This window comes from Antedon mediterranea, chromosome 4, assembly GCF_964355755.1.
Source record: "Antedon mediterranea chromosome 4, ecAntMedi1.1, whole genome shotgun sequence".
In the NCBI taxonomy this organism is placed as follows: domain Eukaryota; kingdom Metazoa; phylum Echinodermata; class Crinoidea; order Comatulida; family Antedonidae; genus Antedon; species Antedon mediterranea.
The window spans coordinates 12,877,990-13,022,168 of NC_092673.1; the positions used below are offsets into that span (position 1 = coordinate 12,877,990).

Genomic DNA, 144,179 nt, shown 5'->3' on the forward strand with positions numbered 1-144,179 from the left:
TGTGAAGGTTAGCTACTGACAGAGACGAACATGTACGACGATACAAACACGACAAGGACGACAGGAAGGACAAACTGTATTTATATGATTTGCCTAATTAAATTTAATTATAAGTTATTAATATGATCAAAATAATTAATTTACTTTTATATTTTGATATTATTGCAATTTCATTATTTGATAACAAATTAAGCTAAGCCATCTTACCGTTCCTGATTGTTTAATCCATCCTATCCAGCATAAAACAAGGCCATATACATGGCTGCAGTCGCGTGCTCGAGTTAGTGTTTACCGACCAACCGACCGACCCCAACCGACCGACATAGTGAGCTGTAGACTAAAAATACTCACTTTTAGTTCGTTTCCTTCTGAGAATCATATAATCATCATGTTCTGTATATGTTCCAATTTAAACGCAATGTTGTTATTTCACGCACACTACTACTTAGTACATTTTAATTGGGTTTATTGAACCACATCTAAGCATATACGTTGCTTTAATTTGCAATTTCTCTTCAAATGTGGACTCTTTAAAAACGATCTTAACCTATAATTGTCGTGTTCTTTTATGTGTTAAGAAACTTGCTCGTTAATTCGGCCAGGCCAAATCAAGTAACAGTATATTGGTTCTTACCTTAAGTGAATCAGGAGGCAAATGAGATAATACTGTACCCGTATTGACTGCCTCCTCCTCTCTTGGATATGTTAATGTGTTATAGTGGTGCTGTCTATAATATCATGTGGTAGTGCGTTCAATTATCTCTGATTCTTGTGTCAAAAAAAGTGTCTCTTGTTTTGTTGTTGTGCTTGGATTTTAGTATATTGTTTAGTGGCCTCTGAGGAAGTGACTGTTTTTTTTAGCCGATCATGGAAAAGAAGGTTGTAACGTCCGTTACAGCGTTCTCTTCTATAATCTGTTGTAATGGTAGGGAATCCGTGTATCCATTCATCAGCAGATAGCTGTTGCAATTCTGACTTAATGGCTCTATTTTGCACTTTTTAAAGTTTTATAATGTAATCTTCAAGTTGGGAGACCATAAAATGCCTAACAAGGGTCTTAGAGGAAGAAACATATATCTTGATCTGTCTCTGTATGAGAAAATACTTTACGCTTAATCATTGCAATCATCGAATTTGCCTTAGACTCTACCAAAATGTATAGACAATTTAAAGTCTGATGCAACTTTGTGCGGTGACTGTTTGATTTAGGCCTACTCCCAAAGTAGCTGTGACATTACAGCCATTTATTGTGTCTTCCGATGCTCTCTTTCTTTTATTCTCGGTATGATTTCTTATTTTGCGATAAGTGTCCGAATTAATTTCTTTATCTCATTAATGTTCTCTCAAATTTATTTTTCATAACTAACCAAGGTCGATACAAGTCATTCACTTGCCTTCAAACAACTCTCTGCCTTCACAGACATAGAAAAAAACAGAAAACGACGTTTAGAGCTTTGTTTTTATTTCAAGCGTATATACGTTTGTCACTGACAGCGTGTCATAGTTTAGTCTATGTTTTTTTTTGCGTTTGTTGTGTGTTGTGTGTGTGTGTGTGTGTGGTCGGCAGTTAAAATTAAACGATGGAATTGGTTTTTGTTACAGATTGGCCAAAACTAGATACAAATATATGGTATGTTGCTAAATATGTATTATTGTTGTTACTAGGCTATCGCATATATCCGTTTTTATTATCTCTAAGTCTCTGGCCAGTTAGCTAACCTTTTTAACTTTAACGCTTAGGCCCAAGGATGTAGGCCTACGTTTTGTCCGCGTATACAGTACAGGTGAATATCAGTTTTTGCGCTGCAGTTGAAATCTGAGAATACTCGCTAACGTTACGATGATTGGGCTAGAAAATAAAAACTTATCGTATTGATTAGATAGCCTAGCTAGTGCAGTTAGAGTAGGCGTGACCCTAGCTGGCTAGTGAGTAGTAGGCATAGGCTAGTAGTACTGTAGTACCAGTAGTAGCAGCTAATATTATTTGTATTTCCCACTATTGTAACTTAGCTTAGGCCCGTACCTAATTACTTACTTAACTTTACACTACAACAACCGAACCATGTGTAATATCATGGAGTAACTCCATGGTAATATAGACCTAGTCCTACTACGAATCGGAAAAGTAGCATTTTCGTTGACCCGGCATGTTAACATTTTATTATTTTTTTATTATTAGGATCAAGAGACTTTTAGGAAGTGGGTTAAGTGATTGGTCATGTCGAAACATTGTAGCTTTTACAACCATTGGCAATTGCAAAGAACCAGTTGAACACAGAGAAGTCACCAATACATACATACATATTCTCGATCCTGACAGACCATGGGAAATATACAGGCAAGTAGTTACAGTTATAAATCTATTCATGGGCCAGTTTCTGGGAGGAAAAATATTTATTAACTATGGTGTGTAAATAAATTTTGATTAACATATTTGTGTAAAAATCACTATACTATACATGTTATTATATCATTATTAGTAATTATGACTAAAAAAAAATTCTGATTGATTGAATAAAGTTTACAAGAAACTAAAAACTAATGTCATTTTCTTACCAGCTGAAACTGGAAATTGTTACAGAAGTTTTTGTTAAGTTTCAATAATTATTGATAATAATCATTCCACCAATCAAAGTTACCATAAAAATTTATCTCTGGGCTTTTTTTTATAGATATTCTGGGCAAAATACTATTTAAATATCAAAGGAATAAAGGTGATTTAATGCCAGATAAATGCAGATATAATCGTTCAAACTAGAAAGTCCTTTGTCATAAACAGCATTCATAAGTGTAATTAAAATGTTCCACGTTAACTCTATAATTTTGTTTTGCATTTTAATTATTTTCTTTTCATCTTCTTTTTAAAGATGTATTGTCCCTTTGACTAATTCCAAAAAAATGGTTAAAAAAATATTTCGAAAAAAATTGGGTCATCATTTTGAAGTATCATAATAGTCATTAACGTTCACCAAATATTAGTCGGAAAAAAAATAATTTAACTGAAATACAGATGTTTTTTTGTTCAAAAAATAACTTCCAGTCAAAGTTTTCGATCAAAACATTTTCTCATAAATGCAACGCGCTTGTTTGGCTACTCTGTATGTAGGCCTATAATCATAAAAACTTCCTCGCGATCTGTGTGAAAACATCTCTCAACCATGACGTTGTAAACAATCCTAATTAGCATCATGCATAATGCATACTCGTGGTTTGAAATCTTTGTTTACTTACGCTCGCGACAATTTTCCAGGCAAAATGTTATCAAATTAATTTACCTGTTAATTACGTAAACTTGTTGTTTTTGGCTCGAATTTTCGACTTAAAGTGAATAACTTTAATATTGCTTTGATATAGCCAATTTAAATTTAGAATATTTTGACCTTCATTTTTTTGTGTTTCATCTTTAAGGTTTTACCATATGATAAAAACTTAACATAATATCTGTAACAGCATGTTCAGCTGTAAAACAAAGCAAATAATTTCATGTAATTACATTTTTAAACAGTATAACTTCTGGACACAAGGAGATAATCACATCTTTAAAATGGAATGGGTCAGGAACACAGTTGTTATCAACAGATAGTAGAGGAACATGTTGTTGCTGGGAGATGGATCAGTTACTATTAAATAGTTGGAAATTAACAACTAAAAATAACATTGGTCAAGAGCCTGTCATAGCAGCGGATTGGTTGCGTGGCCCTATCAAGGTATTAATATTGATAAATACTGCAAGCCTGTTTTTATACATTATTATGAAACGTAACAAGAGCCTTTCATAGCAGGTGATCGTTTGCGTGATATATAAGCTGTTTTCATACCATATGTTACAGTATCCATAATGTAAGTAATGCAGCATTGAGTATTTCCATAAATAGGCCTACTACTGTTTTTACTGTATATTTTAAAAATTGTTTAGATGTAATTTAAATATATTTTTATCAAACGTTTTCAGTTGTTATACAATGTTGACAAATTGGACTCGATTAATATTCATGAGAAGTTCTCAAGAATAACTTGTGAACCATCTGTTAAAAATGTCGGAGGAAAGCCAGTAAAAGGTTGGATTGCTGTAACATCAACTAGTCTGGTAGGTACATGTGTATTATATCACTGAGGATACTTAAACCAAAACTCTGCTGAAATTCTTTACATTTTACATACTATACGTATATAATTCATTAATACTGCCTTTATAAGTTTATGTGTAGATGAGGAGGTACTGATTTTATCTCTGTAATTGGTCTGATTGTATGTCACATATCAACCAAAAGATTCCAAGTTTTATAATATCATTCTTTCCAGTTTTAAAGTTATATTGTATTGTATTATTTACTAATCTAAACCATCCATTGCAATGTTGCATCTCAATTTTGCTGGATATTGAGTTTTAACTCATTGTTTATTTATTTATTTATTAGGCTTCTTTTTCCATTTTGTACCATTTAGGTTATATAAAGCTCTGTCTACACTATCAAAATTCTTTTGTGAGAACAAAATTTGATTGCCCATATATAATAATAGAATGTTATTTGATATGGTGTTTTGTCATAATCCCTTTAACATAATATTCAAATATTTTGCATAATGTTCTATTATAGGTGTCAGTTACTGTTATGTTGGAAGGTGGCAAATTAATCACAGAAAATAAATGTCTTGGGACACACAGATCACATGCAGCAGTTGGTGATATTGCATTCGGTAAGTTATGCTACCTTGTGTAATGTTATGTTAGGTTGACGGTAAAAGTTATCGGAAATACTGTAATTAACTAATGAACTAATGTACTTGATTGGAAATGATCATTGATTACCTACAGTGAGTCTAAAAAAAGATTTTTTCATGATCTAAAAAAAAGATTGAATTTCTTTTAGATCACAATATGAAGGAGAATTTTGCTGAAGCTATAAACTAAAAAACCCATAATTTCTTATTCAACCCAATTCTTAAAAAAAACATTGTTGCCCAATTGTCACAGCATAAATAATAATTGTTCTTAATTAGGTGGACCCCTGATTGTTGCAACATCAGATGGAAGCTGTCGTTCTCCAATACAAACATATAGTGTAAATATTACAGAGTCTGGAAGTATCCTTTTTCTAAACTCAACAGCATGAAACTTATTTGATAAAACTCAACCATTCAACTATTTGAAAAAATAGTGATCTTCTAAATTGATTTTAATGTTTTGTAACTTACCTTTTTGTATTACAGTAACATCCAATGTCCTTTTTTTTCTTGTTAAAGATTGAATTTAGTTCCTTAATAATATACTAGATAAGCTGAATATACAAACAGAACTACTGCCATCTTTTTATCCGCAGTGTTGTACAAACAGTGTTACAAAAGAAAAATGTAAGTGCAGAAAATATTGCAGGATATGGTAGTTGAATTGCAAGTATACTATTTAGGCTTATGTCCACACACAACTTAACTAGTTCAGAACTAATTGCACAAGAGCAACTGGTGTGCAAGTGCTTTGATGACACTGTAATTGAGGGTAACTTGTACTATAGTAGTGGTTACTATACTGCATGCTCGATGCAATACAGAGTTTTAATAGGAACCAGTGTGTGTGAGCGCTTATTTTGTAATATAAAATTGATCGCTACTAGTCACGACTAGATTCTTCCGGAAGAAGTAGAACTTCCTGTGCAACTCAACTCATCTGAGTATATGTTGACATTTTGTGTTACTGAGTTACGTTCTGTTTCTTGGAGCGCTTTTGTTGAGTTTAAGCCCTGCTTAAAATATGGATTATGAAAATTCAGTAACCAAAATTACTATTTCGAAAAAGTGTACAATTTGTAAGAAAAGTAACAAATATATTTAAAATAATTATTTTAATATATTGCATTGCAACCAATATTTTCATAAGTCATGATCGGACTTCATTGACTGCATTGATACCTATTTTTATACTTTGTAATTTTTGTTTTAATATTTAGATAATACTATCTCCCATATCCGCTTTATGAACAGAGAAGCTGGTGATAAAATTCTGGTTACAGTAACAGGTGAGGTTTCCAAAACATTTCCACATAGGATTGAGGTTCATGTGATGTGAACGGTTTATAGATGGATGCGTAACAACTATTTAATATTCCTATTTTTATTGACCTGTTTAGGTTCTGGAGGGACATGTATTGAATGCTGGAGTCTTAGCAAGGAACCTGTTCCATTGCATAAAATATTTGATAACACAATGCCAGCTGATCAACAACCTCTTACTCTGGTAAAAAGATTTTCTTGTAAATTTTCCAAAAAGGGTTTAAATGAATGAATAATTGTAATATAATATTACTTTATTGAATATTATTTGTAACCATATGTGGGTCACATGAATGGATTCCTTTCTCAATTTATTTAATTTGTTAGTATTTTTGTTGATTTCTTATTGAGTAAATTTTGTTTGCTTTTAATATTAGAAATGGGTTTTTATGACATCGCATTGTGACAATGCTACTATTACTGCCCTCGCTGTTCCAAGACTGCCGTTAAACCTTTCCAAGACGTCAATGTACAATGGACCTGGAATGGTTATTGCAGCTGCATTTATGGATGGAAACATTAAACTGTTGCATCGGTATACACACAAGTTTATCATAATAATTAAATTTAACTACATTTTTTTTACTTTACATTTTACAGCAGTGTTCTCCCAAAATAGAAATCAATTCTGGACAATTTTGCAAAGTACCGAATTAAAGATATATTGTCCCCCTAAAAAAATATTTTTTTAAATTTTTTTGTTGAATATGTTATTTTAATGTCACATAATAGTTATTCACTCTCACAAAAAATTGGGTCTGAAAACAATTTATTTACCTGAGAAAAATGTAATTTAAAGCAAAAAATGGTCAAATTGTCTGGAAGACAATGAGTTTTTGGGTAATTTAACTGTTTATTTTGTCTTTTTATAGGTGAAATAATTTTTTCCCCCCTTTTTTTTTCTTATGGAAGTGAACAACTTCATTAAAACTGCAAAATGGCCTATTCAAAGTCCGATTTTAAAAATCTTTATTTTTCATGATTTTGGGGGACAATACATCTTTAATATACTATAAGATAGAAAAACAAAATAGAAAAAAAGTCAAATAATATTGTACTTATCTATCCAATTGACAAAATATTATTTGATTGTTTTTCAGTCTATGTTTTTAATGGCTAGGCCTAACCTACCACTACTAGATAAATGTTTGTTTTTAATATGTATTCATTATATTCTCTTTTGCTTGTGGTAGGTTGTTACAAAAATGACTTTAGTATTGTTAATCTAATTATTTGAGTATGAATTTAACAACTTTTTACTACTAATATTTTAGAATGTACTAAAAGGCCATGAGTAAAAAATTGTTTTATAAGCCGTCCACTGTAAAATTAAAATAAAATAAGGTTGTGTGCCAGCTTGTAGAAACCTGAAAATAAGTAAATCACATTATATGCAAATGCGGTCCTTATTCTTTAACTACTGATGTTGATATATATGATTACTCACAAGTACTCTTTTTGTTGTATTTCACAGTAATTCAATGAAACCAGTAAAAGTATTAAAATATGAAGGAGCTAAAAATATTTCAAGTCCACAAGGTAAAATATTTATTTTTAATAAATTATTTAACATTAATCATAAAATCATATACTTTTTATTTGATGTTTTAAACTTGTTAAATTATTGATGTATAGTTTCCCCTATGTTTCATAAATGTTGGAATTTTATTTGTGTTACAAGAGCTTGTTGAAAATAAGCGCTTTCTTATCATCAGTGGGGGATAGTTCAAATTACACAGTAAAATCTCTATTCTTTTCTACACAAATGTTGTAAATAGAGAGAAATTTTTAAAAAACTACGAAAAATTAACGGTGTGGTAACAAATGTTATCGTTTGACTAAATATAGGTAATATAACTTGAGTATTTTTATTCAACTTCGGAGTTTTATTTTCATGCTGAAATGTTGAATATTGTATTGTTTTTAGCTAAACGTCAAAGGCCAATGAGTGCTTGTTATACTGTTAGTCTTACTATGTCAAGCACGTGTTGTAGTATGATTGGCGTTGATAAAATGGGCGCCCTCTGTCTTCTGAAAGTTGCTCCAACGATTGGACAAATTGTTGATGCAGGTGAGAATATAAGAAATTTTTTTCGTGGGGTCTTTTTCCCGAATGTTCCGAAGATTGTCTGAAACAGTACTCCCTATCATTCATACTGATCAAGAATGTCAGTTTGGGCCTCACTAAAGGAGAAAATGTATGTATGATTTTTGTATTGTATTTTGTTTTTTTTTCCCCAAAAAATAGGATATGTTTAGATTTGTATAATCTAATAGAATTTATCTTTATCAAGGTTGGGTAAATCTGATCCATGCATTCATTTAATTTCACACGACTTAATTAGAGCATGTTCAATCAACAAAATTTGTCTCTGTTTTTCCATACCGAATACTTCAAAGATTTTGTGATGTTTCTAATGTATGTCTAATTTCTTACAGGTGCCCATAGAGCTCATACCATTGCGCAGGTGGTTAACCTATTAGAATACTGCTTAGTAACAGGACGTGATTGGTGGGATCTTATGCTAACTATTTCTATGGGTAAGATTAGGTTTAATTAGTAGGATATAAGAAACCAAAATCTATATATAACATGACAAAATTCAGAATAGAAGCAAAAAAAATGTCAAATAAAGCAAGAAAAAGGTCAGTATGCTGAAGATTCAGCAATTATTGTCCATTTTTTCAAGATAAAATCCCCTCCCCTTTTACAACCCAGCAGACATGACTTATAACATTAATTCAGTTTTTCCTCAACACTGTTTGCTGATATTATACATGTTTGTTGATTTTGCTTATAAACTCCCATCTTCATAGTATACCTGTTTCCATTATTATACAATAATGTTGTATTTTAACATTTGATATCAACACTAATGAAGCATCATGGCCTATAGAAAAAATAAACCAAACTGTGGAAGCAATTTTGACAAAAGCTTTGATCTGGTCTGTAATATTTAAATTTAAATTGTGGTAAATATTTAAAATGATGTTTATTTAGGTATGGTAGAGACGGTGATTGATCGATTAACTGAAGTGTATAAGCGTCAGAATCCTGCAAGACAAGCTTTGCTTTTTAACAGATTGCTGGCAATGAAAGCAACTTTACATAGGTTTGATTTTTATCTTTTAAAATACTACTAATACCATACTCTGACCAATCATCATCCCATGTTTGACTTGTTTTGTTTTTGTAGATAAACAACAAGCTTTGTTTAACAGACGGTATTTCATAGACATGTGTTGTACTGTATTTGGATATGAGGATGATTACTTCCACATATATCAATCAATCGTTCGATTTATATAACGCCATTCCAACAGTCATTGCTCATACTTTGAGATATATTTAATACCATGTAATACACCTTACGATCAACCTATTTGATAAAAGTTTAGATAAAAATTAAAAGTCAATTGGTTAAACACTGTTTTGTTCTGAAATATATTTTGTTGGATAATTTTAGCTACATCCCACTAGGATGCAATGAAGGATTAGGTGCAGTCCATTGCAAGCAACACTTGGTTCTACCAATTTTTTACAATTGGTTTTACAATTTTTCTTTAAAAAATGTATAGGGTGATCAGATTACTTGTGTATTGCATGTCAATTTTACTGAGAACAAAGCTCTAAGTTTTATTTGTTCATTACAATTATTTCTAATGATAACACTTTTTAGACTTACATCAAGTGGCAGAGGTAAAGCCGTAGATTGCCATTCTAAGTTGTTACTCAACGCCATAGCAACAGAATTTAAAGCACTATTAACATCAGCCAGTGGTCTGGAAAATACACCCTGTGATAGAATTACAGGTAATGATTAGATCTTTATCAGGTATTTAGCCAATCCATGTAAAGATATATTGTCCCCCTGAGAAAATATTGAACATGCCATTTTAATGTCGCATACTAGTTATTCACTTTGACCAAAAATTGGATTGAAAAAACAATTTATTTACCTAAAAAACTGTAAACTGACTGGAAGTCAATGGGTTTTTGTTTGAATTTAATTGTTTATTTTGTCTTTTTATAAGTGAAAACATTTTTTTTTTTTTTTTTCTACGTAAGTGATTAACTTGATTAAAACTGTGAAGTGGCCTTTTCAAAATTTGTTTTTTTTTAAATTAATTTTACATGTTTTTTGGGGGACAATACATTTTTAAGCAAAATTCCATTCTATTCTCTATTGGAGTTTGGATGGGAAAAAAAGTCAATAAAGGCTAGCTAGCGGTAGGCATGCTACGAGCCCACCTCCTATGAAACACAAAAAGAAAGTCTTAGAATTCAATTTAGCTGACCCGTCAGCTCTAACTAACCTTCAATTTTAAATCAAATAAATTGACAGTTCTTACTGGGCCTAGAGAGAACCTTATTTTTATTTGATTTGTTGGAGCTATCTCTCATAAACCAACTTTTACGGGACGGAACCAGACAACATTACCCCCTCTAGTACTAGTAGCATTTACGTTACTGTCGTTATCATCAGTAAAATCATAGCATAAATTAATGTTTTCACTTTAATATTAAAATCAGCTCATTCTATTTACACATAGCTCTAATGAATTTAATTTAACTACGATTTTATTTTTAAGCTGCTTGTGCAATTGGTGATACTGACATTGTAAGCGTTCTACAAAAAATTGATAGTAAGGATATAACAGTGGATAAAAAACTACTTAGGTCAACTCAACAACTTACACAGTGGATTGCTGAGTATGCCCTCTATGTTCTCGCTACTGTACCAGTTCAAGGTCAGATGACCACAAAGCCAGGGGTATGCCTATTATTTTTAATTTATTTTCATCAGTGTTTTAATTCACAATTAAGAAAATTTAAATTTAAAAAAATTCAGATAAACATTTATTATAGTTTTTTTTGTAGTTGGAGGAGTGTTTACAATATTCTGAATTAGAATGTATAAAGTCACACCAGCATAGAAAAACAAATACAGCAAAGTTGAGTTATTCATTCCAAATGTTTTTATTTTTTGTACAGGTTAGCATATTATATGATGCTAGCACGTTGTTAATACTAAGGCAACTACTAGTAATTATTAAAGTGTTTGGTGAGAAAGAGCCTTTATGTTTACCTGTCTTCACTGTCACATCTGCTGGGCTTGATGGTCTCTCTTTACTCTACAAACTACTCACTAATATATGGGTCAGTAGTGTAGATGACATGTATGTTAAACTGGAAGATTCCATTGTTGGTAGGTTTTTATATATATATATATACTCTTGTGTTTATATATATATATTATTTGAATGTGTGTAATTAAATATACAGTATTTCCAAAAACCTTTCTTTTTTTATTTACAGGACTTCAATTTTCCTTGTACCAGTATCTCAATTTATTCAAGTTTTTCAATTTTTTTCATTTAGATAATTAAGTGCACAATTAAACTTAAATTTGTTTCTTTTTAGATGAGTGTATCCTCCTCCCAAGCCAGATACTAATCCGTAGTATGGAATACCAACCAGTCACAGAAGGTATGGAAGTAAAAGCTATCAGTCACGCTAGACTGTTTATTCACACCAGTCAGTCTTTTAAACTTCATTCACACATGATTATTCTCAGTCAAGCTAACCGAGTATGGGAATTAGTTTTTCTAAGTGAATTCTCTCTGGAGAAAACTGAGCTGGAAGTCCAATTATTGTTGATTTCTGCTGCCATCCAGAGTGGAGTTTTGGCTTCATTGTTAAGATGCTTGACTACCCATTACTGGATGCTGGGTTCAAATCCTGTCTTGTGTCAAAATAACTCCAATTTAAGTTAATAAACTTTGTATAGCATCATTTGTTTATTGTTATGTATTGTGAACAGATTTTTGACTTACTACTGTAATTGACAATCTAAATAAAAATTCAATTTTCAATTTTCCTAAATATATATTAATAGTGATATAGTTTGTTACAAATTCTAATCCTCTAGGAATTATTGGCAAGTTGCACAGTAGGCAAGCTATGGCATTTCAATTTGACAACCCACCAGGTCACATGATCACAGTAGCAACCTTTAGCCCAGGTCATCCTGCAGAAGTAAACACTAGGTCACTGACTGACAAAATCCACCAGAAACATGATGTTGTACGGAGACTCCATTTAGGCGTTGCTCCCCCTGAGGAACTCAAGCGTTGCACAAGGTAAAATACAAACTTGTTTTTACTATTATATTATATACTATAATGCATCGATATTTAAATTTAGTTTTAAACTGAAAGATGGGAAACTATATTGGTTGATCAACAGTTTTGACTCAGAAAAACAAATTCTTAGTTTATCTATCATAGACAAGTGCTTTATCAATAAAACTCAAATAAATTCTTGTGCAAAAAGTTTACATGTATTAAATTATGGTCAATGACTATATAATATGTATAAGATAGATGCTGTATAATGTAATAGATAAACTATTTATGTTTTAGATGTTCGTGTATATCTTTACTGAAATCACCTTCAAATACACCAAAAATGATGGCATGGGAACAGCGATGGAGTAGATCCTGTCTTTGTGGTGGACTCTGGCACAAAGTGGTTGTGCCTTGAATGTAGACAGTACCCACTCGACCAAGACAATTACATATATTTCTTGTTGTACCACATTGGCTCATAATGGGTGGTTGTAAATTGACTATCAGGCTTTTACTGTGATGTTTGTTGAGGCTGGGTGGTTGTACGTCGCTCTAAGCCTTTTAAATTGAAAATGTTGCCACCCTCAACAGTGCCTGTACAATACTGGTTGTTGACATCTAAGTGTTACGGACTGTAATCTATAAGTTTACCAAAAGTAATTTGATGGCACCCTCAATGGTTGAAAGAATCGACTGCAATATATTGGCGCCTTCAACAATGGAAATATGACGCTGGCTTGAAACACAAATGTGAATGACAAATGACGCCATGATTAATTCAATTTTAGTTATATTTTATAATCAAATACAGTAATGGGTTTCAAGGAAATTAGATTCAATTTCCTACCATGTGACATGATTTTCTTGTGTTTCTGTGTGTACCACAGCTTTCAAGATTTTTATGAAACTGGTTTTAAAAACCATAGAAAATGAATAGAAGGCAAAGGACTAGAATGTAAAATATGGAAATAGGAAATAAAGTGGCGAGATTTGTACTGCTATAATCCAAATAATTTTCTTCCAGTTTGTTTTTTTCTAAATTCAAATAAACATTTATTTCTTTCATATTCATATTTGACTAAAAAACATTTTAATTTCTGATATTTTATATTTTTTTTAGAGTTATAATACAGTAAATCATAATGTATGAAAAAGGTGATTCAGTTATATAAAAAATAAAAGAGGCAAAGAAACCCAAGAAAGTATCTATCAATTGAAAAAAAAAATACAATTGAAAACTTGTATATTGGGAATATTATATACTTATACGGTATATATAAATGTAAACATAACTGCACATACACATATACATCACAGACACACACCAACAGTAAAGGAAGCGATTTCGTAAAGTTTTTAAAGTTAAAAAATGTTACAAAATAGAGAAAAGCACAAATTTAAATTCCAAATAAATATGGTAATAAGCACAAAGCAAAATAAACATGTGTAAAAGTGATAATTACCGATTACACAAAATAAGTATTAAAAAAAAAAAAAAAATAATATATCATTGCGTATACAGTACTTTTCACCATAAAGTTTAAAAAAAAAGTTTCGCCCGGGCTCGAACCAGGGACCTTCTGCATGTAACTAAGACGTGATAACCACTATGCCAAGAAGCCGCATATAACAACATAACGCTGTGGTGTGTGTCACACATTGTGGCTCTCTAATTAAACAAATTAATTAACAAAAAAGTATGAAATGTGCGATACCATCTTCGAGACGTGATATGACTGCATCTGGTTTGAAATAAAAAAATCCGGCTCTATAGCTTTGAGGACATGTCCCTGTAGTATATTCATGCCAAATCCCAGCTCAATACTACAACGAATAAGGGAGGAGTAGTACTTTATAAATTGCACTTTTTTCTCAATAGTGTACAGATGGAAGAAGAGGAGAAGATGAGCGAGTCCTAGACTCGGGTACCCCGAGTAAAAACAATTAGTTATAATAAGATATTCTTTAAGTTTTAATTTGTATCAACAAAAAAAATTGGTCATGAAATTTTATTTTAAATTCACATTGCAGGTGAGCATTTATTACATATTTATTTACCGTAGTTTATATTACATTTTCCGAAACATGCATTGTAACGATTTGTAACTTATACAGAATTTCACAGCTAAAATCAGTTTCCAAATACAATATTAACTGCATTCTAGTATTTTACACACATTTTGTATTAGAGTATTAGTTGAGAGTTGAGAAATATGGGACATTTAGAGAATTACAAGGTTGTTTCTTAATCCTGTTTTGGTAAAATATTTAGCTCAAACATCATAATATAATTTGTACTCATCAAACAATAACATTATCCTTTAAAACAGCTGTTTATCATGGTGGTAATTTTAAATATATACATTTTTTTTTTTAAATAGTAGGCTTTCAATATTGAAGGTTAGGAAAAAATATGACTTATCACCACATACTAAAAGTACCTGCTGCACCTGTGTATAAGATGCATACAGAGACTGAAATAATAATATTTTGTATGTCGCTGATGTATAATAAGATGCACTTATTTCTAGGCCAAAATTTAAAACATTTTACAATCAAAACAATGGTATGTTATTGATAAAATGATATTTCCTTTTTATTACCTATTAAATTCAAGATGTCTTTGCTATTTTCGTATACATGCATGCAGAGACTAGTCTGTAACACTACCCATGTGCCAGCACTGTTTGCCATATACATATGAAGTATGGGGAAATATTGCCTACGTTACAGAAGTTGTACAGTAGGCTACAAACCAACTCAGCCCCAAAAATGGTGGAGGCGATTTTGAAAATAGGTGGTCGGAAATACGTTTAAATATCAATTTTTAATACATTTATAATAAATAATAGCCTATTAAAGGGCGACATTTTCCCTATAGGCCTATTTTGAGTAAAAGCGTCACAACAGGGCGCTTCGCGCAAGTCATTGTTTATAAAAATTTGCTTGTCCAGGGCCGTCGACAGGACCTGTGGCGAAGCAAACTTTGTTAAACGACGCTCCAGATGGCCGGAAATGGTACTCTCGCACATAAAATTCATGATAAATGGCACCTCTAATTTGCAGGAAATGACACTCTCATTATGTAGCATGCTACCAATGATCAAAACGATTTTACTTTTTAATTACAGGTAGATATAACATTTTGTTGCCGACATTCACTCAGTATTTAGTTTTGATTGCGTTGCGTTCAATACGCACGTACATCTAGGGGAAGCCCCGAAAAAAGCACAAAATTTAATGCTTATTACAGTTCAATATTTATTTACATCAATTTGTTGAGGCAATTAAATATATAAATATAAATAGGTATTGATACAGTTGGGTGGGTGGCCTAGAAAAAAATTGCTTTAATGTATACCACAGTTACCACAGTTAGTGTACTATATTATTATTAACATCCTCTATGATGATGATACACTATACTAGCCACAGATACTGTAGGTAACCATGGCATTCCCTTTTTTACGCTGACTGCCAGCGATCTAAACAATTAGGTAGGCCTACGCAGTTGTATGGCGGTGTCCTTTGTATGTATCGTATCGCTGTATGGGTACGATACACACATCAATATCATGTTACATCCAGGGACCACGAAAATGCTTTATTTTTCATGTGAAAATAGGAAATTCATTTCCCAACTTTTAGAAATTTACAGACAGCGACGGCAATGGTGACCTCCAATAAAAAGTAAATTAGCACGGCGCTGAAACAATGTGTTTTAATCCCCGCCTCTGGATGGTCAATCAAGTGCTATAAATTATATACCACATAGATATTTATGTAAGTTGATAAACTTAAATCTGAGGTTCCATATAAGAATATTCCATGAATCAGAATTAACATTTCAGTGGTCGTAAAAGATCATCAGCAGAGAAAAAACTTTAAATCCTTTCGAATCGAACCAACTAAAGACTCAACAAGAATGAAAATTTGACATAAATAACATAAAACAAATTTAATACATGTTTACAATTATTTATACATGAAAAAAGGTACTTTTAATTATAAAGTTAAATGAATAAAATTATGGTTAGGTTTGGTTTGGTTAAAAAACAACCCTCAAAAAGAATTACCAGTATCTGATATTCAATCATGTAAACCCCGTTTTTAAATTGATTTCTGTCTGTATCCCATTGTTTCCATCCTCGTTTTCAATCAGTCTATATATTTATTCCTTATTTTTCTCCATGCCTGTCCCTATTTCTATCTTTTCTATAGCTGTCCCTTTCTCCCTTATCCCTGTCCCTTTCTCCCTTATCCCTATTTCTGTCTTCCCTATCCCTATTTCTGTCTCCCCTATCCCTATTTCTGTCTCCCCTATCCCTATTTCTGTCTCCCCTATCCCTGTCCCTTTCTCCCTTATCCCTGTCCCTTTCTCCCCTATCCCTGTATTTTTCTCCCCTATCCTTGTATCTTTCCCTATCTCTATCTAGTTTTTTGTCTCTTTCTTCCCTGTCTCGTTCCCTAGACCTTTGCCTTTCTCTTCTATCTACACCATACCTATCTCTTCTTCCATACTTATGTTCCTCTTCTCTTTTTTGACTAAGTACGATTGGCTTCTTAAAAGGTCGATCTTTACCTCCGAATCGAAGTTGGCCAGATTCTTTTTTACCTCCAAACCCACCACCTGGAAGCAATATTAATAGAAAAATTAGTTATTATAAAGATTGAATAATATTTATTTTACATAAATAAATGATCAAAATAATATATTTGTTGTTACAGTGTATTTAATTTGAAAATATTATTTCCAGCATTTGTCCTAATTTTGCTGCACTAACCATCAATATCATTATTTTTATTTTTATACAATTTATCTAATATCGACAGATTTATAGTGTATGCAGGCAAAACTAATTATACTAGTATACACATGGTACAATTAAAAACACTAACATAAATTTTAGACAATTTAATTAATTTATCAAAAACTAAAAAAATACATTTTTGATATATATTTATTATCCAAATATTAATGCTACTAAATTGTTCTCATAATTTCACATATCTCCACCGAAACCAATGAAGGTTACGTGCTCACATTTGGCACACCAATGTTTATTGAGGGGCACACACAATAGGCTATATCACTTTCCTGAATTTTAAGGAAAAAATAAACACCATGCCAGGCCGCTAAAGTAAAACAGTGTTTTGTCAGCCGGCCAACCGTATTTACTGATTGCATAGTAGAAGTTTAAATTAATTAAACATACTGTATCCTTTCATTCATTCATTCATTCATCTTTTATTTCGGAAAAAAAAAAATTCTCCATAGTTCAGTAACAAATTAGTGTACATTATTGCAAATATAACAAATACATATATATATATTAAAAAAAAAAAAACCTACACGACATAGTCACGTGGTTAGAACAATAGCTTCATCCATCTACTATGTAGATTGGATGAAGGAAAAGCAAATTCATGAATACATTTTATGACAATATTGTCTGACCTCCCTAACCTGCACAACATGCCAAACACCACCTTACGTTGTAGTTCGTAGAACGAGCAGATGTGGTTTTCTACAAACATGGTGCTGGCACTGCATGACCTAGGTTTATTAAGGAGCAGGCGTAAGGCATTGTTGAAGCACAGCTTTAGTGCTTCCATAGATTTTACATTAAAATTTGCCCACAAAGAAGCACAGTATAAGTTACTGAACTGAATGAACCACGGCTAGCTCAGTAGGTAAAACGCTGTGGCCATTGATATCAATGCTTAGTATGTTTGAATCCGCGAAATGTGTAAATAAAAAGTATCAAATAAAAAAACAAAACTAGTCCCATAAAGTCTCATATCCAGTATTGATTTAATTTTTGAGCTTTTTAAAAAAAAATAATTTGTCAGAGTACTTTTATATTATAAGAGTGCACTTTTATTATACTTACTCATCCCATGCGAATTAGTATATAACCACATATTAAAGTAGAAAAAGACGAGTTACTGCTAGTTCTTTAAAAAACCCATCATAAAACAGCATGATGTACAGTAATTACACTATAACATGTTCAACTACACCAACCTAAACGCCTTGGTATCCAGCCTTCTAGTGTCCTTGCTATTTCTTTATCAACGTAAATTTCATTTCCATCTATGTAGATATAGTTTGCTTCGTCTATTGCACGATACGCATCTCTCTCATCAATATATTCAATAAAAGCATAGCCTTTTGAAAAACCAGTTACAATATCACGAACCAGACGCAGGCGTTTGATTTCACCGTATTTTTGGAAAAGCTAAATAAGAAATAAGTGTATAATAAAATAAGGTAGTAAAATATAAATACTTTTCAGTCATAATACATATATAGTATTGTTATTCATGTAACTGTAGTTTTCATACAATGTATTTGAAACTCATAAAATATTCTCACCATCAAACTAATATACATTCATTATTTGTATAATTATGGAAGAAATATTCAAGGTAAAAGATAAATACTGTATGAATCATAATTGTTTTGGATTGAATTCATCATAAAATCAAATTTTAAAAATCTGTATGAATAAATTTGTTGTATTTGGAGAGGGTAGTTTAAAGTTTGACACTTTGACCAGACAAGCAACAGTAACAATAATTTAAAAGATTAGCAACATTGGATCATTTCATTTTACATGCTAATTTGTTAATATGTTGTGATCTGGTACTATAGGTAATATTTAACTGATATTTTAATATTATAATATATTTTTTTAAGGATTGAATGACAAAAATCTATGATAGCATACTGGTACACAGTGTACTTCAAATGTTACAGTATAATCTCATGGGGAAAATAAATCCATGATATACAGTATCAGTTTAACAAACCGTGTTTAAAGTTTCTTCGGTTGTGTTTAAATTTAACCTTCCAACAAATATTGAACATTCAGCTGAGCTATCAAGGGTTTTGTCTGGATTATATCTGGCCTGAAATTAAACAAAAAGTTTATTTACTCACAATAACACGGTGGCCAATTCTAGAAAAAGAAAACTGACTTGACTCATTTAATGATTTTTAAATGAACAAATTAGATAGGCTACATAATTTGAACACAATTACATTACCTGTTTTTATTTAAAAAGAGTTCAAAAGAACCAAAACACACTAATTATACAGTATAATACATACTTTCAAGGCTCTTTCTACAGCTCTATCGTGAGCTCGATCATCTGTACCATCTATGCTACCTGCCTTTAGAGGATCATACACAACTGCTATTGCAGTCCATTTGCTCTCCATATATTGAGTTTTTTATCATCCAATTTACAATTAAAGTTACTAAACATTTGCAAAAAAAAAGAAGAAACTACTGATTTAAAGTAAAAAGTACAGTAAAGTAGAAAACATCATATATTTTTATACCATCATCATTTCATAATATTAATAATCTGGTGGTAGGATTTGTTGCTCTGGTAGGTATCTGGTGGTGTTTAGTAGGACCCATCAGGCTTAACACATAAGAGGTGTTTAAGTCAAGGTCAAATTGTTTGGACAATGGCATTAATAGGGAGGTTTCGCAACCTTACGAATACGATAACGAAAACGGATACGTCACACATTTGTGAAACTTTTGAGCCCCATTTCATATTGGTAAAGCGTATTCGTGTTGACGAATATCACCAGTCACTTATTATTCGTAACTACAAAACGAGTATTGTATTTGATCTATTTTGCACACTTTGCATTTGAATCAGGAATGATTCATGATTACAATATAATTATACTTTTATTGAAAGTAATTTACTAAAATGCAAGGTCAATGCATATATTTAATGCATTTATTGGTGAAAATTACGTTCAATTTAAATATATTTAAATATCAATACAATTGAAATGTTACTGTTGATACTCTACACGGTTTCGTTTTTAAGAATAAACATCGACAAATTCATCATCAAAGCCGATAAATAGATTCGGTCCGGTACTATTCGGCTCTGAGACGATTCAGCACACTTAAATTTATCGGCTTTAATATGCATTTTAATAAAATAAGCTTTTTTCCCCAAACTTTATTTTCGGAGAGACTATGGTAGGCCTGGCCCTAGTACTACTACTATACTAGGGATGAAGATGCAATAAAACAAACATTTTAAAAACATTGTCGAACATTGTCCCGGGCCGAATCGTCCCGCTGCCCAATTTACCCTACTAGGAACTAGCGCCGGCCTACTTTACTAGGCCCCCTATACTATAGGCTATAGGCCTAGCTAGCTAGTCCTTATAGCGAGTCCTTTCTTTGTTGGTTGAAGCGTAAGCTGATTCAGTAATTTAATTCTGAAACTGCTAAGTTTGTATAAATGTGTTGCTTTTCACCAACCTGCAGTACCATCTCAAACTAATATTATTATTCCATTACTATTTTCAGGTTGTCTCTTTCACACATCTCAAACCACATGCTCTAATATTAATAAATAAAATGGATATATCTATGGAACGCCGACGAGGCAGCGAGGCACGAAGAAAATGTATGCGACTACAAATTTGCAGCAATATTGATAATATAGATGCCAGAAATCTGTTTACTTTAGTAGAAGGGTCCAGAACTAGAGGCCATAAATGGAAAATGAATAAAGACATATTTCATCAAAAAATCAGACAAAAGTTCTTCACACAAAACATATGTAACGTCTGGAATAAATTACCGTAACGGTCATATAATCTATTTTTTTAAGGATTGAATGACGAAAATCTATGATAGCATACTGGTGGTACACGGTGTACTTCAAATGTTACAGTATAATCTCATGGGAAAAATAAATCAAATGCACCTATTAAATTTCACCTCAAAGCAGGCAATATCTGTATAATTATGGAGGAAATTCTTATTCATTTCCTCCATGACATACAGTATCAGGAAAAGTTTAACAAACCGTGTTTAAAGTTTCTTCAGTTGTGTTTAAATTTAACCTTCCAACAAATATTGAACATTCAGCTGAGCTATCAAGGGTTTTGTCTGGATTATATCTGGCCTGAAATCAAACAAAAAGTTTATTTACTCACAATAACATGGTGGCCAATTCTAGAAAAAGAAAACTGACTTGACTCATTTAATGATTTTTAAATGAACAAATTAGATAGTCTACATAATTTGAACACAATTACATTACCTGTTTTTATTTAAAAAGAGTTCAAAAGAACCAAAACACACCAATTATACAGAATACTGTACATACATCATCATTTCATAATATTAATAATCTGGTGGTAGGATTTGTTGCTCTGGTAGGTATCTGGTGGTGTTTAGTAGGACCCATCAGGCTTAACGCACAAAAGGTGTTTAAGTCAAGGTCAAATTGTTTGGACAATGGCATTAATAGGGAGGTTTCGTAACCTTACGAATACGATAACGAAAACGGATACGTCACACATTTGTGAACTTTTGAGCCCCATTTCATATTGGTAAAGCGTATTCGTGTTGACGAATATCACCAGTCACTTATTCGTAACTACAAACGAGTATTGTATTTGATCTATTTTGCACATTTTGCATTTGAATCAGGAATGATTCATGATTACAATATAATTATACTTTTATTGAAAGTAATTTACTAAAGTAATTTACTAAAATGCAAGGTCAATGCATCTATATATAAATTATGGTTAATTCTGACATAGGCGAGCACAATGCAAAAACTTCTCTACAAATCTCCGCCTTGGATACCTACCTTATCTATCCGAGATGTACCGCGAAACGTAGATTTGATAACATTAGTGTGCACGCCGACGCTATTGTTCCATATTTATATCTTAGGAAGATATTATAAAGAGTTTTTTAACAACATTTATGATTTCAACATTGGATTTTCCTCTCAAATTCAATTCTTCCCGGTCAAAGTAATTTCCGGGTTTAAGATAAGTTCACCTTAGTTTCAAATATTTTCTCTCTTTTGTACACAAGGGAGTAGTTAAAATAATAGATTTGACCCTAAAGGTGACTGGAAACAGGTTTGGAAGACGAAAAAAAAATTGGCCATTAATCATAGCCAATTCAGTTTTTTGTTTATTTTAAAACATACCACACGTGTGTGAAGGTACAGTAGTTAAATAATAGGAATTATACTGCAAATTAATAAAGATCAAATTAAATATTCGCCATAAAGAATCAGAATATATTGTGGGGAATAGTACAGTATTATAAAATTACATAGGGAGATTTGATAAGACATTTGTCGAGTGAAATCCCGATAGCTGAGTTTTATTGAGTAAGCTTGCAGGAATAACTGTAGGCTATCTTCCTGTGTCCCGTTAGGACCGAGATGTCTGCCCATGTTGCAAGCCGTAATGTCTTCTTTCAAAAGATGATTAAATTAAATAATGTATTAATAATTATTAGGATGGTATTCATTTGAATAAACGCCCCTCCAATAAAACATCACTTTGAATAATAACAACCCCCCACCCCCACAACCCAACTATCTAATAAACGTCCATCCACATATTTATAATAACACAATTATACTATTTGTAGTAGAATTCACCGCACTGTTATCTGCAATTTACCAAGCATTTGTTATTCTTTTTTACCACTTTTCATATCTATGAGAAGATTTCATTTGATTATAAATGTTACCAAATTTAACATATATCCCTCGAATAAGCACCTCCCTCAAATGACCTCCGCCTCCCCAAAGGGCCCTACCAAACAATAAAAACTATACTTTAAAATGTTATTAATCATCTAAAACACTGTGAAACAAAGTAGTTCAGTTTTACGAATGTCAAGCATTTTCAATAATGGTAACCGACAGAAAATGTATAAGGAGAACATTATCATTCCGAGAACCATCGTCTACACTTCCTAGAGGGGGAGCGAGCGAAGCGAGCTCACCCTCTAGTATATTTAATGCATTTTTTGGTGAAAATTACGTTCAATTTAAATAGGCCTATATTTAAATACAATACAATTGAAATGTTACTGTTGATACTCTACACGGTTTCGTTTTTAAGAATAAACATCGACAAATTCATCATCAAAGCCGATAAATAGATTCGGCCCGGTACTAATCGGCTCTGAGTGAGACGATTCAGCACACTTCTTAAATTTATCGGCTTTAGGCCTAATATGCCTTTTAATAAAATAACTTAATAAAATAAGCTTTTTTCCCCAAACTTTATTTTCGGAGAGACTATGGTAGGCCTGGCCCTAGTATTACTACTATACTAGGGATAAAGATGCAATAAAACAAACATTTTAAAAACATTGTCGAACATTGTCCCGGGCCGAATCGTCCCGCTGCCCAATTTACCCTACTAAGGTAGGCCTAGCCTAGCCTAACCTAGTCCTTATAGCGAGTCCTTTCTTTGTAGGTTGAAGCGTAAGCTGATTCAGTAATTTAATTCTGAACCTGCTAAGTTTGTATAAATGTGTTGAGCTATCACAAGCTCGGTGGTCTAGAGAGATATTAGTGTAGGCCTAGTTAGTATGGGGGTTATGGGTGAGCCCCGGTACAAATTAATTTAAAGTCAGCAAACACCAGATCAATATTAATAAATTTAGTATTCATATTTTTATTTTAGCCCATTATCTCATACTGATTTATTTAAAACTATCTATTTTAAACTAACTGTTTCATAATAATCAGAGATATGATCAAATATACCATATTTTTTTTGTCGTTTTATCATCATGGACCTCAAGTTATATAGTTCAATATATTCATGGTTTTACCATCATCCTGGAGGCATAACAAAATACTGGACAAGGAACTATAATGTATGCCACACCTGAAACTTCTATGCGCTCATATCTCATCAGATGATCTTACATAGGACTATCATGTTGTTGCTAAAAAAAACTACAGCCTGTAACAAGACCATTGGATTTATTAGATTCATCTCTGGCCAGATCGGCAAAGCACTTCTGTCTCTCCTCATGTATTGTTGCATTTTATGGTAGGCCCTACCCATATCGCGAAAAGCACAAGTTCATTCTAGAACAAATAGGCCTACAGCGAAAGGGCAACTCGAATGATTTTGCATCAACGTCGACTTGAACAGCCATATGACCAGAAACTTCTTCAGCTAAAAAAAGATGTACTCATTAACAATGAATACTTAACTGATTAATATCAATCATCGTCATCAGGAAATATTATCATTTAAAAGACTTAAATCTCGGACTGATAGTGCATTGCATTTTGCTTACCTGTAGGCAACTGTCTTGTAGACTTTGGGATGCATTACTATCCATGGATTTAGAAATGCTTTTATCTTATTAAAATGGAATACATTTAAAAGTAATCTAAAGGAAACATTAGCAACAAATGAAATCAGTACTTTGTACTTAGTACATATATATATTAACATTTAAAACATATTTTAATGTAAATTATAAATAATTATTTTATAGTTATTTATTAACATTTACATATAAATCCAAAGGCAAATTACTGAAAAAAATGACAATGCTGTGGGTATCAGTGGCTGGATCTTCAATGGAGATACAAAAATAAAAAGCAAAAAGCTAAATCAAAACGATAAAGTAAACAGCCAGAAAAGTTCATATATAAACTATAGGCTTAATATAATCGGGGAGTTATTATTATTATTATCTAATAACAACTCCCTGATATAATTGTGCTTACCGGGTATAGCCTCCATGCATGCACAGTTTGCCGTGATGTTTTCACACACTCGTATTGTGACCACAGAGAAGAGATTACCGCAGCGTTCCATATTTAGATTTCCTCATCCGAGAAATCTAATGACATCACTTGCAGCCTTCTGTGTGTAACGTAAAACAGGGGATTTCCCTTAGCTCTATAATAGGATGCCTACTAGGAAACGATGCAAGCTGATTATATTGTTGGTTGTGTGAGCATTGCGAGTTTATTACTTTACTCTTCTCTTGAGTGATGATAAGGGAAGTAACGGAGAAGTTTAGGTATTAGTCTTTTTATTACTGAAAAAAGTACTTTTGAGTTATTTTTTTCTCTTTATCGAATTTTGACAGGGACATTTTTTACGGCTTCTATTATGTTTACCGATACGTGCAGTCGTGTGGTCGTAAGACCGTTGGTTGTCCTGCTATTGGTTGTATGCTCGGTAGAAGGCGATTACACCCCTCAATGTCATAAAGACTGTTCTTGGGAGGTAAGCAAGCGATTTTAAAATGTATTTAAAGTATTTACGGTACCTTGTCCTTGAGTTTTTATGTGTTTAGATTTCGTGGTTTTAACTTATTTGATGTTTAAAGAACAATTTAAAATGTAGATTTTATTGACGTATTAATACTATTATGCTCTTATACATATGACTATACAACAAGACCATATACATGGCTGCAGTCGCAAGTTAGTGTTTACCGACTGACCAATCGACCGACATAGTGAGCTGTAGAGTCGCGTTGCACCTGACTAAAAACAGTATAGGCCTACCTTTGTTTGTTATAGCTAGTTAGGTAATACTGTATGTGATAGTTATACCAGGGAGTTGTTAACAACTCCCTGGTTATACAAAGTATCTCATTATGAATATGATCGGATACATTTGTGGGTGGGAGAGAGCTACCCCTATTTGAATTTGAAGTGCAGATCGGTTTTTAAAAGTAGGGGAGGGGTGGGGCAGGGAACTTTGGGCGCCACGGGGCCGTAAAGCCCCCCAGAAGCCTGGCTCTTTGAGCAATCTATAGGTCGTTTCAATCGATTTCTGAGCAGATACAAATTTCGCCAAGAAGAATACAATTATTTTGGGTTAAGCCTGGTTTCCATAAAATCGCTACACCGACAGAGCGTAGCGATTCTATGGAAACGCTCGAATTTATCGGGGATCTAGTACGCGATCGCTAAATATTCTTTGGTACGTGTATACGATTCATCGCCGACAACATGGTTGAACTTTGCCGATTTTTCTGCGATGAATCGGGGAGACCTCCCCGATGCGCGTCGGCGACATCTGCTCGTGTACCGTTTCAGTGGAAACGGTGTAGCGATTTTATGGGAACCAGGCTTAAATACTCACTTTTTAGGCACAGCTCCTGATGCGCCACTGGTTATATTCACATCAAATCTATTCTTCTTAGATACTGTATTTTCTGAAATTACATCATTACGTCATGTGTGTCATTGTTACTTTCTATTTCATCAACAATTTAATGATTTTGCTGTTTGAAAAGTAAGGGGGACAATTTCCCACTAAAAAAAATATCCCCCCTCTGAACAATCAGAGTTGTGATTTCCACTAGAAGTGAAAGCGGTTCAAGAATTGAGATCAGATCCAGTAGGTATTTCATGGAATTTACGTTGGCCTACCCTGCAAGCTAGAGGCAAAAACGGTTCATCATCAACTTAACATTACTAGCATAGGGTAATTTTAGAGTTGATGTTAAAGAATTGAAATGTGAACGTACCTTCTGGAAATCACTCAGGCACTGTCTATCTGTCTACCTGCTTTTATATTCGTGTGGTGGGTAACAAAATTCCATTCAGTGAAATATGAAATTTTATTATCAGAGGTGAAGCCAGGGTGAAAATAGAGTTTCATATTTCACCTTATATGAAGTTATATGTACCTCATAAACATTCATTATTTGTATACTATTACAACATTGGCAAATATTGTATCAATCTATATTCCTTAATCTATATTCCCTCACAAATATGTATGCTGAATACCCAATTAACCCATATACCCAATTAACCCATATACCCAATTAACCCATATACCCAATATACTCATATACCCAATTACCCATATACCCAATTAACCCATATACCCAATTAACCCATATACCCAATTAACCCATATACCCAATATACTCATATACCCAATTAACCCATATACCCAATTAACCCATATACCCAATTAACCCATATACCCAATTAATCCATATACCCAATTAACCCATATACCCAATATACTCATATACCCAATTAAATCCATATACCCAATTAACCCATATACCCAATTAACCCATATACCCAATTAACCCATATACCCAATTAACCCATATACCCAATTAACCCATATACCCAATTAACCCATATACCCAATTAACCCATATACCCAATTAACCCATATACCCAATTAACCCATATACCCAATTAACCCATATACCCAATTAACCCATATACCCAATTAACCCATATACCCAATTAACCCATATACCAAATTAACCCATATACCCAATTAACCCATATACCCAATTAACCCATATACCCAATTAACCCATATACCCAATTAACCCATATACCCAATTAACCCATATACCAAATTAACCCATATACCAAATTAACCCATATACCCAATTAACCCATATACCCAATTAACCCATATACCCAATACCATATACCCAATTAACCCATATACCCAATACCATATACTGTACCCAATTAACCCATATACCCAATTAACCCATATACCCAATACCATATACCCAATTAACCCATATACCCAATTAATTTGATTGCAGCTTTAACAACCGGTGCTTTGTATTTTTCTGTGGTGATGTAGTGTGTTTTTCAAAACAATACAATTTTAGATTCAACCAGGAAAGTAAGATGATGCCTATTGACCCTAGTTTTAATTGTAATGACTTTTGAAGTGTTTCCTGTATTTAACCGGATTTGCGGTTTAATAATAGTATTGAAACCTGCATTTAGTGCTGTGGTAATGACTTTACAGGCAATTTCTCACCAGTACACTAGTATTTTAGGCCCCTATTTAATATGCCAAAAAAAAAAATATTGATCATGCATTTTAGTAAATAAGGAATAATTCATGTATTTCTTGTAATGATATGACACAGCATTACTAACATCGCAAAGCTTTCCACTGTCAGTTACATCAGTTGCATTAAGATATAATACTGCATTTCGGCTAATTGTGCTCTTAAACCGTTTGGTTCAATGGGTGGTCGCCGATGAATATAATTAGCAATATCCAAAATGCGGTGGGCTCTAGCAGTCAATTCAAATGTTACTGCAGTGTCAGCGATGTCATCGGCTATCAATCAAAACCATTATTTTGCGTGCTAAAAGTTGCATAGCAAAACCAGGTTTAATGTCATTCTAACATCGATTTAACCGGTTGAATATTTTTCTTGTTTCTGCTGGCAAGAAATTGGGGTTAATTTATTCACATATATATTATATATTACAGGACCACGCTAATTTTAAGGTAGTAAGTATGACAGATGAGATTAAACTTTTTATTCCCATAGAGAAACTCTTTTAGCAATATAAACTGTAAGAAAGGTAAAATAACATTTTGTGGAATGGTATAAAAAGATCTTTAAAGATAATTTAAATATTACACAATTATATTATGTCAAATCAATAAAAGTTAAACATTTTAAGACAATTTTAAAAGGTGGAATTTTTGTCAAGTATGGATTACTGTAAATAGTTCTGTGATGCAAAGCTACTCCACATACAATTGTGCCTGATCATTTTTTTTTTTTCAAATCCAACCCTAGCCACATAAAGAAAAAAATCAAATGGTTATTTCAATTTACTGCAGTTCACAAAGCTTTTAGGTTCCGAGTAATAATAACTGAAACAAAGTGTTCATTTAAAAAACAAACTATTTATGTGTATCAATACTGTGTATATTATATGTACTACATCAATCCATTTTCAGTTTATAATAACTTTTTCTTTAAATCACTTGTAAGTACTTTACTACATTGAGTAATTAATAACTGAAAGAAAGTGTTAAAATTTTTTTTTTTAAATTTATGTGAAGGCCTACTATTATACAGATATTGCCTGCTTAGAGGTAAAATATAAGATTTGAATATATTACTTTCCCGAAGCGCCAGCTGAGGGAAATATAATTCTCGAGAGCATAATATTATTTCCCGAGGGATGTCAAATCTTATATTTTACCGAAATAAAAGGCGATATCTGTTATATTACATAGCCAACAACAAGTAGATTATGCAATTAATAAGCCTGCCTAGTTTGGCGTTGCCTTCACCTTACCTTACGAAGAATAATATACAGATAATTACTAATTAATGATTCCTTGGCAATAAAATATTCACTTAGGCCTAGGTCTTTTAAATTAACAGAAGAATTTCCATGAATAATTACATTAATAATAATATTATCAGGTAGGCGGAATAAATAATAATTCGTCTTCTTTATCTTCAGCACGCCGCGCGTACCAGGTCACTACTGTGAGTATCGAACAATCACAAACAGTCTTTCGTTGCATCTATAGAGGGCAAATAACAAAATGAGGGCACTATGTATCCATAGTTTAAATAGTTTAGTTAAATTATTATCAAGCAAGTGGCGCGGTGTGTAGAACGTAGTCTCTTGATGATGTAGACTAATCTTCGCGAGCTTGAGTCCCAGTAGATGACTTTTGTTTATTTATCGCCAAATGCGAGTGTTGCCAAAATCAAACTCCTCGAGAATTTACTAGATTTTATATGTTTAATGACAGGAACATAATAATCACGCGAAAATTACTCAGTCAATATCATCGTACTCGAGGAAATATACAATTTACGATCCTCAAAGCAGTATCAAAGCAGTTTCAACCAATCACGTTCACATATTTACATAGGCTATGTAATATATCAATATATACCATATTAAGTTTATAACATGTACCATACATATGTAGCATATAATAATAGTATGTGCTACATTTTATTAGGAGTTTTATGTTTATCCGATTGCAGTTTTAACTTTTAAATACCATACATATGTGGCACATAATAATAATAGTATGTGCTACATTTTATTAGGAGTTTTATGTTTATCCGATTTCAGTTTTAACTTTTAAATACCATACATATGTGGCACATAATAATAATAGTATGTGCTAAATTTTATTAGGAGTTTTATGTCTATCCCATTTTAGAATTGGAAAGGGGATGTTCAGATATGTTCACAAAATAACACAATGGGCCGAATTAATGACAAGAAAAGTAAGTAGGCTATTTACTGAAATTAACTAAAGGTACCTATTGTACTAAGGCTGGAAAATGATTCAGACAAATGATGTAATGATATGAATGAATGGTGGAACACTGTATGTAATTCTATGACCAGCAGTAAACATTTTGAGATTTCACCTAGTAGATGAAATGTACCAAAAGGTCATGTAATTGGAACTGTAATTTTAACCGACTTTAAAAAGCACATGCAAAAAAGGACCTACAAAAAAGTTTACATTTAAAAGTGAGAACTCCCTAAAATCATTGAAATTTGAGTGGTTGATTTTGGGAATTTTTGTATCATTGAATGGAATATGTAATTCTATGGTAAACATTTTGAAATTTTAGTGTCATGTGATAGGAAAATTTTGTGTTGATTACCATAATCAAATATGTTTTAATATATGATTACTATCAAAAACAGTAGTGTATATAAAACAAATAATATACTGTAATTTAAAACAATAAAATTCATTAAATTATGTATTTTTGCATTCAATCAATAAAACATATATTTTTTATAATATTTATTCAGATTAGTGCAAGATTATTTGGTATACTATATTACTATACTATAATATACTGTAACTTAAATAAAATATAAAATTCATGATATCATTTTTTTGCAGGTTTGTGCCCAAACTTTTTTCAGTCTTCCCTTGAGAGAGATGAGCCTGTAGAACCTATTCAGAATGTTTCTATAAGTCATTACTCAGCAACATATACATATCCCGATGGAAGAGTTTATGAACATACAGTCACTGGTCTTAATATCTCATTTGATGTGGACCCAGCTGGTAAGACAATGCTAAATGTCAGTTTGATTTTCCACATAACAAAAATTTTATTTTGAAGAGAAAGTACAAAGTTTCTGCATATATACACAGTATATATATTTTGAAACGATAAGATGAGGAAAAGGCATTACAGGCACAGAATAAATTCTAAACCGCTCGGTGATATACTGAAATTTAATTAATTCATTTGAAATGATAAGATGAGGAAATCTGTGAGAATGAGAAAAAGTCGCCCCAACAGAGACTTGAACCCAGAACCTTCTGCTTGATATGCAGATGTCCTAACCATTAGACCACTGGGGCTTTCATGGTATTGTTCAAACTCGATTGGATAGCGACTTTGGTTTTAAAATCTATATATTGTTTAAAGGTTTGCATGGCAAAATAAATTGATTTAGCCATGCAAACCTTCAAAAAAACTCAACATAGTGGTATATCGCAAACTATATATCAACATTCCAAAATATAGTTATGATATTTGTCATGAAATAATTTCATGTTTCAGAAATGTAATACTTTGTATCCATTTTTTAAGGGTTAGGGCTTTATACTGGAGCAATTATTGAGATAATTGGCGTGAAGCATCAAGCATTCCATTTTGATAAACTTGGATGCTTCTACCTTAACTTTCATGGTACTTTGAACAATTCAACTTTAATGTTGTCAATGAATAAAACAGTAAGTATGTAGAGATCAAGAATAAAATTGTTTTTTTAAAAATTTTGAAGGCATAAAGATGTGATAATATATAGAGTACAAATTTGTTAATGTATAGTGTTTACATTTAATTAAGGTTTTTGAATTCTATGTCGATGTTATTTAATTATTGTTGATATAAAGTTACACCACGTGTATTAGTTCTGAAAAGAACTGTTGAGATAGCTGGCTCAACAGTTCTTTTCAGAACTAATACACGTAGTGTATCGCAAACTTTATATCAACATTTGATTTCACCATGCAAACCTTCAAACAATTATATTATTTTAGAAACGAATGTTTTTTGACTGTGCAAGAAGTCTAGCTCCAGACAGTACTTACCAGATTACCATTAAGATGGCACCATTTACTTCCAAGCCAGCTATCTCCCGTTACACCATACCAAGTAAGTTATATAATAATAGCTACAAATGATGAAAAATCATTGAAATCTGAGTTGTTGATTCAGAATACTGAAAATATGTTGATGAATGATTTTTTGCATTGTCAAAGATTGTGGAGTTCTCTCTTGCTAGTCAAATTTGTAAAAAGTATCTTCTCTGTGATTCCGCATTTTCTTAAAATTCCTAATACTTGAATATTGGTACGAAACTGTATGAATGGGTATATTCCCACCTTCTATTTTTTTTACCAATGTTGTACCAGACTCTGGGATTTTACATCTTGCAAAATTAAATTTTTTTTCAACATTTACTGTATCTTTCAGGTTGTTTCTACAGTCCTAATGACTTTTTTTGCAAAGTACCAGAAGAAGGTTTGTTATTCATGACACTTATCGTAATATACCAATTAAATGAATATTCATGGGTTGGATGGTGAGAATATTATATTCGTATGTTGAAAAATTGACTGCACTATTTGATTTTAAATAGAGCAGTCAATTTTTCATCGAATGAAATATTTTTTTTCTCCATTCAACGAATACAAAACATTCATTATTTGTTTTAAATATTACACACTACTTTTATTCAATTTATTCTTTCATAAATCATTGAAAAATTCTATGATATGTGAAGCTCCAGCTTAGGATTAGAACAGTAAGTTATAGATAGCGCAACAAGTTAATTTCCAAACGTGATCAGTCAACAACGAAAAAAACTCTCAAAATGTTTACTGAAAGCTGAACATGCATTAGAGCTCATTAATTATCACCATTAGATATCACTTTCCGTTAGCTAAGCATGTGGTTGATAACCACTACATGATCCTGTGTATTGATATACATTTATCACAAATTAATTAATCTGTCAATTGAAGAACAATCCAATTAATAACAATGACCGTGGTGAGCAAAATGTCAACCATCGATAAATTAAATTAAATTATTGTCCAAAAGACAAAAAGTAACAAAAACAAAAATAGCAAGAGATAATTTAGAAAATGGACCACCTCAATTCAGTTTTTAAATATGTGATTTGTGTAACTGGGTTTTTTGGTACAAACTATTTCATGAAAATTGAATTTTTTGGTAAAGATGTTTCATGCAAATACTGTAGGTTATACCCATTTGTTTTGCTTTTTGTTTAATTGTTTCTCATTAAGTGTGTGCTTTATGTTTTATGTTAAAGTATTCGATCATAACTACCCAAAAATAAATCCTGCTATTTCAATAATTTGCACACATCACAGAACCAAATTCAATGTCATGTACTATAGTAACACTTTGACCTTAAATTAACCATTAATCCATGAACTAACTAGTTCCCAAAATCTACATGGGAAGTTGGAAGTTCAATGAACTTCCTGCAAGTATCTATAAATCAATAAATCTTGCATTACTAAAGTCTTTACTTAATGGTACAGAATTTATCCAAATGAAATCCAGTATAGTAAATATTAAGTTGAGTTAGATAATTAGTTTTTGACGATTTAAACAAATACAGGTTAAACTAGTTGCCCTGAATATTGTACACCATGTCTATGATTGTCAATTGTGAAACATACCACACACATGAATTTGACCGGCAAATAACATGATTTGAATTGGTACATATGCAGAATACATCCAGAGTAAATCCAAATTTGTTTTCCTGGTCATTATAGACAGATGATAACAAATTTGTTTCTATTCTCAAGAGGCCTGTATTAAAAACTGACACATGTCGCTGGTTGGTGTAAATGTATAGTCTGGTATCATTTTTTACTTAACCTGATTTTTTTCTAACAAAAATTGTAATCCATAATTTTTCAAACACAGAAATGGCCAGAGTTTGGACCCCGGAAACTTTTGAGGTTGATGTTTCAAGGGACAAGGAAGTTGTTCTGGTTTTTAACTTGGCACCTTTTGCTTTTAATCACTACAAGGTCTGGTTACAGGAAGCTAGGCTTGAGTATGGTAAACAGGTCAATCTGGGAAAGCAAGAACCCTGTGTGGATATTTATGTGGTATGTATAATACAGTAATTTAATATTTGAAAGTATCTCAAACCTTCAGGAAATGTCCCTGGCAGTTTCAATGAGCAATTGAAGATACCATCTGTTCACATTCTTTTCCTAAACTATAGTACACAGGATGTCAAGAACTCAAGACCTGGAGGTTTCAATGATCTTGAAGAGAAGCCCATCTCAAAATCAACTTGATTGAAACCACTGGGCTTCTTTTCAAGATAGAATGGGATTCTTTTCGAGATTTGAATATTTCAAAGAAACAAGGTGATATAATGCCAGATAACTTGTGATGCGGAGGTTTCAATGAGCAATTGAAGATGCCATCTGTTCACATTCTTTTCCTAAACTATAGTACAGGATGTCAAGAACCCAAGACCTGGAGGTTTCAATGAGCAATTGAAGATGCCATCTGTTCACATTCTTTTCCTAAACTATAGTACAGGATGTCAAGAACCCAAGACCTGGAGGTTTCAATGAGCAATTGAAAATGCCATCTGTTTACAAAGTATTTGTTTTCCTACACTACTACAGGATGTCTCAAAATCTAAGACTTTGAAAGCTAAGACCTAAGACCTCATCTTAACACATAAAAATACTGTAATAACCCTTTCACACCAAAAGCAAAACTCTGGTGTTTTGGTGTGAACGATAAAATCAAACAACTTCGGAGTTCAAACACCATGGTTGAACAGCTGAACTTCTCTGGAGAACGGACCGACCGGTGTGTTGATGTGAAAGATATCAATATCAAAAGTTTTTAGGTCAAAAGGTCATCCTCACACAATCCATAATTGCTTTAGTTTTATTTCAAAATACTTTAAATATTTGTACAAAATATATAGCAGGTCTAAAAAAAATTAATTATTTATAATAATAAAATTATTATTAAATAATGTTGATAATAAATAAAACATTATATGACTTTTGAAAATAATTATTAAATTAAAAATATTATCAATTAAAATGATTCTAATGACTGTCGCTATGTAAACAAATAAAATAGATGACGGTATTTACGATTTATTAAAAAAAAACCTGGTGTTGCAAGATTGGTGTGAATGGGGTATTTGAATTGTCACAGACCCTGGAGTGTCTCTGGAGATCACTGCAGAGTTTTGGTGTGAAAGTGGTATAAGATCTTGAAGAGAAGCCCATCTCAAAATCAACTTGATTGAAACCACTGGGCTTCTTTTCAAGATAGAATGGGATTCTTTTCGAGATTTGAATATTTCAAAGAAACAAGGTGATATAATGCCAGATAACTTGTGATGCGGATATATGTACATTCATTTTACATTTTTTAAGTGGCATTTTGATCATAAATATGTAAACTTGGCAAGTAATTTCTCTCATAATCCCATTATGGTAGTAACAATTCACAAAATGTACAGCATTCATTTTTAAAAGAAGCCCCCCACTTTAGTTTGCAAAAGTGACCCAAAATAATCCAATCTCGAAAAGAGCCCAAAAGTGCTAAAAAGAGAATAATTAGCTTTAAAATATTTATGTTTACAAAGAAAACATTATTTAAACTATGAATGAATTAATTTAGACCTTATAAATTATAGGAACATTACAATAATTTTAAGATAGTGGTTGATGTATATTAAAAATTGTTGTTATTGAAAAAAAAAAATATTTATTATACATACTAGATGGTACGCTCGCGTACCATCTAGGTCGTGCCCACAGATGGTTCTCGAATACACAGTAATTTCAGCGTAACAAAACTGGCGATTTCAAATGTACGTACCGCAGGACTATAATACATTGTCGTTTACAGAAACGAATAAATATACACGATGATTTATGTAGTCAACTAAAATTAGCACCCTGGGAATTACTTCCGAAGGAGAAACTTATCACAAAATGAGTCCATTTAAAGAAACCCAATTTGTGTTTTGTATGTAACATTAGGGTTGAGGGATGGGAAAGCGGATAGGTACAAAGAGGAACATTTTTTAAATATTTTCTTTATCCACTCAGTAACGAAATATTTTGTTCCTGTTTTATAGGCCTATAAGTAATATACCTCTAAATACAGTAAAACATTTGCGATTTAATACTTTGTTAAAACTGTCACTGTCATAATCGATTGAAATATTAAAGTAAATGTCACGATACACCACTACGACATTTATATTTAATATTGGTAATTATTAATTAATACAAACGTTGAGAAGGAACTGTCAGTATAAAGTTTATTTGTATATAATAATGTGTTTATATATCTAACAGTAGAGCCTAACCACAATCTCAGTAATAAAGTTTATTTGTATATATTTTTATATTACATCCAGTACGAACATTCACAGTAAGAAATGTTCGATTCAAATGAGGACCAAAAATAGTTAAAAGTATTGCAAGTTTATTCTCAAAGGGCCCATATATTTACCTACCTTATGTGTTAAACCAAGGGCTCATAAATTTACCAACTTGTGTTAAACCAAACTCTGGGACGTTCCATTCATCTCAAATCAATACATTTGTATAATCGTATATTAAATCTATCAAAATAGTATTCTTTAAAGAAAATCGGCCTGTCTTCAACATTATGATGCTGTACTCTAGCTGTTCAACCGGTTTTCAGCTATTAAAAACAATTATTGTAGGAGGAGATAGGAAAATGCGAAGCCTCCTCGCATTTTTGTGGCGGGTATTTTTCAAGATGGACATCCATTAGACAGTGTATACCACGATCGGAAAACACCCCTATTTGGGGCAAATCGTTGAACCTAAATTCGTTTTAATCGTCAATAACTAATTATCTAACTTAATTTAATTAGTAAACAGGGTTACATCAGGTGGTTAAAATCAGTACCGAAAGTACAAAACAACTTTATATACCATCGAGTACAAATTCTAGAAGTAAGGCGCGATTTACCGAATTTTGCCCTTACGTAAATTTATATATAGATACAGAGATACAGTAAAACACAAAGCACAATACAGCGAAAAAAGAGGGATGAACAGCTGACAAACAACTATACCTTTATAAAAAGATAAAGACACAAACATTTAAAATATAAAATTACTGAAATGGTACTAAACTACTGTATAAAAATATTGTAAATATAATAATAGATACGTTTCATATATAGCACACATATGCCACAAGCCATCATTTACAACATTCCCACAAGCATACTCTGCAATTAATACCTACAACACGAACATTGGCAACGTGATACCGGAGTGCATGTTTCCTCAAGTTCATCAATTCAAATGTTGCCTAATGATACGTCATTAAGTAAACAACCTTTTCAATTAAAATCGTATCCAGCTTTTTGAACTATGGAATCAAATCTGCCACTAGCTTGGATAACTTAAAGATTGCGAAATTTATTTATACATCTGATAGAGATAGAAAACTATAAATCTTGTCTCAAAGCGTAGTTGGGTATGCCAGTGACAGCTGAGTAAAATCGGAAATAGAACCGTCAGAAGCGTCAAATAGCGAAACATTAAATTAGGGAACACATTGAAAACAATACCAAGAATCGTTAGCACGCTTTTTGTATGTCTGTGTGTCCATTTCAATACATCTGATGATACCAAGTATCGCACGAGTCACAATGTATACCACAGTGATTAGATCTAACATATTATACAAGATCCACATGCGTCCTTGGGACCAGAGTTTCTTGTGATGTCGCCAGTTAGCACAATTTATAAGTAACAACATTGGCGATTGACTGTTGTGCATATTGATAAGACTGCAAAGTATATGAAAAATAAATAGTGTGGTAAAAAGTTTTATCAGTTTTTTAAATATTAGGTAATATAAAAAAAAATATATCCACCGCCGTATACCCATCAACCAAGTAGTTTTTTCACTTTCTAGGGAGTCACCAGATCTTTGATTAAACTACCTAACTACTGAAAAAGTTTGGATTTTATAGCAGATTTTTGCCAAATTTTGTATTTAACAATTTTAAGGGAAATTCCTGTTTTTTTTTGTCGTGATTTCACTTACACATATTTGATTTATGTGCATTTAGCCAGATAAATTTTCAATTCATGCCTCTACCTTAGTATTGTACCCCAAAAATATGAAATTTGAAGATTATTAAAATCATATTTTGAAGAGGCAGATAATAAACAGATAGGTTTGCATTTATAAAAATAAAAGTTTAAAGTTTAAAGTTATAAATTCAACCAAAAAGCCATTGGCTGGCAGCCAATTTCAATATATGTTGCTTTAACTTACAGTTTTTTCAGGTAAATAATTTGTTTTGCTTCAATTTTTGATCAAAGTGAATAACTATTATGTAACATCAAAATGGCATATTCAAAAACAAAATGTGAACAAAATTTTTTTTGTTTTTTCAGGGGGACAATATTTTTTTAAATTATTTATTTATTTTTTTTTTTTTTTTCTAACAGGTTTGATATACAAACAAAGTCAGGACTGTTTAAGGCTAAGAAGATGACAGTAATAATACAATTTCTGTGAATAAAATAATTCAATATTATCTAAATATAGTGTATCTACAATAGTTGGAATCTATTACCCATTTCAAGGGGTACACTAATTACTACTTGATAGTGCTACATCAACAATGATAACACAACTTGTGTAATTTTAATATTTATACAGTATCGTTTGACAAATAATAATGATCATTCAATTCTTACTGATGTAGAGAAAGTGCTAATAAAATTAGTTATTAGTGTGGTGGTATATAAAAATAGATTTATTTATCGCATTTCCTTGTACAATCAATATACAAATTCCAGATAGGATTATCATAAGCCTAATATATATTAATTCCAAAGGTCAATTGTTTGAATTTTGTCAAATCTCCCCCTTGTCTTTAACCCTGAAAAACCTACAAATGTATTTACTGATAACACACTTCCTTGATATTATAGTAAAAAGTAAGTGCACTAAGAAAACTAATATACTTTATTTCACAAATTCAATGCATGTAAATAACATGGAGTATCAAAATATAAAATAGTAAAAGATTAATGTAAAATGGCAGACCACAATACAACTTAAAGACGTCATCTTGATGGTGTATACAATCACATCCTAATGTATTAAACATGAAAAATGAAGTTTAATAAAATAAAAAACTAACAAATATAATGTTTTCTCTTATAAAAAGACAAAATAAATAGTTTAATTCAACAAAAAATCCAATAACAAAATATCTAGCCAAGTTGTTTTTTGCTTTAAATTACAGTTATTTTCAGGTAAATAATTGTTGTTTCTATCCAAACTTTGGTCAAAGTGAATTAGTGAACTGATATGGAGAAAACGGATACGTCACGCACACGTATTCGTTTTTCGTAAGCCAGTTAAAATCTGTTTCGCATGGCAACGAAATATTAAGGGCGCCGTCCAAAATATGACTGCGGTAAATTTTAGCAAAGGGCAGGTACGTGTTGTTTGGTGCTTAGCTGCCTAGGCCTAGCGTAACATCGAAGCGAGTGAGGACTTCAATAACTGCTATTTATCAAAGTTGACCTGGCATTTTAGTAAATTACTTTAGTAAATTACTTTCAATAAAAGTATAATTATGTTATAATCATGAATCATTCCCGATTCAAATGCAAAATGTGAAAAATAGATCAAAAACTAAACTCGTTTTGTAGTCACGAATATGAATGTTGATATTCGTCAACACGAATACGCTTTACGAATATGAAATGGGGATCAGCTCAAAAGTTTCACAATTGTGTGACATATCCGTTTCCGTTATCGTATTCGTAAGGTTGCGAAACCTCCCTATTATGTGACTATTAAATTGCATATTCAACAAAACATTGAAAACAATTTTTTTGGGGGGGGGGGGGACAATATATCTTTAATATTTTTAAGTCTTTTTATTTTCGCAGTTTTGAATAATGATGTTATGATAATGTTTTTTCTTTTTTGATTACCAGTCTCTCACCAATAATGATAGTCGTAACTTGTCATCCAATGAAGTAATTTATTTCAATATTTATATTAGAAACTAATTTTTTTTTTTCCAGGAAAACAATACGGTCACAGATTTTTCCTACTGTTCACAACCACACAATGTAAGAGCAATGTTTTGTTTTTTCACTATTGGCTGTAGAAGCCCTCCTTCGGTACAACCCTATTTAATTGAACTAAATGCTGGTCAATATATTTTTTATCACTACAGCCAAAGTAGACAAACTTATTAAGGGAGCTTCAATTTAATAGAATGTCTCCCCTCACCTTTCCATGACTATTTGTCACAAGTGATGAACATGCATCAATCACAAACCAGTAAGAAGGTTATATTTTGACTTTGCTATAGGTCAATAAACATTGTACAAAAGTAGTGAAAAGCTTTGTTGAAAGTGGTCACACAGACAAAATAAAAACTGTGACATAACAATAAAATGATAATCGTTTTTAATAAAATACACTGGACTGATGACTTTTACCAAGATGAAAAAATGGATCAGATGAATTTTTAATCAATTACATTACAAACAAATGTTTAATGTAGATTCTTGTTTATTATATAAATGAATAAAATTGTGCTATCTGCTAATTCAACTTTGTCTTCTAGTGCTGTCTGAACTCTCTTTATACTAGTAACAATTGTGTATAAATATTCAACTTTATGTATGATAATTTACCCATTGAAATTTTGTTTTAAAGTTTACGATTACTTGGAAAACATCAAATACAAAACTAGTGACAGTAACATTTACTGGCGTGAAGCCTGCCACCTATATTGTAGAGGTATGTATTTAAAAAAAAATTGAGATAATACCAAAGGGAACACAATCACAACTCAAAACAAACTTGAAAAGCTGACTTCAAATGTTCAACAAGTAGTTACGCAAACATGCATGTTTGAAATTTTAAATGCGCAAAACAGATTTCTAATCAATTTAGTGCATGTTTCAGGCCATTTTTAGCATTTTCATGTTGGCCGTGTGTTTCTGTATGCACCACACATATAGACCAGGTGCCCAGATAATTTATTCATGTGAAAAGCCACAAAAGGTTAAGATTCAATAATCAATATTGCTGCCGGGTCCTATCCTGTAAATTTTCCATGGGGACACCAAATAGAGAGGGTAAAAAATCAATTTAATCATGTGAAAAGTCACACGGATAAAAGTTGTTGGACATCGTCCCCATATGTGTATACAATGTTAAAACTGCAATGACAGAAACTTTATCCTGTAAGTTGCCCGAGACAGTAGCCCAAAGTGACCACTCAAAAATGGTGTTAATCATGTCAAGAGCCACACAGCTAATTCCTTTTGCATTGTAACTGTCACACATTGGGATGCACAAAACCATTGACAGCAACTTTATCCTGTAAGTTGCCCCAGACAGTAGCCCAAAAATGCCCGTTGGGCAATACAAGATTTAATCATGCAAAAAAAGCCACACAGCAAATTCCTTTTACATTATAACTATTATAATTTTGTCCTGTAAGTTGCCTCAGGGTACAGTAGCCCAAAAAAATGCCTGTTGTGTCTTTAATCACACGAAGAGCCACACGGCAAATTGCTCATGATCGGTATAGTGCTTCTGGGGGACAGGGTTCATCCTGTTTGTTGTCCTTTTATACCTCACCTATGGTGGTCACTTTGATTGGTGGTCACGCTTATGTGCATCACTATTAAAGTAGAGGTTGATATTCCCTGTAACCCCACATGGGGGTGCCCCACCGGAGGTTCTGACCGGTCGTGGGCGACCAATGTTTTTAATTTTTTGTACATAATGTTTGTTGAATGTTGTCTGGAATGTAAGTACCTTACATTTAAATGCATTTAAATGGTTACCAAACTGACAAGCACTCGCTTCTTTTGGTATACTATTAAATATTGTGAATGTAATTGTGAATACATGTGTGTGAATTACTAAAAAAAATGTAAAAAAATTCCTTTTTTATTGGAACTGTTACGCATTGGGATATATACGAGAATACTCATGACAGCAACGTTATCTTGTAAGTCCAGACAGTAGCCCAAAAATTCCCGTTGGGCCCTACAAGATTTAATCATGCGAAGAGCCACACGACAAAATCCCTTTTACATTGTAACTATTATTACCCTTTGGGATATACGGAAATACCATTGACAGCAAATTTACCATGTAAGTTGCCCCAGACAGTATTCCAACAATTTCCGATTCGCCCCTACAAGATTTAATAACTCAAACGGTTAATTCTTTTTCCTAACTTTTACACATTGAGCTATACGAAATTATAATAATTACAGTATAATATTAATAGATACCTGACCCTTCGGGATACATTATGTCACAGATTAACCAAAGTGTGGCTCTTCTGAGTTAAATCTTGTAGGGGTCGGAATCGGAACCTTTAAGAAGGTCGTGCACTTTTGACCCATGGGCGTTCAGGGGGTATTTTGTATAAGTGTTTAAGTAATGTACATTCCTTTTCCTTTTTTCCAATTTGTTTATGTATATTAATTCTATGATATGTTTACTTACGATTCTGGAGTGTGTGCCCATAATAATTATATCTCAATTTGTTTATGTATATTAATTCTATGATATGTTTACTTACGATTCTGGAGTGTGTGCCCATAATAATTATATCTCAATTTGTTTATGTATATTAATTCTATGATATGTTTACTTACGATTCTGGAGTGTGTGCCCATAATAATTATATCTCAATTTGTTTATGTATAATAATTCTACCATATGTTACGATTCTGTATAGACCTATAACTTTTATATATTATTGGTTATTTTATAAGTATATTAATGGTGCGTTTATCTATATAACAATGGTGAATGCTAATTGTTAATGCTACAATGCTATATATTCAACAGGGGGAAGCCTTCACGTAATGTAAAGTATTAGATGTAATATCAATACCTGTAATCTACTTATTTTGTTTCCTTTGGTTTGTCCTAGACTCTGTTGACACAAAATAATGTTTATTCAGTCATGAAATTCTTTCATATTAGATGCTTTGATTTTAGCCGTCGGGACCGCTCATCTTCGTATAGCCCCAATTGAGAAACCATTTCACGTCAAAATCACCTTCTGACATCGTTCCAATTTGAACAAACTAAACAAAACCACAAAACACTTTTTTTTATTCAGATCTTTTTATATCTCAATGGTATTTTCGTATATCCCAAGGGTAATAATTACAATGCAAAACAAATTAGCTGTGTGGTTGATTCTTGTAGTGGCTGGGGAACTGTAGTCTTCTTGGGCAACGTACAGAATAAAGTTGCTGTCAATGGTATTTTCGTATATCGCCCGCAATGGAAAGTTATAGAATATGCCGTGTGGCTCTTCAAGTTATTAAATCTTGTAGGGGTCGGATTCGGAAATTGTTGGCCTACTATCTGGGGCAACTTACATGATAAAGTTAGTGTCAACGGTATTTTCGTATCCCAAAGTATAATAGTTACAATGTAAAAGGAATTTTCCGTGTGGCTTTTTCGCATGATTAAATCTTGTACGGCACAACAGACATTTTTGGGCTATACTGTCTGGGGCAACTTACAGGATAAAGTTTCTGTCAATGGTATTTTTGTGCATCCAAATGTGTAACAGTTACAATGCAAAAGAAATTAGACGTGTGGCTCTTCGCATGATTAAATCTTGTATGGTCCAACAGGCATTTTTGAGCTACTGTCTGGGAAACTTACATGATAAAGTTGCTGTCAATGGTTTTGTGCATCCCAATGCGCGACAGTTACAATGCAAAAGGAATTACCCGTGTGGCTCTTGACATGATTAACACCATTTTTGAGTGGTCACTTTGGGCTACTGTCTCGGGCAACTTACATGATAAAGTTGCTGTCATTGCTGTTTTAACATTGTGTACACATATGGGGACGATTTCCAACAACTTTTATCCGTGTGGCTTTTCACATGATTAAATCCATTTTTTACCCCTCCTATTTGGTGTCCCCAGGGAAAATTTACAGGATATGACCCGGCAGCAATATTGATTTATTGAATCTTAGCCATATATCTACATAATCAGCCCATCAAAACCTTTTGTGGGTTTTCACATGAATAAACTTTCTGGGCGCCCGGTCTAATATGTAACATAGGAAGACTGTTTTTACAATTTACTTTTGTTCTTCATACCTTCCATGATACATATCCTTCCTTTTTATGAACTCTAAATGCAAAGGACAATTTTGTGTAAAAATATGCCTATTTTAAATCTATAATAGCTTCTCAGGATGAACGTGACCCCCGATTTGTTATGGAAGATAATGAGTTGTAAATATGAATTCATGTAAAATAATTACATGTAAAATAATTACCTATTAGATGTTGTGACGTCAATGTAAATTAAATCTAAATTTGATTGATTTTAATTACATTTGTAGCTACTGCCTTGGCCATTAGGTGACAATTCTCAGAAATGTCTGAAGAATGATATTTCATTTCAATGTACTGTTATGTCATCCAAGCCTTCTGAAGTAAAAGGTATTGTATTTACATTTTTAGGGACTTATAATAACTTTATTTGGATTGACGCTTCTGCAAGAGCGGCACAAATTATAAAACCATTATCAAAAGTACAATATAAAACGATACAATTAAAATAAACAAGAAAACAGTAAAAATTTACAAAACTTATCAAATATATCAGAAGATTAAACTTTGGGTCATTTATCATTTATTTGATAAAGTACCCCATAATCGTCTGATTAAGAAACTTAACAATATTGGCTTAAACAAAGGTTTAAATAAATGTATCCAGGATTTTCTTTTAAATAGAAAACAAAGAGTTATCTATAGAGGTGAAATATCGCATTGGAAGAATGTAATATCAGGGGTACCCCAGGGGTCAGTTCTTGGCCCTCTTTTGTTTCTATTGTATGTGAGTGATCTTGAATATGGTATAGAATCTTCAATTTTTCAATTTGCAGATGACAATACCATTTCAAGACCTATTCATTAATTAGAAGACTGTATAAAGTTACAGAGTGATTTAAATAAGATTTATGAATGGTCAGTTTTAAATAAACTACCATTAAATGCATCAAAATGTGCAGCAATGAGTTTATCCAGGTGTAAAGATCCCATCATATTTGCTTACGATATCAATTCCGATTCAACGGAAAGAGTCCATGAATTCAAACTACTTGGTGTATATATCAACAGTAAATTAACATGCCACTCTCATGTAGATTATGTTTGTAGTAAGGCAAGCAAACTTCTTGGTTTTGTTTCAAGATGTAGTAAAGCAATGTCTTGGATGGCAATGCTAAATCTTTACAAAGCACTAATACTACCTGTTGTGACTTACTGTTGTTGTATGTGGGCACCTACTGAAATATCTCATGTATAGACTTGAAAGGGTTCAGAGAAAGGCCACTAGAATAATTATGTACAGAAAAGAAGGAAATTGGGACACTTCATATTTATATAGGTTAAAGACCCTAAATATTTTAAGTATTGAAGATATATTTAAAGTGTATAGACTCACATTAGGTTTTAAAATAATGCATGGCCTCTGTCCATCATCCTTTAATGAGTTTGTGAGATCAAGTGAGAGGTGTGAAGGGCGGTTAATACATTGGAAGGCAAAGACCAATACATTTTTAAATTCATCGTTTGTTATTTTCCCTAGATTATGGGAGCAACTTCCCAATGAAATTAAACAATGTGCTACAATTTCAGACTTTAAAGCCCAACTCATCAAACATTTGATCTCAAAATATTAAGTTGTAATTGTTTATATTGTTTATTCAATGCAGCTTATTTTTAATTGGTGTATCTCATTATAACTTTGTTTTGTTTTGTTTTATTTTGACTTAATTTGTGCTACTTAGTTTTGTTATTTTTGTATTTTATAAGTAACGATGGAGTAAGAGCAGTTTTCTGTTTGGGCTCATGCCTATTACTTGCTCCTGGCAAGATGAATTGTAAAATGTACTTTATGAACTTTTGCCGAATAAATATTATTATTATTATTATTAATAAAGTGGTCAGAGTTACCAAGAGTTAGCGTTAATTTTAAATACTAGATGGTACGCTCGCGTACCATCTAGGTCGTGTCCACAGATGGTTCTCAAATACACAGTAATTTCAGCGTAAAAAAACTGGCGATTTCAAATGTACGTACCGCAGGACTATAGTACATTGTCGTTTACAGAAACAAATAAATAGACATGATGATTTATGTAGTCAACTAAAATTAGCACCCTGAGAATTAGGCCTACTTCCAAAGGAGAAACTTGAGTCCAAATTTTTTATTTGAACTCATTTAAACAAACCCAATTTGTGTTTTGTATATAACATTAGAGTTGGGGAAGAGGATGGGAAGAACAATTTTTAAATATATTCTCTATCCACTCAGTAACGAAATATTGGTCTATCAATAATATACCACTAAACACAGTAAAACATTTACGATTGAATACTTTTTTTAAAATGCCCCTGTTATAGTCGATTGAAATAGTAAAGTACATGTAACGATACACCACTACGACGTTTATATTTTTCATAATTAATAATTAATAAAAACGTTGAGAAGCAACTGTCAGTAATAAAGTTTTTATTTGTATATTATGTATTTATATATCCAGCAGTAGAGCCTACTCACAGTCACAGTAATAAATGTTCTTTGTATGTGTGTTTATATATCTAACAGTAACCACATTCACAGTAAGAAAATTTCGTTTTAATTGTCAATAACTAATTATCTAACTAAATTTAATTAGTAAACAGGGTTACATCAGGTGGTTAAAATCAGTACCGAGATTCTAACCAACTTTATATACCATCGAGTAAACATTCTAGAAATAACGCGCAATTTACCGAATTTTGCCCTAACGTAAATTTATATATAGATAAATCACCAGAAATAAAAAGAGACCAATAATTAAAGGCACTTTAAAGATTGATAAACTCATTGGCTCTGATAACATTCAGACATTTACATATAAAAAGAAATGGATTAGATCTTCGGATCCTTCATTACATAGTGGACATTGTGCTATCATTGTCCTGTTGCGATTTTGCTATTAAGAGGTAATGTATTTGAGCAAGCCTTTTAATAGCTGAAAAGTTATTTATTTCTAAAAGATATTTTTCCAGGGAGTGATTTAAAATTAATAAACTCCTTAACCCTTTCACTGTGTATAACCGGTACTACTACCGGGTATAAAAAAATGTCGTTGAGCTGTGTATACCTGGTATTACTGGGTATGGGAAAACAATGATTTAATCGTATTTCCTATAATTTATAGAACAAATTTGTAATTCATTAAAACTATTTTTTAGCACAAAATGCGTCCTCTATATGTGTTAATATCGTATTGAAGTTTCTAATTCAATTTGCGCCTCTGGGGAATTGATATCACACGTTATAATCATTTCGACATTGGAACATTGTATCATTACCTATAATGGTGCAAAAACATCCTCCAGATAGCACATTTTACCCACCAATAGGGCAATATCTGAAATAATTTTTAATTTATGTGTAATTTTTTATAAAACGATAACAATAACTTAATTTATAATAATAATTTTGTTTTGATATTTTTATTTGTTATACATATCTACATCAATATCTAGAGGGAATTTCTTATAGAAAAATAGTTTAATATGCAAATTAGCTTTTTTTTACTCCCAACCGTAGACCAACCTTTTGTCCACCACACATCACAAAAATAATCTCATTTATTAATTCTTTTCAAAGATTCTCAATGAAAGGAAACCTTTTATGATATTCTTTATTCATCTTTATTGGTTTAATTTGAAATACAGATTCAGAAATTCTTTTGTTTATACATCATACATACATCATTTATATATCTGATAAAATTTTTTAAAATACATAAAAGATGGTTAAAACATTAACAATACAGTAAAAAATGTTAAGATCCAGATTAGCATTATTATTCCCTATATATTTTACTTTATTTAAACATCATTTAATTTTAAAGCAAATTTTATTAGATCATCAACTGTCCATATTTATATTAAAATTTCAACTTTGTATATCTACAGTCCATCCAAAAGAAGAGGATTACTATAATGTGCCTACTATACCAACATTACAAGGTATGTAAACAGTATTTCTTGCCAGAAGAAATGGGTCAGCATAAAAAGATGGTTTTAAAAATCAATTCAACATCAATTCATTCCATAAAACTAAGATTCTAGTCAAAAACTGTTTTAAAAATTGCTTTTCGGAACAATTTTTAGCTGCAATATGATCTTTTTATAAGAACATTTTATTATTTTTACATATTTTTCAATAAAAATTGAGAAACAAATCAATAATCCAACTATTCGTACATTCAATATCATCTCTGGTCGACGTTATCATCTACAGTAGTAATTGAAGAAAAAAAGAAACTAGTTTATTTCAAAATGTTATATTTTAATTTCATATTCAATTGTTGTATATAATACAACCTATAGGGGAGGGGGGGGGGGGCTCTTTCCTATGAAGGGGAAATAATATTATGTTTTAACATTATATTACATTATCACCTATTTAAATTAGGGGACACCCTATCAAGTGGATGGGGACACTTAAGTGTGACAAAAAGGACACTGTTTTTCTTCCCTACCATTGAATTGAAATATTAATTAAAAAACATATAGTAATTGATCTCTTAAACAAAATATACTTTATATTGTCGAAATATACTGTAAAAAATAATCACAATAACCATGCTTAATGAAGTTTCTTGTGTTCCGATCAAAAGTTTGTTGTTGTGTAATGTTTTTTTTCTATTCAAGCACACAATTTATATTTTGTTGTACAGTATATTACAGAATGTTCATTTATACAATTTGAATCATTACAGAAAGCCAAGGGTTTAAGCATGATGAACAAGGAAATGTTGTAGCTATTGCTATAGCTTCATTATGCTCTGTGTTGGTTGCTGCATTGGTTTCTTTAATAATTTACAAATCTAAGAAAAGAAATGGTATGTTTTGCATTCTTTTTTTAATTTGTTCATGCTTTCCTAAGTTCATTTATTTCTTACTCATCCAGCAGCGAGCACAAACTCGCCAATTACAGGATGAGATCAACTATTTTATAGTTTATCTCATTTGAGGCTTAGGGAGTAGAGTTGAAAGGTCACTAGGTCAGGATTGAATCCCGGACCATGTGATTGGAAGCATGTTTAATTTATTTCACAATTAATTTATTTTAAAACATAAAAAGACAGAAGAGACAGTAGCTAGAAGCAAATAAGAGTAGGAGCCCCTCCTTTGTCACACCCCTTTTCAGGGGACATCGTTAATAAGGGAAAACATGAAATATTATGTTTATTTAAAAAGTCACACTTTATAAATAATTGCATGGGATTTCAAGTCCATAAGCAAACACTCTGACCTTTTCCCAAGGATTTCTATTGTTTGTGTACCATTTTAAAAACTTGAGAACAGTGTAAAAGGTAATTGTGATGCAGAATGTTTCCAATCAATGGCACATCCAGAACTTTTAAATAAGGGGAACAGAATTGTTCACTTATTGTTCATTTTGGCATTTTAGTGCCTCTGAATAGGGGTACCTTTGTGTGGTCCCATAGATGTCCCCACTATACTACTGCTGGCTTGGCTTAGCCTACCATTTTATACCAGGCTGCAGTCATAATAATATGTCTGTGTGGTTATACTGTACAGCATCATCATTATTCAACACCTGAAAAACAAAAACACCTATTGTTAGGTTAAAGCGATGCTTCGTTTGTTGTAGCTTGTAATACTTAATTATATTTATAGTTCGTACATTTTTTTTATTGTTATTGTACTGTATACTCAATTTAACTATAATTTTTTATTTTTTTTTTGCTTTCCAATTATAGACCAAGATATTTACCACATTGATGAGGAAGATAATGAAGGCAACAAAAGTAAGTAGAAAAAATAAAAAGACCTTCCAACTATAAAAAAGCACTTTCAACGACCAATGACCCACCTAGGTCAATCAATGTGTTGACGGTTGTCGCCTGGACTTAGAAAACATCAAAACTACGTCAAGGTGGGGAGCAAGGAAACATGACCCAATCTAAATCTAAATTGATAAAATTGTTTTTTAGAATTGAATTTTCCTTTTTTTACCCTACAGACTGTCTTAAAAAAAAAATGATAAGCACTAACAATCCTAAAGCTTGTTTTCCTTGTTTTTCCATGTTAAATTACGGCCAGTTGTGTTTTATTTCAAATTGTTGAATGATGATCGAACCGTAATGTCGACAGGAAAACCAACTTGAAAAAAAAAAAATGTGTTTGTGTTGTGTTGCCATAGTATGAAATGCTGAGAATGAATTTAGTGAATAGTAACAGGATAACATTAAATAAAGTGTGGTCAAATCGAACAAATCAGCAGACATACAATTTAAATGAATTTAGCCTATTCATTTGTTTTTGTTTTATTTGATTTCCACAAATAATACATAAAATATTTCTTTATAAATAATTAGTATAAATGTGGATGGTGGTCAAAATAAGTTTCAGAAAATAGACAACTTGTTTGACACTAAAACAAATAGTTATTTAAATTTATTAGTAATGAACTTTACTTTAATATCCGCAGGCATTAGAGTGAAACGTATATTTGTTGTGCATTCCTTTGACCATCCAAGTCATAACAATGTTGTTTTGAATGTTTGTAACTTTCTGAGCAATTGCTGCAAGTTTGATGTGCACACCGCCCTCTATGGAAGCAATGCTATTGAAAAGGGTGTCAATGAATGGATAGCAAGAGAATGTGAAGAAGCAGATAAGATCATTGTGATATGCTCACAAGGTACACAGCTGAAATGGCGGGCTAATTACCGGGATATTTCAATGCAAACAAAAGAGGAAGCCTGTGGTGATATCTTTTCAATATTCTTACGCGTTCAACGAGTTGAGTATGAAAAGAATCCAGAAAAGTTTGTTGTTGCATATATGAGTTACTCATTTGAAACTGACATACCACAACCTTTGACATCTCTGATGAAATACCAGTTGATGGACCATATGGAACAAATGTACTACCACTTAAATGGCATGAAGAAACAAAGTGCAACACATGTTTTCAACATACCTGCTCTTCAGTCTTGGGCATCGGCAACAGATGCTGGGGTAGATCTTGAAAAAGCTATTGATGAAATGAAAAAAAAAATTGAGAAAGAGGATGATTGGTTTTTCAATTACAATGAAATTCCTGATGAAATTGCTGTACGCTTAAAGGCAAAGCAGCAACGAGTCTCGCATCCAATTAATAATGAAGTAAAAATTTGCAGAAAATCAGAAAAGTGTAGTTTAATGTCCACCCAGTCAAATTTGATGCACATAAGTCTTCAAGACTTTGATTTCCAAAATATTAGTAAGATAAGTGATGACGAGTTTCAGTTAGCTTCACTTGCATCTCTCAAGCAAATTACTGGTTTTCAGGCTGTTACTATTGAACAGCCAAAGGTTGATTCAGGAGTATCAATGTGTGATTCAGGGATATCGATATCTTCGATTGACAGAACCAAGCATTCAGATTTCATGTCTGATGACTTTGTACATAAGCAGCCAACTGAATATGATCATACTTACATGAATATAGAGTTTGAATTATAATAATCCTATATAATCCTTATACTCATACAATTTTATCTATAAAGAAATATTAAGAAACATTTTAAACTGAGTAAGCTATAATATAAAAAATTAACGTAGATAACACGATATTGTAAATTTTACTATTTTAGTTTTAAAACAGAAACGTCAAAATGAATATAGATAGATAGATGAATATTTTTTATAATCGTCTATGTTTAATTATACTAAATTTTATAAATCCTACAATAGGTTTTATACTGAGTTATATAAATTTATTCAAGAGAGAATTTCAGTACATATTGCACGTAATGATATATATGATGTATATATATACTGTATAGAGATCTTTTTTTATAATTTGTCAATGTTTAATTATACTATTGGGAGTAGTTTATGTAAAAGCAAATTTCAGTAATTTTTGCTTAATGCTGGTACATACCATCCATCTATCCATCTAATGAAATCCAGTTTAAGTTAAGATATTGAAAGAAAGAAAAACAATTTTAGGTTAAAAAAAAATTAAGGTAGGATAATTAATTGCTTGAGCAACTTGCCAATATTTCTTACCTCATCATCTTCTAAAGAAATCTGAAAGTTGCTACTGTAGTTAACAATTTTTTTTATGAACCTCTCAAGATCTGTCTTCACTATAAAACTAGTTTCACAAAATGTGTGATATGCCGAAATATGGTAGTAATATGACATCATCATGTCCATATATGGGCACATAAAATTTTGTTGTCACATAAAGTTTGATAGTGTAGACAGAGCTTTAGATGCCCAGCAGGCACAGATCTGAACCTGTATTAAATACAAATAATGTATATAAATAACATATATCATATAATATAACTGTATATATATACATTATATTCTATGGCAACAAAAAAAAACAGTTTCAAACTCTTTTAAAAAAACTTTATTCCCTTTTTTTTTAGCTAAATGAAGTTTAAATTGTTTTAGCATTCTATTTCATCCATACACTCCATCTCTAAGCATTCTTCTGATAGCACAAAAAGAGAATTTACAAAACTCAATTTTCCCTCCGACCACCCTTTTCTAACCCCGTTTTGATTTGCCGCTGACACCAAAACTTCATCTTATCTTATCTATAGATGTGATACTTCAGTCAAATTTGCCTTAATAAGTATTGTTTAGTAAGCAGAGTTTAATACATTGATTTATATTTTAAAAATAGTCTAATTACTGATATCAGTTATGCAGTATTTTATTTATTGTTTCAGATGACATAACGTATAGGGCATAAGCCATTTTATTTTTATATTATGTTATATTACATAGCCTATGTAAATACATGAACGTGATTGGTTGAAACTGCATCACATGACTACCGCTGCGAGGATCGTAAATTGTATATATCCTTGGGTACGATGATATTGACCAAGCAATTTTTGCATAATTATCGTGTCCCTGTCTAACATATAAAAGACAGCAAATTCTCAAGTACGATGATATTGACTGTCATTTTCGTGTGGCAACACTCGCGTTTGGCAATAAATAAACAAAAGTCATCTACTGGGACTTGAACTCGCGATGATTTGTCACAACATCACAAGACAAGGCTTTATCCGTTGCGCTACGCAACTTGCTTGAAGAAATTAATCAACTAAACTATTTAAAGATGTATTGTCCCTTGAAACACAATAAAATGAAAGTCAAAATATTCTAAATTTAAATTGGCCATATCAAAGTAATATTAAAGTTATTCACTTTTTAAGTCGAAAATTCGAGCCAAAAACAACAAGTTTACGTAATTAACAGGTAAATTAGTTTGATTACATTTCGTCTGGAAAATCGTCGCGATCGAAAGTAAACAAAGATTTCAAACCCTGAGTACACATTTGGCATGATGCTAATTAGCATTGTTTACAATTTTTCACGGTTGAGAAGGTGTTTTCAAACAGATCGCGAAGGAAGTTTTGATTAAACAGGCGTGTTGCATTATGAGATATGTTTTGATCGAAAACTTTGACTGGAAGTCAAAGTTATTTTTTGAAAAAAAAATGTCTGTATTTCAGTTAAATGATATTTTTTTTAACTAATTTTTGGTGAAAGTTAATAAAAATGACACACTTTTTTTCGAAATCTTTTTTTTTTTTTTTTTTTTGGAATTAGTCAAAGGGACAGTACATCTTTAAACTATGCATACATAGCGCCCTCATTTGTTATTAGTCCTCCCTAGATGTGATGACCGTTTGTGATTGGTTAATACTCACGGTAGTAACCTGGTACGTGCTGCACGCTAAACATCCAGTGATTCGGCTCCTCGAAGAAGACGAATTATTCAGCCTACCTGATAATAATATTATTATTAATGTAGGCTTATTGATGGAAATTTGTCTGTTAATTTAATGACTTAGGTCTAAGTGAATATTTTATTTATACCAAGGAATCATTAATTAGTAATTATCTGTATATTATTCTTCACAAGGTAAGGTGAATGCAACGCCTAACTAGGCAGGTTTATTACAAAGGAGGCCTATAAGCTACACCCGACCCAGCAGTAGTAGTTATTCAACTTGTTTATATCGATAAAATATAAGATTTGACAACCCCTTGGGAATGATATATTGTTTGAGGAAATATATTTCCCTTAGGGATTCGGGATGTCAATCTTATATTTAACCTCTAAGCAGTCAATATCTGTGTATAATATAATTCAGTTTTATACTATACTGATTTGTGCTAAAATATGTCATCTATGTTTTACCAATTATGCATTACAAGAAATGACATTTTTATCAAATGATGGTTTATCTGTGTTTGTTGTCCTGTCCGGTCTCTAGAGTAACACAAAACAATTTTACTAGGCCTATATTTCATTTTTATGCAATGCAAGGCAGAAATAAATTAATAATTGGTAAAATAACAAGGCCATTATATGGCTGCAGTCGCGTGCAAATTTGACACATGCTAGTGCTACAAATTATTTTGAAATACAGAATATTAGGTCACTATTCATTTTACTCACATGTTTGGACAGCGGCGGTAAGAATTTATTTAGGAAAATTATTCTCTTGGCATCAGTTCCAATATGACAAAGGCCTTGTTGTCATCTTTTATAGGGATTTCTAATTCGGAATAATCAACTTGATCATATCCGTTAGGTGGAGGTGAGCTGATTTCATTTGGACATTTAAATTTACTTCAACTGTACTGTTGCATGGTTTCAAAGCAAATTAATAGTTAAATTTAGGGGCGTGGCTAGATTTCATACAAGATTTTCCAGGCAGTTTTTGTATTGATTTTAATCTTCTTACTCTTCAGAATGTTCCTTACCAATAATAAATGCATCTTTTCTTATTTGCTCCAATTGGACATATTCCTCTTCAATCATCAATAATTAAACATACTAGACCCTGGAATATAGTACAAGCTCTACACTGTTCAATTAAAAAAAAATTCTAGCATAATTTAAATAAAAAACATAAATGAACACCTTCTGCTATCATTCCAAAGCTAGGCCAGGGTTAAATTTCAAGAATATGGGCCATTGGCTATATTTATATAGCAATAAATTTGTCAATTTATTAACACTAGAGTAGAAGTCCACAAAGATGATAAAAGCTATTTTATAAAAACAAACTTTCCTAACCTGTTAAAATTATATAATACAATGCAGAAAATGTGGGGAATTATAAATCTACAGCTTTACAAAAATAAACTTCATTGATACTTAGTGCTTCACATGTGAAGCAATTATTATAGGCCGAGATCAATTAAAATGTACTGTAGGCAAATACTTTATGGTAGAATGTTATGAATATAGTCAATTTTAAAAATAGCAAGAACAAGAGGGCACTTGCAGAGAGGCACATCATTTTCAAAAATATAATAGAGGTGAGAAAATAAACTAATAATAGTAGATGCATCAGTAAATAAGAGAGTACTATTTAAGTTAGCCAACTGATATTAATCTACCTATTGAATATACAGCAAATTTAATATGGACAAATTGGAACAATGATCGCACACTTCACAAGTACAACATGTCTGCCTTCATTAGTCGGCTGTATTTCCTAACTGTTCAACTGCTCTACTTGCAGTGTAGAAACAGGAATGTCTCTGGTTAACATCTTGTTCTTTGTTGTCTCCTTCCATTCACAAAAGGGGTATAAATGGAGGCATTTAGATGTTTGTAAACCACAACTTAATATGATGAGTGTCTGTTGGTGGTAGACTGGTAAGTTTACATTTTGCCATTTCTCTTTGCTGTTTCTCTTTTCAAGCATTTTAAAGAAAAGAATGTTGTGCGTTATGAAATAACACAGGTATTTGTTGATTTCAGCTTTGATAATTGACGAATGCTATGATGGCATTTTTGTAGATTGCGGATTCAGTATATTCATTCATAAAACAATGTCATTTCCTGATTTACTAACTCCTTATGGCCAATGCTTTTGAGATATGTTATAGAGGCCAACATCATCAACTTATAACAAATTGATATTTGTTTAGATGATTATAGAAGGGTAAAAGTAATATATCAGTGTTACAAAATCTATTGCATTTTTACAAGAAATTGCATCCCCATTATCTTCAGTTTAATAGTGTGATTTGCATGCTCAGTTATCTTGATGAGAAATTTTCATTTTCCAAAATACTTTCTTTCAACATGACAATATTAATTCTGGCATGATCTTCAGTGTTTTCTTTCATCGATTCCTGATGTATTCATGTCATTTCCTGATTTACTAACTCCTTATGGCCAATGCTTTTGAGATATGTTATAAAGGCCAACATCATCAACTTGTAACAAATTGATATTTGTTTAGATGATTATAGAAGAGTAAAAGTAATATATCAGTGTTACAAAATCTATTGCATTTTTACCAGAAATTGCATCCCCATTATCTTCAGTTTAATAGTGTGATTTGCATGCTCAGTTATCTTGATGAGAAATTTTCATTTTCCAAAATACTTTCTTTCAACATGACAAGATTAATTCTGGCATGATCTTCAGTGTTTTCTTTCATCGATTCCTGATGTATTAATTCTTTATGCCAATAAATTGTTGCCGATATATTCATGTTGATAAAAAGAGACAACATAAATTGAACTTCTATCAATTTTTTAACCTGTCTGAAGTCAGATAGATGGTCCAATTAATGGAAACCAAGAAGGACAATGTTAATCTGTGGTATTTCAGTAAGAAATACTTTTTTGCAACTATACACACAATATAAAAACTGAAATGTAGCTACATGAAGGCAGACATGTGCATTTGGAATGCTGTTGGAATGGATCAAGTATAAGATAATATACAAATAATGCAACAAATTCACATTTTGTGTCTATATATATTTACTGTATATTCAGGTAGAAAAGGAAAAATGGGATGGGATATTTAAGGGATATTTAAGAAACATGCTATTCATCAAATTTGAGAGAGTTTATGGTGCACTGCTTTGTGGAAAAATGTAAGCAAATGCTTACATTACATAGAAGGGATCCTGCAGTGAGATGCCAAGACATAAACAAATCTTTGTTGCAAGTAGATTTCTCTAAAAATTACACTTGCATACATGAAGACAAGATTAATTTTGTACACTGAAACCAAGGATAAGTATCCCTGTTTGCAGCTGCACTGTGGTGGTACAATGGTGTATAATATCTGACAATTTGGAACATTCAAAAGAAACAATTTCATTTCAAGTAAATGTTTATTTTCTTCTTTAATATTTTTTTTTTAAAGAGCACAAAAAAAATATATAAAAGCAATAAACCTGAAAGGACAAAAATAAAACAAAATAGACGGGTTACAGATGCAATAAATAAAGAAGGCTGATCGCAAAAAGAGTATAAAAATATTACTGCGGACATCAAAGAATTATCTATTTAAACCATATTGTTGCCACCCTCGGCCACTGGAACATAAACATTCAATTTAAATTTTATTTCAATTCATTTCATTAAGCTTCTTCGCAATGGCAAAGGATGATTCACATAGAATGAAGTACGAGTGAAAAGCCATTTAATCAAAGATGCAGAACGCTTTGTTGCTGCAATCTAGAAATGTGAAAGTGATTGATATGAGGTGAAATTTATCTGTTTATATTAGAAAATTAAAGGGTGCATTAGATTGCACAGTCTTGGATATGTTTAAAAATTCTAAAAATTTAAACAAAGTAACTGAATCTATCTGTGGATACATTGAATCCTGCACAAATATGATTATTTTAACCAAATCTATTAATTGGAAAGTGATTAAGATGAAGAAATATGCATTCAAATTAAGAATGAATGATTGTGAACAAGTTGTATTAAATGGAAATACGCCAATAATATGAAGTCCTCTACAACAGAAAGTCATCCAGTTACAAAGATAGAACATTAAAATAAAAAATATAACTTATGAGCTGAACAATTCGTTTATTGCCAAAAAAAGGAAATGCTGAGATGAGGTAAAAAAGATTTTCAAGAATGTTTGCACCAGAATGTCACAGTATAATTATAATATGATTTATTGTTCTTGGCAAAAGAAAAAAGAGTAAAAAAACAAATACAATTTTCTTATGGCTGACGTTCATCTGAATGAGATAGATAAAACTAAAAAAAAGTCAATAATAATATAACACAAGTAAACATAAGAATAATATAAAAAAAATCTTCATTATATTATTATATAGATACTTGAAAGATGTAAAAAGATGATCAGGAGCGGGAATTGAGGAAATTAAAGATGCAATTAACCAGAGAGTGGGAGTCACAATAAACGGAGAGATGCTAACAGACCTCAGATTTGCTGATGATGTAGCTTTAACAACTACAACTGTTAAGGACATGGAAGAACAGCTCAATCGCCTAAACAAAGAAAGTAAAAAGGTTGGCCTACAAATGCACTAAATTTATGACCAACTTCTCGACTCAAGAGACAATAACAATAGACAATCACCAGATTGAGAAAGTTGACAAATACAAATACCTGGGGCAGACCTTGAAAATGGTCAACACCACAGAGGAGGAGATATTAATACGTGTAAAAGCAGGTTGGAGAAGCTTCGGGATGCACAAGCATATCCTGACCGACCAAGACATTCCCATGTCACTAAGCAGGGTGTACAATCAATGTGTTCTAACAACTATAGTTTATGGGGCAGAGACATGAGCAACAACAAAAGAGATTGAACAAAAATTGATAACAACATAAAGAGCGATGGAAAGAAAAATGGTAAATCTATCAATACAAGACAGAGTAAAGCATAGTGAGATACGGAAAATAACAAAAGTCAAAGACATCATGGTAAAGATCAAAGAATTGAAATGGAGATGGGCAGGACATAGCCAGAAGAGACGACAACAGATGGACGAAGAGATTGAATGAATGGCAGCCGCGGAGAGGGAGAAGAAGAAGAGGATGGCAAAAAAGAAGATGGCGTGACGACATAACAACGTACATGGAAACGGCAACATAGGAAAGATCGGCAAGAAACAGAACTAAATGGAAACAGCTGGAGGAGGCCTTCACACAGCAGTGGGTGAGTCACTTAGATGGTTTGTGCCATATTACCATTGTCGCAGTACAGGGGGAAACTTGTCCCAAGATTGGTTAGTGTTTCTTTTTAAATATGTGAATTTATGACAACAACAATTATTTTTATATTTAAAGAAAGAAAATATAGAATACTATACAATAGTAAACTTTTTTTTACAGAAATAACAAGATTCCTTGAACAAAGGTACAATTATCGGCAATTTTATCAACAACTGCTTCCAATACAAATGATGAGTGTAAATTTAAATCTTATTATTTGTGGTACCATACTGTGTATTTACAATGATAGATACTTTTGCATAGACTTTTTTCAATTTTGTTGCTCATAAAATTTTTCTTTCATAACATCATTGATATTATGAAAGAGCCTGAACCAAAGCCAAAAAGCAAGAAAGGAAATATTGCATTTGCTTGGAATCAAAAATTAAATCAAGTAGTGAAGAGAAACAAAGTCATTAATGATTTTATATTTGAGCAAATTAGACTACCATTGTATTTTAAGAGAAAAATTTGTTGTTATTAGTATCAATATATATTCCTTTCCCTTGTAGAATATGAAATATATGTAGAAACTAAATATTACTTTTCTCTCATGAAATTTCTTCACATGCTACTATTTATATTTTTGGTATTTTGTTTAAAAGCAGCATGGTGAAAGTATCCACACATCCAGGCGATAGAAAAAGGAAAAATAGAGAGAGGGAAAGAATGCTAAAAGCATTGCACAATCAACAATTACATCAAATTATTCAGCTAATGCAACAACTTATGCAAGCGCAACATTTAAAAAAACAGAGTCTATCATGTTAGCATTGCTCAAGTCACAAGTTAGTAAAGACTTATTCATTTACAAGTAAGTTCCTTACTTTTACAGTTTTGTTTTAAAATGTTCGTTCGTTTCCAATATTAGATCATGATTTTGAAGCTAAATAATTTGAGAAATTGTAAATAATATTTACAAAATAGTAATTAATTGATACAGTAATAAATGCCTTGTGCAATAAGAAATAATATTTTAGTCATCTGTGAATAATATAATATTTGATATCTTTATTTTTTGCTCAAATAGGCAGATCAACAGACTTTAAAAATAATGCTCTCATGCATCATAATTTTGGGGAAACATTTACTGATATGCTACCATAATGTTTTTATATTAGATTTGGAAAGGAAATCCATAATCACAAATTTTGTTTATAAAGACAATTGATTGGTCTATCAGTCAACAGTTATTACTGTAATATTTTAAATGTTCATTACACATGGTTGTAAGTGCTACAATAACTAACTAAAAAAAATATGTTTCTCCATCCATAAAAATGCAGCAAAGGCTAGGACCTAAACAAACAAAATATATGCATTGGTTCTGGTCTGATTGATTCAATAATACTGTATGTTGTAAAATAAACTGCTGGCTGTATGGATATTAGAAATCAAACAGTAACAAAATATTGCTCTTTTAATGATATTTTAAATGCAAATACGATTTTGCTTTGTCTATAAGAGAAAATTGACAACGTAAAATCTTGAAAAGAACCCAACCCCAGTTTGCAAATGTATTGTGATGAAAATGCGCCCTCTATCCATAGTCATAGTCATAGTCATAGTCATATATACTTTATTGTCCATTTAAAAAACAGAAATGTGATTTGAAAACTGGCAAAATACAAAAATATAAAATACAATTTACAAAAACACACACAAAAAGTTAAGAGGCTAAAAATTGTTAAAATTAGATAAAAATTATCGGTTACATTTTACATGTATAAAATGTAGTAAGTTCAACAGTTAGAACAGCGATTGCTAGTATGTGATTGGCTGGCTTGAAAGATTGATATATTTACTACTATTATTATTTTTATCCAAAGGTGAATTCAATATAATTTAAAAATACAACCCGAACACTCTTGGACCATATTAAAATGTCTCATTTTTTTAGTTATTTTTTAGATTATCATAATTCATGTTCATTTTGCTGGTGCTTGCACCACATACCAAACTGTTTTTATTTACAGAATTCAGTCGACCTGCAAGCACAATGTTCACTTTTGTTGGCAGTTGTTGAAAACAAGTATGGAGGAAACCATCCAAGCGATAAGAAAGCATTCATCAGGCGCAGTTTGTTAAAGATATCAGGATAGTTGGTGTGAAGCAAGATATTACTGAGCAGTTGCCCACTACTGAGAAAATATATAAATAGCTTCATCAGCTTTCATTACCAATGGAAATTATGGTCTGATTGCTCATGTTCAGCGAGATACTAATCCAAGCTATGCCTTGCTTGACTTCTCCATGAGCATTGAGGAGGAGATGGTAAGAACTACTATTTTTTTTTTTTTTACAGTTGAAGAAGCATTTGCCTCTCTTAAATTCGAAAATGTTAGAGCACATTCCGACCTGATTGACAGACTTAAGATAAAGGCCCACCAACAAGAAGTTCAGGCTCCATCCAGGCAGAATGTCAGTTTTAAATATGAAACAACCACAGAAAAGGACGAATTACTGTTGTTAGTGTTGCAGGCGATGTTTCCAATAATGTGAAGAATGGAGAAGGGCATTCTCAGATAGCTTGCAATTATGGGCTATTACGGGAAATTAAAAAGTGCAGGCATGTGATGGGAAGAAATAAAGAAAAGATGCTATATGAAACAAACATCACAGACGGCGTAAACATACTGTAGTTACATGCACAGACAGGGCTCTGGGTAAGCTTTAAATGCCTATATATTGCAGCATCACCAAATAGAATTGTTTGCTGTAATCAATGTGGAAGTGCTTTAGTAGAATTAAAAAATCCTTACAATCATTCAGGCATTCATCTATTGAGCAATTAGCTAGCTTTCGTATAGTGGGATCTAATGGGTATCATCGTATAAATCAAAATTGCTAGCTAATAGGGTTAGTAACTGACTAATAAAATAGATTGCATGTTAGCTACTTGTAAGGTAATCTAGGGCTAACTTAACTAACCTAGCCTAGGCATAGTAAAAAAAGAGGGACAAGCAAGGAAGGCCTAGAAGCTAGTTACTACTATAGACTAGTCTATATAATAGTATAGTATCTAGAGTCTAAAACCAGACAGCGCTACTGCATATTAGCACCTATATTTTCAACTTTCAATAAGGGAATTAGGTTCAGGTTTCACACCTAAACCTAACTCTAAATTAAGATAATCTCAGCAGGTGCTAAACAGGCACGGATTTAGAGGCAGTATTGAGGTATATATTCGTAAGTGTACCAAATGTTCCATGGTCTTCAGATACCAGAACATGAATGGAATTTTTTATTTCAACAACACTTTACTTATTGGAATTGATGTTTTGCTCTGGATCACATCTGGCTTGAAAAGTCATGTTGCTATATTGGTAGTATTGTTAAGCAACTTAACAATAGATTGAACTTGTCTTTGCGACCAACATTAGTGACAAATGCATATTTTATCGTTTGATGTTTTGAGTGAGCACCATCATATGATTTTTACTATAGGTTGTAGCCATCACCCAAAAGTAGTCATAATGAATGTTGACAGGAAAATTAATTTAGATGCACTATGAGCAAACTTAAAAAATCCAACTGCAACATGAATGAGCAAGTTGATTGCCATTAATCAGAAGCTAGATTTGCATATTTTTTCAAGAGGGTTTTCACCCAATGTATTGTTTCCATTGAAACCAACATACAAAGACTGGGTACCTATAATTTGCCAGCATACTCGAGAAGATACTTATGTATATAACATAGAATTTAAAAAAAGGAAATCTTTTGTGCAGATTGTAGAGCGATGACGGAAGAATGATTGATTGAGATGCTGCAGCAAAGCACTGTAAAAAAAGTGAGAAAGGTTGCCAATAGTATTGGTGTTACAGCTAAAGGCAGCAAGCTGGATGTGATTTTGGCCATAAGAGATGGAATTTGTAGGAGTTCAAATAACTTTAACAAAGTAATGTATATACCCAAGAAAACATAGGCAGTTAACTTTTTCATCACTGGACCACAATTCCACAAAGGTTATCCAGACATAGCACAAGAAAAATACCTGGTGTTTGCGACTCAGTTAAGAGTAACGTATATTCCGTCGGTCATGCTTTGAAGATGTTAGCATTAGCAATTGGAAGTAGGGAGAAGGTTGACCTTGGAGAGGCTTGTGCAGCATTCGATGCGGATGATTGATTATGTCTAGATCGTGTAATCAAAATCTTGAACACCATGTTAAAGAAAATGAATAGATATTAACGAGCATTTGATTTTTTTTAATTTCTGATAAGACCGATCGATATCAAGCTACAACAAAGTAACTCATATAAAGTTTGAGGAGCATCCGAAAGAAATTCTATCGACGTTATGCCCTCATGACCATGGTCAATACATTCAAGCAAACATTATTTTACCACCAAGCAAAATTCGGCAAAGTACTATTGAAATTTAATATCATTATTGCATAATCCAGTTTTTTTTTAAATTGTAATGAATTTTCTATGATCATAATGTTTTGTTTTGAATTAAGTAGATCTCAACAAGATGCACCCCAGCAAACAATAAGAAAATCGGTATTTAAAAGGATTTGGACAGCAGTGCTTCATCTTTTTTGTATCAAAGGAAGTGGTGAATCGGCGGTGCTTCATCATCACAATCGTCTCTGTGGTCTTCGACATTTTCACTTTCTCCTGCCCAGATAGTTACAACAGGAATATCACCCGGAGAGGTAATTCTCCCAAGGCAACATGTTCGTAGCACGTCAGTGTCATCATCTACCGTTTCTTAAGCCCAGTGCATTTTTAAACTACCAACATCCACGTTATCACCCAGTGTGATACCACCAGAAAATAAACGTTTTGTAGTGTGCCATCATCTTTGTCATCACAATGGCCATTATCATCTGCCAGTAGCGTCAACGATTCTTCAACTTCGTCTACAAGTAGTACCACCACTTCACCAACATTCGTCCGTAACGATATAGATGCTACAACAAAACTTCCGGAAACGCTGCCGCCTGTGAGGTTACTGGATAGCGGAAATGCCTCCGACCTTTGTAATCCTGTATGTCTTGGAAAGGGAAGGTTTGGACGTGTTGACCTGATATTATCAAATCCACTTCTCACAGTCAAGACGGCTTTTTTAGATAGTTACAACAATCCTGATTGGTGCCAGATAGTGATGGAAGCGGGTGTCATGAAGTTTTTTGATGATCTTCCTTCTGTTCCTCAAGTCTTTGGCGTTTTTAGTCAAGGTCAAGTATGCTGTATAATGGTACAGCAGTTTATTGGAAACACTCGCACCATGACCAGTACAATATGTCTGCATGTATTGCTAACTGGACATGAGTGCTTCAATGTATATCTATGACAATAGAAGTTGTCATTGCCCTCAATACCATGCACCTACGAGGACTACTTCCAACATGATATAGCACTTGGAAACATCCTTGTCCACCATGATGGAACCAACTATAGAGCGAATCTTACAGACTTCTGGATGGCATACAGACTACAATACCCAAGAAAACATAGGCAGTTAACTTTTTCACCACTGGACCACAATTCCACAAAGGTTATCCAGACATAGCACAAGAAAAACACCTTTTGGTGTTTGCGACTCAGTTAAGAGTGACGTATATTCCGTCGGTCATGCTTTGAAGATGTTACTGTTAGCATTAGCAATTGGAAGTAGGGAAAAGGTTGACCTTGGAGAGGTTTGTGCAGCATTCGATGCGGATGATTGATTATCTCTAGATCGTGTAATCAAAATCTTGAACACCATGTTAAAGAAAAAGAAATTTGATTTTTTTAAATTTCCGATAAGACCGATTGATATCAAGCTACAACAAAGTAACTCAGACTCTTTCGAAGCCTACCATATGATATGATTGATACAGTCATTAGTCAGTTACTGGAGGGCAATTCCATTGATAACAATTTTGGCAAAATTAAAAACACGTCAAATATGTTTATTATTGATATCATTTCATAGGTTATATAATGTAGTATTATAAAAAAAATATTATTTTTATGATTTTCTCATATAATTTTTGTTAAACACGAGTATAAATTGTTGAATATTTGATAATAAATATCGATTTAAGGATTAGGAACCATATTTTTTTACATTATATAATATACAAAGGATAAATATTGCTATTATTATTATTTAATAAAAAAAATAAATTCAAAGGTTTTGCCAAAGTTATGTTTTAAAGGTAAATAAGTATATTGAGTACATTTATACTAGTTTGTGTTTTCTAATTAATTACACTATTTAAGAAAATTTGTGTCGGACGTACATTTTAGATGTACGTCCGACACAAAATCACTGTGAGAAAAAACAAGTATACTTTACTAGTCTACAAACTTTGTTGGGAAAACAGACGCATTTGTTAAAATATTCAGTACAGAAATTAATTGAAGCAGATAATATTATTGTAGCCTAATTCAGGTAAGATTTCTATGAAAGACTTTATTATATTAAAATATTATATAATAATAAAATAACTTAAATATTTATTTAGTATTTTAGGAAATTATAACATTAAATAAAACAAAATAATATCAATAAGTTTATAAACATTATACGAAGTCAGGAAAAAATGGTCATGAATTATATTATTTATTTAGGGATTATATGATTTAGTTTATTTACTTTTTTAAATTAATTGAATTTAATTTAAACCAGTTGTATTTAATTTTTATTTATAGAACTCAAGCATCATGGTGCTTACCAATAAAGAAAGGCAAGCACGGAAGCATGCTCGGCAAAAAGAAGACAAAGATAAATACAGACAGATCCTTGATCCAGAGTGCGAAAAGCTAAGTTTGTACCTTGTTAACCTTTCTCACCTAATAGTAGAGTAGAAATAAGGTTTCACCTAAAAAAAATTGCAACAAAAGTTTTTTCAACGGATTTTGGTAGTATTTGGTGTACTAAATAACAGAAAAAAAGTCTCAAGAATTTTGACCACCGGAAAGTTGTTTTTTTTCCAAGATGGCCGCCAAAATAGATAAAAAGTGAAAATGGCCATACCTCCTAAACTACTTGGTCTATTGATATGATTTTGGTTTACAAAATACTCAGAACATACATATTTATATTTGCTATAATAGAACATTTTGGCCAAAAATGACCGGAAATACCATTTCTGACAATTTGACCTTTGACCATGATATGTTGTATCTTGGTAACGTATGTAAACAAATTATGGCTCAAATTGTTCATAATGTACATATTTACATTTATTGTAATGAGACATTTTGTCAAAAAATGGTTGGAAGTAAAGGTTATTGACCTTTAACTTTTATCTATGTAGAATTTCCATATCTCGGCAACTATGTGTGGTAGAGATTTAAAATTGGGCTCTAGATACTGAGAATATACTTATTTATATTTACTCTAATGAAACAGTTTGACAAAAAATGACCAGAAACGCCATTTTTGACCAGTTTTATGAAATTGCTGTAAATAGGAATCCAAATATGAACATATACTACTTGTCTAAGGAGAGTGTAGCTCAGAATGAACATATGTTAGAGGATCATTGGAGCACTACTACTACTACTACTACAGTGCCAAACACTCTTAAACTACACTTTGTAATGCCAATAGATCGGTGCCATTTAAAGGTTGCCCAGACCACAGATTCAAATCAATTGCATGAAGTACGAATTAAAATTGATGATGAAAGTGAAGAATCAAATGATAGTGGAAGTGAAGAATCAGATGATAGTGAAAGTAAAGAATCAGATGATAGTGGAAGTGAAGAATCAGATGATAGTGTAAGTGAAGAATCAGATGATAGTGTAAGTGAAGAATCAGATGATAGTGTAAGTGAAGAATCAGATGATAGTGTAAGTGAAGAATCAGATGATAGTCGAAGTGAAGAATCAGATGATAGTGTAAGTGAAGAATCAGATGATAGTGTAAGTGAAGAATCAGATGATAGTGTAAGTGAAGAATCAAATGATAGTGTAAGTGAAGAATCAGATGATAGTGTACTGTAAGTGAAGAATCAGATGATAGTGGAAGTGAAGAAAGAGATGATAGTGGAAGTGAAGAATCAGATGATAGTGTAAGTGAAGAATCAGATGATAGTGAAAGTGAAGAATCAGATGATAGTGGAAGTGAAGAAACAGATGATAGTGAATGTGAAGAATCAGATGATAGTGAACGTTAAGAATCAGATGATAGTGGAAGTGAAAAATCAGATGATAGTGAAAGTAAAAAATCAGATGATAGTGAAAGTGAAGAATCAGATGATTGAACTCTTGAAAATCAAAAAAGATCCAACTTAATCCATCAAGAGGAAGATCTCAGCACTATAGTACATCAACTGCAGGCTGACACTAAACTCCAACAGAGGACCGAACCTTCTGCGGAGTAATACTTTTACTTTCATCGACCAACTTCAAGTGGCGTGATCAATACTTTGAACAAACTAAAAGGCACGGTATGGGATCTCCTTTATCCCCGGTCATTGCCAACATCTTTTTGGAGGAGCTCGAACAGTTAGCCAACAAGCGCCCAAAACTTTGGCTTCGATATGTAGATGACACTTTCATCATCTGACTGACAGCACAACAAGGTGTACTTAGATAGTTTTCTAAAACACCTTAACTCTTAACATTGAAATATTGCATTCACCATGGAAGAGGAAAACGATCACAATTTACCATTTCTTGATGTTTTTGTCACTGAACCTGAGTGCACTCTGTTCCACAAAGTTTGTCGCAAACCCACTCACATGGACAGATATTTACATAAGCAATCTTTCCACTCCCATATAGTTAGGGCAGTTTTTAAAACTTGTTTCCAAAAAAATTTAAAGAATATGTTACAAAAATATTTGTTATTCATCAAAAAAAGTGCATCACCAAAATCACTTAAGAATTCAGTTTTCAGATGTACCAAAGTATACCCAATGGTAAAATATCTCTCAGACTTTCTTAAGAATACATAATGAAAACAAGCGTCTGGATGCTCTAGAAACAATATCCACTGTATTAAGATCCATTTAAGATTATCTTGAATAAAACCACATCCAGATCTGATCCATTTATGGTAAAGTTAGCTGGCGCATAATCATTTCAGGAGTTTTTTGTCTAAGAAAATTTATAGTAAGGATGTGACATTTAGAGGGTTAGGTATCATCTTATTTAGAGGAAACCACTCATTCAAATTATCACGAGAATTATAACATTTCATGGAAAATGAATAACAAGCTATTGTACATTCACTTCTAGAAAAAAATATTTACCACCATGCATAATTAGGCAAAGTACTATTGAAATTATCATTATTGCATAATGCAGTGTTTTTAAAATTGTAATGAATTTTCTATGATAATAACTTTTTTTTTAATTAAGTAGATCTCAACAAGATGCACCCCAGCAAACAATAAGAAAATCAGTATTTAGAAGGATTTGGACAGCAGTGCTTCATCTTTTTTGTATCAAAGGAAGTGGTTGGTGGATTGAAGGCGGATAGCAACTTAAGTTTGTCATCATCATTACAATCGTCTCTGTGGTCTTCGACATTTTCACTTTCTCCTGCCCAGATAGTTACATCAGGGATATCACCCGGAGAGGTAATTCTCCCATGGCAAAATGTTCGTAGCACGTCAGCGTCATCATCTACAGTTTCTTAAGCCCAGTGCATTTTTAAACTACCAACATCCATGTTATCACCGAGTGTGATACCACCAGAAAATAAACGTTTTGTAGTGTGCCATCATCGTTGTCATCACAATGGCCATTATCATCTGCCAGTAGCGATATAGATCCTACATCAAAACTTCCGGAAACCCTGCCGCCTGTGAGGTTACTGGATAGTTGAAATGTCTTTGACCTTTGTAATCCTCTATGTCTTGGAAAGGGAAGGTTTGGCCATGTTGACCTTATATTATCAAATCCACTTCGTCACAGTCAAGATGGCTTTTTAAGATAGTTACAACAATCCTGATTGGTGCCAGATGGTAATGGAAGCGGGTTACATGAAGCTTCCTTCTGTTCCTTGAGTCTTCTTGCGTTTTTCGTCAAGCTCAAGTATGCTGTATTATGGTACAGCAGTTTATTGAAAACACTCGCACTATTTCCAGTAAAATATGACTGCATGTATTGCTAACTGGACAGCCATCTTTAAGTGCGCTTCGATGTATATCTATGACAATAGAAGTTGTCATTGCCCTCAATACCATGCACCAACGAGGACTACTTCCAAATGATGTAGCACTTAGAAACATCCTTGTCCACCATGATGGAACCAACTGTAAAGCGAAGCTTACAGACTTCGGGATGGCATACAGACTACAATATCCAAGAAAACATAGGCAGTTAACTTTTTCATTGCTGGATGAGGGACCACAATTCCACCAAGGTTATCCAGACGTAGCACAAGAAAAATACCTTGCTGGTGCTTGCAACTGTTAAGAGTGACGTATATTCCGTCGGTCATACTTTGAAGATGTTAGCATTAGCAATTGGAAGCAGGGAGAAGGTTGACCTTGGAGAAGCTTGTGCAGCATTCGATGCGGATGATTGATTATCTCTAGATCGTGTAATCAAAATCTTGATCACCATTAAAGAAAATGAATAGACAGTTCACAATTATTATTAAACGATAGTAATATAAAAATCATAAAATATCGGAAAAAAATTGTAAAAACAGATTTTCATCAGTCTTTGGTAGATTTGATGTTCAATGATAATTATTCTAATATTATCATAAAGTTAGTTGCTTGGAATCCTATGGTCCATCCCAATGGAGATGGCCAAACAAACCTGGTATCATTTGGTATAAATCTGATCAGATATGTAGACAACTTGATGTACCAGAGCAGATAATACCTGCCAGTGCCAGTAAATGTCTGAAAATTCCATCCTGCCACTACAGCAAATATTTTTAATTGAATTTTTCAAATATACTGTAATTCAATTGGTTGATTGTTATAATTTTGCTTACCAAAGTTATACTTTATGATGTTATACTGAAATTTAAAGTTATAAAATAAACTTGAACTTCATAGCCATTTAAACTTTTTGTATTATTTTGTGTTCATTCCGTCCCGCCACCGAAACATGTTATGTTGCCATGACAACAGACAGGTGGTGCATCATCAAACTAATATTGCAAAATATAGTACCTGTTATTAACTTGCCTGACCCAAAACATTCACTCTCTGTGATTGGTATATAATATAATAAAATAATAAATAGTACAGTATTGTATTTTCCGTCCTGCTCCCAGCAGGGGGTTTTGGATTAGGCCCATCACTGCTTCCTAAAGCAGAGATTATTTCTTCGGTCATCAAATACTTTTTACATATGTCAGGGAACATGCTTCTGACTTACCAGACACAACAACTTGCTAAAGAATGAGTTGCGGGAACTGTCTGACCTACATGTAGAAGAAGCTTTAAATAATAAGTCAAAAACTCTGTATTATGATGGGACGTCATAAAAAAAGAAGCATGTCGCAGAAGTACAAGTCAGTGATGAAGACAAGATATACACATTAGGGTAACAGAAATGACAGGGGGAAAGGCTGTGATTATGTTGAAGCTATCAATGAAGTTATTCCACCAAATGGTTCCATCCATGAAAACATATCAAACACAATGACCGACAGATGTATTGTAAAGAAGTCCGTCAATACCACATTAAAGAATCAGAAATCCAACAAATTATTAAACGAGTTCCTTTGTGAAATGCACCCTAGCGACACTATCGGAAAGTCAATGTCAAGCATTCTGAAATTATTCGAAGATGAAAACGAGGTTGAGGATACCAATTCATTTGCACAAAGAGGGATTAGCAAAACAGAAGGACTAATTGCATCAGTAATCTAACCTAACATCTAATGCAGCAAGTGCGATTCCTGCGGAAATCGAAACACATTTGAAACATCACAATTATAATTTTAATGGATTTTTTTCTAAAATTATTGGAAATCACTTTCATGTTTTATTTCTGAATGGTGGGGCGGTTTATTTTTTTTAACAACCCTTATTATCTGTACTAGGAAAACACATCATAAGTAGAAAGATCTTTTAATCCTACAAACAAATGCCCAAGAAGCTGTTGACCAAATTAACAAATGGTCCGATGATCTATTGACGATAATTCAATGTACAGGAAGTTTGAAAGAAAGATGTCGTATTCTTTAAAATAATAGAATGTGATGAAGATAATTCCCTGCTGTCTTTTCTACTACAACAGATGCTTCGTGAATATTAAATGTATGCAAACAACAACTTGGAGATCAACTTGATGGAGGGTGCTACGATTCTCCCAGTGAGCAACTGACAGAGCAAGCCCAGTCATGCAGAGCCACCACCATCAGCGGGGAACGAGTATTTGGACAATTCGACCATTACATAAAACGGGCCCCCAATGCAACGCTCAGTTACAGCGATTCAAAAATTGTTTTTAAAAACAATAAATCCATGTATTGGCAAAACTAATCAAAACAGCAAGAATCGAATCAAAATCGTATAATCAAGAAAAGATAAAAAAACACACGAGAAGATCTAATTGCTGACCTCTCACCATTGGTGGTCTTTGGAAGACAAAAGAAGAAATGGTCACAAATATTTTAAATCTCAAGACGGTCACCAAAGTCATTTTTGCTGTGAAGACACAACTGAAAGTAAGAAAAAATCTTATTTGTCAGAAAGTAGAAGAGCATCTTTTTTGTTTTTCCCTCAGCTGGAAAAAAGCACTCCTTTGAACAACTTAAGGAAATTCTTTTGATTTTAATGGAGTCGATGGTGAAGTCTCCCATACAAAACCTCATCACTCAACCAGAACTTTTGATTGGGAAACAAATTAAACACCTCTGGACAGTGGCGTATCCAGGATTTTGAAGTCGGGAGGGCCGGGAATTGCCAATTTGCCGACAAAATCAGTGTCATACCTGTACTGTACATGCCTAGGCCTACACATCAATAATTATGTTCTAGGATTGCATAGTCATGTTGTCTTATAGGGATAACGATGCAAAATTAAAACCAAATTAAACATTATCTGTTAGTATGTTGTATTAATATTACAATAAAGAAAGAATTACGAAAATCTGACTTGTTGTAGTTTTCAAAATATATGGTCTAAAACATCGCCGAAAATGATCGTTTTTAGCCACGAAAGAAGTAAAAACAATTTGCGACTTCAGTCGACAATTCTATTAACTGTGCCATTTTTGGTTAAAATAATTACATATAACTACGTTTTTTAGTAATTTATTTTATATCACCATTGGAAATATCAATAAAACATGTTATTAAATGCTTATAAAATATATAAAGTTGTTTAACGGAATTCGGACAAATTCATTGCTCTAACTTTGTGTAGTACCGATCAGAGAGACCATGTGACTTTATGGTACACGCGCGAGAGAAAACATTCCACTGCCGGTGATTCGCATTCACCAATCAAATCAGCTAGAATCCAAAATCATTCAACCGTGAGCAACATTAGGTGTACATCCCGATTAGAACTTTTTGGTCAAAATCCTTATCAGATAAATCAACTAAGCAGGTGATTAATGACCAGTGGCCGTATTCACCAATCTCACTTAGGCTAAGGGAAATACTTACCCTTAAAATTTAAGAATTCCCTTAACAAAGGGAAACACTTAAGGGGTATTCACAAATGAGTTAAGGGATTCACTTACCTAAGGGAAACACTTAATTTTAAGTAAAACACTTAAGAGAAAAATATTTATAAATATTCATGAGTTTCCCATTGTCCAATCAAAAAGAGAGACAATGTGTCCAATATCCAATCACTTTCCCTCATTCAAACCTCATTTGCATATTCAATGAAAATTTTTGCTGGCAACAAAAAAATGGCAGCAACAAAACGAAAACCTAATTGGAAGGACGAAGAAAAGGAGGTGTTGGTAGCCGAGTATGGAAAAAGAAAGAATATTTTAAGAGCTGCTTTTGATAGTAAAATAACCTATAAACAAAAAACAACAGCCTGGCAAGAGATTACCGCTGCTGTCAAACAAACAAATCCAACTGCCGTCAGGGACCAACAAAATGTTTTTAAAAAATGGGAAAATCTGGTTTCGCAGGCAATGCAGAACATTACATCGTTCAAAAAAGACATTATGCAAACAGGTAAAATTTAGTTTGTAGTCCTATAAATACTTTTTAATTCCAAAATGTAGTTGTTGTTAGGGAACATCACCCAATGCTAGGCCGATATGCTTCTTTACTTAGACTAACTTTAATTAGTTTAGTAGTAAAAACACGGCTGAATTTAAAATAACAATGGTTAACAGTTTATTTAAACAAGAAAACACAAGCTAAGTTTTTTTATATTACCACAAGTTGCTTTTTATGATAGGATTAGATAGCATACTAACGGTGATACTAACCTTGGTCGGCTAGGCAAGCCAACACGCCTAAATTAAAATACGCTAGCCTAGCCTACTACCTAGGCCTAGGTAGTAGCCTATGGCCTTAGATATGCCTAGACGGGTATAGGTCTAGTAGGAATTCCCGATAGTAGGCCTAAGTATAAAATAAATAATGTAAAAATGCCATCCAGCCTGGCCCTACTGTTGTTATTATAGCCATGCTAGCTAGGTAGTAGGCCCTCCTAGTACTAGTAGTAGTAGAGTAAAGTATGCTAAATCTTCATCAGTCAGAGTTGCCCCAGCACACTAACAGAAAATAATAATATAAACAGGCCTACTAGCTATTATACTAGTAGTAGTAGGCCTATCCCAGTAGTACTTCACTAGGCCTAACAAAATAAAGGACATTCATATAGGACAGTTGTCTAGAGTGTATGCTTTAATAAATACAGTATAAATAAGTAGTTAGCCTAGTATTACTATTTTTTATCAGGTGGTGGCCCTCATACAATTCCAGAACCATCTGCACTTGACAGGGCAATAGAGGGAATTTTGGGACAAAGTTCGCCCGTCTTTGGAGGCATCCAAGGTGGAGTTGATTCTGGAACAGTGACTGACTGTAGGCCTACACATTCATTACTGATTGCAGTCAGTTTTGATGACATTGATTTAAATTTTTCGTAAGTGTTAATTGATGTTAATTAAATCGCAAATAAATGTTTAAAACAATACATAAATGAATCAAATAACTGCTTAGTCTTGTGTTAGTTTATTGTCAGACTATGTAATTTTTATTTAACTGCATTTAATTAACTGCATCAGAACTGTATTTTATACAAACTGCAATTAATTAAGATCATTAACCATCTACACTTAAGACCGTTTTCTTATAGATCTCAAGATACAGGCATTAATCCGATGCTTTCAAGTGAGTATGCAACTGTGCCAGAACCAACATTCACATCGTGTAATTCCACCGCTGCAATGCACCGGAAGTTGATATTGATGGAGATGGAGAAAGTAAAAAAAGAGAGAGAGAAAATAAAATTAGAAAAAGAGGTTTTACTTTTAAAAAAACAATTAATAATCAAACAATTAAATGAATAATAATTAAGTTGTGGGTTTTACATTTATAAAATATTAAAGGAACAGTGATTATTATGGATGTATTGTCCCCCTGAAAACATATTTTACAATTTTTTTTTTTGATTATGCCATTTTAATATCATATAATAGTTATCCACTTTTGACCAAAAATTGGATTGAAACAAAAATTATTTATCTGAAAAACTGTAATTTAAAGCAAAAAATAGTCAAATTGGCTGCCAGCCAATGGATTTTTGGTTGAATTTAACCATTTGTTTTGTCATTTTTTTTCTACGCAAGTTATTAATTTGATTAAAACTACAAAATAACCTATTCAAAGTCTGATTTAAATAATCTTATTTTTTATGTTTTTGGAGGACAATACATCTTTAACATAAATAAATAATATAAACTTTTAAATAGTTGTTAAATTAAATGTTATGTACAATATCATGTTCCACATGAAAGGCCTATTGAAAAAAAAAAATTAATTTTAGTATATTGTGTATTTAAATATACAATCATTTTTCAGTACACCAAGTTTAACGCAAGGTTGAATGTCTCAACGTTTCAGTTGAACTTCAACCAACTTCTGAAGTAACTAAACATGTTGTTCTGCAAATCTAACTTCACTATTTTTATATGCCCTGCAAACCTTATTTAAATTATTATTGTATAATAAAGTACCAGATGGTAAATTAAATATAAAATGTACTGCAATTAGCTTTTTTTTAACCTTTTACTGATTAAAAAATTGTTCAACTAAGCGCTGCCTTGCAAGTCTACCATTCATGTTTGCACCTTCTGCATCTTCGTGAGGTATATGAGGTGGTTGTTGGTAATGATTCAATGGGTCATTAAAGATGTCGGGCATCCTTCTTGCTTTTGCAAAATTGTGTATTGCTGCTGTTGCTGCAATAATCTGACAGCACTTGGCTGGAGTAACTCGGAGTTCTGCATGAAGAGAGTGAAATCTTCTTTTCCATACATTGATCACATTTTCCACTATGCAGCGTGTGTGTTTAAGGGCTGCATTGTATCGCTCTTCCCCTCTATTTCTTGCATGTGAAATTGGCGTCATCAAGTATGGAAGGCATGGGTAACCACTATCACAAAGAATTATTCCTCTTCGGTCTCCCCTTGCAAACTGTTCGCCTAAAGCACTCTTCCGCCAAATTTTTGCATCATGTGCATTGCCAGGGTGTCTAGCGACTATGTTCGTAATAAACATTTTAGCATCGCATACAACTTGTACATTAATGGAATGGAACAGCTTTCTATTTACGTAGACTTCTTCATGTTCGGAAGGAGATAGGATTTTTACATGGGTTCCATCTACTACCCCAACGATTCCAGGAAAACCCGATATCTCATAAAACTCCTGCTGGATACGAACAATGTCCGCATTGTTTGGAAATTGTACAACTCTTGGAAATACGTTTTGAATGATAGAATCAGTTACCCTCCAAATAATACGGGATACAGTTGGCTGTGAGATTTTACTTACATCTGCACACACACTTTGAAAGGATCCAGTCGCATAAAATCTTAGAGTTGTGCACACTTGCAAAATTGGTGGTACTGGCTGATTTCGTTTAGTTGGTAATGTTAAATCAGCTAATAGCAAATGTGTTAGCTCTCTCAAACCAGCACCGTTCATCCGAAATCTCATGTAAAGTTCTGTCTCATTCCATTGGGGAAGGGGTTCTGCCTGTCCAGTATAACCCTTTCTCTTCTTAGAGCTCTCTCTATTAAAAAGAAATGAGCAGCCATCTTCAACGAAAATAATGTCTAAAACAAAACAAAAAATAATATTGTAGTGAAATTATGTAAGACGTCGACACCCCTTTCTTAATTTATGGAACAGTCTGGGTGAGACTGCTGATTGGTGGATGTAACATTAGAAGGAATCCACATGCTAATCAGTTTCAACCACCAAAGATTACAGACGTACGTAGTATAGGGTTATTACTGCACTAAACTAAACTTCGAAATACATCATCTCTATTAGTATTGAATCTTAGGTAGGCATTAAATCGTTATCACTGTGTACTCTATGAAGTTGAAAGGATAATGAAACCATTTAGCAGGGTTAGTATAGTGTGTGTTTCTTTATCATCTGGATTGATTATCGTCTTCGGAAAACACCGACGCCCGGACCCACTCTCGCTCACACCGACGAGGCAGATAAAAACGTTACAATATAGTCAGTCCTTGGCTTATACTAATTTGTATGGTGAAGGTCAAGAAACATAGATCTAGATGCTATTAACAAACCAAACTTCGGCCCAAACTTATGTGCAGGCCTAAACCTGTCTTTGTGCATATGAGTCCTAGGCTGGTTACTGGGTAGACCAACTAGCATCTCTACCTAGCCTTATCTGGGGCTATTTTCTATATACAAATAAATGAACAGCGATCTTCCACGAAAATATTGACAGTCAAAACAACAAATAAATGCATATAGGCCTAGGCACAGACTAATTTGTATGGTGAGGATCAAGAAAATATATATTTGATGCTACTTACAAACCAAACTTCTGTGTAGTTAGGCCAAACCTGTCTGTATTGAGAAATATTATGAATCCTAGGCTGGTTAACTTAGCACTCGCACTTGCAGAATCATCAGCAAAACCAAGGTACGAATAGAGTTAAGAGAACATTTAAGGGACCTCTGAGGTCCCTTAAAAGTTAAAGGGAAAATAGACCAAGTTAAGGGTTCCCTTAACCTTAAACCATTTGTGAATACCAATTAAGTGAAACCCTTAATATTTTCTTGATTTAAGGGAAATTCTTAGGATTTAAGGGAAATATCTCACTTAAGTGTGATTGGTGAATACGGCCACAGGCTTATACGGTTAGGTGTGACCAATGCACACTGCGCCCCACGATAAATAAGCTCTAAACAATCACTCCTAGATGTCCCGCACAATTGGCTGTGGGAATTAATGACTCAACGCAATGATGTCGAGAGATTGAGTGCCTAAAATTTCGCAAGCCACGCTAGACGACGCTTCGCCTCACCGGGCGAGCGATATGCAAATTTTGCCGCCGCAACAATACCTTGAAATATTCTAGGGTTCTATACCTACCACTCTAGAGAGGGCGCTATACTAGACTATAGTTTTCAAATGTGACACCGATCAGAGAGACCATGTGACTTTATGGTACACGCGCGAGAAAAAACATTCCGCTGCCGGTGATTCGCATTCACCAATCAAATCAGCTAGAATCCAAAATCATTCAACCGTGAGCAATGCCAATCACGGGAAAGCCCAGCTTTGATTAGCTTACGATGACATCATATCACAAAATGGTGGTTTTGTAGTTGAGCCTCGTGGAATATTCTGTTCCAAAAATGAAATACATGGATATTTGTTATGGTATGTGTGCTTTTTCTTTAAAAAATGTGAATAATAAAGGCCTCATATCGAGTAAAGGGGTTTTTGGCACTTATAATAAATATAAGGCATATCGCAATGGAACTATATAATCTTAGCGTAGGAAGACATACAAATCCCAGGTCATGAGAGGCTCAACTACAAAAACAATGTAGCGCGTACTGCCGTACGTGCTAGATGATAAGATATTTTAACCACATTTTTTACGTGTTTGGTTAGTAGTAATGAAAATTAAAAATAGTTGATCTGAAGAGAATGATATGATATGTAAATAAACAAACACTCAAAAGAATTATGTTTACAGTTCAAATATTGTCAGTAATAGTTTATTCTTATTTGCCTAACTTTATTTTTCCCCCGGCACCTTTGATTGCCGACAGACGCGATGATGTGCCGACGGACACAAAATCAGGAGGGGTGAAAAGTGGTGGGAGGGAACGCTTACAAACATGGTTGGGATGGAATTTTCCATTAGCTGAAGAATGGGGAATCTGAGGTATCATTTTTAGAATTGGAGGAAATTGTAGTAGCTTGTTAAGAGTGGATACATGGTATTACTATGGACGTCTGTGGTAACACTCAGTAATTTTAAATATAAATATTTTACCTAATGTAATAATATTACACATCTTTTTAAAATGTCATACTGTTGATTAATTATTTAGTTCTCTTGTATTGTAAAGTAATGTTTCTTTAATCAGTGGTTCTATTGCATTGTTTAGTAAATATTTTAAGAATTTTGTTTAATACCTTCCTGTAAATAATTAAAAATAGAGTTCAACAGCACATTATTAGATAATGACCTTCAAACTTTATGTTAAATTATAAACATTGGGCTTCAGTAAAAATGTTCGGGCGGTTTAGAATTAATGTTCTTTGCCTGATTTGTGTACATAATAATAAATATATATTTAGGTGTAGCACTATAGCAACAATTTTAAAATGTCATAAGAAATATATAGTTATTAAAATAATGTTAATTAATACTTTATGTTACTAAAACTAAAAACGGTCGCGGAAAAAATTGCATAATTGTTATGGATTCTACCATTTTTGACAAAGGGGTGAAATGTAAAAATTATAAATAGGGCCTAGAGCCTATATGAGGCCTACCTACCCCCTAAACAAGTTGCTTCAGACGGTCAATGTTTTTTTAGTTTTTTCACAGGGTACATCCAAACCCCCTGCTATGCTACTGTGCCTTAGCTGTAATTTTTACTTTTACTTCGCCTTTATTATGTTAAAAAAAAAAAAAAAATCTTTGATTGCTTTTCGTTGTCCTTCACAACAGAAACAGCATGTTTATCGTTGTTTATTGATATTCGCCCTCAACTTGATGAAAAGTTCTAAGAACTCGAAAGGTCTTCATGAACCAGACGCCTTGTATCAATTCCGTGTTGTGTGAATAAACATGCGATTGTCTGATTCCCTTTGTTTTTCCGATGTATGTTGTCGCAAATAACAAAAAAACCTCCAAAGTCCTACACACGCGAATTACTCTACGCTCCCGGTGTAGGCCTACATGTTTGTCACGCTGTTAGCATACATCATCACAGTCGCTGAAAAATGTGACTTTCCTGGCTGAAAACCAATTCTAAACGTGAGAATCCTCTGTTTATATAGATTGGGCACTAAGGTGTGTTAATTAGAAAATTAACAAAAAAATGGCGTTTATTAGGAACAATACAGTAGAATAAAACATTTAAAAAATGGATGCCAATAGGTTCAAATGCTTAGTTGGTTATGAGCTACGCGGTAGAATGTCCGTCCGTAACACAATTAAAGTTTGTAAGTTTTTCTATGATGCTGTCAACAAGTTAAAAAACACATTGATAATTACATTTTTTTTTTTAAATCGGCCCTCTGATTTTTTGATAAATTAAAGCAAATTGTTAAACTCATTATGTTATTGATATTTTGTACATTTTGTACAAAAACATTTTTTTAATAGACAATATTTTTTTAAATATTTCATTGCATTAGAAGATGAGGATTTTCTATAATTTCCAACGTTTTGAGATTCTAATTATTAAAAAAAATCTTAAATGTTCAAATTAAATACAATACAATAACATAAACAATAAAGACATTTATTTTATTTTACTGTATTTTAAATTTAAACTTATTTCCAGCTTTAAATACGGTAAACAAGCATAATTGTTTTTAAATTGCCAAACAAAAATGTAACCAATCGGATTGCAGATCTATTGACCAATCAGATGCAAACACTTTTAGCCTATCAAAAATGAGTATAGAATACAACCAATTGGATTGGCTATAAGTATGAGTAAACTATACCCTAAGTTTTAAAGCATAGGATTCAAACAAATAAATTTTGTTCAAACAAGTTTTGTTCAGGAATATTTCTGAAGACAGATAGATAAATGTAAGAAATGTAATGAAAACCCTCATGAACAATAAACGCCTGGGGCATTCATTCGAATAATTACAGTATGTAGATTTACTTTAACCTTAAATTTAAATCAACAACAAAAACTTTTTTTTAGACCAAAATGCCAAAATATAATAAGACACAAATAAAAGAGTACCATCAAAGACACAAAGCTAAATGTTTAGAAGAAGACCAAGCACGAAAAAGAATGCAAAGGAGCTGATAAAGAATATTCCAGATAAATACACTGAATATTATAAAGCAAAGAATGCCAGGTGAAAGAGAGAAAAAAGCTTGACAAAAATCCATATGCACTCAAACCAAAAAAGAAACAATGAGAAACAGAAGACCAAATGGTATTTAAACACTGTTCGACATACAATCGCAGTATGAAAAAAGGCCAAATCAATTTTCAATTTTTTCTGGGTTAGTAAATGAGCTGAGTCCAGAGCAACAACAGCAAATAAGGGTTAGCCCACCAAAATCAATGAGGAAGTCAACAAAATTAACTGATGAGCGAAAGAAGTTCATACAAGAATTTGTGAAACGACATGATATGTCTTACACATGTCCAGGAAGGAATGATAATGTTTACTGCGGCGTTGTTGATGGTTATCGAACATACAAAGAAAAACGTTATTAGCTCTGGACAATTATGAAATGCACTCTTTGTGCTGAATGAAGAGCTTACCAAAATTTATGGTGATGATGCAATTGTGGGTTATTGTACATTTTACAGACATTTGAAAACACTGAGAGAGGTAAAGCTCCAAGCAAATATTCTGCATTCTTCTTGCCTGTGCCCTAAATGTGAAAACTTGGACTTGCTAATACAAGCGATCAACTGTCATTGCCTACCTCTTTCAAAGACGCAAATTCTAAGCAACATTGTTTGTGACCCAAAAAAAACGCTATGTGTGTAGCTGGAAAATGCATATGGAATGGATGCTTTAAAATTAGAAGGTTTAGAAGAAGTGGATGAGGTTCTGGCCTACCAGTACTAGTGGCAAAAAAAAAATTCAAAGAAATATCCAGAAATACTCCTCTTTCATTACTTTGGCGATGAGATGTTGGCCTTCTTCAAGAAGCAACTAATGGAGTATAAACATCACCGATACAGCATAAAACGACAGTATGAAGCAATGAATATTATCAAAGACAACTGCCTATTGATGCTGCATTGTTCCAGGTAGATTTTAGCGAAAATTATTCCAACGGACAACAAAAATGAAATACAATCTGCCTACTTTAGTCATGAGTAATTTGCCATATACACAGTTTGTTTATGGTTCAGAGATCAGGCTAGCCATACCTTGTCAGTCAAGAGTATTGCCAAGGTGTCAGACGGCACAGATCACTCCAAGTTTTTAGCCTTTCAATGCAATAAGCAATTACTAGAATTAGCTAAGAAATGTGTACCTAATTGTAATGAAGACCACTTTTTCATTGATGGCTGTGCCTCTCAATTTAAGTCAAACTACTTTTTTTATATGATAAAATTCCAGAAGTCAATTAAACTTACTATTTTGAAAGTCATCATGGCAAAGGCCCTGTTGATGCCATTGGTGGAAAAGTTAAGAATCATGTATATCGAGATGTAATGCAAGGCAAAATTGTAATTAAGTCTGCTAAAGAGTTTGCCTCTTATGCAAATTCTGTATTAAATAAATGTGGTTTTTGTGCCAAAAAGCATGGTCCAAGAATATGATGTTTGCAGTGCAGTTGCTGTTGATAGAACACATAGTGTTCATTGCGTTGAGAGAATTATGAATGATGGCATTTACAAGTATTCACAGTATTGTCAAAATGAAGAATCTTTCAGCAAAGTGGTATGTGATTGAAGAGAGTCAAGAGAGCGAGAAAGTGTCTGGAGATGAAGATGTTGAAGAAAGAGTGGATGAACAAAAATATCATCAAACAAAGGTGGGAGAATGTTACTTGTTAATTACAATGGTAGCAACTATCCAGGAATAGTTAAATCCTTAGGCCTAACTTCACAGAGTCTAGAGACATTGAAGTAACCTGTAAATTGCAAATTGGAAATGGCCAGAAAAACCTGATATTTTGTTGGTATAAACAAGGCCAAATCATAAAGTCCCTTCAATCTCCAAATGAAATAGTGCTAATTAGGCTAGGCTACCTACTATAGGCCTAGTTTAGGCCTACGTATCCGTAACTTTTTAATTTCTTGGTCAATTTTTTTCATCTAAAGTTCAAAATGCTTCAAATACAGGCTCCTAAAGTACTACTAGGCTAGGGTTAGGCCTATGCCCTAGCTAACCTAAGCCTAGCTCGGCCTAGGGCCTACTAGCCTAGCCTAGGTAGAGGCTACTGTAGGCTAGGCCTAGCCTAGACCTCGTTTTAGGCGTTGCATTCATCTTACCTTGCGAAGAAATGATACATACCTAGTAGGCCTAGCCTAGGCCTCCTAGCCTAGGCCTAGGCTAGGCCTCCTATAGGTAGGCCCCTACCCTAATTACTAATTAATGATTCCTTAGCAACAAAATATTCACTTAGGCCTAGACCTAAGCTAGGTTTAAATTAACAGAAGAATTTCCATCAAAGCCTACATTAAAAATAATGTTATTATCAGGTAGGCCTGGCCCTGGCCGAATAAATAATATTATCTTTGATAATAATTCGTCTTCTTAACTTCGCTCTCCGCCGATCCTCTCTCTCGCGAGCCGAATCACCCCCCGGCGCGGCGGCGAGCCGCATGTTGTTTTCAGCGCGCCGCGCGTACCAGGTTGATACCGTGAGCATTGACCAATCACAAACAGTCTTTCGGCGCACGTAGAAGGCGAATAAAAAAATGAGGGCGCTTTAATTGAGAATTCTGAGCAGCAGCAGGAGCAGAGATTTTTATTTTTATTTATTTATTTGGAATTACACCTTTAGATCGGTGGCACACTTAGTACAAACATAGAGATATTATAGTGTGCATCCTTCACAATAACAATATAACAATTAATGAATTACATAGAGAAAAGTATAAAGGCAAAAACAACTATTAACCCCTATCCTACCCCACCCCCAATTTACATCAATAGGCCTACATACAGTAGATCATTACTTTATACAAATGAATACAAAACAAAATATAGCAAAAGTGTATTAAATAAAATCACCTGACTAAACACAGGTTATTACGAAACCCACCAACCCCCTCCCCCACCCCTTTTCAATTTACTTAATGTAGCAATGTAGATAATATAGTTATTGAGTCATGGAATTCAGTGAATCATTTCGAAATTTCCATGCTTTTTTTAGATATCTTTTACAAAAACTATCCAAAATATTTTCACACTCTTCATCAAATTTTCTGAGTACCCCAAAATATATTTAAGTTTGTCATTTTCATGGGAAGTATAAAAAGTATCAAACATATCTTTACTGCCATTTCTATACATTTCCACATATAAATTAAATAATTCCTGATTACGTATATTATTTAAAGCTGGACAATTAAGGATAAAATGATGGATGTCTTCGTCCGAATTTGTACTGCATAATTTACATTTGTTATTATTATTAATATTCCAATTTGCAGTTCTACCATTTAAAGGTAGAGTATTTGAACGAACTTTAAATTTTAATGCAGCACCTTCAAAATTAGTTTTATCAATTAAGTCCAGGTTTTGATTTTAATGTTTCATAGATGTGTAGACTTGATTTTTTTTGTAATTCAATTCTCCATTCATCTATCATTATAGAGTTAAGTTTTCTTAAGATTTCAGAAATTGGAAAGTAGACTGTACTTCTTTATAATTTGAGAGAGTGGTGAAAATATTTTTGGATTCACAATTACACTTCAAGAGAATATCGTTTATACAATATAGAAACTTATACCTTAAGTCTTTATTCACAAATAAGTTGTAGCATTCCAATAAATATAATTTTCAGCCATCGATAGTTTTCCATCTTTATAGTTCTATGGAAGTATTTCATACGGAGAGCGTTTTAGATCTCGTTAGAGATGTATAAGCCTTCGACTTTTTGGATTATTTCTTCAAGCAAGTTACGTGGCGCGGCGTGTAAAACGTTGTCACGTGATGATAATATAATAATAAATAATAAAGAGTTGTGACTTTGAATGGAGTAGAAGCCATGTTTGTGTCCAACTATTCGTCTTCTTAACTGCTCCATGTAAAGTATGGAGTTGAGTCTTTTGTTTTGAAAATAGGCCTATATAACGTTCAAAGGGCTTTAACTATCGAATTTAATATCAAAACAATCAATTTGTTAAAAAGTTTTTTGTTAAAATAATACAAAAAATATAAAGTTACTGCGAACATGATTTTAAACAACAAAAATAGCAATTTCGGAACGGCTCTGGCTGTGCGCTCCATGCACGCCCTACGCGTGCACGTTTAGTTTGTACAGCATTTTGTTATTTAAAATCAAGTTCGCAGTAACTTTATGATTTCGTTATTATCTTAACAAAAACCTTAAAACAAATTGATTGTTTTGATATTAAATTCGAGATTTAAAGCCTTGTGAATGTTATACATTTTTTAACCAAATTACTCGACTCCATACTCTACATTATAAGCATAGTTGGACACAAAGATGGCCGGTGTGCACCCCACGTCACTTTCTAAAATCTGTGAACGCAATGCCGTAACTCTTTATTTATGGCTCTGATTCAACCAAAGATCTTAGAAACTTTCTAAGATCTTTGATTCAACTTAGAGCCATATATATAAAGAGCCATATATAAAGAGTTAAACTTTTACATGTTTTGTTTAAAATTATGTTCTGTAATTCCTAATTTATAAAAAAATTAATTCAGTAAATGTATTTTTTGCAGATCGTTGCATTTCATTATAGTGGGGTTCACATGGAACTATTTTCTACTAACTGGACTAACCTTGACAAAATCCCGTTCTTTGGTACAATTATGTCTAGTTAATTCAATTTCATAAAAACCTGGTATTGAAGATTTTAAATACTATTTTATGTATAAAATCATCTCTTTTTTTTATTTATCCTTTATGTTGTTTACTTTTAACTTGTGATTACCAATTAGTCAATTGTTAAATTTTGTATACTTTTTTTATATACTTTTCAGTATAGTAAATATTGTAGGCCTACCATCTTCTCTAATATCTGTTAGACCTCTGTTCCTCATCAGACATAGTTCATTTAATTTTTTTAGGACATTTTACGGTAGTACACAATGAAGAATAACCATATTCTTTGCAATTTAAATGTAAAATATGAAAATTCTTCAATTGGGTTAAAAAATTCTTTAATTTCATTGGTGCAAATGAGACTGAAGGTCACCTGCTGGGTTGTTAATTGGATTACCCTCATAAAATAACTGGCTATCCTTGGATTTAGTTCTAAATCCAAGCAGCAATAATTGTCCAGAAAAAACCATCATCCGGACATAATTGAGCGTTCACATCCAAATTATGGCGAGATCATATAGATAATCTAGTTAAACTAACTAGCCATAGTTCGATGTGAACGCCACTTATAACAAATTGGTATTTAAATTAAAGCATAAGCCAATCATACGTCACTACATATGAAGTAATTCGTTCAAGTATTTACATAGGCTATGTATAGGCCTATATCAGAGAGGTTTAATATTAAAGCCGAAGGCTGAAGGGCGTACCTTCATGATTCAACTCCGAGCTATATATTGAAAGAGTTACACATTTACATTTTTTGTCTAAAATCATGTTCAGTAATTCTTAATTTATAAACAAATTAATTCGATAAATGTAATTTTTGCAGAATGTGGCATTTGGTATTATAACATACAAGTTTGTATTTAAACCAAAGCATAAGCCAATCATACGTCAATACATCAGCACATCCCCCTTAACATTACACATCATCATCACAGTGGTCCGTCGTCTATTATGACTGATTTATGGATCAGTTTCCTCTACTTGATTCTGCATTCAGTCAGTTATACACACAGGTTTTTCTTTTGCTTTCAGGTTTGTGTATTTATTTTTTCTTTGCTAAGACCATTAATTTGAAACACAACAAAAATGTTTGTAACCACAATTAATCTAAATTTATTTAGTAGGCAATATTTGTGACTTTACATATTTTGCTTTCAGAAAAGATTCTTCGTCAATTTCTCTAAATATCGTTTCAGCTTCTTTAAGTATATGTTTTTCGAACGTAATCCGTTCTAACGAATTAGTAATTCGTTTGAACGGATTAATAATCTGTTCAAACCAATTAGTAATCCGTTCAAACGAATTGTAACATATACAACAAGTGCGAAAGCCCATTAATGACATTTTAAGTATATGTTTTTTTAACGTAATCCGTTCTAACGAATTAATAATTCGTTCGAACGGATTAATAATCTGTTCAAACGAATTAATAATCCGTTCAAACAAATTGCAACATATACTATCAAGTGCCATTTAAAGTATATGTTGTAATTCGTTTGAACGGATTACTAATCCATTCAAACGAATTACTAATTTGTTTAAACAGATTAATAATCTGTTCAAACGAATTAAGAATCCGTTCAAACGGATTAGTAATTTGTTTAAACGGATTACTAATTTGTTTAAACGAATTACTATTTCGTTCAAACGAATTACTAATTCGTTGAAACAGATTAGTAATCCGTTTAAACAAATTAGTAATTCGTTTGAAAGGATTAGTAATCCGTTCAAACAAATTACAACATATACTTTAAATGGCACTTGTTGTATATGTTGCAATTCGTTTGAACAGATTATTAATCCGTTCAAACGAATACTAATTCGTTAGAACGGATTACGTTCGAAAAACACATACTTAAAATGGCATTAATAAATTATTTTTAACAACTGCATGGAAAGAACGCAACGAAATTTATAATATCCGTCCATAACACAATCTTTTACTTTTCGCTCAAATGTATTGAGTGTATTTTTATAACCTAATGTGTATATACTTTTTAATGTAATAATTTATAATGTTTGTATTTGATTGTGTAGTAAGATAAGTCCATATTAATTTTGTTGTTGTTGCACATCTCTTGAGAATTGTGCCTCTGTTATAAAAGAGAAACAATAAAGTTATTATTATTAACATATACTTTGAATGGCACTTGTTGTATATGTTGCAATTCGTTTGAACGGATTACTAATTCGTTTGAACAGATAATCCGTTCAAACGGATTAGTAATTTGTTTAAACGGATTACTAATTTGTTGAAACGAATTACTAATTCGTTCAAACGAATTAGTAATCCGTAACATCGTCCATGACATTGCGCCACGCACCCTGGCCTTCTCCGCGCCTTTTTTAAATGACTACTTTTAAGCACAACAAAAAATCACTTTGATCACAATTTATTTCTGTTAATGTATTTGAATCGTTTTCTTATAGTCACAACAAACATGAGAAAGATAACGAAAGACATATATCTGTCTAACCTTTAATCAAATTGTATTTAATATGATATTCATCAAAGACAGCATAAATGGTTATCGTTCATAAAACGAAAACTTTTAAATTTCGTTTGTTTCATGCAAGATACATGTTTATCTATTTATCGTTACATGGGCCTTCTTTTATACAGATTCAATTTAGCATAAATTCAAATGAGCCTTACACTTTGATGATTGATTGAACACTGATGTGACAAAAGGCATCATATTGGTTTGATTCCAATTTTTGTCCCTTACTAACAGTAACTCCAAGTGGACTACAGCCATGTACATAAGAGTACGCAATATATTTGTCTTTTATCCATGATCTCTTCAGTTGGCTATAGCCAGCTAGATTAGCTGCTTCAAGTTGTTTTGGGGAGGCCAGTGAACCACCGATTTCTGTACATTTCTTTCCATTGTCTGCGTGTAATTCAAGACATTCCTAGGCGAATCTGTTGGCGATATATTACACCATGATCTGGATATGGGTAAGCTTGTAATAAATGGTGGAATCGACAGTTCTAAATTTATTTCCCGTTATTGCGTTTTCCTAACATATTTCTGCGTTTTCAGCCCTTGATTTTTGGTTGTTTGAAAAACCAAACATGTTTCACACGTCTTAACACCATTTACGCTAGAGCTATACAGCTCCATTGGTAACGCATGTGCCGTTAAACTCATCTCTACAGCGTGTTTGTGCATCGGCGTAGTGATATCCCTGTGTGCTATCATAGCTAATAAGCAGAATTCTGCAGTCAGATCAGAATGGTAATTCCAAAAAGGCATGATGATAGAGTTTATGTAACAACAGAAACAAGAATATAATGCTGCACGATCCTAATAAAGATTACAACGAAGATCTGGACTAACCAGTTCACACATTGTCTGGTCGTTACTGAACGTTACCTCACCACTAATCAGCCAACAGATATCACACGTCAAATTTACACCGTACTTGATGGCAGATATCAGTATTTCGTAAGGAGCAAGAAATCCTTTTAAATGACGATATTCAGTAAACGCTTGGTCATAATTTACATTACGTGATATTTTAACAACAATTCCGTCCCATACCTATATATAGGCCTAGAGATAAAACACATATTAAAAATATATTATGAAAATATAGCCTATATATATAGTATGTATACTGGATATTTATCGAGAGATTAACATAAATTTGTTAACGTTTTTATACTTAAAATGACTTTATATTCCAAATTCACTCCAGTTATAGACCCATTTTGTCTTGGTTAAATTCACATCTTTTTCGCATTAACTGTTATATATGAACATGTGTAATCTCCAAGTCGTAGGGAGCGTTGGGCGCAGCGAATAGCAGTGAGTATCTCAACAACAGTTGTTACCAGATCATTACTTTCGGCTAACTAGAATAAAGATCTTTGATTTCAAACCTGGCGAGTGGAAAAAAAGCAGGTAGATCAAGTAAGGCGAAAAATATTTAGGCCTACTACACTTTACCTTTTGCCATCCGTTGTCTCTTTAAAATAGTCGATAGTTAAATCAGACTTATAATAATCCTAAACTCCCCACCCACCCTAGCTCTAGCTATAGGTATGCACTGCGCTGCCACTAGCCTATTTCGGGTCTCATGTATTGCACCATCTGATAATACATAGGCATACTATAATACTGTACATTGTTATTTTTTTTTATTCTCACTGAAAGTAGGCTATCTAGGCTTTCCTGTATGTTAAAATGAAATATATTATTTATTATCCTCAGCAGCAGTGAAAAAAATTATATTTTGTTGTTGAATATGCCGTAATTTTAATTGTCAAAAAAATGATCGTCAGTCGATGGCTCGGGAGTTTCGATAAATCTCGCTTCGCATGTTTCTGGTGGTAAAACACTCTCAGCAAGTTTGCTTCATTAACATGCATGAGACTCTGTGACGACCCGCTTTAACGTGACGTCATTTTACTTTAGCTGCTTGCGAAGAAGTTGTCACTTTTTGAACTGCGATAACATTGTAGATTAACATCCAGCCTTCGACTATACATCATCAAAGATAGTGTCTTTGACATCATGCACATGTGTGTGCAACAAACAACAACTAGAGGTACGTCGCCTGGTTGGCCTTGTAAGAAGATGTACACTATTCTACAGGCCTACAGTAGTACTACCAGGGAGTTGTTGTTAAACCCTGATACTACTATTCGAATTATTTTAAAACATACCCTGCTTTTATCTATAACGCCACTGATTTCTGAAAATCATGTCATCAGCTAAATACGTAGGGGGCCTAGTCAGAATAAGACTACAGTACAGTATTACTAAAAGACTGCACACACTAACTAGGCCTAGCTACTCACACATTGATCATCCAGAGCGGCCGGATTGACATGCAAGGTAGGAAGGGTACTGTAAAGTTTAGCTAAAGTAATAAACCATGGGGTTTTTTGGGCGGGGTGATAATACTGTAAAAGAGACCAGACCTCTAGGCTAGAGACATACTAATTTGCGGCAATCTAGGCCTAATAATAGATATAGGCCTAGTTAGAAGTGAATAAAACAATTTTCTAATTATTAAATAATGTAGCCTAGGCCCGAGCCTAGGCCCTAGGCCTATATATTAAATCGCCGTGGCTAGAGATACGGTACCGTATCCTACTGTAACTTCGGTTTACTAAAGGTACGGTAAAATCGCATTACGTCATAATCAGCCAATGGGATGCTGGTACGTGTGTGACGTCATCGTATAAGGACTTGGATTTTTGTTTCATATCGCGTCTGTACTACCCTGAATGCCTCGGCGGCGCCAGGCTGCGCTGCATGGATGTGTTCGTTGATTCTGTGACTCAGCCCCGGAGCCCGGAGCTAGACCTAGCAATTGAATCCAGAAGTTTAATAACGGGCGACAATGTCGATGCTGTAGTAATGGAGCAATTTCATGTGGTTGGTGGGCGTTTAAAACATGCACTCAATCTCAAATATTATTTCATTATACAACATACAGTAGTATTATAATCAGATATGTTAACAGCCAAATTAGTAAAGGAATTATAATTAAATTGAAAATTGTGTTGCGTCTAGTTTATTCGTCCATAGTTACTATGAGTGTTTTATTTTTATTCCAAATGGCCTATTTAGGCCTATATTTTTTATTAAAGTTTGTTTACAGATGGGGACCATAAACAACAAGCAAATGCGGACAATAAAGGGGCCCTCAAATACTATTGATTTAGACAGTAGCCCCAGGGCCGAGTGACAGAAATCAACGCACACGCAGCAGCTGGCCCCAGCCTGGCACCGCTTTCTACACGAACAAACTCATATAATGAGGATACCACGTATTTCTGTATTATAGAATTAAAATCAACATGTTTTGGATTTTCAATAATAACAGACGTAGGCTATACATTTAGTTTTTGTCACACACGACGGCGATAATAGTGATAAATGAAGCATAAAGAAAATGTTAAGCGGTTGATCACTGTTACCGCGATATGAAAAAAATCCAAAGTCCTTATGACGTCACACACGTCCCAGCACTCCATTGGCTGATTATGACGTAATGCAATTTTACCGTACCTTTAGCAAACGGAAGTTAGGATACTGTACCGTATCTTTAGCCATGGCGATATTAAATATCATTTATTAAAATACATAAAATGAGCGCCATTAAGTTGGTTACTACTATTCCTTATTCGACATTCGTCAATGGAAGTAGGTTCCTTATTCGACATTCGCTAGGTTAGGCCAAAATTTATAAATTGATAATTTCCCAGCGGTAAATATGCCTTGCGCCACCAACCAATCTCCTGCTGTTACTCCCTATTCGACGTTCACTTGGCCGCGGCTGACCGCCTGGCCCAAATTCCTACCAAAGTAGACGTACCAATCTAGTGCCCCACCATGGTTGGGGCTGTGGCGAAGCGATTTTTGGTAATTTACACCCTAGATGGCCGGAAATGGTACTCTTGCACATAACATTTATGTTGAATGACACCTCTGGTTTGGCCGGAAATAACACTTATAGTGCGCTAGCAAACAACAAAACGATCGTAGCCAACTTTTTCTGCCGGTAAACATACGCGAAGAAACATTTTTTTGCATTCATTACGAACGTCAGGGGGAGTTCCTCAATGAAAAAAATAGGCCTAATCTAAGCATACTCATCAGTAGGACAACTCTAGTTGGCCGGAAACGAAACTTTATAGCGCACTAGCAAACAGTAAAACCATCGTAGCATACTTTTTCCGCCAGTAAACATACGCGATAAAAAAATGTTTTTGCGTTCAATACAAACGTCAAGGGGAATTCCCCGATGAAATAAAACTAGGCCTACTCATGGGTAGGACAACTCTGTAGTTGGCCGGAAAGACACTTCATAGCGTGCTAGCAAACCGCACGATCGTAGCCTACTTTTTCCGCCGGTAAACATACGCAATAAGAAACATTTTTTGCGTTCATTACGAATGTCAAGGGGAATTCCCCGATGAAATAAAAAATGCCTACTCATCAGTAGGACAACTCTGTAGTTGGCCGGAAAGCACACTTCATAGCGCGCTAGCAAAGCAAACAGCCCGATCGTAGCCTACTTTTCCGCAGGTAAACATACACGATAAATGAAAAAAAAATATGCCTACTCATCAGTAGGCAACTGTAGTTAGCCGGAAACGACAACTCATAGTGCGTTAGCAAACATTAAAACGATTGTAGCCTACTTTTTTTTCCGCCGGCGGGTAAACATATGCGATAAAAAACATTTTTTGCGTTCAAATACAAACATCGGGGGCAAGTCCCGAGGAAATAAAACTAGGCCTACTCATTAGTAAGACACCTCTAGTTGCCCGGAAATAAGACTTCATAGCGCACTAGCAAATAGGAAAACAATTGTAGCCTTCTTCTTGAATGTATTATACGATCAAAGCAGCTACCATTGAATTGCGCCTAGAAAATCAATCGCCCCTTTGTCATTTGATGATGTGCGTATGTTATTGTTACCGACAAAAGAGTAAATCCCACCGATCCATAGAGAGTCGATTAATTCAATGTGATATTGAATCATATCATTGATATTCAGTTTTTAATACACATAACATGTTTACAAGAAAAATAATACAATCAATCATTGTTTTAACTGAAAACTTTATTTACAATATACAAGTTACCACATTTTAGACGATTCAGACAACAGCCAATACTAGAGATCGAAAGAGAGACATGGCAGTAACAAAACACGTGCTTACATCTCTCGGCGGCGGCCGGTGAAAGCACCATGTGACATACAGTATCGCAGTACTGATATCACAATACCATGTGACATCTCTTGTCACTCGACTTTCTCACGAAGTAGGGCCTAAAACATTCTAGCACCGATGTACAAATGTACCTTAAGTTAAGTGAAATAAGACGTTAGCGCACTAGCAAATAGGAAAACGATCGTAGCCTTCTTGAATGTATTATACGATCAAAGCAGCTAGCATTGAATTGCGCCTAGAAATCATTTGATGACGTGCGTATGTTACCGACGAAAGAGTAAATCCCACCGATAGAGTCGATTAATTCAGTGCGATATTGAAAATAATAATATCATTGATATTTATTTTTAATACACATAACATTTTTACAAGAAAAACAATACAATTAATCAGTTACTTTATTTACAATATACAAGTTACCACATTTTAGACAACAGCCAATACTAGAGATCGAAAGAGGACATGGCAGTAACAAAACACGTGTTTACATCTCTCGGCGGCGGCCGGTGAAAGCTCAGTTGTTTAACACTTTGTTACGCAGTCTTTTGTTTTTCGTCTAGTGGTCATGTCACGTGTCTCGTATGCATTAGGCTCTTTATGCATGCCGCGCCTCAGCTCTAGAGAAAGTACCTGCCTGTTAATCTATTTTTAGATTGTTGTGGTTGATATTTTTAAGCGTCACGGATAAGGTTTTAAGCATCACGGCCGACCGTAAAGCGTCACGGTAGAGAACCCAAGCGTCACGGTACCGTGACGCTTCAAAGGCCTGGGGAGAACACTGCCTCGGGCCGGATTCAAAATAGTACAGATTGACCAAGTATGGTCCTGGCATTCCATAAATATGCAGTCCTTCGTTTAAGTAAAAAGCAGGAGAGCACTAAATTGCTCTCCTCGAATTTCCGAGGAGAGCAATTGCTCTCCTAATAAAAAATTCTGGGGCTTTCGAAGAAAATACATCAAAAAGGTGTTTTGAGAATGTTTGCATAATGGAAAAAAAACAACTTTTACTACAAAGCTATAGTCTTCAAACATATTTTTTTATTTATGTTTATTTTTTTACATTTATTTTATTAAAACAAAGTAAAAAACAGTTATTAATATAACGGTACAGTTACTATACAATCAACCAGCGCAGACTTGGCCCTTTAATACAGTGTAGTGCCTATTGACAATTCAAAAATGTAATGCACAGTACCAGGGTTTAAGCTGGCAACATAAAATGGTTAGCAATTTGGCTAATTGGATATGAAAATGATTAGCCAAATTTTAATTTGATTAGCCAAACCAAAATTAACAAAAACTTTATTACTGCTGTCATTAGTCTGTTAAATGTTTACATCATTGATTCATTACTAATACTATAGTAACTATACATGTCTCAAAGCACGGCGTGCCTTTTTGGAGCTCCAGATTGCAAATGCCTCTTCAAAGTCAAAAGTGCGCCTGTCACCCCCATTGATTGAAATCATCATTACATTGCTCAGATGAGGGATTGTCATTCTGTTGCTCAAGGATGTCTTGGTTAAATTCATAACATAAAAACCCCGCTCACAATCAACAGTTGCCATCGGAAGTGAAAGGATAAATTCATACAAAGACACCATGAGGGGATAGAGATCGTTTAGGCGTCATGTCAAAATGTTTAAAAACGATGACTATGCGTGAAACGCGTATTCTTTTGTTCTTTAAACTTGACCGTACTTCCAATTGTGAAACAACGTGAAAAACGCTAATATGCACAGCTCAATATTAGTCCCGCCCCCACTGCATGCTTGACTAAATATTTGCATAAACGCGTTAAACATAACAATAATAAATCGTTTTTTTCGTTACACGCGTATATTTCGTTTAAAAAAACAAAAAACTAAATCGTAAAAGTAAGTTGGTACGTTGTCAATCGATCGCCGCTAGGCCGTACATACGCTGAACCTAGGTACGTAGTAGCCTAGGTCCAACCTATCCTTGATTTAAGGTGCGTTGCGATCTCATAATACATAACAATTATTAAAAAACAATGAAATCGCAGATAGCCGAATGTGTAATAACTGTAAAATGCAACTGTAATACAAATAAAAATACCTATTTAAAGTTTGCTCAGTAAACAACAAAAGCCGATCACTCTTGGCAGCCAATCATTCTCGCCGCAGTGCCATTATAGTGCGATGTTGATAGGTGGAGTATTGAGTCGTTTTTATGATTGATACTCCACTGCCCACGTTTTTATACTAAAACTACTGTCAAAACTTAACAAAGAAAATGAATTTCTACTGCTACCACAGTTCAATTTCTACTGTTATAACATTTTTTTGTGATGCTTTTGTATACAGTCTTTAATAATCCTAATTAATAAATTATCTACGCGTCGATCGTAGGGTGGTGCGTAGGGTTAGTAAACACCATTGTTATCGCCTTTAGAAGCATGGACATTGCAAACAAACAATGTTTTGTTCGCTATTTAAAATCCTATCTAAAGCTAGAAGACGTCAATTTTTGTAGCCGCCCTATGCTGTTAGGTTAACCTAATTTGGCCGGTCATCCGCCGACGAGACGACATCGGGCCCGTTGGGAAAGGGGCCTTTAGCTCACGCAGAGAGGTTGGGTTAGCGAATTATAACAAAAAAAAGACATCTAGGCTAGGACACCAACAAAATATATGCAAAATAAATATATATTCCATGTTAAGATTTAAGATAGGCTTGTTAAATAATCATTACATGCGTAAAGAAAATGCCCGACTGGAATTTGGATGGAGGCAAGAAAACATGTGACTCTGAGAGGTTGCGGTAAACAGCAAAGAGTATCGTGTTTCATGCCATGTGACCAAAAAAAAAAACTAGGTCTGTACTTTTAATTACGGTCTTCTGTCGGCAGTCTTTTTGAGGGACCGATTGAACGTTCTGATACTAGATACTGGACTATATTATTTTTATTTTTCACGCCGCCATTTTTAACATCTTTTTTTTGCCGACGTACTTTTGTTTAAGGGCTGCGTAAAGCCTAACATTTTTCTTGTGCAATGGAAAACTGCGCGTGCGAATAGGCCTACGTGAAATGTTTGATTCACACGACTAAATTCGCCTAGTGGAAAACAGGCTTTAAGAATTTCGTTTTCAATGCGAACGTCTACGAAAACTGCATTAAACGTGGCGCTTAATGTGTATAGGCTACTTCAGTTTTGTTAAGAAAAATATTTATTTTATTTTTGGATTTAGGGTGGGGAGGACTATAACTTCTTTATATTTATCGTGACGATTTTTCAATCATAAAATAAAACGGGACACAATGACTTATAACTAGAGGCCTAATGTATTTTAAAAATATTCCATACCGAACGATTTATTCAAATAAAGAACATTTTTCATTAATTATTTTTTCCCAAACAAACTAAAGACAAGATGACAAACCACCAATTGAAATTAAACAAAACTATTATTAAACATTTTTAGTATCTATAATAATATATAATTATTTTGGTTTTCTTTCGATTATTATTATTATTATATAGTATGTTAAACTAAATGATCAGAGCATGATCCTATAGAAATAAATGTTGTTAATTTACAAAGCATTGTTTTGTTGAAGCTTTTGTTATTTATTGATCCATGAATAATATGTGGTGGTTAAAATAGGAATTCGTAAAATAGCACAGCTTTTACATTCATACATTACGCATAGCATCATAATATACAAAAAAAATGAACCGATGTTTTTTTCACTTTTAAACAATGATTGTACCATCATTGTACTGTTGTACATATTCCTATACAAAAATGAGTAAAGAAAATTATTAACAGAAACTTGACGATGAACTTACTCTATAATAATACCAATAAAGAATCAAAGGTAATAATAATCATTGTGATTTGATTAGGGAGATTTTATATCTCCCTGATTTGAAATACAGAAGGCATGATACAAAAACAGAGCAACATTTTTTAACTGTATTATATAAACCGTATTTACGTTACTGTATATTTTTGGCAGCGGAAACGGCGCTCCAAAAGATATACCGTATTTTCCCAACCACATTTGTGGATAAAATACAGTATTCATAAATTTATACTGTATTTTGAGTACCCTTTTCTGCGCCAATAAAAAAAGACCGTTATTTTAATTTTCTGAGTTAAAATGTTGAACATTTAATTTTCACAATGTAATAATACTTAATAGTGCACAGGAAGAGACTGTTTATGTAGTTAATTTATGCAAGCATCCACATATTGTTCATTTGGCTAGTAGTCTTTTGTGTCTATTGTCCTTCTATTCTGCATTATGCTGATTAATTCATTTCTTTGGTTAAGTGAAATGTCAACTTACTATTTTTTTGTAGACATAGGTTGCATCGTTTAATAATATTATAATTGTTATTTTTTGTAAACAAAATATTGTCCCCTTATAGAATCACAAAAAAAATGTTTTTTTTGCGATGACGTCATTATACGTTTCACATTCATTTACGCGAATCTCGCGATGTCAGTGTGCTAGACCATTATCTTTCCGGAAGATAACGTCATCACGTCAAAAAATTTGAATGATGTGGGTCACCTATTTTTATCTTTGCAGTATTTTATCAATCAATCAATTTTAATCTGTTATAGCTCCTCCGAATAAAAAGTGATACCCATGAATGTGTATACTGTACAATGACCCAAAATATACAGAATTCACCATATAACAACAAAATATTATATTATTCTATAATAATTCTAATAATAATTTTCTGTGCGCAATATTCTAAAGTAATGACGTGCAAGCAAGTGGATTTTGCTGTGCAGATAACTAAACTCGTCAAAGTAGGCCTAACGAGTTCAAGTCTAGTTTAATTCGTTTATTTATTTTAAATTGTAATATTATTTTAACTAGTTGGATGGCGATCAGTTGATAAGTAATTTTTTTTTTTAGGGCCAACGTGGCCAATAAGCTTAAGAATGTCTTTTTAAGGGGTCAAAAAGCTTGCTGAATGCTGCTGGCCTACACCTACCATGTTGTTCGTTTAGGCGACCCACCTAGGCGTATTAAATTAGTCAACAAAGCAAAGACAGTAGCTTACTATTGTTTTATTCGAATATGCTTTGTTTTATTTATCTTTTAAGAACAATGGTATTTGCATGTGGCTTTTGCTTCGGAACTGAATATAGTACGTCCATGAGTTGGGAGGTCTAAGTTACAAAAGTTATTCGAAATTACGGATTACATCTCGGGTCCTCCGTGCGTGGAGTATGTTTTAGTTACCATATGAAGGAATATATATATTTATTGTAAATATTGTATTTATTTTGACCACTTTGACCCTGGGAAAATAAACGGGGAACATTGGTGGATTTTAGTTTTTTCAATTGTTTTATTATGAATAGCCTATATAGCATAGACCTACCAGTAACATTTCAAGTTTATTTGTTGTTTATTAGGCCTATTACTATTCTAGCTTTGTTCTCTAAAATATAATAACTACGAAACACCCTACTTATCAAACTCTCATAATGGTCATAACTGAAAAACAACTTCAGTATAGTATAGTATAATTAAATAAATCTTGTATAAATCTGATTTTCATAAACAGCAGAGCACATGTACACAATATGCATAGGGTGGAAGAACATTTAAAGAAAGAGCCTGTTATTGCTAGGTATGCCCGTAAAACAAAACAGTCCTTTTGTATCCACGGCAGCAGAGCACGTGTACACAATATGCATAGGGTGGAAGAACGTTTAAGGAAACGGTCCTCTGCCGATCCTTTGGATCGTCGGAGCACATGGCCAAAACAATGTCGTTTCTTAATATCCGCACGACCATGTGACATTGACTTGACTGAATTAATAATATAAATTAATGAAGTATTTTATGATGATAATCATAACACACTTAACATACAAACAATGCATACATTTCAAAGAACTAAAATACTGAATCTTCCTAAACATACAAAAAAAAAACCGTATAGGCCTACGGTACAGTATAGGCTAAATGAAGCCTACGGGGTTTCCCCATTTATTTTATGTATGTATACGTACACGACAGTATATGTATAGAACGGGGAATAGGTCTACATATATCAGCCGATTTCTTTGTTGTCATAGGACCTGACCCTAAAAACGCATTTTTATCGTTGTGTTCGACGTAAAATCGATTTCAAAATAGTATTACATTGAACCGCGATGTTCGCGTTAATCGCGTCTTTTTACCGACGTAATAGTAGGCGGTCCTAAGCTTTGAATATTTAATGAGTACAATTAATGAGCTTGATTCAGACGTTTAACGCGTTAAACGGTCAAAGAAATCTGAACCGCGTTTCACGCATAATTATCGTTTTGAAACATTTTGACATGACGCCTTAGAGATTGGTCATTTAAGAATTTCACCAACTCCTTTAATTTCATGGACTTGCACCTTACAACTAAAATTCAGACCTTGATTTATAAATATAAGAGGAGAGCTCCTAATGGCTCTCCTCAATATGTTGAGGAGAGCCATTATTTTGATTAAGTATTTGAGGCACAGGCCCACCATGGTTGGGCCTGTGGCGAGCCGAATTTTGATAAATGACCCCTCTAGATGGCCGGAAATGGTACTCTCGCACGTAAAATTCATCGTAGGTCATTGTTCTCTGAACGTAGTCTACGATGTATTGTTATGATAATTATCTACGCATCGATCGTGCAGGTCGTTCGTAGCGAATTATAAAAACAACGACACCTAGGCTAGGACACCAACAAAATATATGCAAAATAAATATATATTCCATATTAATTAGTACTATAAGATTTAACATAAAGGCGACATGTGTATAAGAAAAGGCCCGACCAGAATTTGGAGGGGAAAACATGTGAGCAGAGAGAGTATTATGTTTCATGTCATGTGACACAAAATCCAGGTACACGATCTTAATTACTGTTTATCGTCGGCAGCCATACTGAGTTAAAAAAAAAACATGTGAGATGTTGCGGTAAAGCAGAGAGTCGAGTATCGCGTTTCATGCCATGTGACCAAAAAAACTAGGTCTGTATAATTACGGTCTTCTGACGGCAGTCTTTTTGAGCTACCGATTGAACGTTCTGATACTATATTTAGAATGAATTGTTTACGATATTTTTCTCGCAACATCAAAGATCGTAGGCGCGCCTAGCCTATCGGGAGTAGCCATAACAAAGATCGTTTGCGCGACTACCGTGTATATATAGACTGTGTGTTGTATTCGGGGTTAATATTCTTATCATTATATATATTTTTATGACGCACTGTAACAGGTTGGGGAGCGCTATTTTAGGCGCTCCTTTGATCGTTTTCAGGAGCGCCAAGGAGCGTCAGCGCCATGGCGCTCCTTTTAAATCAAGGTCTGAAAATTCGTTTTATTAATTTCCATTCTGCACTTAATTTACTGTGATTACCAAGGCTATCATGGTCCTTGAAATGCTCACACACCTTTACAAGATCATCATCCCCATAAGTAGCAAAATTGGCGCTGGTTAAGTCAGGGATACTGGAGGGCAGCAAGAAGATGAATTGAGCAATTTGGTCCATATTCCCTAACCGTTCCCCAATGTTTTTAATGATATGTGTCATAAATAAGGCAAATATTGATTTACACTCTTTACGCATAGACTCATTATCCCTGACATGATGTCCCTGATAGTCAAATCCCTCTGGAGTAGCAGTCTTTGGTACTTCATCAAGAAAAGCCATGTACTTGGTACCAGTTTGGGTTTCAGATATTGATTTCAACTCGGCAAGACAGGCTTCTACTTGACTTAAAACTGTGTTTAGGTTCAAGTCTTGCTTTTGAAATGTCAAGCATAGTTGATTAAGGATGTACAGTACATCGGTTAAAAAGGCAGAGCATGCTAAAAACTTATAGCTGGTCATAGACTTTAACAGTCCTTGCCCAACTGCACTTTTATCCTGAATTAACAGAGACACAAGAGCAATCCAGTTACAGTTTAAAGCCTCTAGTGCACCAAAAAATGATAACCAACGTGTATGAAATATTCTTGTCTGCTTGATCTAATACACTCTGCATTGCATGTAGAGTTCTAGTGCGCTTGCCACTATATTCAAAATATTTAAACGTTTTATTCACTATCTCTTGGAACTAAGCAAGTAGGGAATAGTATCGGCAGCTTGTCCACTAGCCAAAGCCAGTCGATGGGCTACACAATGGATCGGTATCATGTATGCATTGTGCTGCTTGAATTTAGTAGCAACACCATTTCTGCAGCCAACCATGACACTAGCCCCATCACTACCTACACTTGAAACCTTCTTAAAATCTATGTTAAATGTAGTTAACACATTGTACACAGCTGTGTATATGTCATCTGCTGTAGAACCAGTTAAACTTTGCAATTGCAAAAAATCAGTGGTAAGTTGCCCTTTACAATTACATACAGATTTTAAATATATTATGACACTTTGTGTGACAGAAACATCGGTGCTTTCATCAATGCATACCGAATACCAACTACTTTCTTTAATTTTGTTTAAAATATTATTTTTTAACAAATTCGCCATAGCATCCTCCATGTCATGTACAGCGTCGTAAGACTCATAGTTGGTATGTTTATCCACTTCCAAGTCTCTCAGGTTGTCACCACCAAGATCACAACACAACTGTTTCAATGATTTTATTTTTCTGAAAATAAATAAAAATACAGAGTATTATAACCATTGAATAAAGATATATTATTGTTTATATTATATTCTAGTAAATCCATGTGTAATAATTAAATTACATTTTTTGTATGATGACATTTTAACTATTTATTATATAATTAGTTAAAAGGTTATCATACAAAAAATGTAATATATTATACACAGATTTACTAACTAGAAGAATTTTTTTTATTAATAATAATCAATGAATTAAAAATACAAAATGAAATCACAAGCTCATCTAGTATACTAGTAAGTTTAGCCTTATATTATATATTATATAACACTTACCTGGTAGCAATGTTTTCTTTGCACTGAAGAAAGTAGACAATGTTCATAACCGCTTTCACTGCAGTTGCAGCTTTGGTGTTGGCACTCACAACTGCTGACTTCCAGCTCTTTGTAGGCTCCTCCGAGACGAATGCAATCTGAGCATATTTGTGATTTTCAATCTTTTCATGCTTGTTAAGAACATCAGCTTTGGTCACACAGACCCCTTAAGAAAATAATACAGTATTTATTATTTTATTAATATTAAAAAACTTTAGTAGTCCTAGGCTAGGCTAGGGCTACTAAAACATGTGTGAGTGTGTACTGGCCTAGCTAGCTAGGCCTATCCTATAAAATATATTTATTTCAATAATTAATACTAGGCTAGGCCTAGCCTAACGAAAAAAGCCTTGTGTTGTACAATTTTCACAAGTCCCATTTTTAAAAATACAACATTTAAACCAACCTTTAGTGAATGTGTTGACACGTTTGGTGTCCGAACACCATTTACAGAAACATAACTGCTCACCATCACCGGAATACTCCACCCTGAGCCATTGGTATTTGGATAACCATTTCCCCATGAGCTCCCTGCTGGCGTTAGTATTTCTCGTGGCCTCATATGCAGGCTTCCATTTCTTATTATTATTAGGAGGCCTAGCATTCTGACTCGATTCTGGACGGATCAGACACTTATCCATAATTATAATTAATGCCGCAGAAAAAAGGTAAAAAAAAAACACCACCAAGGCGCGCCAACCTTGATAGCCGATCACAGAGAGAGAGAAGCAAAGTTTTAAGAACAAACAAACAAACTTTGTCATGTTGGCGGCGCTGTTTATAAACAACTGCAGAGAGCATGCACAGCAAGAAGCACGGCGAACCTGTTTCAGTACTGATCGAGACGCGATCTCTGCCCGCGAGACATGAGAAGCTAGCGGCTTTGCAATGATAGGCTAGGTTTGTGCCAATTGAGCATTAGCTATTTGGCGAATTGCAGCCAATGTTTTTTCTCGGAATTACAATTCTACTACCATTCATGATTAATCTTCCATAAATCCATAAATCGTTTTTAGCACTTTTGAACCATGGATCATTACAATTTGACCAATCTCCAGAAATAATAAGGTTCTCAATATTATTCAAAATTGGATCTTTCGCGGTTTCCCTTTCAATTTCACGAGCCGTCATAGCATTAGGTAGAGCATCTATTATCGCACTATAGGCAAAATCATTAGAAATTGAACTATCAAGTTTATCTACAACATGATCTTCGGAAATTGGCAATCTACTTAGAACGTCCTCATAATTTTCAGAGCCTTTTATATATTCAATTGAAAAGGAAAATTGTTCTAAAAACAACAGCCATCGCTCAATTTGAGCTGAAGGTGGTCTAGAATTTGGCTTTAACACGGATAATAACAGTTTATGGTCGGTTTGTACTACAAATTTAATTCCAATTAGATAAAGCTGCAATTTCTCACAAGCCCACTTTATACCCAAGGTTTCTCTTTCAAACTGGGAATATTTACTTTCAGTGTCATTTAATTTTCTACTTATGAAATAAACTGGTTTCCAATCATTGCCATGGCGTTGCTCTAAAACGGCACCCAACCCAAAAGGAGACGCGTCAGTCGTAATTCTTGTAGGAGCATCCCTTTTAAAATAAGATACTACTGGAGCAGAAGCGATTTTAGATTTTAATTCAGAAAATGCCAAATCATGGTTTTTATTCCACACCCATTCCCATAATGGGGCAGCAGTACTAGAAAAACCAATTATGAATTTAGAACAAAATTGTGCCAAACCAAGAAAACTCCTTAATTCAGATTTGGTACTTGGTCTAGGAGCTTCTACCACTACCGCTTTTACTTTCCCATCCGATACTTTAATTCCATCTTTAGTTAAGATATCGCCCATAAATTCCATATGATCAATCCCAACTACACACTTTTCATAATTAAGAGTTACACCACGACCGTTGAAACGCTTAATGATATTTTCTACCCGCTGGGATAATTCATTTAAATCTGAAGCATGAACGCGAATATCATCATGTATGTTACATGCACCTGGACAACCCTTAATTATTTGGGAAACAATTTGGATGGATGCAATTCTACTTGATGAAATGCCATATTCATATCTAATTTAGCAAACACCTTCGCACCCGAAATTTCCTGCAAAGTTTCTTCTACTTTGGGAATTGGATGTCGTTCACGTAAAATTGCACGATTTGCTTGGCGCATGTCCACACAGAGACGTATATCACCATTTGGCTTACTAACAATTACTAAAGGATTTAACCAGGATGTTGGACCCTCCACTTTTTCGATCACATCTAGCGCTTCCAATTCATTTAGCTTCTTTTCGACATTCGCACGCTTGCTGAACGGAATGCGACGCATAGGCTGTACCACTGGATGTACATCAGAATCAATATGCAATTTAAGTTGGTAATCTTTAATCTTGCCCAAACCATTAAACACTGCTGGATATTTCGGTTTTGAATTGAAAAGAATACATTTATATTATTAACATTAACACCAATTCTCAATACACCTAAACTTTCACATGTTTTTCGACCCAACAGTGTAGCATGACTCCCTGGAACTATAATAAAGTCAACAAACTCCCGTTTTTCAGAATTTAATATTTCTACCCTTAAAGAACATTTGCCCAAATTTGTAAGGGGTTTATTTATGGCATAGGGATAGATCTTATTTTCACAATTTCTCAATTTCACATCAGTCGTTATAGATTTAAATGTATCAAAAGACATAATATTTAATGACGCCCCGGAATCTATTATAACATTCTCAACCAATTTATCATTTATCTTAAATGAAGGATCACGATCCATGGGTTCTTTAAAGTTATACCAAACGCAAAGTAATCATCAGTAACATTAATTGTGTGATTGATAACCTCATTTTCATTATTATTATTATTATTTCAATTTCTTGCCGCTTTTCTTATTATTTTTTTTGTACGGCAACAAACTTCAAAATGCCCACTATAATTACATAATTTACAAATGTGGTTTTTCGATTTAGTACAGTTTCTTGCGAAATGGCCTTTTAAATTTTTGTGAAAAAACAAACAAAAACATCTGACATGTTCGCCAGATAAGACAATTCTTTGAATAGACACAGGTGTTACTTCAGAATGTTTTTAAAACGAAGAAAAACAACATATTTTTAACAGTTATTTATTTGAAACGAAAATGTTTTTTATAATACTGCATTTAATTGTGTTACTTAGCATATTTATATACAAAACATACATACAAACAACACAACCAGCGCAGTGTTAGCGTAAACATAAAACAAAATTGATTATCGGGAAAAAAAACACTGTTGCACGTGAAAGTGCATGATGTTGTATATTAAAAATCATGAATTGTTAATGTTTGGAATTAGAACAAATCTATCTAGAAAATATTTAAGAACTAATAGCATCCGTTATCCCGTTTACAGTCAGTCACAACAGAGATTGGTGGTGGTACGACTGCGCAGAGCCACGAGACCTTTGTACACACAGTGGCTCTATCGCACCACGTGATTTTTTTCTCTCGGTTTCTTTGCTCTCTATGCATCAATGATCTCGTTGGGTTTCTCACGCCTACACACCCATGTCGTGTGTGCATGATGATGTTGAGTTTAACACAGTCGGTCTTATTTTAAGCGAAGCCGAGACCATGTTAAATAATAGGTCTGGCAAACAAACCGCATGTTTTGTTGTTGGTGCTCTATGATTTAACAAAAGTTATAAATGAGTTTTGTATGTTGACTTCGTTTGCGTGTTATTATTGTACAGGCGGCGCGAAACGTAGGTTGTTTTTTTATTTTATAATGTCCATGATTTAATAAGGAGCGCGATTAGTTGCTCTCCTTAAATCTTGTTAAGGAGCGCTCGCGCTCCTTAAAAACGAAGGACTGAATATGCCGCTTGCCCCGGCCCATTGCGGGCAAGTACGTAATTTAAAGCAATGTCAAGTGCGTATTTTTAGCATTAATTTAGTCAAAAAACACAACTTTTCAATTAGAAATATGACCACACCCGACGCCTCGGGCCGGATTCAAAATAGTACAGATTGACCAAGTATGGTCCTGGCATTCCAGAAATGTGCCACTTGCCCTGGCCCAATGCGGGCAAGTACGTATTTTAAAGCAATTTTAAGTGCGTATTTTTAGCATTAATTTAGTAAAAAAACACCACTTTTAAATTGGCAATATGACCACACCCAGCGCCTCGGGCGGGTTTCACAATAGTATAGATTGACATAGCATGGTCCTGTTATTCCAGAAATGTGTCCCTTTCCCCGGCCCAGTGCGGGCAAGTACGTCTTTTAAAGCAATTTAAAATGCGTATTTTTCGTGTTTTTTACTAAATATTAATAGCACCACTTTCAAAGTGGCAATATGACCACACCCCAACACCTCGGGCCGGGTTCACAATAGTAGAGATAGACATAGTATGGTCCTGGCATTCCAGAAATGTGTCACTTGCCCCGGCCAAGTGCGGGCAAGTACGTATTTTAAAGCAAGTTAAAATGAGTATTTTTAGTGTTTTTTAGTAAAAAAATACCACTTTTAAATTGGCAATATGACCACACCCCGACGCTTCGTTGACGTAGTGCGGGCAAGTAGTGTTTTAAAGCAATTTAAAATACGTATTTTTAATGTTATTTTAGATTTTTACTACCTATTAATAGCACCACTTCTACCACACCCGACGCCTCGGAGGCCGGGTTTACAATAGTAAAGGTATTAAATGTAAATTTATGTGGTAGTTCAAGATCAGTCGGACACAATCATATGAAGGCATGATTTCCATCAGTATTTCATTTATTCACATTCATATTCACAGGCATTTATCACATAAACTACAATCCGCCACAATCGGATTCACATTCATATTCACTGGCATTTATCACATATAAACTACAGTCAGCCACAATCGGCCATCTCTTGGAAAAAAAACCCCTATAAATACAACAAACAAACATACATAATAATCCACATTTGAACAATTACTAACCATTATTATACTCATTACGTTATCTTTAGTACAATACATACACATCGCATAAGTGTTACATTATTATCAATTATATATAACAAGTGATAACCACATCTATACCTGGATTAAACGATGTATTGTTAATTTTGGAATGGTGCATACACACCTTTACTAAACCTTCATCTCCATTCAGCCCAATCTATTAATAAACATGTAAACCAGATTCTTAACATAATACTATTCACAACTACATACGACCACTATATTGGTCGCCATATTGGAATCCAAACTCGCACACTGTGTATCGGCGAGTCATTCCACCATCAATTACAATTACATATATGAGCATAAATAACACGTTTAATACAATACTAATATTCATTACCGTGACTAAAAACAACAATTGATTCAATGATTCATATCTTAATCTATGATATGGTATTACAACGTACCTGAAAACGAATAACTGACAATTTAAATGGTATAGTAACTGCCTCTACTCAGCCACGATGGATATGCACAACCTGTACCCACGTGCGGGCCACTATATATACTCCGGTCTAAATTATTCTACTGCGCATGTCCGTCACCCCTGAATGGTTACAGTATAGATCTCCCTATCGGTACTTCCGGTTTCCCACATTTAAAATCAACATAAATAAGATATATCGTAATAACTGACTTATAGGTAAGTATTATTTTTTACCCATAGAACTTACTATTACTAACTACCTTTACAGTTGTCTGAGACTATGAGAGAAGGTATATCCTGTTACATGTTATTTCTAAAAAAAGAACCAGTAAATATATTATTTAATACAGTACAGTTTACGTACGTCAATGGAATGTTTTAAATGTAACACAGGCCCGTAACCAGGGGGGGATCGGGGATCGGGGGATCGTACGATCCCCCCGCTGAACAGCGAGTTCCGCTTGGCCTCCCACTTTTTTTTTGCTGGGCATACTAACACAACATGACGATTGTTCACTACAGGCCTAGTCAAGCCTTAATAAATTTAATTAATATATATATATATATATATATTTTAACTAAAATATAAAAACCTAACACTAAAATTTACAAGATAAGTTCTATTTGATAACTGCTGAACATCGTGGTTCTGGAGCTAGCGAGCTGTACACAGAGCATAGTTGTTGTTTGGTTGACATAACAGGGTATTCCCCTACACAGATCTCCGCGTGCGTGTGTGACGTGCCCAGCCAGCTGCTTGATAGAGAAAGCATGCAGCTCACACGGACGCAAGTGCAAGATGCAATGGTTGAGTGAATTCAGGGATCATGTTAATTCCATGGTTTTTTACCTAAACACCACATGATGGTGAATATGCCTGTTAAAGTCTCAATGATACGATCCCTAATGTACCATGTTGTTGCTAGGAGGCTTGAAAGGAGGAGGGATCTAGCCTAATTTCGGTCGGCAAGAGAATGCCGTCCTCTGACAATATAAGGTCGGCAATATTAGGGTCGGCAATTGAAATTTGTGGGCTGGAAATTACACCAACAATATAGTTCATAAACAAAAGAGAATAGCCGGAAATGCGATTTGCGGCCATAGGCCTATAGAGAAAAAAATGTCGAGGGTATGGTTCCAGTGGCGTATCTAGCGGGGGCGTATTTAAAAAAAAAATTAAATAGATTTTAAAAACACGTATCGTTTCGACGGTCATCAATCACCGATGGTTTGCACATTTTCATAGTGAAAATAGTACGTCGGAGCACATCGTCAGCTTGATCGCATTCCACCAAGCATGTACGTCGACATCCTTTGTGTACTATCAATCTCTAGCGTTACCAACAATCATTCACAGTTAAGTGTAAAAGGAGCAAGTTGATAAAAGCCACGTGGTGAGCTTGGTCGCGTTCCACTAAGCAGGTCGTCATCCTTTGTGATCGTCACTCCCGTATTGTAGAGTAGCGGTAGCTCAGACGATCAATGTTGATGAAGCCACATGGTCAGTGCTACTATACTACGCGCCCATTTATTAAGTACAATAAAAACAAAGGCTAGGACTGTATGCCTATGAAAATTATCCCGTTAGGGCTAAATTTTATTAAAACGTATTAAGCCTACTATTAAAATATTAACAATGCTGCAGCATTTCATGACCCTTGTTGTTTTATTTGCTTTCCCGTCGATGATTCTCATAAACACATCGCGATGACATCATGACAAAAGAGGTGTTTTGTTTTTTTCAAATCACTAAATATAATGTAATCGAGCCGGACCGCTAATTTTTAAACGATCGTTTAAACCAGGTCGTTGAATATGCCGTGATTTTAATTGTAAAAAACATGACCGTCAGTCGATGGCTCGGAGTTTCGATAAATCTCGCGTCGCATGTGTTGCGTGGTGAAAACACTCTCAGCAAGTTTGCTTCATTAATATGCATGAGACTCTGTGACGACCCGCTTTAACGTGACGTCATTTTACTTTAGCTGCATTCGAAGTATAGTGACCGCGATCGACCCGGCGCGCGTGTAAAAAAATAATACCGGCCTAGGCTAGGACAAGTTTATAATATAACGGTGAAAAACATCGTCGCGTTGTAAAAATTTAGATGTAAAGTACAGGCAAGTTGTTAGCTTGCTTTTGGTACCCTAGGTAAGTATCAGCTGCATATTCCACATGTCGTAATTTGCGAGCTTTAGAGTGTTTGGTAAATGACATTATGAGATGTTTGTAAATCGTTTTAAACGACTTACAATGCGCTAGAACGGCAAAAATTTCCAGGGGCCGTCGGCCCCTGGATCCCAACCGGGGGCCCTTGGCGGCCCCCTGGCCCCCAGCCAATGTTTGCTCGCTTCGCTCGCAAAGCTACGCCACCCCTATTTCAATATCCTGGATCCGCCCCTGGGTTCCACTAAACAACTTAACGATCCACCCCGCCGTCAAACCTGGTTACGGCCCTGTAACACAAATATAAATGGCACTGTTTCTGATGTAATGTTACTTCTTCAAAAACGAACGTAATACAAAATTAAAATGAATATAATAGCGTATGAGAAATATTAATCTGTATCACAACGTACTTTAAACCTTTTATGTGCAACGTACTGTATACAATCTTCTTGTTTAATTATTACTAACAATTTTGAGGTACTAAAATATTGTCTAGTATTGTAAAGTACATCAACACAAAACCTGATAGCTTCTATTTCTATGAAATGGATGAGTACTAATCAACTAATATACTTATAAGTTAAATAATAAATAAATAATAATAGGTATTTGTTCTTTTCTTCCAACGGTTGGCAGCAAATCAAGTAGTCAGACTTTCTAACACGTACACAAGATAACCAGTTTCTTGTCCCTCTAACAAAGTGCATGATGGGTTTCTGTCAAAGAAGCATCCTTGTAATCCATCGTAAGACACCCACTCAGTACCATCTTTGATTATGCAGGTAAGATGTGACGAATTTTTCTCAACTTACCCCAATTCAATTGATTGGCTTGTTATGAACCTTGTAGGAATACCACATTCTTTATTGGAGCAATTGTTGCAAAGTCTTCGGTTCTTGGGAGTTGGTTTTATACGTTTCCATTCACCGGGTGATAAAGAAATAGTAAATTGTCGAGGCGACGTTGCACTGTACATACATGGCGATGTGTTTTTAGTATCTTTATTTTGAGATTGTGTGTTTTCTTTATCAAAATTACGCCAATTGTCGCTGCCTTTGGTTTCATTTTCATCTCAATTAATTCAATTTAACTTAACATTTATTTCTTCCTTCAAGAAAATGAGGTAAACATAATAAATTCCAGTGAAATATATAACAAGTCAATTGATGATAAAAAAAAGTATACATTTAATATTAGAGGAAGTAGGCATTGGTATGTTTTCTGGATGAGAATTACGCCAATCATCCCTGCCTTTGGTTTCATTTTCATCTGATTATACCTCTAGTCAAACACAATCGTCGTTTGGTATTGGTATGTTTTCTGGATGAGAATTACGCCAATCATCCCTGCCTTTGGTTTCATTTGCATCTGATGATACATCTAGTGAATCACAATCGTCGTTTGGCATTGGTGTGTTTTCTGGATGAGAATTACGCCAATTATTCCTGCCTTTGGTTTCATTTTCATCTGATGATACCTCTAGTGAATCACAATCGCCGTTTGGCATTGGTATGTTTTCTGGATGAGAATTACGCCAATTGTCGCTGCCTTTGGTTTCATTTTCATCTGATGATACATCTAGTGAATCACAATCGTCGTTGGGCATTGGTATGTTTTCTGGATGAGAATTACGCCAATCATCCCTGCCTTTGGTTTCATTTTCATCTGATGACACATCTAGTGAATCACAATCGTCATTGGGCATTGGTATGTTTTCTGAATGAGAATTACGCTAATCATCCCTGCCTTTGGTTTCATTTTTATCTGATGATACTTCTAGTGAATCATAATCGTCGTTTGGTACTGGTATGTTTTCTTGATGGAAATTACGCCAATCATGCCTTTGGTTTCATTTTCATCTGATGATACCTCTAGTGAATCACAATCTTCATTTGGTATTGGTATGTTTTCTTAATGGAAATTACACCAATCATCCCTGCCTTTGTTTTCCTTTTCATCTGATGATACCTCTAGTGAATCAGAATTATGCCAATCATTCCTGTGTTTGGCTTCATTTTCATCTGATGACACATCTAGTGAATCATAATCGTTGTTTGGTACTGGTATATTTTCTGAATGAAAATTACGCCAATCATTGCTGCCGTTGGTTTCATTTTTATCTGATGATACATCTAGTGAATCACAATCATCGTTTTGTAGTGGTATGTTTTCGTTATGAGAATTACGCCAATCATTGCTGCCGTTGGTTTCATTTTTATCTGATGATACATCTAGTGAATCACAATCATCGTTTTGTACTGGTATGTTTTCGTTATGAGAATTACGCCAATCATTCCTGCCTTTGGTTTCATTTTTATCTGATGATACATCTAGTGAATCACAATCATCGTTTGGTATTGGTATGTTTTCGTTATGAGAATTACGCCAATCATTCCTGCCTTTGGTTTCATTTTTATCTGATGATACCTCTAGTGAATCACAATCTTCGTTTGGTATTGTTGGTATGTTTTCTTGATGGAAATTCATTCATTCATTCATTCATAATAACATTTATTTCTTATCATTTCAAAGTAAACAAAATAACAATTTAAATATAAAGAATTAAGAGGCAACACCCAGAAAGTAATAACATTTGGAGGTTTCCCTCCAAAAAAACTTGTGACGGGTAGCCAGTTAAGAAATTGTAATCATATTGGAGTTTAAACAAACAGAAACAAAACAAGACAAACAAACATGTATAAAGCAAGACAACGACAAATTAATAATAATAAAATACTATAGAAGCACAGAAAAACCAGAATAAAAATGTTGTTTTATTATTATTAGTTATTTATGGAGTAGAATTTGTTTAAGTTTAAAAGAAAATATATTTTTTGAAGGTGCCAATTTAATTTCGTCGGGGAGATCATTAGATAATTTGGTGCCACTATAGCGGATATTATGTTGCATTAATGTTAATTTGGTAAGGGGAGGGTGGAGATTACAGGAGGATCTAGTTTTATGGGTATGAATGCTATTATTTTTTATAAAGTTGCAAGAAAGTTTGGTTGGAAGTAGACAGTTGACATGTTCATAGACGAAGGTGCATTGTTGGAGGATATTGATGTTTTGGACAGTTAATAATTTAAGGTCAGAGAAAAGCTCACTAGTGTGATCTAGGCGTGACGCACCAGAGATGAGGCGAATAGCTTTTTTTTGGAGAATAACAATTTTTTTGAGGTTTGAAACATAGTTGTTTGCCCAGACAATATTACAGTAAGAAATAAAAGTTAAAACAAGTGAACAATAAATCATGCGAAGGACTTCTTTGGGCAAGTAAAATGAAAGACGATATAAAATTCCAATATTTTTCAAAATTTTAGTTTCGATTTCTTTAATGTGATGTTTGAAGTTTAGTTCTTCGTCTATTTCTACTCCAAGAAATTTAGTATGCTTAACAAGAGGAATTTTGTGGGCAGCAAGGTAAACATTATGAGTGTCGTTAATCAAATCTTGGTGTCGAAAATCAAAAAGCATAAAATGGCATTTGTTAATATTTATTGAAAGCTTGTTTGCATTGAAATAATCGTTCACGTTCTTCAATTCCCTATTAAAATTACGCCAATCATTCCTGCCTTTGGTTTCGTTTTCATCTGATGATACCTCTAGTGAATCACAATCTTCGTTTGGTATTGGTGGAAATTACGCCAATCATCCCTGCCTTTGGTTTCATTTTCATCTGATGATACCTCTAGTGAATCACAATCTTCGTTTGGTATTGGTGGAAATTACGCCAATCATCCCTGCCTTTGGTTTCATTTTCATCTGATGATACCTCTAGTGAATCACAATCGTCGTTTGGCATTGGTATGTTTTCTTTATCAGAATTACGCCAATCATTCCTGTGTTTGGCTTCATTTTCATCTGATGACACATCTAGTGAATCATAATCGTCGTTTGGTACTGGTATATTTTTTGAATGAAAATTACGCCAATCATCGCTGCCTTTGGTTTCATTTTCATCTGATGATACCTCTAGTGAATCACAATCTTCGTTTGGTATTGGTATGTTTTCTTGGTGGAAATTACGCCAATCATCCCTGCCTTTGGTTTCATTTTCATCTGATGATACCTCTAGTGAATCACAATCGTCGTTTTGTACTGGTATATTTTCGTTATGAGAATTACGCCAATCATCGCTGTCATTGGCTTTATTTTCATCCGATGATACATCTAGTGAATCACAATCGTCGTTTGGTACTGGTTGAATTACACCTTGTAATATACTACAATTTGGACACGTAAATGGATTTCGTTTGCTACATGGACTGTCCGTATACCCTACACAGTCAAATTGAAACCATTCACTGCAGACGTTACACTGAACATATGGTCTTCGATCATTAGGTCGCTGACATATGCAATAAACTTTACGTTTCTTTTTCTTTTTTGATTTATTTTCCACCATTTTCCTTTTTCTTCATTTTTTTTCCATTGACTATAGATCCATTTCCGATTTAGAATTATATTTTTCATCTGCAATAAAACTGTTATCCGGCCCCATACGCTTGTTTCTGGTCTGTATCTTTCAAAATGAATGAGGTGTGTATTCGGCAGAGAAGTTAAAACTTTTACGAAGTCTTTTTTGGTAGTTTTTCGTAGTTTCATTTTTGTACCTAAAATTTTGATGTAAAAATAAAGAAAATGGAATATTAATCAAATGAAAGAAATATACACACACATTTAAGTTATAGTCAAATATTAGTAAAAAGGTTCATCTGGATCACTGTATAGTATATTAAATAGTAAATTTTCTTTTGGATGATCCAAAAGAAAATTTACTATTTAATATATAGTCAAACACTTTTAGGGCTGATTTTCAGGCCGTAAATGATGTCGTTGGCGATCAAAATGTCTTATATGGTTCTAGATATTTTATTAAAATAACGTTAAATTTTGTAATATTAATTACGGTTGTAAATTCTTTATTCACGTTTAACGTGGTACTTTGAATTGTGGACGTCAAATTATGACAATATCAATAGGTCATATGCATAATAATGGCTACTTAAACTGATATGATGGTGAAAGTTTCCTAAATTATCATCATCTACAGAAAAACTACTTTATAAATCACTTATTGAACCTTCATTTGAATTTTGTTCAGTTTTCTATTACTCAATATTCAACACACAGCACCAACACCAGAATTCTATTACTCAATATTCAACACACAGCACCAACACAAGAATTCTATTACTCAATATTCAACACACAGCACCAACACCAGAATTCTATTACTCAATATTCAACACACAGCACCAACACCAGAATTCTATTACAGTCAACTCTCCCAATACCGGACACCCTTGGGCGGGCATATATTTTCCGGTTTTTCGAAAGTCCGGTTTCCTGAAAACATATTTTTAAAGTCATCACGTTGTCACTGAAATTGCGTTGAATCACCGGTCCGAATGCTGCCCGGTACGGTCTAGTGTAGGGAAGGCCTAGGCTATGATGATTGTGTCAAGCTAGTGATAGGCCTAGGCCTACTTTATTAATATTATTACCTTTTTTAAAAGTTACATTATTTACTGTAGAGTACCAATAAAACATGTTACAATAGTAAACTGTTTCTCAATGTGTTTTTAACGGCAAAAAGGCCTACGTACGTACGGTGAACATAATTTCGGTCTGTTTATTGTTTTTCGTGAGCTAGCTTGCAGCAGCAGCAGCATGGGTGATAAAAATAGCAAAGCGGGGCTTTGATTGATGCGCATGTGCAGAGGTGTCATAATCAAATAAAAACGCCCACACCTAGACCACATGTTTTTTAAGCTCTTTTATTTTGATGTAATTTGATAGCAATGATGAAAATTGATTAGGTAAACGAGCCAAGCAATAATGACACAATAATTAATTAGTAACATTTCAAAGTTTATTAACACTAGTTAAGTCAAGTTCATTCCGTTTTGCCATAATGATTTCCAAATTTATAATGATGCACATTTTTAGTGAAACATTCCTATTTAAAGTCCTATTGCAATTGTGAATTTAACAATGATTTAAACAAAACAAAGACACAAAGTGGAATGTAAATTGAACTTTATTAAAAAACAATTCATATGCTAAAAAACAGGGAGGGAGTTGTTAACAACTCCCTGCTAAAAACAATAGCGCTTCGATGTGAAAAATCCCACCGCAGTTCGATAGGCAACAAAGCAATTGCCGCTTCGTGGGTTAACAATGAACTGACCTGTCAATCACATTGTAGCGCTCCTTAGCAACATTATTTGATCGTACCGCCAAAACGTCGCTCACTTCATGCATGGTCAGGGTATGGTTAAAAGCTTTTGTACATTGTGCATGTATTGAATCCGAGTCAGCGACAACGATGTTACGTTGTTTTTGTAAATATTTGGAGTTTTTTAACTGTCAGTCCGGTTTTCAGAGACTAATTTTCGTGTTTTGTACTTCATAATTTGTCCGGATTCCGGAATTGGGTATTCCGCTTTTCATAATAAATTACAGTACATTTAGAATAGGGACAAATTGGGCCCTCCAAAAAAGTCCGGTTTTTTGTGAATTCCGGTTTTGGGAGAGTCCGGTATTGGGAGAGTTGACTGTACTCAATATTCAACACACAGCACCAACACCAGAATTCTATTACTCAATATTCAACACACAGCACCAACACCAGAATTCTATTACTCAATATTCAACACACAGCACCAACACCAGAATTCTATTACTCAATATTCAACACACAGCACCAACACTAGAATTCTATTACTCAATATTCAACACACAGCACCAACACCAGAACTCTATGCGTCTAAAATAAGTTTTTACGCCCTAGCAGCATTGCCAAAACCTTCAAAACAAATTTATTCAATAAACGTTACAAGAAAATATTAAACGTCAAACACACAAATATGTAAATTCTTGACATTTTATTGATGAATATTGGTAAAGTTGTACATATATATTTAGTATATTATACTTTACTGACAAAAACCTGTGTGACCCTAATTGGTTTTTTTTTGGTAGGACAAGTTACTTAAAATGTGGGTAAAACCAGATTTAATAACGAATACATTTAGGTCTATTTTAAAATATATACGGTTAATACAACATTTAAAAGAAATTCAAAACAGATTAGGTAGGCAATTACCTATACTTTATTAACGTACAGTTTAACGTCCACGTGTGTCATTAATTTGTATTTGAAGTTCATCAAAATGAATGAAAATGATCACAAACGGTATGAAACCCAATATTCAAGTGCAAAATCGGTTTTTGATTAAATTGCACAAAAAGCCAGACGCGCTGCACAATTTTGATATGTTTAAAATGAACGCAAACTTATATTTCTACAATAGGTTGATTAGAATTAGAACACTTATTGCATGGAAGTGATGGCTTAATTACCATGACCAGACTTAAACTTTTATTAATTAGAATAACAAAAACACATGTAAGAAGAACATGTAGGCCTTATGTTTACATTCATCGGATCAGTTATTTTCTTTTCGTAAAAATAAATATAAAAAAACCGATCTTCTCTTTAGCGAGTTAGTTATCCGTACGACAAACGCCAATGCAGATCAAAATGTGTCAAACTTGTCTGCATTAATGCATGTAAAGTATAGGAGCAACAAAATACTTTCAACTTTTTCTTATATTGAAAAATGTAATTGCACATTTTACGATGAAATATCGATGTGCACAGCGTACAGAAGTACTTGGGGCAAAAAATATTGCTAGTACATTATAAAGTTAGATTGATTGATTTTGGAACGAAACATCCCATAACTACGTCATAAAGTTCGATTGATTGATTTTGGAACGAAACATCCCATAACTACGTCATATTAATAACAATTATGTAATATTTTCAATTCATAATGCATGCTTTGATGACTAAATAAAATAATAAAGTTTTGTGGATATATTTGTTAATATACTGAAAGGGGTATGAACAATATTTTACAAATGAAATGAATTTTAAAAACGCTATATAAAAGAGACGCGCACGCCCTCAGCGTGCGAATTCTTTGACACAAAAATGGCTTCTAATTTTCAATGTCGTAACTCTTTATATATATGGCTCTGTTTATTATGTTATGGTTGTTCTTTTCGGTTCACAAGTAATATCTATCTTATAATCATCCACTAAGAAACAAATAATTAAATATCCCAACAGCATTTAACATGATGTTGGTATGTAGTTAAAAACATTTTTTGTCATGAAAACGCTACCGGTGGTCCAGGCTTAGAATTAGATTAGTTTGATCGCCACAAAAGTTGTATATATCCTAACTTATGGCGGCGCCCTCCACATGGACAATACCGCTGATTCCTCATGCTTGTGATATAATTCTTCGGTATTGAATACGCCCCCAAGACATATACAAACTTAATATAACTTAGAGGGCTCTATTAGTTTTAAGCAAACAATAAAATATCACAAAAGTCGATTAGAGTTTCTTCACATTAAGTTGGTGTTTTCTTTTCGTTTGTATGGTAATGTTTAGTATATTTACTTTAATCATAGTATCAACCATTTATCGCAATTTTAGGCCTAAATGAGGGTGCGCGCGTAACTTTTTATGAAAAACTCCATTTTTAATCGACATAGAGTTGGCCCTTGATATGAATTACATTTTACAGCCAGTTTTTCAGTAATTTGCATAAGGCCTAATAATAATAAAAATAAGTTAGGATAACTTACCACATCCAAAATGCAACAGAAAATGTTCTTCTTGGAACAATTTCAATATTTGTCAAACGAAGAACACCAGAAGTCTCCGCAAAATAAGCAGCGTAATCCGTGAGGTCAACAGGGTCAGAATATTGTATGTGTCTGGGAAACTGAGCATGGTCATCCCGCTTAGTACGGCCATGAGATGTCAAACATTGTCTCCCTTTTAGATCTTGTTGCTCTGATTTTCCGTAAGCACGGTCAATACAATAGTGTAGGCCACTATGTAATTTCGTGTCATTTTTTTGTTAAAAGCAAAATTCCAGCTGATTTAGTGTCTTTAGGATGTAAAGTAATGAAAAAAATATGTTGCCATTTTTTTAAAAAAGCTTAAGGGTGTCAAATCCAAGATGGCCGCCAATACGTAAAATATCCAATAAATGTACCATATTGGACAAAGTAACACCCATTATGAATAATATTTTAAGTTCATATGGGTTCTCTGCTATATAAGAATTATTATAAACCTATATTCATTAGTATTCTGACATTTTGAATTTCAAAATGGCCGCCATTTTTTAAAAATTGATTAAATTTCTTATTAAAACATGTGCAAGCTATGACGTTGATTGAAATCACATAAAATGATAGGCCTATGACAACAAAATTTGTGATTAACACAAAATGGCGGCCAATTTGAATTTTAAAATGGCCGCCATTTTTTTAAAATGGGTTAAATTTCTTATTAAAACTTGTATAAGTTAAATAAAATTAGATTGAAATATACAAAGTGATATGCTTATGACAACAACATGGTGATCAACACAAAATGTTGACCATCAGGAGGTCTACTGTACTGACAGTACACTTCTTCATATTAAAACATCTCATAAACTTTTTCAGTTAAATGACAACTAACTCTGCCAAAGTCCTTCAATGAAATATTTCTAATCTTGAATGCGATACAGTAAGTTGTTCTCTACTACTGTATCCATCAAACTTCCACAGACTGATCTGCGTTCCCAACAACCTTGTTCAGAAACAAATTGGCAAAATAACTGAAATACCTCATTTCACCGGCAAATAATCTCTATAGGAGTCTTCTTTTACTTTGATAAGTTTGTCACCTGTATTCACCGTCATATATATTTTTTGCCAATATTCGTCTTTTTCTTAGGATCCCATATAGACAGTTTGCCTTCTACAAGACTTTTACCAATGCCTCAAACATTTTCTGTCCAATTTCATCATGCCATGGCCAACAAACACCTTTGTGCGAATTGCAGCATTCTTCATTAATCGGGATATCATCTCTCTTTAAATGTTAACTAGATTTACCAGCTCTGATGAAATCATTAATTTGTGTTATTCCAATGATACCACGCTCAAAGACCCTGATCAATTGATGTAAATCCAGCAAGTCCCACACATACATGTCCTCTCATATACATATATAGGGATATAGTTTAACCACATCATTTAGATTTCGTCGACTCTCTGTATGTATTCAAATTAATATCTTTATGATCAGCCTCTTTCAAACAAAATGATACTTAACTTAGAATCTCTTTTTCCGTCTGCATTTGTAGAAGCAAGTTGTAGAGAGAAAGCAGAATTAGTGTGCTTTTGTCCATTTAAGATATTTGTGTCACTGGTTGTATATGTAATACAAGTTCAGTTTCAACAAAAGCACTTGCCTCAACACTATTTTCACAATCCACTCATCTCGGGCAAGAGTCATCACCAGGCATTCTTGTCTTTCCTTAGTACATGAGTTTTTATACCACAACCATGTGCACTCATCAAACCAGTGTATAATGCTGTAGGGGGTACATATCTAATGAAATTGGTTGAGATTGTAGAAGATGAGAAGTAGGAATTCATTCATTTACAAGGTTATTTATAGGCAGAGCTGTATCTGTATTTCCTTCAAGCTTCTGCCAAAAGTTGACCGGTTGAAAACTTACCAACCATACTGGCCCTGAAGGTTCAGACATTGAATTACATAGCAATAACGCATTTATTATTTAACATATTTATACAGGATTTCACAATAAGGTATAAATGCACTTGTTTTATATTGTGGTCCTGTCTCCTGTCAAGTTTCAGTTTCATGAAAAGAAATGAGATCTGTAATTTAGAATCTATATAAATTATGGTTAATTCTGACATAGGCGAGCACAATGGAAAAACTTTGGAACAAATTTCTGCCTTGGATACCTACCTGAACTATCTCAGGTGTACCGCGAAATGTAAAACAGTTTTCACTATTACGATATTGTTCCATATTTCTATCTTAGGAATATATTATAAAGAGTTTTAAAACAAAATTTCTGATTCATCGGTAGATTTTCAACTCAATTTCAATTGTACGCGGTCAAAGTAATTTCCGGGTTCACGATGAGTTCACAGGTTCACTTGCAACTACCTGGTTTCAGTTAAGTTGGTCGTTAGTAGCTATTTTAGTTTTTTTTTTATTTTCGGATCGGACCGCCCGTGTGAAGGTACAGTAGTTAAAAAATAAAATCCCGATAGCCGAGTTTTATTGAGTAAGCTGGCAGGAATAACTGTAGGCTATCTGTGTCCCATTAGGGCCCATATTGCAAGCCGTCTAAAACATCTTCCTTCTTGGGCCGAAACGGCCTACACTGTCGCGGAAGTTAGTTTCAAAAGATGTTTAAATTAAATAATGTATTATGATGTTATTTATTTGAATAAACACCTCCCCAATAAAACATCACTTTGAATAATAATCGCCTACACCCCCCCCCCCCCCCCCTCACCTACCCAACTATCTAATAAACGCCCATCCACATTAATTATACCTACAATATTGTATATACTATTTATAATAGAATTCATTACACTGTTAACTATAATTTACCAAGCATTTGTTATAATTTTTTACCACTTTTCATATCTATTAGAGGATTTTATTTGATTATGAATGTTACGATATTATTAAAACTAAAAAATCCCTCGAATAAGCATCTCCCTCAAATGAACTCTGCCTCCACCTCCACCCTATACAACAATAAACACTATACTTTAAAATTTTATCAATCATCTAAGACACTGTGAAACAGAGTAGGTTTAGTTTTTCGAATGTCAAGCATTTTCAATAATGGTAACCGACAGAAAACGTACAAGGAGAACGTCCTTCTAAAACCTTTTTACCCGAGTCATTATCCTTCCGAGAACCTTCGTTTACACTTCCTAGAGGGGAGCGAACGAACTAGAGGTCTAACCCTCTAGTTAGACGTAATTGTTGTTGAATATTTGATATAAATTGTTAATTTGTTCCATACTTTTGCAACTCCAACTTTGAACGATTACTTAATTTAATAGTCATAGTGGGGTATTATATATCTGTTATATAGAGAGAGGACATTGACAACTTTAGACTTATATTTACAATTTATAATCCTGTGAGAAGTGACAATTTTAGAACATTGTGTACAAACAACAATTTATGCACACATATTTAAAAAAAATTATTTAAAGAATTTAATTTTTAGTGGTGGCCATTTTGAAATCCAAGATGGCCGACAGATTATCACTTTACACAGTTAGGATTGTATAATGGCTACAGTAATACCATCAAAACGGACTTTTTCCACATTCATAATATGTATTATTGGTGATATTCTGATTTTTAATAGGGTTATTTGAATGTTGGTGGCCATCTTGAATTTGGTCCTTTAAATGTCTTTTGAAAAAATGGCAACATATTTTTTTTCATTCCTTATATTATCAAGATATGAAATAAAGTCAAAGTTTGCTTTTAACAAAAAATATACACGACATTCATATAAACGACATACCAGCCTACACTACAAGACCAACCGCGAATAAAAGTAAATGCTGGAAATTAGATACTGCCATGCTTGGAATCAAACGTATAATAAGCACTGCTAATCTTACTACTGCCTTAAATTCAATGCTCATGGACCAATGAGTTGCTGATTGGCTGCGAAAAATCCGGGCCTCTTGTACCAAGGTGTTGTAAAAGCCTTTGTTTGGTTCAATTACACCTTTACGCCTTTACTCTGATTCATTGTTTTTTAAAATTTGCATACTTAGCAGATGCAGATGTTTTACCTCCGCCTAGTACGGGGCGCTGTTCGGGACATTACTCATTTTGTCGACATAATACAATTAAACACGTTGTTATAGGCCTAATAATTATAAAAATAAGTCAGGATAACTTACCACTATTATGACATTTGACTTGAAGAAAAACATTTGGTTTTAGTAATTTTAAACATCCTTTTGCAAAGTTACAACAAATATTCAAAAACCTCAAACAATGGCGTTTTTACGTATTCCTCGCCTATGTTAACAGCAGCAACAAAGGTATAAAACAGATCATTTTGTTTTACAGCAAACTATTTCTGAATCTAGCGTATTAATTTAGCAAAAGTAAATCCAAGATCATCTTAGTGTTGTTGAACAAGGCGCGTAAGAGTAGAATTTCGTTGAAAAGGTGTTGCTGAAACAGATGCAGTGTTCAATCAACATGAAGTGAAGAGACATGAACCACGAGGGTACATGTCTTTCGCAACTCAATCGCAACTATTTTCTTTTTAGGAGAGTAAAAAAAATGTTTTTAAAATCTACTTCCACAAATATAAACAATATACAATATCGACAATATCTCCGTTTTTGTTGTGATCGTTAAAATACAAATTGAAGATAAAAGCAATTAACATTTTTTACAAGTAATAATAAACAGATATTTACAGCTTCAAGAGTACACTTCATGACAATGAACAAGTCTGGCGTGTGCAACATCTACGTAATGGAAAAATCCCTAGTCTTTGGAAAATTCTGTCATGCAGCTCACAGCAAAATTTCATCATATCTCCATGACGCCGTACTCAGAAATTAGGGTCTGTGTTTTGGTTTGTTTGAAAACAGAGACGACCGCAGAAACTGCGCATATTACAATACATGCACACAGACTGTTTTTCTTTTGTTGTGTCCAAAAATAAGATATTCCTTGGGTTATATAGTTATAACTTTTCACACTAAGCCAGTCAGACATCATAACAAATTCAAACGCCCGTATTCTTAAACCGGACTTTAGTTGTAGTTCGAAGGTCGACTTGAAAAAATTGTAGTTCGAGCTATTACTTCAAATTCGATTAAAAAACAAAGTAGTCGAAGTTTGCAGTTCGACTTAATGAAGTCGAGCTTTTAGTCGAGTTGCACACGTCTGGGTAACAAAGGCTATACATTGGCCAATGACAAGAAAGTATTTGAGGAGCAGACGAAATTTTGCGCATTGATATCACTTCGCACTTTCTTACAACACTTTTTACGCATCAGGACTATATACATGAAAAGTAATTTTAATCGTTAATTATTAGAACAAGATCAGTATTAATTTAACAGTGAAGTACTTTTGATTAACAACAAACAAAATCTTCAAAATATATTCAGGAACCATGGCGGTACGGTAACTTTTATATTTTCCAGGCCCCCAACAAAGTATGATCGCGACGAACCACGCACTTCATAGCGTAACAGAAAGCGCTAGGCCCCCTAAACATTGCGTGGTGAATTTCCGCATCTGCCATTGTCGCTATGGCGTGACGTAGTTCAAGTCGGACTTGCGCGAAGAAAATAATTTAATTTGTATACGGTTGTAAATAAAGATTATTTTCATTATTATAATATCAATGTATATTTAATTAAGCTAATATTAAAAAATAGATATTTCATTCTTCAATATCTGGCCAATATAACAACTCAATGACTGTTACATTTTTCATAAACATCGTTTAAAAACCATTTAGGCGACCATTTAGCGTGCCCCCTCCAGGACTAAAAAAATCGATCAAAATTCTGACCCGGGCAAGTAGAACATTTTCTGGATCATACTACATCAATCTAACCCGGCCCGAGGTGTGGTCATATATTGCGACTTTAAAATTGGTGCTATTAAAACTTAGTAAAATAACATTAAAAATACGCATTGTAAATTGCTTTAAAACAGGTACTTGCCCGAACTGGGATGCCAGGATCATACTAAGTCAATCTATACTATTGAGAACCCGGCCCAAGGCGTCGGGGTGTGATCATAATGCCAATTAAAAAGTGGTGCTATTAATACTTCAAAAACACTAAAAATACTCATTTTAAATTGCTTTAAAAGACGTACTTGCCCGCACTGGGCCGAGGCAAGTGGCACATTTCTGGAATGCCAGGACCATACTACGTCAATCTATACTATTATGAACCCGGCCCGAGGCGTCGGGGTGTGGTCATATGGCCACTTTAAAAGTGGTGTTTACTAAAAAAAAAACACAAAAAACTGCATTTTAAATTGCTTTAAAACACGTACTTGCCCACACTGGGCCGGGGCAAATGGCACATTTCTGGAATGCCAGGACCATACTACGTCAATCTATACAATTGTGAACCCGCCCCGAGGCGTCTGGTGTCGTCATATTTTCTAATTGAAAAGTGGTGTTTTTAATGGTCTAAATTAATGCTAAAAATACGCCTAGCGAACGTCTAATAAGGAACCAACTTCACAAATGAATGTCGAATAGGGAATAAGTAACAGCAGGAGATTGGTTGGTGGTGCACGGCATATTTACCGCTGGGAAATTATCAATTTTGGCCTAGCCTAGCGAATGTCGAACGTTGAATAAGGAACCAACTTCCATTGACGAATGTCGAAAAGCAATAAGTAACCAACTTTACGGCGCTCATAAAATGATGAACATTGGCCACTTAATAATAATTACAATCAATAATTATACAATAAAAAAGTCACTGGGTGACCCTTTGGGCAAGGATGGTACTGTACTAGCTACTGATGGTACTACCAGGGAGGTGAAATAAAGCAGAGAGCTCGAAGTCCAGAAACTAATTTACTAGTACCGTATATTTCGGTGTATAAGTCGCACCTGTGTATAAGACGCACCCCCAACTGAGAGTAAAATATCGGTATTTTTTATATCGTCGATGTATAAGACGCACCTTATATTTCATCAAAACAATGTTTTTTTAAATTGTAATCAATATTATTGTAATAATATATTTTGTTATATCTACAACGGCATCCTTTATTTATGTTTTTTCTTACCTAGGCTCAGCCGCGCCCAGCCTCAACAAGTTCTTTCCAACTTGTTATTCATGAGTTTCGCCGCAACATATCGAGTGCATGACCGTGTGTGTAACACGCACGTGTGTGGGCTATCCTCGCTTGATCATTTCGAGAGGGCGCGCGTTTTCACGGACAATCGTATTCGATTAGTATCTATGTATCCGAGAAGTGTGTACGCTAGGTCCATGCTATAATCACCTGGAGAATATACTAGTCGAATACCGTACACCATGTGGCCACCAAAAGAAGGGCTTGCGCTTGGGGCACGGCGGTCGTGCGTATAACTACTGTATAAATAAATACTATTCCAATCGTATGACGTAAACGTTTACAAATAAAATTTTATCGGAGCGCCATAATGAACAAATCTTTTCATCATATTTAGTATAACATCATGCTGAAATGACTTGAAAACTAGGCAGAAGCAGGTTGCCGTTACGTTAGTTAGTTACTGTAGCTAGGCCTAGCCTACTCAGGCCTAGCAAACGAGGTGATAGCCTAGGCCTATGTACAATCTGTGTGGTGAGGCATTTATGTTCGGTGTATAAGACGCACCCTTAATTTAGAGGTCAAATTTGCGTGTCAAAAGTGCGACTTATACACCGAAATATACGGTAAATCAATTATCAAGACATGCGCTATGGTTTCTTCAAAGTCGGAAGGTCACTTAATCCTCGCTCAGGCTATGAAGGCTGCTCGAAAAAGTAGCTTTGATATCTTGGTTGGTCACCGTAAAAAAACTATTATTGTATGGATGCGCATTAATATGTTGGTTCTTTACATGCGCACTAATGTTAAATGAAAACCCCACGAAAATCCCAACAAAGATGTACCAAGGTAAACACACTTCCTAATTGTATATTACTTTTTTTTTAAAGTTATTAGTGATTTTATTTTTGAAATTCATATAAATTCAATTGTTTTAATTGTTTTGATATAAATTTTGTTTTTTTGGTACAGTATTTATGAAGTTATTAAAGGTGTTTGAACATTATTCATGTATTATTCATGTATTTAAATTTATATTATTTATTTCTGATAATGCAGAGTTCATAAATAGACTGAGTTTTTGTTTAAATAATATATAGATACTAATAGTTAAATAAGAATGTTAACTTATAATTGTTAATAATGAAGGCGGTAGACAATTTATTTCTTGGCTAGTCCCAGTTATAAATAGTAATTAAAATAACTAAATATTGTATATATATATTTTGGATATGGAAAGCCCTTGTCAGCTTTGTGGTTCTAATGCCATTCCATTGGATAAATGTCCTTATCAAAAGGAGAAGTTTACTTTGCAAATAGAGAGAGCGTTTGATGTTCAAGTTAGTGAAAATCAGGATTTTCATCCTCAGCTAGTATGCACATTATGTGTAAGATCACTGAGAAGGTGGTGGGAAAAAGCTATAAAAAAAACAAGAAAGTATTAAACTTTAAATATTAAACTTTACGATTTTACATCAACTGAGCAGGAAGACGCTACAAAACTACATGTAAACTGGGACACGCTTGTAACTGTGGCTTTGCAACATGGTCTTGCTCATTGGGAAGAAGGAGGTGTACATATTTTTGTAGCACTAACTTCCAATGGTATTGCTACTAATTAAAGTTGACGGGGAAAATTAGGAGGTACATTCAAACGGTGTGATTGTTCAAAAATCAGTAGTAACAGGTAAGATCTAAAAAATTAATTATGGCTGTTTTTAGAAAGAAATACAAAGCAGGATACATGCCAAATTCTTATTGAAACTGAAGGTCGATGTTTTCAGTGCAAGATATATCAAAGCGATATCATGTCACGTTCAGCTAAGCGGCGTAAAGCGCCACCTATTAAGGATATTTAGCATCTAGGACAAGAAATGATTGTTTGCCACGTTCTTTAGTAAACGAGAAAGCAGTTAAATTAAAACAAAGAAACAAATGCTGTTAATCTTTCTGTTTTGAGTGAATTTATTTAGAAGCAAACTTTTAATATCAATTCCCTGTAAATTTACCAATGTTTTTCCAGATATTCTTTGATATTCAATTTCTTTTTCTCTGAAAAAAGGAAAAACTTTTTCATTGATTTTAAATAAACCTTCACGATTTTGCCTTTGAATCCATGAGTTAGCATAATTTTAATTGTCAGTTTCGTGTATCTTTGCATGAGGCACATAAACCAGCAGTATACTTAAGAATTTCTTCTTCATCTTGTGTTATACTTATAATACCTAAGGAATCCTCATTTACTTTGTTGCACTCTACCATTAACAAGTTCAGAAGACCTAAAAGAAATTCTTGACATAAAATGTTTGCAGGAATTTTGTTGCACTGTACTTCGATTTTTGTTAGTAAATCTTGCCATACGCCAAGTGAATGCATCTTTAGCACCTGAAAGGTTTACCATATTTTATTGTCTTCTTCTGATGAGAAGTACTTGCTTCTGCGTTTTTCCAAGCACTCCCACAGCTCTAACGTAATATTTTTATAAAATGCAGTCAACAAGTAGTTGTTTGCATAACTGCCTCACCTCTACAACATTTGGGTAATTTTTCTGAAATACATGTATGTTTTTGTAGGATTTCTTTTAATGTTGCTGTAGCCAGCATTTTCCCCTTTTGCCTTAGTAAAATTTGATTTTGGTCGCAACACTAAATAAGAAAAGGCAAAAAATATATTGTAATGTAAAATAAGAATCAAATTTGTCAATGTAATATACCTTTTTCTGTTCTTTTTCTTGTTTCCTTTTTGTCGTTCTTAAGCTTGGTATCATTATTTGATGTCTTATTAGGACTTGATGGTTTAACCATACCCTGTTCTCTGATCGATGACGAACCTTTATGTTAAAATAAATGTGAATTTATTATACTGTATTATTACGTATTTAGGCCTGTACGCGTACTGAGTGAGTATAAAATTTAAAATACAGTAAATTATAGATAGAAATGGACCAGCAATATACAGTAGCAGGCCTTGGCCCCTACCTACCTAGTACTGTAGTCTAGGCCTAAAGGGTTTTGTTGTAATAATAATACTGTAGAGGTGCTTAAAAATTTAAAATATTGATTGATTGACAAAATAATAATAAATTACCATTAAACAAACGAATTAATTGGACTAACTTAGGCCTATTATAACCAGGGAGGTGTTGTTTTTTTCACCTTCCTGTTATAGCTACTTATTTTACACAAACAGACCAGCGCCTATCGCTAGTTGACTAATAAGACCGCCTTCACCAAAGAACCAGACTCCTGAAAGTATCGAATGCTCAGTGAGGCCGACGCATTCGTAATAATACCACCCGACATACATGATGAACTCTCACAAAATATAATTTTTTTTGGTGCCAACGTTTCCACAAATGCACAGGTTTAATCTCATCAACATCATTTTCCGACTCTTGGACAGATTGAAGTCTACAGCTAATTCTTCTTCAAAATCTCACCCAACAAAATAGTCTTCCTTGCTGTAAACCGCCATGATGATAGCTGTACTGTTCACTAAACCATCCAGTTCTTCAGCCTTTTCTTCTGTTAAAGTAACACTTTGGTGTACCATCATCTTTTCTATTGTTTTTTCCAACTTAGGGTTTCTGGTTTCTAGTGAGCGACGGAAATTTTGGAAATTTTTAAATTTTTCATACAGCTCACTGTGATTCATCATGTCATGGCGGACATGCGACGACGACAATGTTCTCAGAGAAGAGATTATCATAACTTTTTAACGAAAGGTCGGAAATTAAAGGGGGTTTTTGTAAAATATGTTTTGCAGAATTCTGTAATGGCGTAAACAAATAGACGAAGAAGGAATTATCCGACTGCGCATGCCTACAATGTTTGTTTGTCAGGAATGCATCAAAATTCTTTACTCAAAATGGACGAATCCCAGCGATAGAGGGCCTGGCATCATCGGCAAAGGAGACTCCAAACAAAAGGCAGGAAATTAGTGCCCGTTGACTGCATAATCATTGAAGTTCCTGTATACCGCTCGTCGCTTATTGGCTGTAGATCAGTTGATACATTTTTTGTTACTCCATCTAATAACAACTCCCTGTTTTAGGTAAAATAACCAGTAGTTTTAAACAAGGAAGTACATCATACACAAAACAATTATTTTAATCAACTTCATCCATTTATTATGATATTACACTTTTATTATCAATTTTTCCCCCCTCTTTTTTTTTTTTTTACTTTTTTTATGAAATATTATTATTGCATATATGGTAATCAAAACATATATTTACCTTATCTATTTTTTCATAAAATTGTTACTATGTCACTTTATATTATGTTCCAGGCTTGCCCAACACATGTCCTTCATCGGGATCAAGCTTTCTTTCAATGTTACTTTGTCATATTATGTATTACCTTTTATTTTGTTACCATGACATTGAAAGTAAATAAATGTTTAAATGCAAAAAATTATAAAAAATACCTCATGATTTACAATAATGCGTTATCATAAATAATTAAATATGCCACATGTACAGTAAACATTTTTTGCACTTATTGCCATGTTACAGAATACTTTTTGATATTATTTACATATTGAATTTACTTACAAACTTATAAATATAAAAAACACATTTTGATATTGTTATAGTATACACATTGAATTTACAAGTTACAAACTTATAAATATAAAAAAAAACTACATTTTTTTGTAGGAATTGATGGCAAAATTGCATTTGGGTATAACCTATCCAATCCAAGCCTTGAGTTGTCTTCACTTGTGTCTGCTTTTGCTTTCTTTGGATATCTTGCTGTAGATACACCAACCATCATTTGAAGTTCAACTCAAATTGTTACCTCCATCATCGAGCATTCTCTCCAAAAACATTACGTCACCGGTTAGGAAAAAATATCATTCTTTCTGCTAAATAAACATACAGGGTACACCTCTTTTGATAACTGAAACTTTTTCCCATGTAAGGCTATTTCGTTGTTAACAACACTCAACGACAGATATGTACTCGTGCGTCCTCCTACTTCCCGTCCATCTCAATACAGCCGCCAGTAAAATTTATCACCGAACCAGTGATACTGTAGTTGTAAAATAACACTTCAGCTAATCTCTGAGGATCAATACGCCATCCCGAAAAAATCATCTGAGGTAAAAGAATTCAATTAAACTCAAAATCGTGGTGTTTTTTGCGAAGTCGCTCCAATCTCTAAGTAGGCATCATGTTTGGTATGTTTTTTCTAAAGGCTTCCATCAATCATGTTCCAAATTTTCTTGCAGATAGATTATATCGTCAACTGAAAGCCCTTTAACATTCTCTTGGCAGTTGGTTTAATGTGTCTGTCTTGGCACTTCTTTTTCTTATAGTTTTCTTTGGTTTTGAAATATTCTTCTCAAACTCAGTCACAAACACATTTTGTAAATCATCTCTCAGTTGGATCCATTGTTAGGGGCCTAAAAAATAAAACACAGCTCCATATCGGCCATTTCGAAAACAAAAAAAATACATATATACAAACATGCCAACTGAATTATTGATGCCTGCAACGGGAACATCGAACATTGTTTCTAGAATATCCAAAACTGTTCACATGTGAATTATGCCTACTTTTGTAACCATTTTTGGAGAAACTTAAATCCGTATAGGAGCAGCATTCTGAGAAATAATGAAAACAATTCAATAATTTATGATCAGGCCTGTTTATGATGCAGAGTTGGTATAGTCAAAATGATGCTTTTATAAGCAGGGAAATATACATTACATGATATAATTAAAGTTAATAAATTAAATTTATTAAACAAAAAATTACCTAATTATCTAAATAGATGTTCAGAGAGAGTAAAGTCATAGGAGATATTTATTTGTATAACTATTTAATTTGCCTAATTGACAAGTTCATTATTCCGACAAGCAAATAATATTCGTTAGACTTTTGTATTTTATTATAGATGGACAACAAAGAGCTTTAATAATTATTGATACAGTATAGGCCTACATCAATTTATGGGGTCTAGTTAGTCTAGTAGGTAGCCCTAGCTGTACAGCATTGAACAAGTACAAACAGGCAACAATGACATTTGTTGGGCTAGAATGGATGAATTCGGTCTCTGGTGTTTGACAGAGCTTGTCTTTTTGCATTTCTCTGCAGTTTCACTGTTTTTATTTTTTTCTTATGGTTGGGACTAGCCTTAAATCAAATCCATGTCATTATCATTATCCTCAATATGATCATTCAAGTTAATATTAGTGCAACAAAAAACATGCATCCTAGCCAATCCTGAAAGGTGCATTTCCATGGCTTTTACTTTTCTGGCAAGAAGTGAATGTTACTGTAAATGGTAAATTGATTATGGATTACTGTTACATTATTATATGCAATATCTATTATTTATTTTAGAATACAAAAAAAAGTAATACATTATCATTATACGAAGTAACACAATTCTGGACTTCCTGATCATCTAGAAATAACTGAGACACATGCTTGGGTGGTCCAACCAGCCTTAATCCTCCTCAATAAACAACAATTGGCATCCATAGCTATAAATTTAGTTCTACCATCCTAATAATAAATATTAGGATGTGCTATAAAATAAACCTTTGGACATGCAGGACACACTGTTCCAACAGATTTGCCAATTCCTTTTTTCAGCAATTAATCTGGAACAAAACATTAAAAGGGTAAAATTAATAAGCAGATATGTATATACAACTAGAAAGCCACTCCAAGAGTGCATACCTCCGCCTACTGTAAAATTCTCCTATATAAGATTTCTCCGGTAAAAAAAAAAAATATATATTTGTGTGTGTCTAATGCTGTTTGTGATTTAGGCTAATTTCATTACAAGCATGTGTATGCGCATACACATGGAACAAGGGACGGTTGGTTGAGCATCAATGTCTGCATCCAAAGACTTTTTTTCTGCACAAGAGTTTTGATTGAATGTAGCTTCAACTACTTTTTTAAGTCTTGTAAAAATTCACCTGGAATAATGGATAATTTGTTTAGTCAAGCATGTACACAATTTTACAAAGGCAAATGGCAACAGTAAAACATATTTAAATTTGTGGTGAAAAAAAAGCAATTTACCTTCATATATTTGAATGGATGCATCCTGTCTCATGCATTAAAAAAAAAATATTTTAAACGTGCGTGTCTAACAACTAAACAATTACGGTGAGCAGTAAAATACTAAATACATAATTTAATTAGCTCTTTTATGATCGTTACACGCAACAAACTATCAAGCTATAAGCGGTGACCGTTTGACACAATTTGTATGTGAAAACATTTGGACATGATGCCTTATATACGTCCTTTTCCAGCATATCATACATTTTTTTTAAATAGACCAAGCAATGTGTGCAAAGCTGGAATGGATACCTGGAAAATATTATTTTAATACTGAAAAATAAAGGTATGCATGCTATATTATGATTGGTATTGTTTTTTTATATTTTTAAAAGCGGTTTATGATTTCAGGCATCTGATGCTCTGAGTTGCCCTGTTTTTTTTATCATCCTGGTTGCAATAGCAGTAGATGCAACTGTATTTGCCTATAAGAAAACCATTGCTAAAACATCTTAGTTGCATTTTAATAAAAAAAAAAACTAGAAAGCCACTCCGAGAGTGCATACCTCCGCCTACTGTAAAATTCTCCTACATAAGATTTCTCCGGTAAAAAAAAAAAAAAAATATATATATATATTTGTGTGTGTCTTAATGTTTCTGATTTAGGCTAATTTTACTACAAGCTGTGTATGCGAGTTTGGTGTAATGGTTATGTAACAAGCCTTTCAATTAACAATAGCTTCAGTTGACTAACAATAGAACAACAACGCGAAAATCAAACGAGTGAATTTGAAAAGAAATAGGTTTTTTAAACTACTCGCATCAAAAAACGTGCACATTAAATCAAATTATATTTTAAGATTACAAATCACAAATTATAACTCTTGCCTCTTGTTCAAAAATGAAGTTTTTTGGACAAGTAGTTCTCGAGAAAATGCAATTTCAGTTTACTTGTTACTTTAAGACTGCTCGCCGGCTTTTGAAAAATTCTGTTCTATCTTTTAACACTAGCAGGTCTGAAAAAGTATACTATAAAGTGGTCCAGAATTGGGACTGTGGTCCCAAATGGTCCCAAAATTTAATGGAATGGTCCTTGACCACATATCTATCTGTCTATTCATTTTGGTAAAGATTTTGTAATTACTTTTTGAGTAATCTTGCTAACAAACAAACAAACAAACAAATGAAAGCACTCAGAAACTGAGTGAAGTACTTGGCAAAATATGTCCACTGATTGGGAGCATATTGACAATTTTTTTGATTTAGTAGGTATTAGCTTTATATATATATATATATATATAAACTTGTTTGCTTTCTACTGCGTACTGGGCACTCAGAAGATAATCTATTGATTTTGCAAATCTGCCGTCACAGTCAAGTAGCCGTTGATTGAAATATCTTCTTGTATGTATATATGTTTCTCTTTCAGAAGTCAGAGCATTATTACCATATGGGTATTTGTCTGGATTTGCCAATTCCTCAAAATATTTATCTGTCAGAAGGTTCAGAGGTTTTTCTCCTTCGCCAGGAGCAATGCAAATGACTTTGTTGGTAATATCTGGATTTTCTTTCAACATACAGGTTTCATAAGGTAAACCAGAAACCTCTGAATTGTTTTCGAATGCTGCTCCATCCTGAGAATTTTCAATTTCTTCTGTATTCGTCAGGTTCTCATGATCAGAAATGTTTGTCACTGTAACTGTGGGTTCATTTCTGTGTTCATTTCCTTTATTCTCTTCCAGCACAACATAGTGGTATTGTGCAATTATTAGTCCAAGGTGAAATTCATGAGCTGTTCTAACCCTTGAACATACTTTCTCTACATGGTCGCTATTTGTCGTATGTACATGTACTTCCAATGAGAACTGATCTGCAATCGCTTGCAACACTATGTGATCTCCCCACTGGGAACCATTCTCTACTCCATCTAAATATCTGAGCCATCTAATTTCACTCTGAGTATCTGCGTCACTGACTTGTGCTATAACAACATCTGCGATCGTGGGTTGTTCAGTGTCTGCATTAGTCAGGTCACTGTCAGCTACACGATTAGAAACAAAGTCTTTGTAAAACTCAGGATATTTTGACATATATATTGACGTAATGACTTAGGATCTGTTTTATGGATTCCTAGGCTTTCTAACTGATGACATACTGCTGAATATAAACAGTTGCCATCTCGTGGCACATCAACTACTCTCATGTGAATTACATCTGCAACATGACCAATGTCACTACGGTCAACTTGATCCGGAAAATAATTACGTTTATCAGCAACACGACCAATGTCACTAATGTCCATTTGATCGGGAAAATAATTACTTTCATCATCAGCAACACGACCAATGTCACTACGGTCCACTTGATCCGGAAAGTAATTACTTTTATCAGCAACACGACAAATGTCACTACGGTCCACTTGATCCGGAAAAAAATTACTTTCATTATCAGCACAGGTCATCGCTTTCCAGAGTTCCTTATTATCTGTTCTCGCTTCAACTGTCCAGTTTTGATTTATATTAATGTTCTTGTAATGTGGATTGTTTTCTTTCAGCCACCGAAGTGCCGACAGGACCTTCTGAGGGTTTACATAATCATACATGTAATATGACTTGTATTTTCTTCTCCGTTTAAACTTCAGTGGCAATAACTGACTCTGTGAAGGCAGTCGCGGAAACAACTTACAAACAGTGTCCACTTTTGCTGGGACATTTACTGCAGGACCATGGATTGCATGTTGCCTTCCACGTGGTAATCCTACCAGTTTCATGAAAGGAATTCTTTGAGAAATAAGTCGTAGTTCAAGTGGGTTTAAATGTTTCAACTCTGGAGGCTGATCTGCAAGTTGTAAGTTGTTGGCTTTGGATTGACATGGCATTTTCCCATTTTTCATGGATTTATGACATGTGTGACAAATCCATTCTTTGTTATCCATTGATGTTTAATTAAAAATCTGTCTTTTCAGCTTTTGATAATTCAGTGGTTTAAATTGTACTACTGAACACCGATATAATAATCTGTGACACGAACAACAAATATAATCAGCAGCATCTTTCACATGTTTATGAAAATTAGCAATTACTTCTGCACTACTTGTAATGCTTAAGTCTCTTTTCTGACGCTGGTTTTTCACATTCTCACACACCTTGTCACGTCGTGCACGCTTTTCAACAGCAGTTTCCACACTTCGAGTTCTTTTTATATTTTGGTTTGCTTTGGCCAGTCTCTCTTTTTTTTGTTCCGTTGTTTCCTTATTTCGGGATCTTGTAACATTCGTTTTTAGTTTGGCCAGTCTTTCATTTTTTTGTTCCATTGTTTCCTTACTTCGGGATCTTGTAACATTCGTTTTTACTTTGGTTGGTCTCTCTTTTTTTTGTTCCGTTGTTTCCTTATTTCGGGATCTTGTAACATTCGTTTTTAGTTTGGCCAGTCTTTCATTTTTTTTGTTCTGTTGTTTCCTTACTTCGGGATCTTGTAACACTCGTTTTTACTTTGGTCAGTCTCTCTTTTTTTTGTTCCGTTGTTTCCTTATTTCGGGATCTTGTAACACTCGTTTTTACTTTGGCCAGTCTCTCTTTTTTTTTGTTCCGTTGTTTCCTTATTTCGGGATCTTGTAACATTCGTTTTTACTTTGGTCAGTCTCTCTTTTTTTTGTTCCGTTGTTTCCTTATTTCGGGATCTTGTAACACTCGTTTTTACTTTGGCCAGTCTTTCATTTTTTTGTTCCGTTGTTTCCTTACTTCGGGATCTTGTAACACTCGTTTTTACTTTGACCAGTCTCTCTTTTTTTTGTTCTGTTGTTTCCTAACTTCGGGATCTTGTAACACTCGTTTTTACTTTGGTCAGTCTCTCTTTTTTTTGTTCCGTTGTTTCCTTATTTCGGGATCTTGTAACACTCGTTTTTACTTTGGTCAGTCTCTCTTTTTTTTGTTCCGTTGTTTCCTTATTTCGGAATCTTGTAACACTCGTTTTTACTTTGGTCAGTCTCTCTTTTTTTTGTTCCGTTGTTTCCTTATTTCGGGATCTTGTAACACTCGTTTTTACTTTGGCCAGTCTCTCTTTTTTTTTGTTCCGTTGTTTCCTTATTTCGGGATCTTGTAACATTCGTTTTTACTTTGGTCAGTCTCTCTTTTTTTTGTTCCGTTGTTTCCTTATTTCGGGATCTTGTAACATTCGTTTTTACTTCGGCCAGTCTCTCTTTTTTTTGTTCCGTTGTTTCCTTACTTCGGGATCTTGTAACATTCGTTTTTACTTTGGTCAAAGTAGTCAAGATGTGTCCCATTTTCTATCATCAATGCTTATATTTGACCAGGGTCAAAGGTTAATCTTTTTTTTCCTTTGTTTTATAAATGATATAAGTGATGATACATTTGTACTCGTACTTGTACTAATAACACTCAAACAAATGATTCTAAAAGTTGACATACACATAAAATATTAATCCAAACACTATATATATACATAAATGATTTAATGAATTTAAATATTTTTATAAATATTAATTATTAATATTCATATTATGAATATTAATTGTTTATATTACTGTGAAATGTAAAAAACCGTAAAGAAACAGTATTATATCTACATATACATCAATATACACACTGTATTTTCTATAGTGTGACGCATGCGAAAACAATGCTTATTAAAATGCGTACACATTAAGGAGTAACTTGAAAAAAGCCACGCATTTAAAATGTAACCAAATTTAAGGCTTTTTTGGCTCTGCTTTTTCATGTGGCGCATGCAAAATGAAATGTATGTGTGCAACATGATATTTTTACTTGTATGTACTGTATTTACATCAATGTATAAGAAAGCTACATAGTAGTTATTAGTCTGGGCTCCAGACGGAGTTTTTTCTTAATATTAGTAAAAATATAAACATTTTTGCACATATGGCGTTTCATACGTGTATTACTTGAGTTTGGATACTCCGTCTGGGGAAACACGCAAAAGTCACGTGGTTTGACACCAAGAATTCTTGGTGCATAGATTATCCGGTTGACTAGTTTCAGCTGCATGCGATTGGCTACTCACTCGTACACCGTTTTAATATTCATATTTCAGAATTTCAAAGACTCAACAACTAAGATGGTACGCATGCGCTATGTTACGTTTAGACAATGTACTTGGGTACATTGATCGGGACATTGATGAAAGTTTCTGAAGGCTAGAAATGATTTTGATGGGATTTTCCCCAAGAACATGAAAACTCGTCTTGCTTCTCCGCAAATCAAACATTGAATGGATCATTTAATATTACGCGGAGATAATTTGATTTAAATCCCACCTAGACCCTGTCCTGTTCTGAGTAGTGGTGTCGTAGCCCTGTCTGTTGTGTGTGAATCCTGTTGTGTGCCGGTGGTGGTATGTAGGCCTACCTCTTATTGGCGTTTTATTTGGCAGATCATACGTGCGAGTTGAAGTAGGCCTAGGCTAAATAAGGACTAAACAATTAATAAACAAAACAACTTGGCAACACGATTTCATATTTCAACAGTCTCGATCGTACATTCAGCACTGTACGCACTCGATCTTTTTCATTTTGAAACAAAATGATCATTGGTTGATTTGAAATCCATATTTACATACCGCCCGCCCCATATAACCAAATACGGTATGATAACCTACGTCATTCTTACAGTTGTTTGCGGTCTGCAAATCGATTTCTATACGTGTTTCACAAGTCTGTATTTTCAGAAAAAAATCGCGGTCGAAATAAAAACAAATAAATTATAAAAAAAAACAATACAGACTTGGGGCAAGTCTAAGTAGTTATATGCAAAATTGAACATTCAATTTTTCAATTGACAATTTACATTTTAATTACAAGTTCAGCCTTTTCAAAGTCTTGTAAAAGGATCATACATTTCTAACTCTATTTCAAAATCATATTCGATAGCATAAACAGCTTTTTGCTTGTTTGCATTTGCTTTATACCATCTGATTTCTTTGTTGACTTTGAACATATGGTCCACTCGCTTCTCTATAAGTAATTCCGGGTTTTCTTTAGTTCTTCTAAATACTGTTATAAACTTGTCCTCATTCTCAATCCTCTGACTAATTTTTAGTTTTTGTTGAATGAACTGTTCATCCCTGTGAATCAGTTTACAGTACTAATAGTTTCCTGCAGGCTGCCACTTTTTCTCTTTAAGCATTTGTTTTGTTGATGATCTGGAACCTAAAATATCTCCAACATCTCACAAGTTCATACCCTTATGTGGAGTTTGCATTTAAAGCAATGCACCATCTTAACATGGCCATTTCAAATGTAGCCTGTCAATTTATTTGTAAGTATAAGGAGCTCAATTATTTTGCTTTCGTTAAGATTGGATGAAAAGTTCTTCAAGACTTCGGTTTTACTACCTTGTCTCCGTATGTGTTCCAATCTTCTGTTGATATAGACAAGCATTTACTGGCCTGTCCAGTGTAATTGACAATAGCAATTAAAGACATGAAATACCATCAATACAATGACCAAAGCCAAAAGACTTTGTACATGTTCTGCTATGTCTTCCCATTTCCCATATCAATGATTGGAAGTATATTACTATATACAATATTACTCAACAAGTTGAATATTTAATGTTTAATGTGAGGTAAAAATTATTATTTCCTCACTGTCAATACTAGGCTAGGGTTGGCCTAGGGATTACTTACATGTTGCTAATATTAAAATTAATAACTAGCTGCTAGCCTACTGTAGGTCCAGACTACTTTACATCAATAATTACATCCTATATTTAAATAGATTATTTATTATTAGAATAATGCTACTAATATTTTCCTAATTAGGGAGTACCTAACTCAACAGTATATTAATGCATGCTTTACAATCAAATTCTGAACACTTGACTGTCACAAAATTTAATTTAGATTTTGCCCCAGTCATATTGAACGCTGCCATTTCTTTTTGAGTAAACATAACATCCATAAGTTGAGGTGTTACTATTGTAGTCTTGCTGCCACCAAGACACCGCAAATATTTCCTATCCATCTATCTATCTATCAATAATACTCTTGGCCAATCATGCCAACTATGCCTTTTTATTTTCCATAACCACAACATTTGTTGGTTACCAAATTGCTTACTTTTTTTCCCCATTTACCAGCAATCAAAACACATACTTGTTTGTCGTCACCGCTTCGTTTTTTTTTTTGCCGAAAATCGCCAAAGAAACATCTTCTATTCGCTGTCTAATTCTGGTCGTTCAATTGTCACTCTTCAGCAGTCATATTGCAATTGACTGCTGTATTTTTAAATGTTGATTTTAATGTAATTTAATATAATCATTTTGGTTTTTCATTTACAGTACTAGTCAAGCCAAAGAGTTAATTTGTTTAAAAAACAAACCATTGTCACAAAATGAATGAGAAGTTTAAAGATCATTTACAACAAAATAATAAGTCTTCCAATTTTTCAAAATTCAAGAAGTACAAATTAACAAGATAATGTTAGGATCAAACACCACATTATGTCATTAAATATATCATTAAATATATCGGCAATCCAATCTATTTCCTTTTCAGTTGGTATATCTACAATTGATCCATCAAAAAGAATACTAACTTCTTGCCATTGTAAGTTCCTTGTTGGTGCAATACCATAAGCTAACATCTTTGTTGTCCATTTCCATCTAATTCTCATCTTTCTAACACGTTAACAGTTTTGGCTGATGTCAAGTTACTTTATTCATCTTAGGATCTTGTAATTGTGAATTTGGAAGAACAAGGTCAGCCTAATTTATTGGGAAATAAACTACAACAATATATATTGTGATGAAAGATGTTTTATTGAAAAAGTGGAGAATTTATTCAGAATATACTACCTTTAGCTATGACTGTATCTTTGATGGCTGAAAGAATAAACCTAAAACATGAAGATAAATAAACAAATGGACTGGTTGAAGTTAGAGAAGATGTCACATGCACAAAGTATCATACCAGAATTAAACTGTTTTCATATACTGTGGAACACACCCATCTAACCACAACTACTGAGCTCAGGCACAATGTCTGTGTTCATCAAGCAGAAGAGGATCATGAACTGAATATTTAAATTCTGTAAACAGTACAGTGACTATTAGTTTTGAACTTCTACCCAGGGAGTTGTTATTAGTAATAACAACTCCCTGTTCTACCATTGAGCAACAATGTTGAAACTGATATCACCATCCAATCAGTGGTTGAAATGGCTTGTCAAACACAAACAATGGAAAAAGCTGTGACATAAAAGATACAGTATGAACTGACAACTGAGTGTTAACATGTGGTATTGTACCAACAACAGGATATACTTTTAACTGACAACTGAGTGTTAACATGTGGTATTGTACCAACAACAGGATATACTTTTAACTGACAACTGAGTGTTAACATGTGGTATTGTACCAACAACAGGATATACTTTAACTGACAACTGAGTGTTAACATGTGGTATTGTACCAACAACAGGATATACTTTTAACTGACAACTGAGTGTTAACATGTGGTATTCAGGATATACTTTTAACTGACAACTGAATATTAACATGTGGTATTGTACCAACAACAGGATATACTTTTAACTGACAACTGAGTGTTAACATGTGGTATTGTACCAACAACAGGATATACTTTTAACTGACAACTGAGTGTTAACATGTGGTATTGTACCAACAACAGGATATAGTTTTAACTGACAACTGAGTGTTAACATGTGGTATTGTATCAACAACAGGATATACTTTTAACTTTAAGGAAGGAGATGGGACAAAATTAAAGAGTGTCTAAATAAAGCTACTTGGATCAGTATCATACAAACCAATGCCGATATATTTGACTTAATACAGGTAGAATAACACTGTATGTAATATTTGTTATACACTAAATCTAAAGTCTGGTCATGAATTAACTGTACATTTTAAATTTATTCTCTTAATTTTTATAAAATACTTTTCTATTGAATTTTTTGAATTTTGACATGTCATATTTATTTGCAGATGAAAATATTATACCACTTTATCACAAGTGGTAACACTTAACTTCAGAATGATGTTACAATCATAACATGATCTTAATATCTTTGGCCAGATTAGATATTGAAACACCAGAATGAATACATTGAAATTTGATCTCATTTTTTTAAAGGTTCAATCTCCTTTGGTTAAAAAAATGGCTTCTTTATTGTGTGAATGTAAGCGGAGTCTAGGTCAAACTTTGAGAAATATATTCATATATATTCATCTACAGTCAGAGTCACATTTTTTTTCGGCATATCAGTTCAATCACATTTGGGACAATAACAAGGTGTGACAGCCATGGTATAAATTTTCTTTTTAATCCATGGCGTTAAAAGTAATATAACTCAAATATAAAACAGATTATTGCCTTAATGATGTAATTTCATAGGGTGAATTGAGCTAAAGTGTAAAGATTGGTAACATTTCTCAGCAGCTCTCTCCAAACACTTAATGAAAGCCATTGTTAAGGTTGTTCCTACAGTTCTTCCTTTACAGCATTGCCTACACTGAGGTATTCATTTGCCTGTAAAAAATTTATTCTGCACTCTACTCTAGTTGTTTATTCTAGTCCATCAGTATGTTCACTATGTGCTGGTTGCTTATATTGTTCATGCTAAAATTTGATTTCAATTTTGTTCCTGGTTTGACAGACATCCTTCACATGCAGACTTGTTCTATGACATTCATGTCAAAGTCAAATGCTTGTACAACATGCTATTTAAAGTGGACTGGTTCCACAATTACCTCTTTATATGTTTTCCATACTGTCTGGAATTACATTATGTTGTGTACCTTGATTCTAAACATGAAATGGGCTGGATACTCCGATGTAGCCCTTGTTTATTTTCAAAACTTGGATTTGGATGTTGGTATTGTTCAATTACATGCACTTTTATTAGGATTGTAATTTATAAGTCAGGGCATCACATATAAAAACTGATTTGCTCTCCTAGGATTACTAAGAATATCTTGCTCTCCTTGCAAAAATTTAAAATCACTATCCTCAAATAAAGCCATGTACTCCTGGTGTATTCGAGGAGAGTGATGGTAATTTTTATTCAAATTTCCAATAAAAAGAACAATAAATTCACTGCACAATTTAAAAAAACTCCATACTCCAACATAACTTTTATTATACTAAAAAAATATATCAGGGGCTACAATTAAAAAAGCATACAGTATTGTATATACATTATAAATATAAAAGAAAGTATTAAAAGTGCTTTGTTTGCTTCTGTGTTCAAATTTTTTAAATAAAAAAGATACAGTATTGTATATACATTATAAATGTAAAAGAAATAATTAAAAATTCTTTGCTTGCTCCTGTGTTCCAATTTGTTTTATATCTCATGGTTATTTCTTATATTTTCGAGTGTTAAGTTACATTACAGTTTAAAAAAAATAGTTACAACTTAGAGTTTAAAAAAAAAGAGTTGAACTGAATTCTTTACCATTATTCTGATTAAGCGTTTTTTTAAAATATGTCTGTACTGTATGTAATTTACAGTGAGTTGAATTAGAATGATGAATCAGATGCCACACTACTAGAAGATGGATCACTCTGGGCAGAGTCTTGTAATTCCATTAAATCTTAAATAAATATTAAAACCAGATTGCTGCATCAGTGTATCCTTGACTGCAAGTTCCAGCGAATGTGTGTGTCACTTGTTTTCTCGAACGTGGTAGTTGTCCAGGATTTTTGGACAGAACCAAACTACCAGACTTTGAACACTCAGTTACTGAAGCAGTCGCTATTTTGTTTTTTAAGGCCTTGATTGTGCACTTCTGAGTCTGATAGAAGGGTGACTTTCCATATTTCTTGAAATTCACTTTTGTTGATATTCGTTTTACAATGATATTGAAATAGGCATGTGTTATATATCATCAGTCCATTTTCATTTCTGATTTGACTTACAGAGTCTATAGTCATTTTGTCTTGAGTGTAAATGATATTCGTTTTTGTTTTGGATGTCAACCTTTTTTTTGCCAGTATGGTTGCTTGTCCATTTTCCACTTCAACAGTCCATATATCGGCTCGCAGAATGTTTCGATATACACTGTTCATATCATTTCTTTGTATTTTTCAACATCAACCAAGAAACTTAAATTTTCGCACACTCGAAGTGGAGTGTTTGTACACTTGCAATATTCTTTGGTATTTAGTAATATCTTGACTGCTTCTGCTGGAGTGTATCTACTCCTTCGACACTTAAAAAAAATTGGAAGTAGATTGTCGTTCTTATACAGTCCGTTAAAAATAACAGAATATCGTAATAATATTTTATTTAATATAATTGTTAATAAAAATAATTCATTAAAAAATAACTGGGACGTAAACAATAATTGCGTAGAAGTACACTACAGAAACAATAATTCCGTATGTGTTATAATAATTTGACGAAAACTGTATCTTTCTTACCATAGTCGGCTTAGCATCATGTGTTTTAATGTTAGCTTCATCTTCATCAGAAATATCAAATTCTTCAGTGATTTCATTTTTGATAGATACTGATAGAACAAAATTTAACAATATAATTAAATTTAAAAGGCATTTTCCTAAAAATGGCAATGCTATGGGTATGGGTTACTCGCTTATCTAGCCGTTATTTATGAAATACTTTATGTTTTAAGGATATGTGTAATTAATTAATCAATCAGTAGATATAACTAAACACCTTTTAATTTGGCGGCTCGGCATGTTTAGATACAATACAGAGGCCGTTGGTAGGTGACGTACAGTAACATCTAGAAAAACATGGCCGTCTAATTACTGTGATATAGCCTATCGTGTGCGGCCCATCAAAAAACATCAGTGTGCCGAGTGTGCCCGTACAGTAGGCCTACCAATCAGCGGTTTCGGAAGAGATACGTAGAATTACGCGACCAATTAGTAGCATTAACATATAATGGTTTTAATGGTTTTTAATTTATATAGCGCAAAATACAAATAATCTCTATGCGCTGTTTAGCAAAAGTGTG

The 144,179-nt window shown here is 33.5% G+C and overlaps 5 protein-coding genes and 1 long non-coding RNA gene across 6 annotated transcripts; 4 read left to right on the plus strand and 2 right to left on the minus strand.

Annotated features, from left to right (window-relative positions):
- The first annotated feature begins 1,552 nt into the window (after positions 1-1,552).
- Positions 1,553-13,202, plus strand: LOC140046691 (mediator of RNA polymerase II transcription subunit 16-like). Its single transcript, XM_072091399.1, has 20 exons — positions 1,553-1,630; positions 2,180-2,338; positions 3,506-3,707; positions 3,953-4,087; positions 4,599-4,698; positions 5,002-5,085; positions 5,275-5,352; positions 5,946-6,014; positions 6,126-6,232; positions 6,426-6,583; positions 7,523-7,587; positions 7,976-8,119; positions 8,488-8,589; positions 9,050-9,161; positions 9,729-9,862; positions 10,642-10,823; positions 11,045-11,258; positions 11,474-11,539; positions 11,982-12,192; positions 12,475-13,202. Exons 1-20 carry the CDS (start codon positions 1,581-1,583, stop codon positions 12,593-12,595), a joined length of 2,493 nt encoding a protein of 830 aa, XP_071947500.1. The 5' UTR covers positions 1,553-1,580; the 3' UTR covers positions 12,596-13,202.
- A 2,697-nt stretch (positions 13,203-15,899) lies between these two features.
- On the minus strand, positions 15,900-20,571 carry LOC140046701 (U11/U12 small nuclear ribonucleoprotein 35 kDa protein-like). The gene is made up of 5 exons (XM_072091409.1): positions 20,487-20,571; positions 19,298-19,447; positions 18,997-19,095; positions 18,209-18,422; positions 15,900-16,810 (listed from the first exon to the last, which is right to left on the minus strand). Exons 2-5 carry the CDS (start codon positions 19,406-19,408, stop codon positions 16,359-16,361), a joined length of 876 nt encoding a protein of 291 aa, XP_071947510.1. The 5' UTR covers positions 19,409-19,447; positions 20,487-20,571; the 3' UTR covers positions 15,900-16,358.
- Positions 20,572-24,989: 4,418 nt separating this feature from the next.
- LOC140046700 (uncharacterized) lies at positions 24,990-49,825 on the plus strand. The gene is made up of 13 exons (XM_072091408.1): positions 24,990-25,261; positions 29,984-30,050; positions 30,689-30,856; positions 31,392-31,534; positions 31,844-31,958; positions 32,280-32,327; positions 33,771-33,958; positions 39,947-39,994; positions 40,590-40,673; positions 44,283-44,382; positions 47,920-47,973; positions 48,729-48,851; positions 49,737-49,825. Exons 1-13 carry the CDS (start codon positions 25,145-25,147, stop codon positions 49,790-49,792), a joined length of 1,311 nt encoding a protein of 436 aa, XP_071947509.1. The 5' UTR covers positions 24,990-25,144; the 3' UTR covers positions 49,793-49,825.
- Positions 49,826-58,212: 8,387 nt separating this feature from the next.
- On the plus strand, positions 58,213-61,823 carry LOC140047565 (uncharacterized). Its single transcript, XM_072092607.1, is given in 5 exon segments — positions 58,213-58,306; positions 61,084-61,153; positions 61,473-61,554; positions 61,556-61,673; positions 61,676-61,823. Coding segments are annotated over 5 exon segments (507 nt in total). The 3' UTR covers positions 61,819-61,823.
- A 12,229-nt stretch (positions 61,824-74,052) lies between these two features.
- On the minus strand, positions 74,053-76,176 carry LOC140048013 (putative nuclease HARBI1). Its single transcript, XM_072093027.1, has 2 exons — positions 75,153-76,176; positions 74,053-74,309 (listed from the first exon to the last, which is right to left on the minus strand). Exon 1 carries the CDS (start codon positions 76,086-76,088, stop codon positions 75,156-75,158), a length of 933 nt encoding a protein of 310 aa, XP_071949128.1. The 5' UTR covers positions 76,089-76,176; the 3' UTR covers positions 74,053-74,309; positions 75,153-75,155.
- Positions 76,177-89,720: 13,544 nt separating this feature from the next.
- Positions 89,721-112,532, plus strand: LOC140046706 (uncharacterized). The gene is made up of 3 exons (XR_011844825.1): positions 89,721-89,978; positions 110,052-110,197; positions 112,408-112,532. It is a non-coding gene; the product is annotated as an uncharacterized lncRNA (long non-coding RNA).
- The last annotated feature ends 31,647 nt before the right edge of the window (positions 112,533-144,179 follow it).

Bases quoted from the DNA above. Each gene is read 5' to 3' on its own strand.
- LOC140046700 (XM_072091408.1), top strand. From the start codon at position 25,145: ATGTTTACCGATACGTGCAGTCGTGTGGTCGTAAGACCGTTGGTTGTC. The intron at 25,262-29,983 runs GTAAGCAAGCGA...ATCCCATTTTAG, and splicing joins ATAAAGACTGTTCTTGGGAG to AATTGGAAAGGGGATGTTCA. The intron at 40,674-44,282 runs GTATGTATTTAA...TTACATTTGTAG, and splicing joins CTGCCACCTATATTGTAGAG to CTACTGCCTTGGCCATTAGG.
- LOC140046701 (XM_072091409.1), bottom strand. From the start codon at position 19,408: ATGGAGAGCAAATGGACTGCAATAGCAGTTGTGTATGATCCTCTAAAG. The intron at 19,096-19,297 runs GTATGTATTATA...GTTTAATTTCAG, and splicing joins CTGTAGAAAGAGCCTTGAAA to GCCAGATATAATCCAGACAA. The intron at 18,423-18,996 runs GTTTGTTAAACT...TTTCTTATTTAG, and splicing joins CCGAAGAAACTTTAAACACG to CTTTTCCAAAAATACGGTGA.
- LOC140048013 (XM_072093027.1), bottom strand. From the start codon at position 76,088: ATGAGATTTCGGATGAACGGTGCTGGTTTGAGAGAGCTAACACATTTG.
- LOC140046691 (XM_072091399.1), top strand. From the start codon at position 1,581: ATGGAATTGGTTTTTGTTACAGATTGGCCAAAACTAGATACAAATATA. The intron at 8,120-8,487 runs GTGAGAATATAA...AATTTCTTACAG, and splicing joins TGGACAAATTGTTGATGCAG to GTGCCCATAGAGCTCATACC. The intron at 11,540-11,981 runs GTATGGAAGTAA...CTAATCCTCTAG, and splicing joins ATACCAACCAGTCACAGAAG to GAATTATTGGCAAGTTGCAC.